The sequence below is a fragment of the Pristiophorus japonicus genome, chromosome 25 (assembly GCF_044704955.1).
Source record: "Pristiophorus japonicus isolate sPriJap1 chromosome 25, sPriJap1.hap1, whole genome shotgun sequence".
Lineage (NCBI taxonomy): Eukaryota > Metazoa > Chordata > Chondrichthyes > Pristiophoridae > Pristiophorus > Pristiophorus japonicus.
Window position 1 is genome coordinate 29,401,057 of NC_092001.1, and position 143,287 is coordinate 29,544,343.

Sequence of the window (143,287 nt, forward strand, 5' to 3'; positions counted from 1 at the left end):
TATCAAACGGTGCCTTGGCCTTTATCAACTGGTGCCTTGGCCTTTATCAATCGGTGCCTTGGCCTTTATCAACCGGTGCCTTGGCCTTTATGAACCGGTGCCTTGGCCTTTATCAATCGGTGCCTTGGCCTTTATCAATCGATGCCTTGGCCTTTATCAACCGGTGCCTTGGCCTTTATCAACCGGTGCCTTGCCTTTTATCAACCGGTGCCTTGGCCTTTATCAACCGGTGCCTTGGCTTTTATCAACTGGTGCCTTGGCATTTATAATCGGTGCCTTAGCCTTTATCGTTCGATGCCTTGGCCTTTATCAACCGGTCCCTTGGCATTTATCAATCGGTGCCTTGGCCTTTATCAACAGGTGCCTTGGTCTTTATCAACCAGTGCCTTGGCCTTTATCAATCGGTGCCTTAGCCTTTATCAATCGGTGCCTTGGCCTTTATCATCAAGTGCCTTGACCTTTGTCAACAGGTGCCTTGGCCTTTATCAACTGGTGCATTGGCCTTTATCAATCGGTGCCTTGGCCATTATCAACCAGTGCCTTGGCCTTTATCAACTGGTGCCTTGGCCTTTATAAACCGGTGCCTTGGACTTTATCAACCAGTGCCTTGGCCTTGATCAACTGGTGCCTTGGCCTTTATCAATCGGTGCCTTGGCGTTTATCATACAGTGCCTTGGCCTTTATCAACTGGTGGCTTGGCCTTTATCAACCGGTGCCTTGGCCTTTATCAACCAGTGCCTTGGCCTTTATCAACCGGTTCCTTGGCCTTTATCAACTGGTGCCTTGGCCTTTATCAATCGGTGCCTTAGCCTTTATCAATCGGTGCCTTGGCCTTTATCAACCAGTGCCTTGGCCTTTATCAACAGGTGCCTTGGCCTTTATCAACCGGTGCCTTGGCCTTTATCAACTGGTGCCTTGGCCTTTATCAACCAGTGCCTTGGCCTTTATCAACCGGTGCCTTGGCCTTTATCAATCGGTGCCTTGGCCTTTATAAACCGGTGTCTTGGCCTTTATCAACTGGTGCCTTGGCCTTTATCAACCGGTGCCTTGGCATTTAACAACCAGTGCCTTGGCCTTTATCAACCGATGCCTTGGCCTTTATCAATCGGTGCCTTGGCCTTTATCAACCGGTGCCTTGGCCTTTATCAACCGGTGCCTTGGCCTTTATCAACCAGTGCCTTGGCCTTGATCAACTGGTGCCTTGGCCTTTATCAATCGGTGCCTTGGCGTTTATCATACAGTGCCTTGGCCTTTATCAACTGGTGGCTTGGCCTTTATCAACCGGTGCCTTGGCCTTTATCAACCAGTGCCTTGGCCTTTATCAACCGGTTCCTTGGCCTTTATCAACTGGTGCCTTGGCCTTTATCAATCGGTGCCTTGGCCTTTATCAACCAGTGCCTTGGCCTTTATCAACCGGTGCCTTGGCCTTTATCAACTGGTGCCTTGGCCTTCATCAATCGGTGCCTTGGCCTTTATCAATCGGTGCCTTGGCCTTTATCAATCGGTGCCTTGGCCGTTAATAACTGGTGCCTTGGCCTTTATCAACCTGTCCCTTGGCCTTTATCAATCGGTGCCTTAGCCTTTATCAACTGGTGCCTTGGCATTTATCAACCAGTGCCTTGGCCTTTACCAATCGGTGCCTTAGCCTTTATCAATCGGTGCCTTGGCCTTTATCAACCAGTGCTTTGGCCTTTATCAACTGGTGCCTTGGCCTTTATCAACCAATGCTTTGGCCTTTATCAATCTGTGCCTTGGCCTTTATCAACCGGTGCCTTGGCCTTTATCAACTGGTGCCTTGGCCTTTATCATCCGGTGCCTTGGCATTTAACAACCAGTGTCTTGGCCTTTATCAACCGGTGCCTTGGCCTTTATCAATCGGTGCCTTGGCATTTATCAACCGGTGCCTTGGCCTTTATCAACCGGTGCCTTGGCCTTTATCACTCGGTGCCTTGGCCTTTATCAACCAGTGCCTTAGCCTTTATCAATCGGTGCCTTGGCCTTTATCAACGGGTCCCTTGGCCTTTATCAATCGGTGCCTTGGCCTTTATCAATCGGTGCCTTGGCCTTTATCAACTGGTGCCTTGGCCTTTATCAACCAGTCCCTTGGCCTTTATCAATCGGTGCCTTGGCCTTTATCAACTGGTGCCTTGGTCTTTATCAACCAGTGCCTTGGCCTTTATCAATCGGTGCCTTAGCCTTTATCAATCGGTGCTTTGGTCTTTATCAACCAGTGCCTTGGCCATTATCAATCGGTGCCTTGGCATTTATCAATCGGTGCCTTGGCCTTCATCAACTTGTGCCTTGGTCTTTATCAATCAGTGCCTTGGCCTTTATCAACCGGTGCCTTGGCCTTTATCAACCGGTGCCTTGGCCTTCATCAATCGGTGCCTTGGACTTTGTCAATCGGTGCCTTGGCCTTTATCAACCGGTGCCTTGGCCTTTATCAATCGGTGCCTTGGCCTTTATCAACCGGTGCCTTGGCCTTTATCAACTGGTGCCTTGGCCTTTATCAATCGGTGCCTTGGCCTTTATCAATCGGTGCCTTGGCCTTTAATAACTGGTGCCTTGGCCTTTATCAACCTGTCCCTTGGCCTTTATCAATCGGTGCCTTAGCTTTTATCAACTGGTGCCTTGGCATTTATCAACCAGTGCCTTGGCCTTTATCAATCGGTGCCTTAGCCTTTATCAATCGGTGCTTTGGCCTTTATCAACCAGTGCTTTGGCCTTTATCAACTGGTGCCTTGGCCTTTATCAACCAATGCTTTGGCCTTTATCAATCGGTGCCTTGGCCTTTATCAACTAGTGCATTTGCCTTTATCAACTGGTGGCTTGGCCTTTATCAACCAGTGCCTTGGCATTTATCAACTGGTGCCTTGGGCTTTATCAATCGGTGCATTGGCCTTAATAAACAAGCGACTTGGCCTTTATCAACTGCTGGCATGGCCTTTATCAACCGGTGCCTTGGCCTTTATCAACCAGTGCCTTGGCCTTTATCAACCGGTGCCTTGGCCTTTATCAACTTCTGCCTTGGCCTTTATCTATTGGTGCCTTAGCCTTTATCGATCGGTGCCTTGGCCTTTATCAACCAGTGCCTTGGCCTTTATCAACAGGTGCCTTGACCTTTATCAACTGGTGCCTTGGCCTTTATCAACTGGTGCATTGGCCTTTATCAATCGGTGCCTTGGCCATTATCAACCAGTGCCTTGGCCTTTATCAACTGGTGGCTTGGCCTTTATCAACCGGTGCCTTGGTCTTTATGAACCAGTGCCTTGGCCTTTATCAACTGGTGCCTTGGCCTTTATCAACCGGTGCCTTGGCCTTTATCAACCAGTGCCTTGGTCTTGATCAACTGGTGCCTTGGCCTTTATCAACCGATGCCTTGGCCTTTATCAACCGGTGCCTTGGCCTTTATCAATCGGTGCCTTGGCATTGATCAATCGGTGCCTTGCCCTATATCAACCAGTGCCTTGGCCTTTATCAACCGGTGCCTTGGCCTTTATCAACCGGTGCCTTGGCCTTTATCAATCGGTGCCTTGGCCTTTATCAACCGGTGCCTTGGCCTTTATCAACCAGTGCCTTGGCCTTTATCAACCAGTGCCTTGGCCTTTATCAACCGGTGCCTTGGCCTTTATCAATCGGTGCCTTGGCCTTTATCAACCGGTGCCTTGGCCTTTATCAACCGGTGCCTTGGCCTTTATCAACCGGTGCCTTGGCCTTTATCAACCGGTGCCTTGGCCTTTATCAATCGGTGCCTTGTCCTTTATCAACCGGTGCCTTGGCCTTTATCAATCGGTGCCTTGGCCGACATCAACCGGTGCCTTGGCATTTATCAATCGGAGCCTTGGCCTTTATCAACCTGTCCCTTGGCCTTTATCAACCGGTGCCTTGGCCTTTATCAACCGGTGCCTTGGCCTTTATCAATCGGTGCTTTGGCCGTTATCAATCGGTGCCTTGGCCTTTATCAACCAGTGCCTTGGCCTTGATCAACTGGTGCCTTGGCCTTTATCAATCGGTGCCTTGGCGTTTATCATCCAGTGCCTTGGCCTTTATCGACTGGTAGCTTGGCCTTTATCAACCGGTGCCTTGGCCTTTATCAACCAGTGCCTTGGCCTTTATCAACCGGTGCCTTGGCCTTTATCAACTGGTGCCTTGGCCTTTATCAATCGGTGCCTTAGCCTTTATCAATCGGTGCCTTGGCCTTTATCAACCAGTGCCTTGGCTTTTATCAACAGGTGCCTTGGCCTTTATCAACCGGTGCCTTGGCCTTTATCAACTGGTGCCATTGCCTTTATCAACCAGTGCCTTGGCCTTTATCAACCGGTGCCTTGGCCTTTATCAATCGGTGCCTTGGCCTTTATTAACCAGGGCCTTGGCCTTTATCAACTGGTGCCTTGGCCTTTATCAACCGGTGCCTTGGCATTTAACAACCAGGGCCTGGGCCTTTATCAACCGATGCCTTGGCCTTTATCAATCGGTGCCTTGGCCTTTATCAACCGGTGCCTTGGCCTTTATCAACCGGTGCCTTGGCCTTTATCAACCAGTGCCTTGGTCTTTATCAACCGGTGCCTTGGCCTTTATCAACTGGTGCCTAGGCCTTTATCAACCGGTGCCATGGCCTTTATCAACTGGTGCCTTGGCCTTTATCAACAGGTGCCTTGGTCTTTATCAACCAGTGCCTTGGCCTTTATCAATCGGTGCCTTAGCCTTTATCAATCGGTGCCTTGGCCTTTATCATCAAGTGCCTTGGCCTTTATCAACACGTGCCTTGGCCTTTATCAACTGGTGCATTGGCCTTTATCAATCGGTGCCTTGGCCATTATCAACCAGTGCCTTGGCCTTTATCAACTGGTGGCTTGGCCTTTATCAACGGGTGCCTTGGTCTTTATCAACCAGTGCCTTGGCCTTTATCAACTGGTGCCTTGGCCTTTATCAACCGGTGCCTTGGCCTTTATCAACCAGTGCCTTGGCCTTGATCAACTGGTGCCTTGGCCTTTATCAATCGGTGCCTTGGCGTTTATCATCCAGTGCCTTGGCCTTTATCAACTGGTGGCTTGGCCTTTATCAACCGGTGCCTTGGCCTTTATCAACCAGTGCCTTGGCCTTTATCAAACGGTGCCTTGGCCTTTATCAACTGGTGCCTTGGCCTTTATCAATCGGTGCCTTAGCCTTTAACAAACGGTGCCTTGGCCTTTATCAATCGGTGCCTTGGCCTTTATCAACCGGTGCCTTGGCCTTTATCAACCGGTGCCTTGGCCTTTATCAATCGGTGCCTTGGCCTTTATCAATCGATGGCTTGGCCTTTATCAACCGGTGCCTTGGCCTTTATCAACCGGTGCCTTGGCTTTTATCAACCGGTGCTTTGGCCTTTATCAACCGGTGCCTTGGCTTTTATCAACTGGTGCCTTGGCATTTATAATCGGTGCTTTAGCCTTTATCGTTCGATGCCTTGGCCTTTATCAACCGGTCCCTTGGCATTTATCAATCGGTGCCTTGGCCTTTATCAACAGGTGCCTTGGTCATTATCAACCAGTGCCTTGGCCTTTATCAATCGGTGCCTTAGCCTTTATCAATCGGTGCCTTGGCCTTTATCATCAAGTGCCTTGACCTTTGTCAACAGGTGCCTTGGCCTTTATCAACTGGTGCATTGGCCTTTATCAATCGGTGCCTTGGCCATTATCAACCAGTGCCTTGGCCTTTATCAACTGGTGCCTTGGCCTTTATAAACCGGTGCCTTGGACTTTATCAACCAGTGCCTTGGCCTTGATCAACTGGTGCCTTGGCCTTTATCAATCGGTGCCTTGGCGTTTATCATACAGTGCCTTGGCCTTTATCAACTGGTGGCTTGGCCTTTATCAACCGGTGCCTTGGCCTTTATCAACCAGTGCCTTGGCCTTTATCAACCGGTTCCTTGGCCTTTATCAACTGGTGCCTTGGCCTTTATCAATCGGTGCCTTAGCCTTTATCAATCGGTGCCTTGGCCTTTATCAACCAGTGCCTTGGCCTTTATCAACAGGTGCCTTGGCCTTTATCAACCGGTGCCTTGGCCTTTATCAACTGGTGCCTTGGCCTTTATCAAACAGTGCCTTGGCCTTTATCAACCGGTGCCTTGGCCTTTATCAATCGGTGCCTTGGCCTTTATTAACCGGTGCCTTGGCCTTTTGTCAACTGGTGCCTTGGCCTTTATCAACCGGTGCCTTGGCATTTAACAACCAGTGCCTTGGCCTTTATCAACCGATGCCTTGGCCTTTATCAATCGGTGCCTTGGCCTTTATCAACCGGTGCCTTGGCCTTCATCAACCGGTGCCTTGGCCTTTATCAACCAGTGCCTTGGCCTTTATCAACCGGTGCCTTGGCCTTCATCAATCGGTGCCTTGGCCTTTATCAACAGGTGCCTTGGCCATTATCAACCAGTCCCTTGGCCTTAATCAACCGGTGCCTTGGCCTTTATCAACAGGTGCCTTGGCCTTCATCAATCGGTGCCTTGGCCTTTATCAATCGGTGCCTTGGCCTTTATCAATCGGTGCCATGGCCGTTAATAACTGGTGCCTTGGCCTTTATCAACCTGTCCCTTGGCCTTTATCAATCGGTGCCTTAGCCTTTATCAACTGGTGCCTTGGCATTTATCAACCAGTGCCTTGGCCTTTACCAATCGGTGCCTTAGCCTTTATCAATCGGTGCCTTGGCCTTTATCAACCAGTGCTTTGGCCTTTATCAACTGGTGCCTTGGCCTTTATCAACCAATGCTTTGGCCTTTATCAATCTGTGCCTTGGCCTTTATCAACCGGTGCCTTGGACTTTATCAACTGGTGCCTTGGCCTTTATCATCCGGTGCCTTGGCCTTTATCAACCGGTGCCTTGGCCTTTATCAATCGGTGCCTTGGCCTTTATCAACCGGTGCCTTGGCCTTTATCAACCGGTGCCTTGGCCTTTATCAATCGGTGCCTTGGCCTTTATCAACCAGTGCCTTAGCCTTTATCAATCGGTGCCTTGGCCTTTATCAACGGGTCCCTTGGCCTTTATCAATCGGTGCCTTGGCCTTTATCAATCGGTGCCTTGGCCTTTATCAACTGGTGCCTTGGCCTTTATCAACCAGTCCCTTGGCCTTTATCAATCGGTGCCTTGGCCTTTATCAACTGGTGCCTTGGTCTTTATCAACCAGTGCCTTGGCCTTTATCAATCGGTGCCTTAGCCTTTATCAATCGGTGCCTTGGTCTTTATCAACCAGTGCCTTGGCCATTATCAATCGGTGCCTTGGCATTTATCAATCGGTGCCTTGGCCTTTATCAACTTGTGCCTCGGTCTTTATCAATCAGTGCCTTGGCCTTTATCAACCGGTGCCTTGGCCTTTATCAACCGGTGCCTTGGCCTTCATCAATCGGTGCCTTGGACTTTGTCAATCGGTGCCTTGGCCTTTATCAACCGGTGCCTTGGCCTTTATCAATCGGTGCCTTGGCCTTTATCAACCGGTGCCTTGGCCTTTATCAACTGGTGCCTTGGCCTTTATCAATCGGTGCCTTGGCCTTTATCAATCGGTGCCTTGGCCTTTAATAACTGGTGCCTTGGCCTTTATCAACCTGTCCCTTGGCCTTTATCAATCGGTGCCTTAGCTTTTATCAACTGGTGCCTTGGCATTTATCAACCAGTGCCTTGGCCTTTATCAATCGGTGCCTTAGCCTTTATCAATCGGTGCTTTGGCCTTTATCAACCAGTGCTTTGGCCTTTATCAACTGGTGCCTTGGCCTTTATCAACCAATGCTTTGGCCTTTATCGATCGGTGCCTTGGCCTTTATCAACCAGTTCCTTGGCCTTTATCAACAGGTGCCTTGACCTTTATCAACTGGTGCCTTGGCCTTTATCAACTGGTGCCTTGGCCTTTATCAACCAGTCCCTTGGCCTTTATCAACCAGTGCATTGGCCTTTATCAACCAGTGCCTTGGCCTTTATCAACCGGTGCGTTGGCCTTTATCCACCAGTGCCTTCGCCTTTATCAACCGTGCCTTGGCCTTTATCAATCGGTGCCTTGACCTTTATCAATCGGTGCCTTGGGCTTTATCAATCGGTGCCTTGGCCTTTATCGATCGGTGCCTTGGCGTTTATCAATCTGTGATTTGGGCTTTATCAACTGGTGCCTTGGCCTTTATCAACCAGTCCCTTGGCCTATATCAATCGGTGCCTTGGCCTTTATCAACCGGTGCATTGGCCTTTATCAACAGGTGCCTTGGCCTTCATCAATCGGTGCCTTGGCCTTTATCAATCGGTGCCTTGGCCTTTATCAATCGGTGCCTTGGCCTTTATCAACTGGTGCCTTGGCCTTTATCAATCGGTGCCTTAGGCTTTATCAATCGGTGCCTTGGCCTTTATCAACCAGTGCCTTCGCCTTTATCAACTGGGGCCTTGGACTTTATCAACTGGTGCCTTGCCTTTATCAATCGGTGCCTTGGCCTTTATCAACCAGTGCCTTTGCCTTTATCAACTGGTGGCTTGGCATTTATCAACCGGTGCCTTGGCCTTTTTCAACCAGTGCCTTGGCCTTTATCAACTGGTGGCTTGGCCTTTATCAACCAGTCCCTTGGCTTTTATCAACCAGTGCTTTGGCCTTTATCAACCAGTGCATTGGCCTTTATCAACTGGTGCCTTGGTCTTTATCAACCAGTGCCTTGGTCTTTTTCAACCAGTGCCTTGGCCTTTATCAACTGGTGGCTTGGCCTTTATCAACCGGTGCCTTGGCCATTATCAACCAGTGCCTTGGCCTTTATCAACCGGTGCCTTGGCCTTTATCAACTGGTGCCTTGGCCTTTATCAATCGGTGCCTTGGCCTTTATCAACCAGTGACTTAGCCTTTATCAACAGGCGCCTTGGCCTTTATCAACTGGTGCCTTGGCCTTTATCAACTGGTGCCTTGGCCTTTATCAACCAGTCCCTTGGCTTTTATCAACCAGTGCTTTGGCCTTTATCAACCAGTGCCTTGGACTTTATCAACCGGTGCCTTGGCCTTTATGCACCAGTGCCTTGGCCTTTATCAACAAGTGCCTTGGCATTTATCAACCGGTGCCTTGGCCTTTATCAACCGGTGCCTTGGCCTTTATCATCCAGTGCCTTGGCCTTTATCAACCGGAGCCTTGGCCTTTATCAATCGGTGCCTTGGCCTTTATCAACCGGTGCCTTGGCCTTTATCATCGGTGCGTTGTCCTTTATCAACCGGTGCCTTGGCGTTTATCAATCGGTGCCTTGGCCTTTATCAACCTGTCCCTTGGCCTTTATCAACCGGTGCCTTGGCCTTTATCAACCAGTGCCTTGGCCTTTATCAATCGGTGCTTTCGCCATTATCAATCGGTGCCTTGGCATTTATCAATCGGTGCCTTGGCATTTATCAAACGGTGCCTTAGCCTTTATCAATCGGTGCCTTGGCCTTTATCAATCGGTACCTTGGCCTTTATCAACCGGTGCTTTGGCCTTTATCAACCGGTGCCTTTCCCTTTATCAACCGGTTCTTGGCCTTTATCAAACGGTGCCCTGGCATTTATCAACCGGTGCCTTGGCCTTTATCAACCGGTGCCTTGGCCTTTATCAACCGGTGCCTTGGCCTTTATCAACCAGTGCCTTGGCCTTTATCATCCGGTGCCTTGGCCTTTATCAATCGGTGCCTTGGCCTTTATTAACCGGTGCCTTGGCCTTTATCAATCGGTCCCTTGGCCTTTATCAATCGGTACCTTGGCCTTTATCAACCGGTGCCTTGGCCTTTATCAACCGGGGCCTTTGCCTTTATCAACCGTTGCCTTGGCCTTTATCAATCGGTACCTTGGCCTTTATCAACCGGTGCCTTGGCCTTTATCAACCGGTGCCTTGGCCTTTATCAACCGGTGCCTTGGCCTTTATCAACTGGTGCCTTGGCCTTTATCAATCGGTGCCTTGGCCTTTATAAACCGGTGCCTTGGCCTTTATCAACTGGTGCCTTGGCCTTTATCATCCGGTGCCTTGGCATTTAACAACCAGTGCCTTGGCCTTTATCAACCGGTGCCTTGGCCTTTATCAATCGGTTCCTTGGCCTTTATCAACCGGTGCCTTGGCCTTTATCAACCGGTGCCTTGGCCTTTATCAATCGGTGCCTTGGCCTTTGTCAACGAGTCCCTTGGCCTTTATCAATCGGTGCCTTGGCATTTATCAACGGGTCCCTTGGCCTTTATCAATCGGTGCCTTGGCCTTTATCAACTTGTGCATTGGTCTTTATCAACCAGTGCCTTGGCCTTTATCAATCGGTGGCTTAGCCTTTATCAATCGGTGCCTTGGCCTTTATCAACCGGTGCCTTGGCCTTTATCAACTGGTGCCTTGGCCTTTATCATCCGGTGCCTTGGCATTTAACAACCAGTGCCTTGGCCTTTATCAACCGGTGCCTTGGCCTTTATCAATCGGTGCCTTGGCCTTTATCAACCAGTGCTTTGGCCTTTATCAACTGGTGCCTTGGCCTTTATCAACCAATGCTTTGGCCTTTATCAATCTGTGCCTTGGCCTTTATCAACCGGTGCCTTGGCCTTTATCAACCGGTGCCTTAGCCTTTATCAACCGGTGCCTTGGCCTTTATCAACTGGTGCCTTGGCCTTTATCATCCGGTGCCTTGGCATTTAACAACCAGTGCCTTGGCCTTTATCAACCGGTGCCTTGGCCTTTATCAATCGGTGCCTTGGCCTTTATCAACCGGTGCCTTGGCCTTTATCAACCGTTGCCTTGGCCGTTATCAATCGGTGCCTTGGCCTTTATCAACCAGTGCCTTAGCCTTTATCAATCGGTGCCTTGGCCTTTATCAACGGGTCCCATGGCCTTTATCAATCGGTGCCTTGGCCTTTATCAATCGGTGCCTTTGCCTTTATCAACCGGTGCCCTGGCATTTATCAACCGGTGCCTTGGCCTTTATCAACCGGTGCCTTGGCCTTTATCAACCGGTGCCTTGGCCTTTATCAACCAGTGCCTTGGCCTTTATCAACCGGTGCCTTGGCCTTTATCAATCGGTGCCTTGGCCTTTATTAACCGGTGCCTTGGCCTTTATCAATCGGTCCCTTGGCCTTTATCAACGGGTCCCTTGGCCTTTATCAATCGGTGCCTTGGCCTTTATCAATCGGTGCCTTGGCCTTTATCAACTGGTGCCTTGGACTTTATCAACCAGTCCCTTGGCCTTTATCAATCGGTGCCTTGGCCTTTATCAACTGGTGCCTTGGTCTTTATCAACCAATGCCTTGGCCTTTATCAATCGGTGCCTTAGCCTTTATCAATCGGTGCCTTGGCCTTTATCAACCAGTGCTTTGGCCTTTATCAACTGGTGCCTTGGCCTTTATCAACCAATGCTTTGGCCTTTATTAATCTGTGCCTTGGCCTTTATCAACCGGTGCCTTGGCCTTTATCAACCGGTGCCTTAGCCTTTATCAACCGGTGCCTTGGCCTTTATCGACTGGTGCCTTGGCCTTTATCATCCGGTGCCTTGGCATTTAACAACCAGTGCCTTGGCCTTTATCAACCGGTGCCTTGGCCTTTCTCAATCGGTGCCTTGGCCTTTATCAACCGGTGCCTTGGCCTTTATCAACCGGTGCCTTGGCCTTTATCAATCGGTGCCTTGGCCTTTATCAACCAGTGCCTTAGCCTTTATCAATCGGTGCCTTGGCCTTTATCAACGGGTCCCTTGGCCTTTATCAATCGGTGCCTTGGCCTTTATCAATCGGTGCCTTGGCCTTTATCAACTGGTGCATTGGCCTTTATCAACCAGTCCCTTGGCCTTTATCAATCGGTGCCTTGGCCTTTATCAACTGGTGCCTTGGTCTTTATCAACCAGTGCCTTGGCCTTTATCAATCGGTGCCTTAGCCTTTATCAATCGGTGCCTTGGTCTTTATCAACCAGTGCCTTGGCCATTATCAATCGGTGCCTTGGCATTTATCAATCGGTGCCTTGGCCTTTATCAACTTGTGCCTTGGACTTTATCAATCAGTGCCTTGGCCTTTATCAACCGGTGCCTTGGCCTTTATCAACCGGTGCCTTGGCCTTCATCAATCGGTGCCTTGGCCTTTGTCAATCGGTGCCTTGGCCTTTATCAACCGGTGCCCTGGCATTTATCAACCGGTGCCTTGGCCTTTATCAACCGGTGCCTTGGCCTTTATCAACCGGTGCCTTGGCCTTTATCAACCAGTGCCTTGGCCTTTATCAACCGGTGCCTTGGCCTTTATCAATCGGTGCCTTGGCCTTTATTAACCGGTGCCTTGGCCTTTATCAATCGGTGCCTTGGCCTTTATCAACTGGTGCCTTGGTCTTTATCAACCAGTGCCTTGGCCTTTATCAATCGGTGCCTTAGCCTTTATCAATCGGTGCCTTGTTCTTTATCAACCAGTGCCTTGGCCATTATCAATCGGTGCCTTGGCATTTATCAATCGGTGCCTTGGCTTTTATCAACTTGTGCCTTGTCCTTTATCAATCAGTGCCTTGGCCTTTATCAACCGGTGCCTTGGCCTTTATCAACCGGTGCCTTGGCCTTCATCAATCGGTGCTTTGGCCTTTGTCAACCGGTGCCTTGGCCTTTATCAACCGGTGCCTTGGCCTTTATCAATCGGTGCCTTGGCCTTTATCAACCGGTGCCTTGGCCTTTATCAACCGGTGCTTTGGCCTTTATCAACTGGTGCCTTGGCCTTCATCAATCGGTGCCTTGGCCTTTATCAATCGGTGCCTTGGCCTTTATCAACCAGTGCCTTTGCCTTTATCAACTGGTGGTTTGGTCTTTATCAACCGGTGCCTTGGCCATTATCAACCAGTGCCTTGGCCTTTATCAACCGGTGCCTTGGCCTTTATCAACTGGTGCCTTGGCCTTTATCAATCGTTGCCTTAGCCTTTATCGATCGGTGCCTTGGCGTTTATCAACCAGTGCTTTAGCCTTTATCAACAGGCGCCTTGGCCTTTATCAACTGGTGCCTAGGCCTTTATCAACTGGTGCCTCGGCCTTTATCAACCAGTCCCTTGGCTTTTATCAACCAGTGCTTTGGCCTTTATCAACAAGTGCCTTGGCCTTTATCAACCGGTGCCTTGGCCTTTATCAATCGGTGCGTTGTCCTTTATCAACCGGTGCCTTGGCGTTTATCAATCGGTGCCTTGGCCTTTATCAATCGGTGCCTAGGGCTTTATCAATCCGTGCATTGGCATTTATCAATCGGTGCCTTGGCCTTTATCAACCAGTGCCTTAGCCTTTATCAATCGGTGCCTTGGCCTTTATCAACGGGTCCCTTGGCCTTTATCAATCGGTGCCTTGGCCTTTATCAATCGGTGCCTTGGCCTTTATCAACTGGTGCATTGGCCTTTATCAACCAGTCCCTTGGCCTTTATCAATCGGTGCCTTGGCCTTTATCAACTGGTGCCTTGGTCTTTATCAACCAGTGCCTTGGCCTTTATCAATCGGTGCCTTAGCCTTTATCAATCGGTGCCTTGGTCTTTATCAACCAGTGCCTTGGCCATTATCAATCGGTGCCTTGGCATTTATCAATCGGTGCCTTGGCCTTTATCAACTTGTGCCTTGGACTTTATCAATCAGTGCCTTGGCCTTTATCAACCGGTGCCTTGGCCTTTATCAACCGGTGCCTTGGCCTTCATCAATCGGTGCCTTGGCCTTTGTCAATCGGTGCCTTGGCCTTTATCAACCGGTGCCTTGGCCTTTATCAATCGGTGCCTAGGGCTTTATCAATCCGTGCATTGGCATTTATCAATCGGTGCCTTGGCCTTTATCAACCAGTGCCTTAGCCTTTATCAATCGGTGCCTTGGCCTTTATCAACGGGTCCCTTGGCCTTTATCAATCGGTGCCTTGGCCTTTATCAATCGGTGCCTTGGCCTTTATCAACTGGTGCATTGGCCTTTATCAACCAGTCCCTTGGCCTTTATCAATCGGTGCCTTGGCCTTTATCAACTGGTGACTTGGTCTTTATCAACCAGTGCCTTGGCCTTTATCAATCGGTGCCTTAGCCTTTATCAATCGGTGCTTTGGTCTTTATCAACCAGTGCCTTGGCCATTATCAATCGGTGCCTTGGCATTTATCAATCGGTGCCTTGGCCTTTATCAACTTGTGCCTTGGACTTTATCAATCAGTGCCTTGGCCTTTATCAACCGGTGCCTTGGCCTTTATCAACCGGTGCCTTGGCCTTCATCAATCGGTGCCTTGGCCTTTATCAACCGGTGCCTTGGCCTTTATCAACCGGTGCCTTGGCCTTTATGCACCAGTGCCTTGGCCTTTATCAACCGTGCCTTGGCCTTTATCAATCGGTGCCTTGGCCTTTATCAACCGGTGCCTTGGCCTTTATCAACCGGTGCCTTGGCCTTTATCAACCAGTGCCTTGGCCTTTATCAACCGGTGCCTTGGCCTTTATCAATCGGTGCCTTGTCCTTTATCAACCGGTGCCTTGGCCTTTATCAATCGGTGCCTTGGCCTACATCAACCGGTGCCTTGGCATTTATCAATCGGTGCCTTGGCCTTTATCAACCTGTCCCTTGGCCTTTATCAACCGGTGCCTTGGCCTTTATCAACCGGTGCCTTGGCCTTTATCAATCGGTGCTTTGGCCGTTATCAATCGGTGCCTTGGCCTTTATCAACCAGTGCCTTGGCCTTGATCAACCGGTGCCTTGGCCTTTATCAATCGGTGCCTTGGCGTTTATCATCCAGTGCCTTGGCCTTTATCGACTGGTGGCTTGGCCTTTATCAACCGGTGCCTTGGCCTTTATCAACCAGTGCCTTGGCCTTTATCAACCGGTGCCTTGGCCTTTATCAACTGGTGCCTTGGCCTTTATCAATCGGTGCCTTAGCCTTTATCAATCGGTGCCTTGGCCTTTATCAACCAGTGCCTTGGCCTTTATCAACAGGTGCCTTGGCCTTTATCAACCGGTGCCTTGGCCTTTATCAACTGGTGCCATTGCCTTTATCAACCAGTGCCTTGGCCTTTATCAACCGGTGCCTTGGCCTTTATCAATCGGTGCCTTGGCCTTTATTAACCGGTGCCTTGGCCTTTATCAACTGGTGCCTTGGCCTTTATCAACCGGTGCCTTGGCATTTAACAACCAGGGCCTTGGCCTTTATCAACCGATGCCTTGGCCTTTATCAATCGGTGCCTTGGCCTTTATCAACCGGTGCCTTGGCCTTTATCAACCGGTGCCTTGGACTTTATCAACCAGTGCCTTGGTCTTTATCAACCGGTGCCTTGGGCTTCATCAATCGGTGCCTTGGCCTTTATCAACAGGTGCCTTGGCCATTATCAACAAGTCCCTTGGCCTTTATCAACCAGTGCCTTGGCGTTTATCAACCGGTGCCTTGGCCTTTATCAACTGGTGCCTTGGCCTTTATCAAACGGTGCCTTGGCCTTTATCAACCGGTGCCTTGGCCTTTATCAACTGGTGCCTAGGCCTTTATCAACCGGTGCCATGGCCTTTATCAACTGGTGCCTTGGCCTTTATCAACAGGTGCCTTGGTCTTTATCAACCAGTGCCTTGGCCTTTATCAATCGGTGCCTTAGCCTTTATCAATCGGTGCCTTGGCCTTTATCATCAAGTGCCTTGGCCTTTATCAACAGGTGCCTTGGCCTTTATCAACTGGTGCATTGGCCTTTATCAATCGGTGCCTTGGCCATTAACAACCAGTGGCTTGGCCTTTATCAACTGGTGGCTTGGCCTTTATCAACGGGTGCCTTGGTCTTTATCAACCAGTGCCTTGGCCTTTATCAACTGGTGCCTTGGCCTTTATCAACCGGTGCCTTGGCCTTTATCAACCAGTGCCTTGGCCTTGATCAACTGTTGCCTTGGCCTTTATCAATCGGTGCCTTGGCGCTTATCATCCAGTGCCTTGGCCTTTATCATCTGGTGGCTTGGCCTTTATCAACCGGTGCCTTGGCCTTTATCAACCAGTGCCTTGGCCTTTATCAAACGGTGCCTTGGCCTTTATCAACTGGTGCCTTGGCCTTTATCAATCGGTGCCTTAGCCTTTATCAATCGGTGCCTTGGCCTTTATCAACCTGTGCCATGGCCTTTATCAACAGGTGCCTTGGCCTTTATCAACCGGTGCGTTGGCCTTTATCAACTGGTGCCTTGGCCTTTATCAACCAGTGCCTTGGCCTTTATCAACCGGTGCCTTGGCCTTTATCAATCGGTGCCTTGGCCTTTATTAACCGGTGCCTTGGCCTTTATCAACTGGTGCCTTGGCCTTTATCAACCGGTGCCTTGGCCTTTATCAACCGGTGCCTTGGCCTTTATCAACCGGTGCGTTGGCCTTTATCAACCAGTGTCTTGGCCTTTATCAACCGGTGCCTTGGCCTTCATCAATCGGTGCCTTGGCCTTTATCAACAGGTGCCTTGGCCATTATCAACCAGTCCCTTGGCCTTTATCAACCAGTGCCTTGGCCTTTATCAAACGGTGCCTTGGCCTTTATCAACTGGTGCCTTGGCCTTTATCAAACGGTGCCTTGGCCTTTATCAACCGGTGCCTTGGCCTTTATCAACTGGTGCCTTGGCCTTTATCAACCGGTGCCATGGCCTTTATCAACTGGTGCTTTTGCCTTTTTGCCACCAGTGCCTTGGCCTTTATCAATCTGTGCCTTAGCCTTTATCAATCGGTGCCTTGGCCATTATCAACCAGTGCTTTGGCCTTTATCAACTGGTGCCTTGGCCTTTATCAACTGGTGCCTTGGCCTTTATCAATCTGTGCCTTGGTCTTTATCAACCAGTGCCTTTGCCTTTATCAACTGGTGGATTGGCCTTTATCAACCTTTGCATTGGCCTTTATCAACAAGTGCATTGGCCTTTATCAATCGGTGCCTTGGCCTTTATCAACCGGTGCCTTGGCCTTTATCAACCAGTGCATTGGCCTTTATCAACTGGTGGCTTGGCCTTTATCAACCGGTGCCTTGGCATTTATCAACCAGTGCCTTAGCCTTTATCAACCGGTGCCTTGGCCTTTATCAACTGGTGCCTTGGCCTTTAACAATCGGTGCCTTAGCCTTTATCAATCGGTGCCTTGGCCTTAATCAACCAGTGCCTTGGCCTTTATCAACAGGTGCCTTGGCCTTTATCAACTGGTGCCTTGGCCTTTATCAACTGGTGCCTTGGCCTTTATTAACCGGTGCTTTGGTCTTTATCAAACGGTGCCTTGGCCTTTATCAATCGGTGCCTTGGCCTTTATCAACCGGTGCCTTGGCCTTTATCAACCGGTGCCTTGGCTTTTATCAATCGGCGCCTTGGCCATTATCAAAGGTGCCTTGGCCTTTATCAATCGGTGCCTTGGCCTTTAGCAATCGATGCCTTGGCCTTTATCAACCGGTGCCTTGGCCTTTATCAACCGGTGCCTTGGCCTTTATCAACCGGTGCCTTGGCCTTTATCAACCGGTGCCTTGGCCTTTATCAACCGGTGCCTTGGCATTTAACAACCAGTGCCTTGGCCTTTATCAACCGGTGCCTTGGCATTTATCAATCGGTGCCTTGCCCTATATCAACCAGTGCCTTGGCCTTTATCAACCGGTGCCTTGGCCTTTATCAACCAGTGCCTTGGCCTTTATCAACCGGTGCCTTGGCCTTTATCAATCAGTGCCTTGGCCTTTATCAACCGGTGCCTTGGCCTTTATCAACCAGTGCCTTGGCCTTTATCAACCGGTGCCTTGGCCTTTATCAATCGGTGCCTTGGCCTTTATCAACCGGTGCCTTGGCCTTTATCAACCGGTGCCTTGGCCTTTATCAACCAGTGCCTTGGCCTTTATCAACCGGTGCCTTGGCCTTTATCAATCGGTGCCTTGTCCTTTATCAACCGGTGCCTTGGCCTTTATCAATCGGCGCCTTGGCCATTATCAAAGGTGCCTTGGCCTTTATCAATCGGTGCCTTGGCCTTTAGCAATCGATGCCTTGGCCTTTATCAACCGGTGCCTTGGCCTTTATCAACCGGTGCCTTGGCCTTTATCAACCGGTGCCTTGGCCTTTATCAACCGGTGCCTTGGCCTTTATCAACCGGTGCCTTGGCATTTAACAACCAGTGCCTTGGCCTTTATCAATCGGTGCCTTGGCATTTATCAATCGGTGCCTTGCCCTATATCAACCAGTGCCTTGGCCTTTATCAACCGGTGCCTTGGCCTTTATCAACCAGTGCCTTGGCCTTTATCAACCGGTGCCTTGGCCTTTATCAATCAGTGCCTTGGCCTTTATCAACCGGTGCCTTGGCCTTTATCAACCAGTGCCTTGGCCTTTATCAACCGGTGCCTTGGCCTTTATCAATCGGTGCCTTCGCCTTTATCAACCGGTGCCTTGGCCTTTATCAACCGGTGCCTTGGCCTTTATCAACCAGTGCCTTGGCCTTTATCAACCGGTGCCTTGGCCTTTATCAATCGGTGCCTTGTCCTTTATCAACCGGTGCCTTGGCCTTTATCAATCGGTGCCTTGGCCTACATAAACCGGTGCCTTGGCATTTATCAATCGGTGCCTTGGCCTTTATCAACCTGTCCCTTGGCCTTTATCAACCGGAGCCTTGGCGTTTATCACTCGGTGCCTTGGCCTTTATCAATCGGTGCATTGGCCGTTATCAATCGGTACCTTGGCATTTATCAACCGGTGCCTTGGCCTTTATCAACCAGTGCCTTGGCCTTTATCAACCAGTGCCTTGGCCTTTATCAACCGGTGCCTTGGCCTTTATCAATCGGTGCCTTGGCCTTTATCAACCGCTTCTTGGCCTTTATCAACATGTGCCCTGGCCTTTATCAACCGGTGCCTTGGCTTTTATCAACCGGTGCCTTGGCCTTTATCAACCAGTGCCTTGGCCTTTATCAACCAGTGCCTTGGCCTTTATCAACCGGTGCCTTGGCCTTTATCAATCGGTGCCTTGGCCTTTATCAACCGATGCCTTGGACTTTATCAATCGGTGCCTTGGCCTTTATCAATCGGTACCTTCGCCTTTATCAACCGGTGCCTTGGCATTTATCAACCGGTGCCTTGGTCTTTATCAACCGGTTCTTGGCCTTTATCAACCGGTGCCCTGGCCTGTATCAACCAGTGCCTTGGCCTTTATCAACCGGTTCTTGGCCTTTATCAATCGGTGCATTGGCCTTTATCAACCGGTGCCTTGGCCTTTATCAATCGGTGCCTTGGCCTTCATCAACCGGTGCCTTGGCATTTATCAATCGGTGCCTTGGCCGTTATCAACCTCTCCCTTGGCCTTTATCAACCGGTGCCTTGGCTTTTATCAACCGGTGCCTTGGCCTTTATCAATCGGTGCTTTGGCCGTTATCAATCGGTGCCTTGGCCTTTATCAATCGGTGCCTTGGCCTTTATCAACCGGTGCCTTGGCCTTTATCAATCGGTGCCTTGGCCTTTATCAATCGGTACCTTGGCCTTTATCAACCGGTGCCTTGGCCTTTATCAACCGGTGCCTTGGCCTTTATCAACCGGTTCTTGGCCTTTATCAACCGGTGCCCTGGCCTTTATCAACCGGTGCCTTGGCCTTTATCAACCGGTGCCTTGGCCTTTATCAACCAGTGCCTTGGCCATTATCAACCAGTGCCTTGGCCTTCATCAACCGGTGCCTTGGCCTTTATCAATCGGTGCCTTGGCCTTTAGAAACTGGTGCCTTGGCCTTTATCAATCGGTGCCTTGGCCTTTATCAACCAGCGCCTTGGCCTTTATCAACTGGTGGCTTGGCCTTTATCAACCGGTGCCTTGGCCTTTATCAACCAGTGCCTTGGCCTTTATCAACCGGTGATTGGCCTTTATCAACTGGTGCCTTGGCATTTATAAATCGGTGCCTTCGCCTTTATCGTTCGGTGCCTTGGCCTTTATCAACCAGTGCCTTGGCCTTTATCAACAGGTGCCTTGGCCTTTATCAACTGGTGCCTTGGCCTTTATCAACTGGTGCCTTGGCCTTTATCAATCGGTGCCTTGGCCTTTATCAACCAGTGCCTTTGCCTTTATCAACTGGTAGCTTGGCCTTTATGAACCGGTGCCTTGGCCTTTATCAACAAGTGCATTGGCCTTTATCAACTGGTGCCTTTGTCTTTATCAACCGGTGCCTTGGACTTTATCAACCAGTGCCTTGGCCTTTATCAACTGATGCCTTGGCCTTTATCAATCGGTGCCTTGGCATTTATCAACCAGCGCCTTGGCCTTTATCAACTGGTGGCTTGGCATTTATCAACCGGTGCCTTGGCCTTTATCAACCAGTGCCTTGGCCTTTATCGTTCGGTGCCTTGGCCTTTATCAACCAGTGCCTTGGCCTTTATCAACAGGTGCCTTGGCCTTTATCAACGAGTGCCTTGGCCTTTATCAACAGGTGCCTTGGCCTTTATCAACCAGTCCTTTGGCCTTTATCAACCAGTGCTTTGGCCTTTATCAACCAGTGCTTTGGCCTTTATCAACCGGTGCCTTGGCCTTTATCCACCTGCGCCTTGGCCTTTATCAGCCGGTGCCTTGGCCTTTATCAATCGGTATCCTTGACCTTTATCAATCGGTGCCTAGGGCTTTATCAATCGATGCCTTGGCCTTTATCAATCGGTGCCTTGGCCTTTATCAACCAGTCCCTTGGCCTTTATCAATCGGTGCCTTGGCCTTTATCAATCCGTGCCTTGGCCTTTATCAACTTGTGCCTTGGCCTTTATCAACCAGTCCCTTGGCATTTATCAATCGGTGCCTTGGCATTTATCAACAGGTGCCTTGGTCTTTATATACCAGTTCCTTGGCTTTTATCAATCGGTGCCTTATTCTTTATCAATTGGTGCCTTGGCCTTTTTCATCAAGTGCCTTGGTCTTTATCAACAGGTGCCTTGGCCTTTATCAACGAGTGCCTTGGCCTTTATCAACCAGTGCCTTGGCCTTTATCAACTGGTGGCTTGGCCTTTATCAACCGGTGCCTTGGTCTTTATCAACCAGTGCCTTGGCCTTTATCAACTGGTGCCTTGGCCTTTATCAACCGGTGCCTTGGCCTTTATCAACCAGTGCCTTGGCCTTGATCAACTGGTGCCTTGGCCTTTATCAATCGGTGCCTTGGCGTTTATCATCCAGTGCCTTGGCCTTTATCAACTGGTGGCTTGGCCTTTATCAACCGGTGCCTTGGCCTTTATCAACCAGTGCCTTGGCATTTATCAACTGGTGCCTTGGCCTTTATCAATCGGTGCCTTGGCATTTATCAACCGGTGCCTTGGTCTTTATCAACCAGTGCCTTGGCCTTTATCAACCGGTGCCTTGGCCTTTATCAACTGGTGCCTTGGCCTTTATCAATCGGTGCCTTAGCCTTTAACAATCGGTACCTTGGCCTTTATCAACCAGTGCCTTGGCCTTTATCAACTGGTGCCTTGGCCTTTATCAACTGGTGCCTTGGCCTTTATCAATCGGTGCCTTGGACTTTATCAACCAGTGCTTTGGCCTTTATCAACTGGTGCCTTGGCCTTTATCAACTGGTGCCTTGGCCTTTATCAATCGGTGCTTTGGCGTTTATCAACCAGTGCCTTTGCCTTTATCAACTGGTGGATTGGCTTTATCAACCGGTGCCTTGGCCTTTATCAACAAGTGCATTGGCCATTATCAATCGGTGCCTTGGCCTTGATCAACCGGTGCCTTGGCCTTTATCAACCAGTGCCTTGGCCTTTATCAACTGGTGGCTTGGCCTTTATCAACCGGTGCCTTGGCCTTTATCAACTGGTGCCTTGGCCTTCATCAATCGGTGCCTTAGCCTTTATCAATCGGTGCCTAGGCCTTTATCAATCAGTGCCTTGGCCTTTATCAACAGGTGCCTTGGCCTTTATCAACTGGTGCCTTGGCCTTTATCAACTGGTGCCTTGGCCTTTATCAACCGGTGCCTTGGCCTTTAACAAACGGTGCCTTGGCCTTTATCAATCGGTGCCTTGGCCTTTATCAACCGGTGCCTTGGCCTTTATCAACCGGTGCCTTTGCCTTTATCAATCGGTGCCTTGGCCATTATCAACCGGTGCCTTGGCCTTTATCAATCGGTGCCTTGTCTTTATCAATCGATGCCTTGGCCTTTATCAACCGGTGCCTTGGCCTTTATCAACCGGTGCCTTGGCTTTTATCAACCGGTGCCTTGGCCTTTATCAACCGGTGCCTTGGCTTTTATCAACTGGTGCCTTGGCATTTATAATCGGTGCCTTAGCCTTTATCGTTCGATGCCTTGGCCTTTATCAACCGGTCCCTTGGCATTTATCAATCGGTGCCTTGGCCTTTATCAACAGGTGCCTTGGTCTTTATCAACCAGTGCCTTGGCCTTTATCAATCGGTGCCTTAGCCTTTATCAATCGGTGCCTTGGCCTTTATCATCAAGTGCCTTGACCTTTGTCAACAGGTGCCTTGGCCTTTATCAACTGGTGCATTGGCCTTTATCAATCAGTGCCTTGGCCATTATCAACCAGTGCCTTGGCCTTTATCAACTGGTGCCTTGGCCTTTATAAACCGGTGCCTTGGACTTTATCAACCAGTGCCTTGGCCTTGAGCAACTGGTGCCTTGGCCTTTATCAATCGGTGCCTTGGCGTTTATCATACAGTGCCTTGGCCTTTATCAACTGGTGGCTTGGCCTTTATCAACCGGTGCCTTGGCCTTTATCAACCAGTGCCTTGGCCTTTATCAACCGGTTCCTTGGCCTTTATCAACTGGTGCCTTGGCCTTTATCAATCGGTGCATTAGCCTTTATCAATCGGTGCCTTGGCCTTTATCAACCAGTGCCTTGGCCTTTATCAACAGGTGCCTTGGCCTTTATCAACCGGTGCCTTGGCCTTTATCAACTGGTGCCTTGGCCTTTATCAACCAGTGCCTTGGCCTTTATCAACCGGTGCCTTGGCCTTTATCAATCGGTGCCTTGGCCTTTATAAACCGGTGCCTTGGCCTTTATCAACTGGTGCCTTGGCCTTTATCAACCGGTGCCTTGGCATTTAACAACCAGTGCCTTGGCCTTTATCAACCGATGCCTTGGCCTTTATCAATCGGTGCCTTGGCCTTTATCAACCGGTGCCTTGGCCTTTATCAACCGGTGCCTTGGCCTTTATCAACCAGTGCCTTGGCCTTTATCAACCGGTGCCTTGGCCTTCATCAATCGGTGCCTTGGCCTTTATCAACAGGTGCCTTGGCCATTATCAACCAGTCCCTTGGCCTTAATCAACCAGTGCCTTGGCCTTTATCAACCGGTGCCTTGGCCTTTATCAACTGGTGCCTTGGCCTTCATCAATCGGTGCCTTGGCCTTTATCAATCGGTGCCTTGGCCTTTATCAATCGGTGCCTTAGCCTTTATCAACTGGTGCCTTGCCATTTATCAACCAGTGCCTTGGCCTTTACCAATCGGTGCCTTAGCCTTTATCAATCGGTGCCTTGGCCTTTATCAACCAGTGCTTTGGCCTTTTATCAACTGGTGCCTTGGCCTTTATCAACCAATGCTTTGGCCTTTATCAATCTGTGCCTTGGCCTTTATCAACCGGTGCGTTGGCCTTTATCAACCGGTGCCTTAGCCTTTATCAACCGGTGCCTTGGCCTTTATCAACTGGTGCCTTGGCCTTTATCATCCGGTGCCTTGGCATTTAACAACCAGTGTCTTGGCCTTTATCAACCGGTGCCTTGGCCTTTATCAATCGGTGCCTTGGCCTTTATCAACCAGTGCCTTAGCCTTTATCAATCGGTGCCTTGGCCTTTATCAACGGGTCCCTTGGCCTTTATCAATCATTGCCTTGGCCTTTATCAACCGGTGCCTTGGCCTTTATCAACTGGTGCCTTGGCCTTTATCAACCAGTCCCTTGGCCTTTATCAATCGGTGCCTTGGCCTTTATCAACTGGTGCCTTGGTCTTTATCAACCAGTGCCTTGGTCTTTAACAATCGGTGCCTTAGCCTTTATCAATCGGTGCCTTGGTCTTTATCAACCAGTGCCTTGGCCATTATCAATCGGTGCCTTGGCATTTATCAATCGGTGCCTTGGCCTTTATCAACTTGTGCCTTGGTCTTTATCAATCAGTGCCTTGGCCTTTATCAACCGGTGCCTTGGCCTTTATCAACCGGTGCCTTGGCCTTCATCAATCGGTGCCTTGGACTTGTCAATCGGTGCCTTGGCCTTTATCAACCGGTGCCTTGGCCTTTATCAATCGGTGCCTTGGCCTTTATCAACCGGTGCCTTGGCCTTTATCAACTGGTGCCTTGGCCTTCATCAATCGGTGCCTTGGCCTTTATCAATCGGTGCCTTGGCCTTTATCAATCGGTGCCTTGGCCTTTAATAACTGGTGCCTTGGCCTTTATCAACCTGTCCCTTGGCCTTTATCAATCGGTGCCTTAGATTTTATCAACTGGTGCCTTGGCATTTATCAACCAGTGCCTTGGCCTTTATCAATCGGTGCCTTAGCCTTTATCAATCGGTGCTTTGGCCTTTATCAACCAGTGCTTTGGCCTTTATCAACTGGTGCCTTGGCCTTTATCAACCAATGCTTTGGCCTTTATCAATCGGTGCCTTGGCCTTTATCAACCAGTGCATTTGCCTTTATCAACTGGTGGCTTGGCCTTTATCAACCGGTGCCTTGGCCTTTATCTGCAAGTGCATTGGCATTTATCAACTGGTGCCTTGGTCTTTATCAACCGGTGCCTTGGCCTTTATCAACTGGTGCCTTGGGCTTTCTCAATCGGTGCATTGGCCTTTATCAACAAGCGCCTTGGCCTTTATCAACTGCTGGCATGGCCTTTATCAACCGGTGCCTTGGCCTTTATCAACCAGTGCCTTGGCCTTTATCAACCGGTGCCTTGGCCGTTATCAACTTCTGCCTTGGCCTTTATCTATTGGTGCCTTAGCCTTTATCGATCGGTGCCTTGGCCTTTATCAACCAGTGCCTTGGCCTTTATCAACAGGTGCCTTGACCTTTATCAACTGGTGCCTTGGCCTTTATCAACTGGTGCCTTGGCCTTTATCAACCAGTCCCTTGGCCTTTATCAACCAGTGCTTTGGCCTTTATCAACCAGTGCCTTGGCCTTTATCAACCGGTGCCTTGGCCTTTATCCACCAGTGCCTTCGCCTTTATCAACCGTGCCTTGGCATTTATCAATCGGTGCCTTGACCTTTATCAATCGGTGCCTAGGGCTTTATCAATCGGTGCCTTGGCCTTTATCAACCGGTGCCTTGGCCTTTATCAATCGGTGCCTTGGCCTTTATTAACTGGTTCCTTGGCCTTTATCAACCGGTGCCTTGGCATTTAGCAACCAGTTCCTTGGCCTTTATCAACCGGTGCCTTGGCCTTTATCAATCGGTGCCTTGGCCTTTATCAACCGGAGCCTTGGCCTTTATCAACCGGTGCCTTGGCCTTTATCAACCAGTGCCTTGGCCTTTATCAACCGGAGCCTTGGCCTTTATCAATCGGTGCCTTGGCCTTTATCAACCGGTGCCTTGGCCTTTATCAATCGGTGCTTTGGCCTTTATCAACCGGTGCCTTGGTCTTTATCAACCGGGGCCTTGGCATTTATCAATCGGTGCCTTGGCCTTTATCAACCAGTCCCTTGGCCTTTATCGATCGGTGCCTTGGCCTTTATCAATCTGTGATTTGGGCTTTATCAACTGGTGCCTTGGCCTTTATCATCCGGTGCCTTGGCATTTAACAACCAGTGTCTTGGCCTTTATCAACCGGTGCCTTGGCCTTTATCAATCGGTGCCTTGGCCTTTATCAACCAGTGCCTTAGCCTTTATCAATCGGTGCCTTGGCCTTTATCAACGGGTCCCTTGGCCTTTATCAATCGGTGCCTTGGCCTTTATCAACCGGTGCCTTGGCCTTTATCAACTGGTGCCTTGGCCTTTATCAACCAGTCCCTTGGCCTTTATCAATCGGTGCCTTGGCCTTTATCAACTGGTGCCTTGGTCTTTATCAACCAGTGCCTTGGTCTTTAACAATCGGTGCCTTAGCCTTTATCAATCGGTGCCTTGGTCTTTATCAACCAGTGCCTTGGCCATTATCAATCGGTGCCTTGGCATTTATCAATCGGTGCCTTGGCCTTTATCAACTTGTGCCTTGGTCTTTATCAATCAGTGCCTTGGCCTTTATCAACCGGTGCCTTGGCCTTTATCAACCGGTGCCTTGGCCTTCATCAATCGGTGCCTTGGACTTGTCAATCGGTGCCTTGGCCTTTATCAACCGGTGCCTTGGCCTTTATCAATCGGTGCCTTGGCCTTTATCAACCGGTGCCTTGGCCTTTATCAACTGGTGCCTTGGCCTTCATCAATCGGTGCCTTGGCCTTTATCAATCGGTGCCTTGGCCTTTATCAATCGGTGCCTTGGCCTTTACTAACTGGTGCCTTGGCCTTTATCAACCTGTCCCTTGGCCTTTATCAATCGGTGCCTTAGATTTTATCAACTGGTGCCTTGGCATTTATCAACCAGTGCCTTGGCCTTTATCAATCGGTGCCTTAGCCTTTATCAATCGGTGCTTTGGCCTTTATCAACCAGTGCTTTGGCCTTTATCAACTGGTGCCTTGGCCTTTATCAACCAATGCTTTGGCCTTTATCAATCGGTGCCTTGGCCTTTATCAACCAGTGCATTTGCCTTTATCAACTGGTGGCTTGGCCTTTATCAACCGGTGCCTTGGCCTTTATCTGCAAGTGCATTGGCATTTATCAACTGGTGCCTTGGTCTTTATCAACCGGTGCCTTGGGCTTTCTCAATCGGTGCATTGGCCTTTATCAACAAGCGCCTTGGCCTTTATCAACTGCTGGCATGGCCTTTATCAACCGGTGCCTTGGCCTTTATCAACCAGTGCCTTGGCCTTTATCAACCGGTGCCTTGGCCGTTATCAACTTCTGCCTTGGCCTTTATCTATTGGTGCCTTAGCCTTTATCGATCGGTGCCTTGGCCTTTATCAACCAGTGCCTTGGCCTTTATCAACAGGTGCCTTGACCTTTATCAACTGGTGCCTTGGCCTTTATCAACTGGTGCCTTGGCCTTTATCAACCAGTCCCTTGGCCTTTATCAACCAGTGCTTTGGCCTTTATCAACCAGTGCCTTGGCCTTTATCAACCGGTGCCTTGGCCTTTATCCACCAGTGCCTTCGCCTTTATCAACCGTGCCTTGGCATTTATCAATCGGTGCCTTGACCTTTATCAATCGGTGCCTAGGGCTTTATCAATCGGTGCCTTGGCCTTTATCAACCGGTGCCTTGGCCTTTATCAATCGGTGCCTTGGCCTTTATTAACTGGTTCCTTGGCCTTTATCAACCGGTGCCTTGGCATTTAGCAACCAGTTCCTTGGCCTTTATCAACCGGTGCCTTGGCCTTTATCAATCGGTGCCTTGGCCTTTATCAACCGGAGCCTTGGCCTTTATCAACCGGTGCCTTGGCCTTTATCAACCAGTGCCTTGGCCTTTATCAACCGGAGCCTTGGCCTTTATCAATCGGTGCCTTGGCCTTTATCAACCGGTGCCTTGGCCTTTATCAATCGGTGCTTTGGCCTTTATCAACCGGTGCCTTGGTCTTTATCAACCGGGGCCTTGGCATTTATCAATCGGTGCCTTGGCCTTTATCAACCAGTCCCTTGGCCTTTATCGATCGGTGCCTTGGCCTTTATCAATCTGTGATTTGGGCTTTATCAACTGGTGCGTTGGCCTTTATCAACCAGTCCCTTGGCCTATATCAATCGGTGCCTTGGCCTTTATCAACCGGTGCATTGGCCTTTATCAACAGGTGCCTTGGCCTTCATCAATCGGTGCCTTGGCCTTTATCAATCGGTGCCTTGGCCTTTATCAATCGGTGCCTTGGCCTTTATCAACTGGTGCCTTGGCCTTTATCAACCTGTCCCTTGGCCTTTATCAATCGGTCCCTTGGCCTTTATCAATCGGTGCCTTAGGCTTTATCAATCGGTGCCTTGGCCTTTATCAACCAGTGCCTTCGCCTTTATCAACTGGTGCCTTGGCCTTTATCAACTGGTGCCTTGCCTTTATCAATCGGTGCCCTGGCCTTTATCAACCAGTGCCTTTGCCTTTATCAACTGGTGGCTTGGCATTTATCAACCGGTGCCTTGGCCTTTTTCAACCAGTGCCTTGGCCTTTATCAACTGGTGGCTTGGCCTTTATCAACCAGTCCCTTGGCTTTTATCAACCAGTGCTTTGGCCTTTATCAACCAGTGCATTGGCCTTTATCAACTGGTGCCTTGGTCTTTATCAACCAGTGCCTTGGCCTTTTTCAACCAGTGCCTTGGCCTTTATCAACTGGTGGCTTGGCCTTTATCAACCGGTGCCTTGGCCATTATCAACCAGTGCCTTGGCCTTTATCAACCGGTGCCTTGGCCTTTATCAACTGGTGCCTTGGCCTTTATCATTCGGTGCCTTGGCCTTTATCAACCAGTGCCTTAGCCTTTATCAACAGGCGCCTTGGCCTTTATCAACTGGTGCCTTGGCCTTTATCAACTGGTGCCTTGGCCTTTATCAACCAGTCCCTTGGCTTTTATCAACCAGTGCTTTGGCCTTTATCAACCAGTGCCTTGGACTTTATCAACCGGTGCCTTGGCCTTTATGCACCAGTGCCTTGGCCTTTATCAACCGTGCCTTGGCCTTTATCAATCGGTGCCTTGACCTTTATCAATCGGTGCCTCGGGCTTTATCAATCGGTGCCTTGGCATTTATCAATCGGTGCCTTGGCCTTTATCAACCAGTCCTTTGGCCTTTATCAATCGGTGCCTTGGCCTTTATCAACCGGTGCCTTGGCCTTTATCAACCAGTGCCTTGGCCTTTATCAACCGGTGCCTTGGCCTTTATCATCCAGTGCCTTGGCCTTTATCAACCGGTGGCTTGGCCTTTATCATCCGGTACCTTGGCCTTTATCAACCAGTGCCTTGGTCTTTATCAACCAGTGCCTTGGCCTTTATCAACTGGTGCCTTGGCCTTTATCAACCAATGCTTTGGCCTTTATCAATCGGTGCCTTGGCCTTTATCAACCAGTGCATTTGCCTTTATCAACTGGTGGCTTGGCCTTTATCAACCGGTGCCTTGGCCTTTATCTGCAAGTGCATTGGCATTTATCAACTGGTGCCTTGGTCTTTATCAACCGGTGCCTTGGCATTTATCAACCAGTGCCTTGGCCGTTATCAACTGGTGCCTTGAGCTTTATCAATCGGTGCATTGGCCTTTATCAACAAGCGCCTTGGCCTTTATCAACTGCTGGAATGGCCTTTATCAACCGGTGCCTTGGCCTTTATCAACCAGTGCCTTGGCCTTTATCAACCGGTGCCTTGGCCTTTATCAACTTCTGCCTTGGCCTTTATCTATTGGTGCCTTGGCCTTTATCAACAGGTGCCTTGACCTTTATCAACTGGTGCCTTGGCCTTTATCAACCGGTGCCTTGGCCTTTATCCACCAGTGCCTTCGCCTTTATCAACCGTGCCTTGACATTTATCAATCGGTGCCTTGACCTTTATCAATCGGTGCCTAGGGCTTTATCAATCGGTGCCTTGGCCTTTATCAACCGGTGCCTTGGCCTTTATCAATCGGTGCCTTGGCCTTTATTAACTGGTTCCTTGGCCTTTATCAACCGGTGCCTTGGCATTTAGCAACCAGTTCCTTGGCCTTTATCAACCGGTGCCTTGGCCTTTATCAATCGGTGCCTTGGCCTTTATCAACCGGAGCCTTGGCCTTTATCAACCGGTGCCTTGGCCTTTATCAACCAGTGCCTTGGCCTTTATCAACCGGAGCCTTGGCCTTTATCAATCGGTGCCTTGGCCTTTATCAACCGGTGCCTTGGCCTTTATCAATCGGTGCTTTGGCCTTTATCAACCGGTGCCTTGGCCTTTATCAACCGGGGCCTTGGCATTTATCAATCGGTGCCTTGGCGTTTATCAACCAGTCCCTTGGCCTTTATCGATCGGTGCCTTTGCCTTTATCAATCTGTGATTTGGGCTTTATCAACTGGTGCCTTGGCCTTTATCAACCAGTTCCTTGGCCTATATCAATCGGTGCCTTGGCCTTTATCAACCGGTGCATTGGCCTTTATCAACAGGTGCCTTGGCCTTCATCAATCGGTGCCTTGGCCTTTATCAATCGGTGCCTTGGCCTTTATCAATCGGTGCCTTGGTCTTTATCAACTGGTGCCTTGGCCTTTATCAACCTGTCGCTTGGCCTTTATCAATCGGTGCCTTGGCCTTTATCAATCGGTGCCTTAGGCTTTATCAATCGGTGCCTTGGCCTTTATCAACCAGTGCCTTCGCCTTTATCAACTGGTGCCTTGGCCTTTATCAACTGGTGCCTTGCCTTTATCAATCGGTGCCCTGGCCTTTATCAACCAGTGCCTTTGCCTTTATCAACTGGTGGCTTGGCATTTATCAACCGGTGCCTTGGCCTTTTTCAACCAGTGCCTTGGCCTTTATCAACTGGTGGCTTGGCCTTTATCAACCAGTCCCTTGGCTTTTATCAACCAGTGCTTTGGCCTTTATCAACCAGTGCATTGGCCTTTATCAACTGGTGCCTTGGTCTTTATCAACCAGTGCCTTGGCCTTTTTCAACCAGTGCCTTGGCCTTTATCAACTGGTGGCTTGGCCTTTATCAACCGGTGCCTTGGCCATTATCAACCCGTGCCTTGGCCTTTATCAACCGGTGCCTTGGCCTTTATCAACTGGTGCCTTGGCCTTTATCAATCGGTGCCTTGGCCTTTATCAACCAGTGCCTTAGCCTTTATCAACAGGCGCCTTGGCCTTTATCAACTGGTGCCTTGGCCTTTATCAACTGGTGCCTTGTCCTTTATCAATCGCTGCCTAGGGCTTTATCAATCGGTGCCTTGGCATTTATCAATCGGTGCCTTGGCCTTTATCAACCAGTCCTTTGGCCTTTATCAATCGGTGCCTTGGCCTTTATCAACCGGTGCCTTGGCCTTTATCAACCGGTGCCTTGGCCTTTATCAACCAGTGCCTTGGCCTTTATCAACCGGTGCCTTGGCCTTTATCATCCAGTGCCTTGGCCTTTATCAACCGGTGGCTTGGCCTTTATCATCCGGTACCTTGGCCTTTATCAACCAGTGCCTTGGCCTTTATCAACCAGTGCCTTGGCCTTTATCAACAAGTGCCTTGGCATTTATCAACCGGTGCCTTGGCCTTTATCAACCGGTGCCTTGGCCTTTATCATCCAGTGCCTTGGCCTTTATCAACCGGAGCCTTGGCCTTTATCAATCGGTGCCTTGGCCTTTATCAACCGGTGCCTTGGCCTTTATCAAGCGGTGCGTTGTCCTTTATCAACCGGTGCCTTGGCGTTTATCAATCGGTGCCTTGGCCTTTATCAACCTGTCCCTTGGCCTTTATCAACCGGTGCCTTGGCTTTATCAACCGATGCCTTGGCCTTTATCAATCGGTGCTTTCGCCATTATCAATCGGTGCCTTGGCATTTATCAATCGGTGCCTTGGCATTTATCAAACGGTGCCTTAGCCTTTATCAATCGGTGCCCTGGCCTTTATCAATCGGTACCTTGGCCTTTATCAACCGGTGCTTTGGCCTTTATCAACCGGTGCCTTTCCCTTTATCAACCGGTTCTTGGCCTTTATCAACCGGTGCCCTGGCATTTATCAACCGGTGCCTTGGCCTTTATCAACCGGTGCCTTGGCCTTTATCAACCGGTGCCTTGGCCTTTATCAACCAGTGCCTTGGCCTTTATCAACCGGTGCCTTGGCCTTTATCAATCGGTGCCTTGGCCTTTATTAACCGGTGCCTTGGCCTTTATCAATCGATCCCTTGGCCTTTATCAATCGGTACCTTGGCCTTTATCAACCAGTGCCTTGGCCTTTATCAACCGGTGCCTTGGCCTTTATCAACCGGTGCCTTGGCCTTTATCAATCGGTACCTTGGCCTTTATCAACCGGTGCCTTGGCCTTTATCAACCGGTGCCTTGGCCTTTATCAACCGGTGCCTTGGCCTTTATCAACTGGTGCCTTGGCCTTTATCAATCGGTGCCTTGGCCTTTATAAACCGGTGCCTTGGCCTTTATCAACTGGTGCCTTGGCCTTTATCATCCTGTGCCTTGGCATTTAACAACCAGTGCATTGGCCTTTATCAACCGGTGCCTTGGCCTTTATCAATCGGTGCCTTGGACTTTATCAACCGGTGCCTTGGCCTTTATCAACCGGTGCCTTGGCCTTTATCAATCGGTGCCTTGGCCTTTATCAACGGGTCACTTGGCCTTTATCAATCGGTGCCTTGGCCTTTTATCAACGGGTCCCTTGGCCTTTATCAATCGGTGCCTTGGCCTTTATCAATCGGTGCCTTGGCCTTTATCAACTGGTGTCTTGGCCTTTATCAACCAGTCCCTTGGCCTTTATCAATCGGTGCCTTGGCCTTTATCAACTGGTGCCTTGGTCTTTATCAACCAGTGCCTTCGCCTTTATCAATCGGTGCCTTAGCCTTTATCAATCGGTGCCTTGGCCTTTATCAACCGGTGCCTTGGTCTTTATCAACTGGTGCCTTGGCCTTTATCAACCGGTGCCTTGGGCTTTATCAAGCGGTGCCTTGGCCTTCATCAATCGGTGCTTTGGCCTTTGTCAATCGGTGCCTTGGCCTTTATCAACCGGTGCCTTGGCCTTTATCAATCGGTGCCTTGGCCTTTATCAACCGATGCCTTGGCCTTTATCAAATGGTGCCTTGGCCTTCATCAATCGGTGCCTTGGCCTTTATCAATCGGTGCCTTGGCCTTTATCAACCGGTGCCTTGGCCTTCAATAACTGGTGCCTTGGCCTTTATCAACCTGTCCCTTGGCCTTTATCAATCGGTGCCTTAGCCTTTATCAACTGGTGCCTTGGCATTTATCAACCAGTGCCTTGGCCTTTACCAATCGGTGCGTTAGCCTTTATCAATCGGTGCCTTGGCCTTTATCAACCAGTGCTTTGGCCTTTATCAACTGGTGCCTTGGCCTTTATCAACCAATGCTTTGGCCTTTATCAATCTGTGCCTTGGCCTTTATCAACCGGTGCCTTGGCCTTTATCAACCGGTGCCTTAGCCTTTATCAACCGGTGCCTTGGCCTTTATCAACTGGTGCCTTGGCCTTTATCATCCGGTGCCTTGGCATTTAACAACCAGTGCCTTGGCCTTTATCAACCGGTGCCTTGTCCTTTATCAATCGGTGCCTTGGCCTTTATCAACCGGTGCTTTGGCCTTCATCAACCGATGCCTTGGCCTTTATCAATCGGTGCCTTGGCCTTTATCAACCAGTGCCTTAGCCTTTATCAATCGGTGCCTTGGCCTTTATCAACGGGTCCCTTGGCCTTTATCAATCGGTGCCTTGGCCTTTATCAATCGGTGCCTTGGCCTTTATCAACTGGTGCATTGGCCTTTATCAACCAGTCCCTTGGCCTTTATCAATCGGTGCCTTGGCCTTTATCAACTGGTGCCTTGGTCTTTACTAACCAGTGCCTTGGCCTTTATCAATCGGTGCCTTAGCCTTTATCAATCGGTGCCTTGGTCTTTATCAACCAGTGCCTTGGCCATTATCAATCGGTGCCTTGGCATTTATCAATCGGTGCCTTGGCCTTTATCAACTTGTGCCTTGGACTTTATCAATCAGTGCCTTGGCCTTTATCAACCGGTGCCTTGGCCTTTATCAATCAGTGCCTTGGCCTTTATCAACCGGTGCCTTGGCCTTCATCAATCGGTGCCTTGGCCTTTGTCAATCGGTGCCTTGGCCTTTATCAACCGGTGCCCTGGCATTTATCAACCGGTGCCTTGGCCTTTATCAACCGGTGCCTTGGCCTTTATCAACCGGTGCCTTGGCCTTTATCAACCAGTGCCTTGGCCTTTATCAACCGGTGCCTTGGCCTTTATCAATCGGTGCCTTGGCCTTTATTAACCGGTGCCTTGGCCTTTATCAATCGGTCCCTTGGCCTTTATCAACGGGTCCCTTGGCCTTTATCAATCGGTGCCTTGGCCTTTATCAATCGGTGCCTTGGCCTTTATCAACTGGTGCCTTGGCCTTTATCAACCAGTCCCTTGGCCTTTATCAATCGGTGCCTTGGCCTTTATCAACTGGTGCCTTGGTCTTTATCAACCAGTGCCTTGGCCTTGATCAATCGGTGCCTTAGCCTTTATCAATCGGTGCCTTGGCCTTTATCAACCAGTGCTTTGGCCTTTATCAACTGGTGCCTTGGCCTTTATCAACCAATGCTTTGGCCTTTATCAATCTGTGCCTTGGCCTTTATCAACCGGTGCCTTGGCCTTTATCAACCGGTGCCTTAGCCTTTATCAACCGGTGCCTTGGCCTTTATCAACTGGTGCCTTGGCCTTTATCATCCGGTGCCTTGGCATTTAACAACCAGTGCCTTGGCCTTTATCAACCGGTGCCTTGGCCTTTATCAATCGGTGCCTTGGCCTTTAACAACCGGTGCCTTGGCCTTTATCAACCGGTGCCTTGGCCTTTATCAATCGGTGCCTTGGCCTTTATCAACCAGTGCCTTAGCCTTTATCAATCGGTGCCTTGGCCTTTATCAACGGGTCCCTTGGCCTTTATCAATCGGTGCCTTGGTCTTTATCAATCGGTGCCTGGCCTTTATCAACTGGTGCCTTGGCCTTTATCAACCAGTCCCTTGGCCTTTATCAATCGGTGCCTTGGCCTTTATCAACTGGTGCCTTGGTCTTTATCAACCAGTGCCTTGGCCTTTATCAATCGGTGCCTTAGCCTTTATCAATCGGTGCCTTGGTCTTTATCAACCAGTGCCTTGGCCATTATCAATCGGTGCCTTGGCATTTATCAATCGGTGCCTTGGCCTTTATCAACTTGTGCCTTGGACTTTATCAATCAGTGCCTTGGCCTTTATCAACCGGTGCCTTGGCCTTTATCAACCGGTGCCTTGGCCTTCATCAATCGGTGCCTTGGCCTTTGTCAATCAGTGCCTTGGCCTTTATCAACCGGTGCCCTGGCATTTATCAACCGGTGAATTGGCCTTTATCAACCGGTGCCTTGGCCTTTATCAACCGGTGCCTTGGCCTTTATCAACCAGTGCCTTGGCCTTTATCAACCGGTGCCTTGGCCTTTATCAATCGGTGCCTTGGCCTTTATTAACCGGTGCCTTGGCCTTTATCAATCGGTCCCTTGGCCTTTATCAACGGGTCCCTTGGCCTTTATCAATCGGTGCCTTGGCCTTTATCAATCGGTGCCTTGGCCTTTATCAACTGGTGCCTTGGCCTTTATCAACCAGTCCCTTGGCCTTTATCAATCGGTGCCTTGGCCTTTATCAACTGGTGCCTTGGTCTTTATCAACCAGTGCCTTGGCCTTTATCAATCGGTGCCTTAGCCTTTATCAATCGGTGCCTTGTTCTTTATCAACCAGTGCCTTGGCCATTATCAATCGGTGCCTTGGCATTTATCAATCGGTGCCTTGGCTTTTATCAACTTGTGCCTTGTCCTTTATCAATCAGTGCCTTGGCCTTTATCAACCGGTGCCTTGGCCTTCATCAATCGGTGCTTTGGCCTTTGTCAACCGGTGCCTTGGCCTTTATCAACCGGTGCCTTGGCCTTTATCAATCGGTGCCTTGGCCTTTATCAACCGGTGCCTTGGCCTTTATCAACCGGTGCCTTGGCCTTTATCAACTGGTGCCTTGGCCTTCATCAATCGGTGCCTTGGCCTTTATCAATCGGTGCCTTGGCCTTTATCAACCAGTGCCTTTGCCTTTATCAACTGGTGGCTTGGCATTTATCAACCGGTGCCTTGGCCTTTATCAACAAGTGCATTGGCCTTTATCAACTGGTGCCTTGGTCTTTATCAACAAGTGCCTTGGCCTTTTTCAACCAGTGCCTTGGCCTTTATCAACCGATGCCTTGGCCATTATCAACCAGTGCCTTGGCCTTTATCAACCGGTGCCTTGGCCTTTATCAACTGGTGCCTTGGCCTTTATCAATCGTTGCCTTAGCCTTTATCGATCGGTGCCTTGGCGTTTATCAACCAGTGCTTTAGCCTTTATCAACAGGCGCCTTGGCCTTTATCAACTGGTGCCTTGGCCTTTATCAACCAGTCCCTTGGCTTTTATCAACCAGTGCTTTGGCCTTTATCAACAAGTGCCTTGGACTTTATCAACCGGTGCCTTGGCCTTTATGCACCAGTGCCTTGGCCTTTATCAACCGTGCCTTGGCCTTTATCAATCGGTGCCTTGACCTTTATCAATCGGTGCCTAGGGCTTTATCAATCGGTGCATTGGCATTTATCAATCGGTGCCTTGGCCTTTATCAACCAGTCCTTTGGCCTTTATCAATCGGTGCCTTGGCCTTTATCAACCGGTGCCTTGGCCTTTATCAACCAGTGTCTTGGCCTTTATCAACCGGTGCCTTGGCCTTTATCAACCAGTGCCTTGGCCTTTATCAACAGGTGCCTTGGCATTTATCAACAGGTGCCTTGGCATTTATCAACCGGTGCCTTGGCCTTTATCAACCGGTGCCTTGGCCTTTATCATCCAGTGCCTTGGACTTTATCAACCGGAGCCTTGGCCTTTATCAACCGGTGCCTTGGCCTTTATCAACCGGCGCCTTGGCCTTTATCAATCGGTGCCTTGGCCTTTATCAACCAGTGCCTTAGCCTTTATCAATCGGTGCCTTGGCCTTTATCAACGGGTCCCTTGGCCTTTATCAATCGGTGCCTTGGCCTTTATCAATCGGTGCCTTGGCCTTTATCAACTGGTGCATTGGCCTTTATCAACCAGTCCCTTGGCCTTTATCAATCGGTGCCTTGGCCTTTATCAACTGGTGCCTTGGTGTTTATCAACCAGTGCCTTGGCCTTTATCAATCGGTGCCTTAGCCTTTATCAATCGGTGCCTTGGTCTTTATCAACCAGTGCCTTGGCCATTATCAATCGGTGCCTTGGCATTTATCAATCGGTGCCTTGGCCTTTATCAACTTGTGCCTTGGACTTTATCAATCAGTGCCTTGGCCTTTATCAACCGGTGCCTTGGCCTTTATCAACCGGTGCCTTGGCCTTCATCTATCGGTGCCTTGGCCTTTGTCAATCGGTGCCTTGGCCTTTATCAACCGGTGCCCTGGCATTTATCAACCGGTGCCTTGGCCTTTATCAACCGGTGCCTTGGCCTTTATCAACCGGTGCCTTGGCCTTTATCAACCAGTGCCTTGGCCTTTATCAACCGGTGCCTTGGCCTTTATCAATCGGTGCCTTGGCCTTTATTAACCGGTGCCTTGGCCTTTATCAATCGGTCCCTTGGCCTTTATCAACGGGTCCCTTGGCCTTTATCAATCGGTGCCTTGGCCTTTATCAATCGGTGCCTTGGCCTTTATCAACTGGTGCCTTGGCCTTTATCAACCAGTCCCTTAGCCTTTATCAATCGGTGCCGTGGCCTTTCTCAACTGGTGCCTTGGTCTTTATCAACCAGTGCCTTGGCCTTTATCAATCGGTGCCTTAGCCTTTATCAATCGGTGCCTTGTTCTTTATCAACCAGTGCCTTGGCCATTATCAATCGGTGCCTTGGCATTTATCAATCGGTGCCTTGGCTTTTATCAACTTGTGCCTTGTCCTTTATCAATCAGTGCCTTGGCCTTTATCAACCGGTGCCTTGGCCTTTATCAACCGGTGCCTTGGCCTTCATCAATCGGTGCATTGGCCTTTGTCAATCGGTGCCTTGGCCTTTATCAACCGGTGCCTTGGCATTTATCAACCGGTGCCTTGGCCTTTATCAACCGGTGCCTTGGCCTTTATCATCCAGTGCCTTGGACTTTATCAACCGGAGCCTTGGCCTTTATCAACCGGTGCCTTGGCCTTTATCAACCGGCGCCTTGGCCTTTATCAATCGGTGCCTTGGCCTTTATCAACCAGTGCCTTAGCCTTTATCAATCGGTGCCTTGGCCTTTATCAACGGGTCCCTTGGCCTTTATCAATCGGTGCCTTGGCCTTTATCAATCGGTGCCTTGGCCTTTATCAACTGGTGCATTGGCCTTTATCAACCAGTCCCTTGGCCTTTATCAATCGGTGCCTTGGCCTTTATCAACTGGTGCCTTGGTGTTTATCAACCAGTGCCTTGGCCTTTATCAATCGGTGCCTTAGCCTTTATCAATCGGTGCCTTGGTCTTTATCAACCAGTGCCTTGGCCATTATCAATCGGTGCCTTGGCATTTATCAATCGGTGCCTTGGCCTTTATCAACTTGTGCCTTGGACTTTATCAATCAGTGCCTTGGCCTTTATCAACCGGTGCCTTGGCCTTTATCAACCGGTGCCTTGGCCTTCATCTATCGGTGCCTTGGCCTTTGTCAATCGGTGCCTTGGCCTTTATCAACCGGTGCCCTGGCATTTATCAACCGGTGCCTTGGCCTTTATCAACCGGTGCCTTGGCCTTTATCAACCGGTGCCTTGGCCTTTATCAACCAGTGCCTTGGCCTTTATCAACCGGTGCCTTGGCCTTTATCAATCGGTGCCTTGGCCTTTATTAACCGGTGCCTTGGCCTTTATCAATCGGTCCCTTGGCCTTTATCAACGGGTCCCTTGGCCTTTATCAATCGGTGCCTTGGCCTTTATCAATCGGTGCCTTGGCCTTTATCAACTGGTGCCTTGGCCTTTATCAACCAGTCCCTTAGCCTTTATCAATCGGTGCCGTGGCCTTTCTCAACTGGTGCCTTGGTCTTTATCAACCAGTGCCTTGGCCTTTATCAATCGGTGCCTTAGCCTTTATCAATCGGTGCCTTGTTCTTTATCAACCAGTGCCTTGGCCATTATCAATCGGTGCCTTGGCATTTATCAATCGGTGCCTTGGCTTTTATCAACTTGTGCCTTGTCCTTTATCAATCAGTGCCTTGGCCTTTATCAACCGGTGCCTTGGCCTTTATCAACCGGTGCCTTGGCCTTCATCAATCGGTGCATTGGCCTTTGTCAATCGGTGCCTTGGCCTTTATCAACCGGTGCCTTGGCCTTTATCAATCGGTGCCTTGGCCTTTATCAACCGGTGCCTTGGCCTTTATCAACCGGTGCCTTGGCCTTTATCAACTGGTGCCTTGGCCTTCATCAATCGGTGCCTTGGCCTTTATCAATCGGTGCCTTGGCCTTTATCAACCAGTGCCTTTGCCTTTATCAACTGGTGGCTTGGCATTTATCAACCGGTGCCTTGGCCTTTATCAACAAGTGCATTGGCCTTTATCAACCGGTGCCTTGGCCTTTATCAACCGGTGCCTTGGCCTTTATCAACTGGGGGCTTGGCCTTTATCAACCGGTGCCTTGGCCTTTATCAACCGGTGCCTTGGCCTTTATCAATTGGTGCCTTGGTCTTTATCAACCAGTGCCTTGGCCTTTATCAACCGGTGCCTTGGCCTTTATCAACTGATGGCTTGGCCTTTATCAACCGGTGCCTTGGCCATTATCAACCAGTGCCTTGGCCTTTATCAACCGGTGCCTTGGCCTTTATCAACTGGTGCCTTGGCCTTTATCAATCGGTGCCTTAGCCTTTATCGATCGGTGCCTTGGCCTTTATCAACCATTGCTTTAGCCTTTATCAACAGGCGCCTTGGCCTTTATCAACTGGTGTCTTGGCCTTTATCAACTGGTGCCTTGGCCTTTATCAACCAATCCCTTGGCTTTTATCAACCAGTGCTTTGGCCTTTATCAACAAGTGCCTTGGACTTTATCAACCGGTGCCTTGGCCTTTATGCACCAGTGCCTTGGCCTTTATCAACCGTGCCTTGGCCTTTATCAATCGGTGCCTTGACCTTTATCAATCGGTGCCTAGGGCTTTATCAATCGGTGCATTGGCATTTATCAATCGGTGCCTTGGCCTTTATCAACCAGTCCTTTGGCCTTTATCAATCGGTGCCTTGGCCTTTATCAACCGGTGCCTTGGCCTTTATCAACCAGTGCCTTGGCCTTTATCAACCGGTGCCTTGGCCTTTATCATCCAGTACCTTGGCCTTTATCAACCGGAGGCTTGGCCTTTATCAACCAGTGCCTTGGCCTTTATCAACCAGTGCCTTGGCCTTTATCAACCAGTGCCTTGGCCTTTATCAACAGGTGCCTTGGCATTTATCAACAGGTGCCTTGGCCTTTATCAACCGGTGCCTTGGCCTTTATCATCCAGTGCCTTGGCCTTTATCAACCGGAGCCTTGGCCTTTATCAATCGGTGCCTTGGCCTTTATCAACCGGTGCCTTGGCCTTTATCAATCGGTGCGTTGTCCTTTATCAACCGGTGCATTGGCGTTTATCAATCGGTGCCTTGGCCTTTATCAACCAGTGCCTTTGCCTTTATCAACTGGTGGCTTGGCATTTATCAACCGGTGCCTTGGCCTTTATCAACAAGTGCATTGGCCTTTATCAACCGGTGCCTTGGCCTTTATCAACCGGTGCCTTGGCCTTTATCAACTGGGGGCTTGGCCTTTATCAACCGGTGCCTTGGCCTTTATCAACCGGTGCCTTGGCCTTTATCAATTGGTGCCTTGGTCTTTATCAACCAGTGCCTTGGCCTTTATCAACCGGTGCCTTGGCCTTTATCAACTGATGGCTTGGCCTTTATCAACCGGTGCCTTGGCCATTATCAACCAGTGCCTTGGCCTTTATCAACCGGTGCCTTGGCCTTTATCAACTGGTGCCTTGGCCTTTATCAATCGGTGCCTTAGCCTTTATCGATCGGTGCCTTGGCCTTTATCAACCATTGCTTTAGCCTTTATCAACAGGCGCCTTGGCCTTTATCAACTGGTGCCTTGGCCTTTATCAACTGGTGCCTTGGCCTTTATCAACCAATCCCTTGGCTTTAATCAACCAGTGCTTTGGCCTTTATCAACAAGTGCCTTGGACTTTATCAACCGGTGCCTTGGCCTTTATGCACCAGTGCCTTGGCCTTTATCAACCGTGCCTTGGCCTTTATCAATCGGTGCCTTGACCTTTATCAATCGGTGCCTAGGGCTTTATCAATCGGTGCATTGGCATTTATCAATCGGTGCCTTGGCCTTTATCAACCAGTCCTTTGGCCTTTATCAATCGGTGCCTTGGCCTTTATCAACCGGTGCCTTGGCCTTTATCAACCAGTGCCTTGGCCTTTATCAACCGGTGCCTTGGCCTTTATCATCCAGTACCTTGGCCTTTATCAACCGGAGGCTTGGCCTTTATCAACCAGTGCCTTGGCCTTTATCAACCAGTGCCTTGGCCTTTATCAACCAGTGCCTTGGCCTTTATCAACAGGTGCCTTGGCATTTATCAACAGGTGCCTTGGCCTTTATCAACCGGTGCCTTGGCCTTTATCATCCAGTGCCTTGGCCTTTATCAACCGGAGCCTTGGCCTTTATCAATCGGTGCCTTGGCCTTTATCAACCGGTGCCTTGGCCTTTATCAATCGGTGCGTTGTCCTTTATCAACCGGTGCATTGGCGTTTATCAATCGGTGCCTTGGCCTTTATCAACCTGTCCCTTGGCCTTTATCAACCGGTGCCTTGGCCGTTATCAACCGGTGCCTTAGCTTTTATCAATCGGTGCTTTCGCCATTATCAATATTTATCAATCGGTGCCTTGGCATTTATCAAACGGTGCCTTAGCCTTTATCAATCGGTGCCTTGGCCTTTATCAATCGGTACCTTGGCCTTTATCAACCGGTGCTTTGGCCTTTATCAACCGGTGCCTTTGCCTTTATCAACCGGTTCTTGGCCTTTTATCAACCGGTGCCCTGGCATTTATCAACCGGTGCCTTGGCCTTTATCAACCGGTGCCTTGGCCTTTATCAATCGGTGCCTTGGCCTTTATTAACCGGTGCCTTGGCCTTTATCAATCGGTCCCTTGGCCTTTATCAATCGGTACCTTGACCTTTATCAACCGGTGCCTTGGCCTTTATCAACCGGTGCCTTGGCCTTTATCAACCGGTGCCTTGGCCTTTATCAATCGGTACCTTGGCCTTTATCAACCGGTGCCTTGGCCTTTATCAACCGGTGCCTTGGCCTTTATCAACCGGTGCCTTGGCCTTTATCAACTGGTGCCTTGGCCTTTATCATCCGGTGCCTTGGCATTTAACAACCAGTGCCTTGGCCTTTATCAACCGGTGCCTTGGCCTTTATCAATCGGTGCCTTGGCCTTTATCAACCGGTGCCTTGGCCTTTATCAACCGGTGCCTTGGCCTTTATCAATCGGTGCCTTGGCCTTTATCAACGGGTCCCTTGGCCTTTATCAATCGGTGCCTTGGCCTTTATCAATCGGTGCCTTGGCCTTTATCAACTGGTGTCTTGGCCTTTATCAACCAGTCCCTTGGCCTTTATCAATCGGTGCCTTGGCCTTTATCAACTGGTGCCTTGGTCTTTATCAACCAGTGCCTTGGCCTTTATCAATCGGTGCCTTAGCCTTTATCAATCGGTGCCTTGGTCTTTATCAACCAGTGCCTTGGCCATTATCAATCGGTGCCTTGGCTTTTATCAACTTGTGCCTTGTCCTTTATCAATCAGTGTTTTGGCCTTTATCAACCGGTGCCTTGGCCTTTCTCAACCCGTGCCTTGGCCTTCATCAATCGGTGCTTTGGCCTTTGTCAATCGGTGCCTTGGCCTTTATCAACCGGTGCCTTGGCCTTTATCAATCGGTGCCTTGGCCTTTATCAACCGATGCCTTGGCCTTTATCTACTGGTGCCTTGGCCTTCATCAATCGGTGCCTTGGCCTTTATCAATCGGTGCCTTGGCCTTTATCAATCGGTGCCTTGGCCTTTAATAACTGGTGCCTCGGCCTTTATCAACCTGTCCCTTGGCCTTTATCAATCGGTGCCTTAGCCTTTATCAACTGGTGCCTTGGCATTTATCAACCAGTGCCTTGGCCTTTACCAATCGGTGCCTTAGCCTTTATCAATCGGTGCCTTGGCCTTTATCAACCAGTGCTTTGGCCTTTATCAACTGGTGCCTTGGCCTTTATCAACCAATGCTTTGGCCTTTATCAATCTGTGCCTTGGCCTTTATCAACCGGTGCCTTGGCCTTTATCAACCGGTGCCTCAGCCTTTATCAACCAGTGCCTTGGCCTTTATGAACTGGTGCCTTGGCCTTTATCATCCGGTGCCTTGGCATTTAACAACCATTGCCTTGGCCTTTATCAACCGGTGCCTTGGCCTTTATCAATCGGTGCCTTGGCCTTTATCAACCGGTGCCTTGGCCTTTATCAACCGGTGCCTTGGCCTTTATCAATCGGTGCCTTGGCCTTTATCAACCAGTGCCTTAGCCTTTATCAATCGGTGCCTTGGCCTTTATCAACGGGTCCCTTGGCCTTTATCAATCGGTGCCTTGGCCTTTATCAATCGGTGCCTTGGCCTTTATCAACTGGTGCATTGGCCTTTATCAACCAGTCCCTTTGCCTTTATCAATCGGTGCCTTGGCCTTTATCATCTGGTGCCTTGGTCTTTATCAACCAGTGCCTTGGCCTTTATCAATCGGTGCCTTAGCCTTTATCAATCGGTGCCTTGGTCTTTATCAACCAGTGCCTTGGCCATTATCAATCGGTGCCTTGGCATTTATCAATCGGTGCCTTGGCCTTTATCAACTTGTGCCTTGGTCTTTATCAATCAGTGCCTTGGCCTTTATCAACCGGTGTCTTGGCCTTTATCAACCGGTGCCTTGGCCTTCATCAATCGGTGCCTTGGCCTTTGTCAATCGGTGCCTTGGCCTTTATCAACCGGTGCCTTGGCCTTTATCAACCGGTGCCTTGGCCTTTATCAATCGGTGCCTTGGCCTTTATCAACCGGTGCCTTGGCCTTTATCAACCGGTGCCTTGGCCTTTATCAACCGGTGCCCTGGCATTTATCAACCGGTGCCTTGGCCTTTATCAACCGGTGCCTTGGCCTTTATCAACCGGTGCCTTGGCCTTTATCAACCAGTGCCTTGGCCTTTATCAACCGGTGCCTTGGCCTTTATCAATCGGTGCCTTGGCCTTTATTAACCGGTGCCTTGGCCTTTATCAATCGGTCCCTTGGCCTTTATCAACGGATCCCTTGGCCTTTATCAATCGGTGCCTTGGCCTTTATCAATCGGTGCCTTGGCCTTTATCAACTGGTGCCTTGGTCTTTATCAACCAGTCCCTTGGCCTTTATCAATCGGTGCCTTGGCCTTTATCAACTGGTGCCTTGGTCTTTATCAACCAGTGCCTTGGCCTTTATCAATCGGTGCCTTAGCCTTTATCAATCGGTGACTTGGTCTTTATCAACCAGTGCCTTGGCCATTATCAATCGGTGCCTTGGCATTTATCAATCGGTGCCTTGGCTTTTATCAACTTGTGCCTTGTCCTTTATCAATCAGTGCCTTGGCCTTTATCAACCGGTGCCTTGGCCTTTATCAACCGGTGCCTTGGCCTTCATCAATCGGTGCTTTGGCCTTTGTCAATCGGTGCCTTGGCCTTTATCAACCGGTGCCTTGGCCTTTATCAATCGGTGCCTTGGCCTTTATCAACCGGTGCCTTGGCCTTTATCAACTGGTGCCTTGGCCTTCATCAATCGGTGCCTTGGCCTTTATCAACCGGTGCCTTTGCCTTTATCAACCGGTGCCCTGGCATTTATCAACCGGTGCCTTGGCCTTTATCAACCGGTGCCTTGGCATTTATCAACCGGTGCCTTGGCCTTTATCAACCAGTGCCTTGGCCTTTATCAACCGGTGCCTTGGCCTTTATCAATCGGTACCTTGGCCTTTATTAACCGGTGCCTTGGCCTTTATCAATCGGTCCCTTGGCCTTTATCAAAGGGTCCCTTGGCCTTTATCAATCGGTGCCTTGGCCTTTATCAATCGGTGCCTTGGCCTTTATCAACTGCTGCCTTGGTCTTTATCAACCAGTCCCTTGGCCTTTATCAATCGGTGCCTTGGCCTTTATCAACTGGTGCCTTGGTCTTTATCAACCAGTGCCTTGGCCTTTATCAATCGGTGCCTGAGCCTTTATCAATCGGTGCCTTGGTTTTTATCAACCAGTGCCTTGGCCATTATCAATCGGTGCCTTGGCATTTATCAATCGGTGCCTTGGCTTTTATCAACTTGTGCCTTGTCCTTTATCAATCAGTGCCTTGGCCTTTATCAACCGGTGCCTTGGCCTTTATCAACCGGTGCCTTGGCCTTCATCAATCGGTGCTTTGGCCTTTGTCAATCGGTGCCTTGGCCTTTATCAACCGGTGCCTTGGCCTTTATCAATCGGTGCCTTGGCCTTTATCAACCGGTGCCTTGGCCTTTATCAACTGGTGCCTTGGCCTTCATCAATCGGTGCCTTGGCCTTTATCAATCGGTGCCTTGGCCTTTATCAATCGGTGCCTTGGCCTTTAATAACTGGTGCCTTGGCCTTTATCAACCTGTCCCTTGGCCTTTATCAATCGGTGCCTTAGCCTTTATCAACTGGTGCCTTGGCATTTATCAACCAGTGCCTTGGCCTTTACCAATCGGTGCCTTAGCCTTTATCAATCGGTGCCTTGGCCTTTATCAACCAGTGCTTTGGCCTTTATCAACTGGTGCCGTGGCCTTTATCAACCAATGCTTTGGCCTTTATCAATCTGTGCCTTGGCCTTTATCAACCGGTGCCTTGGCCTTTATCAACCGGTGCCTCAGCCTTTATCAACCGGTGCCTTGGCCTTTATCAACTGGTGCCTTGGCCTTTATCATCCGGTGCCTTGGCATTTAACAACCAGTGCCTTGGCCTTTATCAACCGGTGCCTTGGCCTTTATCAATCGGTGCCTTGGCCTTTATCAACCGGTGTCTTGGCCTTTATCAACCGGTGCCTTGGCATTTATCAATCGGTGCCTTGGCTTTTATCAACTTGTGCCTTGTCCTTTATCAATCAGTGCCTTGGCCTTTATCAACCGGTGCCTTGGCCTTCATCAATCGGTGCTTTGGCCTTTGTCAATCGGTGCCTTGGCCTTTATCAACCGGTGCCTTGGCCTTTATCAACCGGTGCCTTGGCCTTTATCAATCGGTGCCTTGGCCTTTATCAACCGGTGCCTTGGCCTTTATCAATCGGTGCCTTGGCCTTTATCAATCGGTGCCTTGGCCTTTATCAACCGGTGCCTTGGCCTTTATCAACCGGTGCCTTGGCCTTCATCAATCGGTGCTTTGGCCTTTGTCAATCGGTGCCTTGCCTTTATCAACCGGTGCCTTGGCCTTTATCAATCGGTGCCTTGGCCTTTATCAACCGGTGCCTTGGCCTTTATCAACTGGTGCCTTGGCCTTCATCAATCGGTGCCTTGGCCTTTATCAATCGGTGCCTTGGCCTTTATCAATCGGTGCCTTGGCCTTTAATAACTGGTGCCTTGGCCTTTATCAACCGGTGCCTTAGCCTTTATCAACTGGTGCCTTGGCATTTATCAACCAGTGCCTTGGCCTTTACCAATCGGTGCCTTAGCCTTTATCAATCGGTGCCTTGGCCTTTATGAACCAGTGCTTTGGCCTTTATCAACTGGTGCCTTGGCCTTTATCAACCAATGCTTTGGCCTTTATCAATCTGTGCCTTGGCCTTTATCAACCGGTGCCTTGGCCTTTATCAACCGGTGCCTTAGCCTTTATCAACCGGTGCCTTGGCCTTTATCAACTGGTGCCTTGGCCTTTATCATCCGGTGCCTTGGCATTTAACAACCAGTGCCTTGGCCTTTATCAACCGGTGCCTTGGCTTTATCAATCGGTGCCTTGGCCTTTATCAACCGGTGTCTTGGCCTTTATCAACCGGTGCCTCGGCCTTTATTAATCGGTGCCTTGGCCTTTATCAACCAGTGCCTTAGCCTTTATCAATCGGTGCCTTGGCCTTTATCAACGGGTCCCTTTGCCTTTATCAATCGGTGCCTTGGCCTTTATCAATCGGTGCCTTGGCCTTTATCAACTGGTGCCTTGGCCTTTATCAACCAGTCCCTTGGCCTTTATCAATCGGTGCCTTGGCCTTTATCAACTGGTGCCTTGATCTTTATCAACCAGTGCCTTGGCCTTTATCAATCGGTGCCTTAGCCTTTATCAATCGGTGCCTTGGTCTTTATCAACCAGTTCCTTGGCCATTATCAATCGGTGCCTTGGCATTTATCAATCGGTGCCTTGGCCTTTATCAACTTGTGCATTGGACTTTATCAATCAGTGCCTTGGCCTTTATCAACCGGTGCCTTGGCCTTTATCAACCGGTGCCTTGGCCTTCATCAATCGGTGCCTTGGCCTTTGTCAATTGGTGCCTTGGCCATTATCAACCGGTGCCTTGGCCTTTATCAATCGGTGCCTTGGCCTTTATCAATCGGTGCCTTGGCCTTTATCAACCGGTGCCTTGGCCTTTATCAACCGGTGCCTTGGCCTTTATCAACCGGTGCCCTGGCATTTATCAACCGGTGCGTTGGCCTTTATCAACCGGTGCCTTGGCCTTTATCAACCGGTGCCTTGGCCTTTATCAACCAGTGCCTTGGCCTTTATCAACCAGAGCCTTGGCCTTTATCAACCGGTGCCTTGGCCTTTATCAATCGGTGCCTTGGCCTTTATTAACCGGTGCCTTGGCCTTTATCAGTCGGTCCCTTGGCCTTCATCAATCGGTACCTTGGCCTTTATCAACCGGTGCCTTGGCCTTTATCAACCGGTGCCTTGGCCTTTATCAACCGGTGCCTTGGCCTTTATCAATCGGTACCTTGGCCTTTATCAACCGGTGCCTTGGCCTTTATCAACTGGTGCCTTGGTCTTTATCAACCAGTGCCTTGGCCTTTATCAATCGGTGCCTTAGCCTTTATCAATCGGTGCCTTGGTCTTTATCAACCAGTGCCTTGGCCATTATCAATCGGTGCCTTGGCATTTATCAATCGGTGCCTTGGCCTTTATCAACTTGTGCCTTGGACTTTATCAATCAGTGCCTTGGCCTTTATCAACCGGTGCCTTGGCCTTTATCAACCGGTGCCTTGGCCTTCATCAATCGGTGCCTTGGCCTTTGTCAATCGGTGCCTTGGCCATTATCAACCGGTGCCTTGGCCTTTATCAATCGGTGCCTTGGCCTTTATCAATCGGTGCCTTGGCCTTTATCAACCGGTGCCTTGGCCTTTATCAACCGGTGCCTTGGCCTTTATCAACCAGTGCCCTGGCATTTATCAACCGGTGCCTTGGCCTTTATCAACCGGTGCCTTGGCCTTTATCAACCGGTGCCTTGGCCTTTATAAACCAGTGCCTTGGCCTTTATCAACCAGAGCCTTGGCCTTTATCAACCGGTGCCTTGGCCTTTATCAATCGGTGCCTTGGCCTTTATTAACCGGTGCCTTGGCCTTTATCAATCGGTCCCTTGGCCTTCATCAATCGGTACCTTGGCCTTTATCAACCGGTGCCTTGGCCTTTATCAACCGGTGCCTTGGCCTTTATCAACCGGTGCCTTGGCCTTTATCAATCGGTACCTTGGCCTTTATCAACCGGTGCCTTGGCCTTTATCAACCGGTGCCTTGGCCTTTATCAACCGGTGCCTTGGCCTTTATCAACTGGTGCCTTGGCATTTATCATCCGGTGCCTTGGCATTTAACAACCAGTGCCTTGGCCTTTATCAACCGGTGCCTTGGCCTTTATCAATCGGTGCTTTGGCCTTTATCAACCGGTGCCTTGGCCTTTATCAACCGGTGCCTTGGCCTTTATCAATCGGTGCCTTGGCCTTTATCAACGGGTCCCTTGGCCTTTATCAATCGGTGCCTTGGCCTTTATCAATCGGTGCCATGGCCTTTATCAACTGGTGCCTTGGCCTTTATCAACCAGTCCCTTGGCCTTTATCAATCGGTGCCTTGGCCTTTATCAACTGGTGCCTTGGTCTTTATCAACCAGTGCCTTGGCCTTTATCAATCGGTGCCTTAGCCTTTATCAATCGGTGCCTTGGCCTTTATCAACCAGTGCCTTAGCCTTTATCAATCGGTGCCTTGGTCTTTATCAACCAGTGCCTTGGCCTTTATCAATCGGTGCCTTGGCCTTTATCAACCGGTGCCTTGGCCTTTATCAATCGGTGCCTTGGCCTTTATCAACCGGTGCCTTGGCCTTTATCAATCGGTGCCTTGGCCTTTATCAATCGGTGCCTTGGCCTTTATCAACCGGTGCCTTGGCCTTTATCAACCGGTGCCTTGGCCTTCATCAATCGGTGCTTTGGCCTTTGTCAATCGGTGCCTTGGCCTTTATCAACCGGTGCCTTGGCCTTTATCAATCGGTGCCTTGGCCTTTATCAACCGGTGCCTTGGCCTTTATCAACTGGTGCCTTGGCCTTCATCAATCGGTGCCTTGGCCTTTATCAATCGGTGCCTTGGCCTTTATCAATCGGTGCCTTGGTCTTTATCAACCGGTGCCTTGGCCTTCATCAATCGGTGCTTTGGCCTTTGTCAATCGGTGCCTTGCCTTTATCAACCGGTGCCTTGGCCTTTATCAATCGGTGCCTTGGCCTTTATCAACCGGTGCCTTGGCCTTTATCAACTGGTGCCTTGGCCTTCATCAATCGGTGCCTTGGCCTTTATCAATCGGTGCCTTGGCCTTTATCAATCGGTGCCTTGGCCTTTAATAACTGGTGCCTTGGCCTTTATCAACCGGTGCCTTAGCCTTTATCAACTGGTGCCTTGGTCTTTATCAACCAGTCCCTTGGCCTTTATCAATCGGTGCCTTGGCCTTTATCAACTGGTGCCTTGGTCTTTATCAACCAGTGCCTTGGCCTTTATCAATCGGTGCCTGAGCCTTTATCAATCGGTGCCTTGGTTTTTATCAACCAGTGCCTTGGCCATTATCAATCGGTGCCTTGGCATTTATCAATCGGTGCCTTGGCTTTTATCAACTTGTGCCTTGTCCTTTATCAATCAGTGCCTTGGCCTTTATCAACCGGTGCCTTGGCCTTTATCAACCGGTACCTTGGCCTTCATCAATCGGTGCTTTGGCCTTTGTCAATCGGTGCCTTGGCCTTTATCAACCGGTGCCTTGGCCTTTATCAATCGGTGCCTTGGCCTTTATCAACCGGTGCCTTGGCCTTTATCAACTGGTGCCTTGGCCTTCATCAATCGGTGCCTTGGCCTTTATCAATCGGTGCCTTGGCCTTTATCAATCGGTGCCTTGGCCTTTAATAACTGGTGCCTTGGCCTTTATCAACCTGTCCCTTGGCCTTTATCAATCGGTGCCTTAGCCTTTATCAACTGGTGCCTTGGCATTTATCAACCAGTGCCTTGGCCTTTACCAATCGGTGCCTTAGCCTTTATCAATCGGTGCCTTGGCCTTTATCAACCAGTGCTTTGGCCTTTATCAACTGGTGCCGTGGCCTTTATCAACCAATGCTTTGGCCTTTATCAATCTGTGCCTTGGCCTTTATCAACCGGTGCCTTGGCCTTTATCAACCGGTGCCTCAGCCTTTATCAACCGGTGCCTTGGCCTTTATCAACTGGTGCCTTGGCCTTTATCATCCGGTGCCTTGGCATTTAACAACCAGTGCCTTGGCCTTTATCAACCGGTGCCTTGGCCTTTATCAATCGGTGCCTTGGCCTTTATCAACCGGTGTCTTGGCCTTTATCAACCGGTGCCTTGGCATTTATCAATCGGTGCCTTGGCTTTTATCAACTTGTGCCTTGTCCTTTATCAATCAGTGCCTTGGCCTTTATCAACCGGTGCCTTGGCCTTCATCAATCGGTGCTTTGGCCTTTGTCAATCGGTGCCTTGGCCTTTATCAACCGGTGCCTTGGCCTTTATCAACCGGTGCCTTGGCCTTTATCAATCGGTGCCTTGGCCTTTATCAACCGGTGCCTTGGCCTTTATCAATCGGTGCCTTGGCCTTTATCAATCGGTGCCTTGGCCTTTATCAACCGGTGCCTTGGCCTTTATCAACCGGTGCCTTGGCCTTCATCAATCGGTGCTTTGGCCTTTGTCAATCGGTGCCTTGCCTTTATCAACCGGTGCCTTGGCCTTTATCAATCGGTGCCTTGGCCTTTATCAACCGGTGCCTTGGCCTTTATCAACTGGTGCCTTGGCCTTCATCAATCGGTGCCTTGGCCTTTATCAATCGGTGCCTTGGCCTTTATCAATCGGTGCCTTGGCCTTTAATAACTGGTGCCTTGGCCTTTATCAACCGGTGCCTTAGCCTTTATCAACTGGTGCCTTGGCATTTATCAACCAGTGCCTTGGCCTTTACCAATCGGTGCCTTAGCCTTTATCAATCGGTGCCTTGGCCTTTATGAACCAGTGCTTTGGTCTTTATCAACTGGTGCCTTGGCCTTTATCAACCAATGCTTTGGCCTTTATCAATCTGTGCCTTGGCCTTTATCAACCGGTGCCTTGGCCTTTATCAACCGGTGCCTTAGCCTTTATCAACCGGTGCCTTGGCCTTTATCAACTGGTGCCTTGGCCTTTATCATCCGGTGCCTTGGCATTTACCAACCAGTGCCTTGGCCTTTATCAACCGGTGCCTTGGCTTTATCAATCGGTGCCTTGGCCTTTATCAACCGGTGTCTTGGCCTTTATCAACCGGTGCCTCGGCCTTTATTAATCGGTGCCTTGGCCTTTATCAACCAGTGCCTTAGCCTTTATCAATCGGTGCCTTGGCCTTTATCAACGGGTCCCTTTGCCTTTATCAATCGGTGCCTTGGCCTTTATCAATCGGTGCCTTGGCCTTTATCAACTGGTGCCTTGGCCTTTATCAACCAGTCCCTTGGCCTTTATCAATCGGTGCCTTGGCCTTTATCAACTGGTGCCTTGGTCTTTATCAACCAATGCCTTGGCCTTTATCAATCGGTGCCTTAGCCTTTATCAATCGGTGCCTTGGTCTTTATCAACCAGTGCCTTGGCCATTATCAATCGGTGCCTTGGCATTTATCAATCGGTGCCTTGGCCTTTATCAACTTGTGCATTGGACTTTATCAATCAGTGCCTTGGCCTTTATCAACTGGTGCCTTGGCCTTCATCAATCGGTGCCTTGGCCTTTATCAATCGGTGCCTTGGCCTTTATCAATCGGTGCCTTGGCCTTTAATAACTGGTGCCTTGGCCTTTATCAACCTGTCCCTTGGCCTTTATCAATCGGTGCCTTAGCCTTTATCAACTGGTGCCTTGGCATTTATCAACCAGTGCCTTGGCCTTTACCAATCGGTGCCTTAGCCTTTATCAATCGGTGCCTTGGCCTTTATCAACCAGTGCTTTGGCCTTTATCAACTGGTGCCGTGGCCTTTATCAACCAATGCTTTGGCCTTTATCAATCTGTGCCTTGGCCTTTATCAACCGGTGCCTTGGCCTTTATCAACCGGTGCCTCAGCCTTTATCAACCGGTGCCTTGGCCTTTATCAACTGGTGCCTTGGCCTTTATCATCCGGTGCCTTGGCATTTAACAACCAGTGCCTTGGCCTTTATCAACCGGTGCCTTGGCCTTTATCAATCGGTGCCTTGGCCTTTATCAACCGGTGTCTTGGCCTTTATCAACCGGTGCCTTGGCATTTATCAATCGGTGCCTTGGCTTTTATCAACTTGTGCCTTGTCCTTTATCAATCAGTGCCTTGGCCTTTATCAACCGGTGCCTTGGCCTTCATCAATCGGTGCTTTGGCCTTTGTCAATCGGTGCCTTGGCCTTTATCAACCGGTGCCTTGGCCTTTATCAACCGGTGCCTTGGCCTTTATCAATCGGTGCCTTGTCCTTTATCAACCGGTGCCTTGGCCTTTATCAATCGGTGCCTTGGCCTTTATCAATCGGTGCCTTGGCCTTTATCAACCGGTGCCTTGGCCTTTATCAACCGGTGCCTTGGCCTTCATCAATCGGTGCTTTGGCCTTTGTCAATCGGTGCCTTGTCTTTATCAACCGGTGCCTTGGCCTTTATCAATCGGTGCCTTGGCCTTTATCAACCGGTGCCTTGGCCTTTATCAACTGGTGCCTTGGCCTTCATCAATCGGTGCCTTGGCCTTTATCAATCGGTGCCTTGGCCTTTATCAATCGGTGCCTTGGCCTTTAATAACTGGTGCCTTGGCCTTTATCAACCGGTGCCTTAGCCTTTATCAACTGGTGCCTTGGCATTTATCAACCAGTGCCTTGGCCTTTACCAATCGGTGCCTTAGCCTTTATCAATCGGTGCCTTGGCCTTTATGAACCAGTGCTTTGGCCTTTATCAACTGGTGCCTTGGCCTTTATCAACCAATGCTTTGGCCTTTATCAATCTGTGCCTTGGCCTTTATCAACCGGTGCCTTGGCCTTTATCAACCGGTGCCTTAGCCTTTATCAACCGGTGCCTTGGCCTTTATCAACTGGTGCCTTGGCCTTTATCATCCGGTGCCTTGGCATTTAACAACCAGTGCCTTGGCCTTTATCAACCGGTGCCTTGGCTTTATCAATCGGTGCCTTGGCCTTTATCAACCGGTGTCTTGGCCTTTATCAACCGGTGCCTCGGCCTTTATTAATCGGTGCCTTGGCCTTTATCAACCAGTGCCTTAGCCTTTATCAATCGGTGCCTTGGCCTTTATCAACGGGTCCCTTTGCCTTTATCAATCGGTGCCTTGGCCTTTATCAATCGGTGCCTTGGCCTTTATCAACTGGTGCCTTGGCCTTTATCAACCAGTCCCTTGGCCTTTATCAATCGGTGCCTTGGCCTTTATCAACTGGTGCCTTGATCTTTATCAACCAGTGCCTTGGCCTTTATCAATCGGTGCCTTAGCCTTTATCAATCGGTGCCTTGGTCTTTATCAACCAGTGCTTTGGCCATTATCAATCGGTGCCTTGGCATTTATCAATCGGTGCCTTGGCCTTTATCAACTTGTGCATTGGACTTTATCAATCAGTGCCTTGGCCTTTATCAACCGGTGCCTTGGCCTTTATCAACCGGTGCCTTGGCCTTCATCAATCGGTGCCTTGGCCTTTGTCAATTGGTGCCTTGGCCATTATCAACCGGTGCCTTGGCCTTTATCAATCGGTGCCTTGGCCTTTATCAATCGGTGCCTTGGCCTTTATCAACCGGTGCCTTGGCCTTTATCAACCGGTGCCTTGGCCTTTATTAACCGGTGCCCTGGCATTTATCAACCGGTGCGTTGGCCTTTATCAACCGGTGCCTTGGCCTTTATCAACCGGTGCCTTGGCCTTTATCAACCAGTGCCTTGGCCTTTATCAACCAGAGCCTTGGCCTTTATCAACCGGTGCCTTGGCCTTTATCAATCGGTGCCTTGGCCTTTATTAACCGGTGCCTTGGCCTTTATCAGTCGGTCCCTTGGCCTTCATCAATCGGTACCTTGGCCTTTATCAACCGGTGCCTTGGCCTTTATCAACCGGTGCCTTGGCCTTTATCAACCGGTGCCTTGGCCTTTATCAATCGGTACCTTGGCCTTTATCAACCGGTGCCTTGGCCTTTATCAACTGGTGCCTTGGTCTTTATCAACCAGTGCCTTGGCCTTTATCAATCGGTGCCTTAGCCTTTATCAATCGGTGCCTTGGTCTTTATCAACCAGTGCCTTGGCCATTATCAATCGGTGCCTTGGCATTTATCAATCGGTGCCTTGGCCTTTATCAACTTGTGCCTTGGACTTTATCAATCAGTGCCTTGGCCTTTATCAACCGGTGCCTTGGCCTTTATCAACCGGTGCCTTGGCCTTCATCAATCGGTGCCTTGGCCTTTGTCAATCGGTGCCTTGGCCATTATCAACCGGTGCCTTGGCCTTTATCAATCGGTGCCTTGGCCTTTATCAATCGGTGCCTTGGCCTTTATCAACCGGTGCCTTGGCCTTTATCAACCGGTGCCTTGGCCTTTATCAACCGGTGCCCTGGCATTTATCAACCGGTGCCTTGGCCTTTATCAACCGGTGCCTTGGCCTTTATCAACCGGTGCCTTGGCCTTTATAAACCAGTGCCTTGGCCTTTATCAACCAGAGCCTTGGCCTTTATCAACCGGTGCCTTGGCCTTTATCAATCGGTGCCTTGGCCTTTATTAACCGGTGCCTTGGCCTTTATCAATCGGTCCCTTGGCCTTCATCAATCGGTACCTTGGCCTTTATCAACCGGTGCCTTGGCCTTTATCAACCGGTGCCTTGGCCTTTATCAACCGGTGCCTTGGCCTTTATCAATCGGTACCTTGGCCTTTATCAACCGGTGCCTTGGCCTTTATCAACCGGTGCCTTGGCCCTTATCAACCGGTGCCTTGGCCTTTATCAACTGGTGCCTTGGCATTTATCATCCGGTGCCTTGGCATTTAACAACCAGTGCCTTGGCCTTTATCAACCGGTGCCTTGGCCTTTATCAATCGGTGCTTTGGCCTTTATCAACCGGTGCCTTGGCCTTTATCAACCGGTGCCTTGGCCTTTATCAATCGGTGCCTTGGCCTTTATCAACGGGTCCCTTGGCCTTTATCAATCGGTGCCTTGGCCTTTATCAATCGGTGCCATGGCCTTTATCAACTGGTGCCTTGGCCTTTATCAACCAGTCCCTTGGCCTTTATCAATCGGTGCCTTGGCCTTTATCAACTGGTGCCTTGGTCTTTATCAACCAGTGCCTTGGCCTTTATCAATCGGTGCCTTAGCCTTTATCAATCGGTGCCTTGGCCTTTATCAACCAGTGCCTTAGCCTTTATCAATCGGTGCCTTGGTCTTTATCAACCAGTGCCTTGGCCTTTATCAATCGGTGCCTTGGCCTTTATCAACCGGTGCCTTGGCCTTTATCAATCGGTGCCTTGGCCTTTATCAACCGGTGCCTTGGCCTTTATCAATCGGTGCCTTGGCCTTTATCAATCGGTGCCTTGGCCTTTATCAACCGGTGCCTTGGCCTTTATCAACCGGTGCCTTGGCCTTCATCAATCGGTGCTTTGGCCTTTGTCAATCGGTGCCTTGGCCTTTATCAACCGGTGCCTTGGCCTTTATCAATCGGTGCCTTGGCCTTTATCAACCGGTGCCTTGGCCTTTATCAACTGGTGCCTTGGCCTTCATCAATCGGTGCCTTGGCCTTTATCAATCGGTGCCTTGGCCTTTATCAATCGGTGCCTTGGTCTTTATCAACCGGTGCCTTGGCCTTCATCAATCGGTGCTTTGGCCTTTGTCAATCGGTGCCTTGCCTTTATCAACCGGTGCCTTGGCCTTTATCAATCGGTGCCTTGGCCTTTATCAACCGGTGCCTTGGCCTTTATCAACTGGTGCCTTGGCCTTCATCAATCGGTGCCTTGGCCTTTATCAATCGGTGCCTTGGCCTTTATCAATCGGTGCCTTGGCCTTTAATAACTGGTGCCTTGGCCTTTATCAACCGGTGCCTTAGCCTTTATCAACTGGTGCCTTGGTCTTTATCAACCAGTCCCTTGGCCTTTATCAATCGGTGCCTTGGCCTTTATCAACTGGTGCCTTGGTCTTTATCAACCAGTGCCTTGGCCTTTATCAATCGGTGCCTGAGCCTTTATCAATCGGTGCCTTGGTTTTTATCAACCAGTGCCTTGGCCATTATCAATCGGTGCCTTGGCATTTATCAATCGGTGCCTTGGCTTTTATCAACTTGTGCCTTGTCCTTTATCAATCAGTGCCTTGGCCTTTATCAACCGGTGCCTTGGCCTTTATCAACCGGTACCTTGGCCTTCATCAATCGGTGCTTTGGCCTTTGTCAATCGGTGCCTTGGCCTTTATCAACCGGTGCCTTGGCCTTTATCAATCGGTGCCTTGGCCTTTATCAACCGGTGCCTTGGCCTTTATCAACTGGTGCCTTGGCCTTCATCAATCGGTGCCTTGGCCTTTATCAATCGGTGCCTTGGCCTTTATCAATCGGTGCCTTGGCCTTTAATAACTGGTGCCTTGGCCTTTATCAACCTGTCCCTTGGCCTTTATCAATCGGTGCCTTAGCCTTTATCAACTGGTGCCTTGGCATTTATCAACCAGTGCCTTGGCCTTTACCAATCGGTGCCTTAGCCTTTATCAATCGGTGCCTTGGCCTTTATCAACCAGTGCTTTGGCCTTTATCAACTGGTGCCGTGGCCTTTATCAACCAATGCTTTGGCCTTTATCAATCTGTGCCTTGGCCTTTATCAACCGGTGCCTTGGCCTTTATCAACCGGTGCCTCAGCCTTTATCAACCGGTGCCTTGGCCTTTATCAACTGGTGCCTTGGCCTTTATCATCCGGTGCCTTGGCATTTAACAACCAGTGCCTTGGCCTTTATCAACCGGTGCCTTGGCCTTTATCAATCGGTGCCTTGGCCTTTATCAACCGGTGTCTTGGCCTTTATCAACCGGTGCCTTGGCATTTATCAATCGGTGCCTTGGCTTTTATCAACTTGTGCCTTGTCCTTTATCAATCAGTGCCTTGGCCTTTATCAACCGGTGCCTTGGCCTTCATCAATCGGTGCTTTGGCCTTTGTCAATCGGTGCCTTGGCCTTTATCAACCGGTGCCTTGGCCTTTATCAACCGGTGCCTTGGCCTTTATCAATCGGTGCCTTGGCCTTTATCAACCGGTGCCTTGGCCTTTATCAATCGGTGCCTTGGCCTTTATCAATCGGTGCCTTGGCCTTTATCAACCGGTGCCTTGGCCTTTATCAACCGGTGCCTTGGCCTTCATCAATCGGTGCTTTGGCCTTTGTCAATCGGTGCCTTGCCTTTATCAACCGGTGCCTTGGCCTTTATCAATCGGTGCCTTGGCCTTTATCAACCGGTGCCTTGGCCTTTATCAACTGGTGCCTTGGCCTTCATCAATCGGTGCCTTGGCCTTTATCAATCGGTGCCTTGGCCTTTATCAATCGGTGCCTTGGCCTTTAATAACTGGTGCCTTGGCCTTTATCAACCGGTGCCTTAGCCTTTATCAACTGGTGCCTTGGCATTTATTAACCAGTGCCTTGGCCTTTACCAATCGGTGCCTTAGCCTTTATCAATCGGTGCCTTGGCCTTTATGAACCAGTGCTTTGGCCTTTATCAACTGGTGCCTTGGCCTTTATCAACCAATGCTTTGGCCTTTATCAATCTGTGCCTTGGCCTTTATCAACCGGTGCCTTGGCCTTTATCAACCGGTGCCTTAGCCTTTATCAACCGGTGCCTTGGCCTTTATCAACTGGTGCCTTGGCCTTTATCATCCGGTGCCTTGGCATTTAACAACCAGTGCCTTGGCCTTTATCAACCGGTGCCTTGGCTTTATCAATCGGTGCCTTGGCCTTTATCAACCGGTGTCTTGGCCTTTATCAACCGGTGCCTCGGCCTTTATTAATCGGTGCCTTGGCCTTTATCAACCAGTGCCTTAGCCTTTATCAATCGGTGCCTTGGCCTTTATCAACGGGTCCCTTTGCCTTTATCAATCGGTGCCTTGGCCTTTATCAATCGGTGCCTTGGCCTTTATCAACTGGTGCCTTGGCCTTTATCAACCAGTCCCTTGGCCTTTATCAATCGGTGCCTTGGCCTTTATCAACTGGTGCCTTGGTCTTTATCAACCAATGCCTTGGCCTTTATCAATCGGTGCCTTAGCCTTTATCAATCGGTGCCTTGGTCTTTATCAACCAGTGCCTTGGCCATTATCAATCGGTGCCTTGGCATTTATCAATCGGTGCCTTGGCCTTTATCAACTTGTGCATTGGACTTTATCAATCAGTGCCTTGGCCTTTATCAACCGGTGCCTTGGCCTTTATCAACCGGTGCCTTGGCCTTCATCAATCGGTGCCTTGGCCTTTGTCAATCGGTGCCTTGGCCATTATCAACCGGTGCCTTGGCCTTTATCAATCGGTGCCTTGGCCTTTAATAATCGGTGCCTTGGCCTTTATCAACCGGTGCCTTGGCCTTTATCAACCGATGCCTTGGCCTTTATCAACCGGTGCCCTGGCATTTATCAACCGGTGCCTTGGCCTTTATCAACCGGTGCCTTGGCCTTTATCAACCGGTGCCTTGGCCTTTATCAACCAGTGCCTTGGCCTTTATCAACCAGAGCCTTGGCCTTTATCAACCGGTGCCTTGGCCTTTATCAATCGGTGCCTTGGCCTTTATTAACCGGTGCCTTGGCCTTTATCAATCGGTCCCTTGGCCTTCATCAATCGGTACCTTGGCCTTTATCAACCGGTGCCTTGACCTTTATCAACCGGTGCCTTGGCCTTTATCAACCGGTGCCTTGGCCTTTATCAATCGGTACCTTGGCCTTTATCAACCGGTGCCTTGGCCTTTATCAACTGCTGCCTTGGTCTTTATCAACCAGTGCCTTGGCCTTTATCAATCGGTGCCTTAGCCTTTATCAATCGGTGCCTTGGTCTTTATCAACCAGTGCCTTGGCCATTATCAATCGGTGCCTTGGCATTTATCAATCGGTGCCTTGGCCTTTATCAACTTGTGCCTTGGACTTTATCAATCAGTGCCTTGGCCTTTATCAACCGGTGCCTTGGCCTTTATCAACCGGTGCCTTGGCCTTCATCAATCGGTGCCTTGGCCTTTGTCAATCGGTGCCTTGGTCATTATCAACCGGTGCCTTGGCCTTTATCAATCGGTGCCTTGGCCTTTATCAATCGGTGCCTTGGCCTTTATCAACCGGTGCCCTGGCATTTATCAACCGGTGCCTTGGCCTTTATCAACCGGTGCCTTGGCCTTTATCAACCGGTGCCTTGGCCTTTATCAACCAGTGCCTTGGCCTTTATCAACCAGAGCCTTGGCCTTTATCAACCGGTGCCTTGGCCTTTATCAATCGGTACCTTGGCCTTTATCAACCGGTGCCTTGGCCTTTATCAACTGCTGCCTTGGTCTTTATCAACCAGTGCCTTGGCCTTTATCAATCGGTGCCTTAGCCTTTATCAATCGGTGCCTTGGTTTTTATCAACCAGTGCCTTGGCCATTATCATTCGGTGCCTTGGCATTTATCAATCGGTGCCTTGGCTTTTATCAACTTGTGCCTTGTCCTTTATCAATCAGTGCCTTGGCCTTTATCAACCGGTGCCTTGGCCTTTATCAACCGGTGCCTTGGCCTTCATCAATCGGTGCTTTGGCCTTTGTCAATCGGTGCCTTGGCCTTTATCAACCGGTGCCTTGGCCTTTATCAATCGGTGCCTTGGCCTTTATCAACCGGTGCCTTGGCCTTTATCAACTGGTGCCTTGGCCTTAATCAATCGGTGCCTTGGCCTTTATCAATCGGTGCCTTGGCCTTTATCAATCGGTGCCTTGGCCTTTAATAACTGGTGCCTTGGCCTTTATCAACCTGTCCCTTGGCCTTTATCAATCGGTGCCTTAGCCTTTATCAACTGGTGCCTTGGCATTTATCAACCAGTGCCTTGGCCTTTACCAATCGGTGCCTTAGCCTTTATCAATCGGTGCCTTGGCCTTTATCAACCAGTGCTTTGGCCTTTATCAACTGGTGCCGTGGCCTTTATCAACCGGTGCCTTGGCATTTATCAATCGGTGCCTTGGCTTTTATCAACTTGTGCCTTGTCCTTTATCAATCAGTGCCTTGGCCTTTATCAACCGGTGCCTTGGCCTTCATCAATCGGTGCTTTGGCCTTTGTCAATCGGTGCCTTGGCCTTTATCAACCGGTGCCTTGGCCTTTATCAACCGGTGCCTTGGCCTTTATCAATCGGTGCCTTGGCCTTTATCAACCGGTGCCTTGGCCTTTATCAATCGGTGCCTTGGCCTTTATCAATCGGTGCCTTGGCCTTTATCAACCGGTGCCTTGGCCTTTATCAACCGGTGCCTTGGCCTTCATCAATCGGTGCTTTGGCCTTTGTCAATCGGTGCCTTGCCTTTATCAACCGGTGCCTTGGCCTTTATCAATCGGTGCCTTGGCCTTTATCAACCGGTGCCTTGGCCTTTATCAACTGGTGCCTTGGCCTTCATCAATCGGTGCCTTGGCCTTTATCAATCGGTGCCTTGGCCTTTATCAATCGGTGCCTTGGCCTTTAATAACTGGTGCCTTGGCCTTTATCAACTGGTGCCTTAGCCTTTATCAACTGGTGCCTTGGCATTTATCAACCAGTGCCTTGGCCTTTACCAATCGGTGCCTTAGCCTTTATCAATCGGTGCCTTGGCCTTTATGAACCAGTGCTTTGGCCTTTATCAACTGGTGCCTTGGCCTTTATCAACCAATGCTTTGGCCTTTATCAACCGGTGCCTTGGCTTTATCAATCGGTGCCTTGGCCTTTATCAACCGGTGTCTTGGCCTTTATCAACCGGTGCCTCGGCCTTTATTAATCGGTGCCTTGGCCTTTATCAACCAGTGCCTTAGCCTTTATCAATCGGTGCCTTGGCCTTTATCAACGGGTCCCTTTGCCTTTATCAATCGGTGCCTTGGCCTTTATCAATCGGTGCCTTGGCCTTTATCAACTGGTGCCTTGGCCTTTATCAACCAGTCCCTTGGCCTTTATCAATCGGTGCCTTGGCCTTTATCAACTGGTGCCTTGGTCTTTATCAACCAGTGCCTTGGCCTTTATCGATCGGTGCCTTAGCCTTTATCAATCGGTGCCTTGGTCTTTATCAACCAGTGCCTTGGCCATTATCAATCGGTGCCTTGGCATTTATCAATCGGTGCCTTGGCCTTTATCAACTTGTGCATTGGACTTTATCAATCAGTGCCTTGGCCTTTATCAACCGGTGCCTTGGCCTTTATCAACCGGTGCCTTGGCCTTCATCAATCGGTGCCTTGGCCTTTGTCAATCGGTGCCTTGGCCATTATCAACCGGTGCCTTGGCCTTTATCAATCGGTGCCTTGGCCTTTATCAATCGGTGCCTTGGCCTTTATCAACCGGTGCCTTGGCCTTTATCAACCGGTGCCTTGGCCTTTATCAACCGGTGCCCTGGCATTTATCAACCGGTGCCTTGGCCTTTATCAACCGGTGCCTTGGCCTTTATCAACCGGTGCCTTGGCCTTTATCAACCAGTGCCTTGGCCTTTATCAACCAGAGCCTTGGCCTTTATCAACCGGTGCCTTGGCCTTTATCAATCGGTGCCTTGGCCTTTATTAACCGGTGCCTTGGCCTTTATCAATCGGTCCCTTGGCCTTCATCAATCGGTACCTTGGCCTTTATCAACCGGTGCCTTGGCCTTTATCAACCGGTGCCTTGGCCTTTATCAACCGGTGCCTTGGCCTTTATCAATCGGTACCTTGGCCTTTATCAACCGGTGCCTTGGCCTTTATCAACTGCTGCCTTGGTCTTTATCAACCAGTGCCTTGGCCTTTATCAATCGGTGCCTTAGCCTTTATCAATCGGTGCCTTGGTCTTTATCAACCAGTGCCTTGGCCATTATCAATCGGTGCCTTGGCATTTATCAATCGGTGCCTTGGCCTTTATCAACTTGTGCCTTGGACTTTATCAATCAGTGCCTTGGCCTTTATCAACCGGTGCCTTGGCCTTTATCAACCGGTGCCTTGGCCTTCATCAATCGGTGCCTTGGCCTTTGTCAATCGGTGCCTTGGCCATTATCAACCGGTGCCTTGGCCTTTATCAATCGGTGCCTTGGCCTTTATCAATCGGTGCCTTGGCCTTTATCAACCGGTGCCTTGGCCTTTATCAACCGGTGCCTTGGCCTTTATCAACCGGTGCCCTGGCATTTATCAACCGGTGCCTTGGCCTTTATCAACCGGTGCCTTGGCCTTTATCAACCGGTGCCTTGGCCTTTATCAACCAGTGCCTTGGCCTTTATCAACCAGAGCCTTGGCCTTTATCAACCGGTGCCTTGGCCTTTATCAATCGGTGCCTTGGCCTTTATTAACCGGTGCCTTGGCCTTTATCAATCGGTCCCTTGGCCTTCATCAATCGGTACCTTGGCCTTTATCAACCGGTGCCTTGGCCTTTATCAACCGGTGCCTTGGCCTTTATCAACCGGTGCCTTGGCCTTTATCAATCGGTACCTTGGCCTTTATCAACCGGTGCCTTGGCCTTTATCAACCGGTGCCTTGGCCTTTATCAACCGGTGCCTTGGCCTTTATCAACTGGTGCCTTGGCCTTTATCAACCGGTGCCTTGGCCTTTATCAATCGGTGCTTTGGCCTTTATCAACCGGTGCCTTGGCCTTTATCAACCGGTGCCTTGGCCTTTATCAATCGGTGCCTTGGCCTTTATCAACGGGTCCCTTGGCCTTTATCAATCGGTGCCTTGGCCTTTATCAATCGGTGCCATGGCCTTTATCAACTGGTGCCTTGGCCTTTATCAACCAGTCCCTTGGCCTTTATCAATCGGTGCCTTTGCCTTTATCAACTGGTGCCTTGGTCTTTATCAACCAGTGCCTTGGCCTTTATCAATCGGTGCCTTAGCCTTTATCAATCGGTGCCTTGGTCTTTATCAACCAGTGCCTTGGCCATTATCAATCGGTGCCTTGGCATTTATCAATCGGTGCCTTGGCTTTTATCAACTTGTGCCTTGTCCTTTATCAATCAGTGCCTTGGCCTTTATCAACCGGTGCCTTGGCCTTTGTCAACCGGTGCCTTGGCCTTCATCAATCAGTGCTTTGGCCTTTGTCAATCGGTGCCTTGGCCTTTATCAACCGGTGCCTTGGCCTTTATCAATCGGTGCCTTGGCATTTATCAACCAGTGCCTTGGCCTTTATCAACTGGTGCCTTGGCCTTTATCAATCGGTGCCTTGGCCTTTATCAATCGGTGCCTTGGCCTTTAATAACTGATGCCTTGGCCTTTATCAACCTATCCCTTGGCCTTTATCAATCGGTGCCTTAGCCTTTATCAACTGGTGCCTTGGCATATATCAACCAGTTCCTTGGCCTTTACCAATCGATGCCTTAGCCTTTATCAATCGGTGCCTTGGCCTTTATCAACCAGTGCTTTGGCCTTTATCAACTGGTGCCTTGGCCTTTATCAACCAATGCTTTGGCCTTTATCAATCTGTGCCTTGGCCTTTATCAACCGGTGCCTTAGCCTTTATCAACCGGTGCCTTGGCCTTTATCAACTGGTGCCTTGGCCTTTATCATCCGGTGCCTTGGCATTTAACAACCAGTGCCTTGGCCTTTATCAACCGGTGCCTTGGCCTTTATCAATCGGTGCCTTGGCCTTTATCAACCGGTGCCTTGGCCTTTATCAACCGGTGCCTTGGCCTTTATCAATCGGTGCCTTGGCCTTTATCAACCAGTGCCTTAGCCTTTATCAATCGGTGCCTTGGTCTTTATCAACCAGTGCCTTGGCCTTTATCAATCGGTGCCTTGGCCTTTATCAACCGGTGCCTTGGCCTTTATCAATCGGTGCCTTGGCCTTTATCAACCGGTGCCTTGGCCTTTATCAATCGGTGCCTTGGCCTTTATCAATCGGTGCCTTGGCCTTTATCAACCGGTGCCTTGGCCTTTATCAACCCGTGCCTTGGCCTTCATCAATCGGTGCTTTGGCCTTTGTCAATCGGTGCCTTGGCCTTTATCAACCGGTGCCTTGGCCTTTATCAATCGGTGCCTTGGCCTTTATCAACCGGTGCCTTGGCCTTCATCAACTGGTGCCTTGGCCTTCATCAATCGGTGCCTTGGCCTTTATCAATCGGTGCCTTGGCCTTTATCAATCGGTGCCTTGGCCTTTATCAACCGGTGCCTTGGCCTTCATCAATCGGTGCTTTGGCCTTTATCAATCGGTGCCTTGCCTTTATCAACCGGTGCCTTGGCCTTTATCAATCGGTGCCTTGGCCTTTATCAACCGGTGCCTTGGCCTTTATCAACTGGTGCCTTGGCCTTCATCAATCGGTGCCTTGGCCTTTATCAATTGGTGCCTTGGCCTTTATCAATCGGTGCCTTGGCCTTTAATAACTGGTGCCTTGGCCTTTATCAACCGGTGCCTTAGCCTTTATCAACTGGTGCCTTGGCATTTATCAACCAGTGCCTTGGCCTTTACCAATCGGTGCCTTAGCCTTTATCAATCGGTGCCTTGGCCTTTATGAACCAGTGCTTTGGCCTTTATCAACTGGTGCCTTGGCCTTTATCAACCAATGCTTTGGCCTTTATCAATCTGTGCCTTGGCCTTTATCAACCGGTGCCTTGGCCTTTATCAACCGGTGCCTTAGCCTTTATCAACCGGTGCCTTGGCCTTTATCAACTGGTGCCTTGGCCTTTATCATCCGGTGCCTTGGCATTTAACAACCAGTGCCTTGGCCTTTATCAACCGGTGCCTTGGCTTTATCAATCGGTGCCTTGGCCTTTATCAACCGGTGTCTTGGCCTTTATCAACCGGTGCCTCGGCCTTTATTAATCGGTGCCTTGGCCTTTATCAACCAGTGCCTTAGCCTTTATCAATCGGTGCCTTGGCCTTTATCAACGGGTCCCTTTGCCTTTATCAATCGGTGCCTTGGACTTTATCAATCGGTGCCTTGGCGTTTATCAACTGGTGCCTTGGTCTTTATCAACCAGTGCCTTGGCCTTTATCAATCGGTGCCTTAGCCTTTATCAATCGGTGCCTTGGTCTTTATCAACCAGTGCCTTGGCCATTATCAATCGGTGCCTTGGCATTTATCAATCGGTGCCTTGGCCTTTATCAACTTGTGCATTGGACTTTATCAATCAGAGCCTTGGCCTTTATCAACCGGTGCCTTGGCCTTTATCAACCGGTGCCTTGGCCTTCATCAATCGGTGCCTTGGCCTTTGTCAATCGGTGCCTTGGCCATTATCAACCGGTGCCTTGGCCTTTATCAATCGGTGCCTTGGCCTTTATCAATCGGTGCCTTGGCCTTTATCAACCGGTGCCTTGGCCTTTATCAACCGGTGCCTTGGCCTTTATCAACCGGTGCCCTGGCATTTATCAACCGGTGCCTTGGCCTTTATCAACCGGTGCCTTGGCCTTTATCAACCGGTGCCTTGGCCTTTATCAACCAGTGCCTTGGCCTTTATCAACCAGAGCCTTGGCCTTTATCAACCGGTGCCTTGGCCTTTATCAATCGGTGCCTTGGCCTTTATTAACCGGTGCCTTGGCCTTTATCAATCGGTCCCTTGGCCTTCATCAATCGGTACCTTGGCCTTTATCAACCGGTGCCTTGGCCTTTATCAACCGGTGCCTTGGCCTTTATCAACCGGTGCCTTGGCCTTTATCAATCGGTACCTTGGCCTTTATCAACCGGTGCCTTGGCCTTTATCAACTGGTGCCTTGGTCTTTATCAACCAGTGCCTTGGCCTTTATCAATCGGTGCCTTAGCCTTTATCAATCGGTGCCTTGGTCTTTATCAACCAGTGCCTTGGCCATTATCAATCGGTGCCTTGGCATTTATCAATCGGTGCCTTGGCCTTTATCAACTTGTGCCTTTGACTTTATCAATCAGTGCCTTGGCCTTTATCAACCGGTGCCTTGGCCTTTATCAACCGGTGCCTTGGCCTTCATCAATCGGTGCCTTGGCCTTTGTCAATCGGTGCCTTGGCCATTATCAACCGGTGCCTTGGCCTTTATCAATCGGTGCCTTGGCCTTTATCAATCGGTGCCATGGCCTTTATCAACCAGAGCCTTGGCCTTTATCAACCGGTGCCTTGGCCTTTATCAATCGGTGCCTTGGCCTTTATTAACCGGTGCCTTGGCCTTTATCAATCGGTCCCTTGGCCTTCATCAATCGGTACCTTGGCCTTTATCAACCGGTGCCTTGGCCTTTATCAACCGGTGCCTTGGCCTTTATCAACCGGTGCCTTGGCCTTTATCAATCGGTACCTTGGCCTTTATCAACCGGTGCCTTGGCCTTTATCAACCGGTGCCTTGGCCTTTATCAACCGGTGCCTTGGCCTTTATCAACTGGTGCCTTGGCCTTTATCATCCGGTGCCTTGGCATTTAACAACCAGTGCCTTGGCCTTTATCAACCGGTGCCTTGGCCTTTATCAATCGGTGCTTTGGCCTTTATCAACCGGTGCCTTGGCCTTTATCAACCGGTGCCTTGGCCTTTATCAATCGGTGCCTTGGCCTTTATCAACGGGTCCCTTGGCCTTTATCAATCGGTGCCTTGGCCTTTATCAATCGGTCCCTTGGCCTTTATCAACTGGTGCCTTGGCCTTTATCAACCAGTCCCTTGGCCTTTATCAATCGGTGCCTTGGCCTTTATCAACTGGTGCCTTGGTCTTTATCAACCAGTGCCTTGGCCTTTATCAATCGGTGCCTTAGCCTTTATCAATCGGTGCCTTGGTCTTTATCAACCAGTGCCTTGGCCATTATCAATCGGTGCCTTGGCATTTATCAATCGGTGCCTTGGCTTTTATCAACTTGTGCCTTGTCCTTTATCAATCAGTGCCTTGGCCTTTATCAACCGGTGCCTTGGCCTTTATCAACCGGTGCCTTGGCCTTCATCAATCGGTGCTTTGGCCTTTGTCAATCGGTTCCTTGGCCTTTATCAACCGGTGCCTTGGCCTTTATCAATCGGTGCCTTGGCATTTATCAACCGGTGCCTTGGCCTTTATCAACTGGTGCCTTGGCCTTTATCAATCGTGCCTTGGCCTTTATCAATCGGTGCCTTGGCCTTTAATAACTGATGCCTTGGCCTTTATCAACCTATCCCTTGGACTTTATCAATCGGTGCCTTAGCCTTTATCAACTGGTGCCTTGGCATATATCAACCAGTGCCTTGGCCTTTACCAATCGATGCCTTAGCCTTTATCAATCGGTGCCTTGGCCTTTATCAATCAGTGCTTTGGCCTTTATCAACTGGTGCCTTGGCCTTTATCAACCAATGCTTTGGCCTTTATCAATCTGTGCCTTGGCCTTTATCAACCGGTGCCTTAGCCTTTATCAACCGGTGCCTTGGCCTTTATCAACTGGTGCCTTGGCCTTTATCATCCGGTGCCTTGGCATTTAACAACCAGTGCCTTGGCCTTTATCAACCGGTGCCTTGGCCTTTATCAATCGGTGCCTTGGCCTTTATCAACCGGTGCCTTGGCCTTTATCAACCGGTGCCTTGGCCTTTATCAATCGGTGCCTTGGCCTTTATCAACCAGTGCCTTAGCCTTTATCAATCGGTGCCTTGGTCTTTATCAACCAGTGCCTTGGCCTTTATCAATCGGTGCCTTGGCCTTTATCAACCGGTGCCTTGGCCTTTATCAATCGGTGCCTTGGCCTTTATCAACCGGTGCCTTGGCCTTTATCAATCGGTGCCTTGGCCTTTATCAATCGGTGCCTTGGCCTTTATCAACCGGTGCCTTGGCCTTTATCAACCGATGCCTTGGCCTTCATCAATCGGTGCTTTGGCCTTTGTCAATCGGTGCCTTGGCCTTTATCAACCGGTGCCTTGGCCTTTATCAATCGGTGCCTTGGCCTTTATCAACCGGTGCCTTGGCCTTTATCAACTGGTGCCTTGGCCTTCATCAATCGGTGCCTTGGCCTTTATCAATCGGTGCCTTGGCCTTTATCAATCGGTGCCTTGGCCTTTTATAACTGGTGCCTTGGCCTTTATCAACCTGTCCCTTGGCCTTTATCAATCGGTGCCTTAGCCTTTATCAATCGGTGCCTTGGTCTTTATCAACCAGTGCCTTGGCCATTATCAATCGGTGCCTTGGCATTTATCAATCGGTGCCTTGGCCTTTATCAACTTGTGCCTTGGTCTTTATCAATCAGTGCCTTGGCATTTAACAACCAGTGCCTTGGCCTTTATCAACCGGTGCCTTGGCCTTTATCAATCGGTGCCTTGGCCTTTATCAACCGGTGTCTTGGCCTTTATCAACCGGTGCCTTGGCCTTTATCAATCGGTGCCTTGGCCTTTATCAACCAGAGCCTTAGCCTTTATCAATCGGTGCCTTGGCCTTTATCAACGGGTCCCTTTGCCTTTATCAATCGGTGCCTTGGCCTTTATCAATCGGTGCCTTGGCCTTTATCAACTGGTGCCTTGGCATTTATCAACCAGTGCCTTGGCCATTATCAATCGGTGCCTTGGCATTTATCAATCGGTGCCTTGGCCTTTATCAACTTGTGCCTTGGTCTTTATCAATCAGTGCCTTGGCATTTATCAACCAGTGCCTTGGCCTTTATCAACCGGTGCCTGAACCTTTATCAACTGGTGCCATGGCCTTTATCAACCTGTGCCTTGGCCTTTATCAACCAGTGCCTTGGCCTTTATCAACCGGTGCCTTGGCCTTTATCAACCAGTGACTTGGCCTTTATCAACTGTTGCCTTGGCCTTTATCCACCGGTGCCTTGGCCTTTATCAACCGGTGCCTGAACCTTTATCAACTGGTTCCTTGGCCTTTATCAACCTGTGCCTTGGCCTTTATCAATCGGTCCCTTGGCCTTTATCAATCGATGCCATGCCCTTTATCAATCAGTGCCTTGGCCATTATCAACCAGTGCCTTTGCCTTTATCAACCGGTGCCTTGGCCTTTATCAACCGGTGCCTTGGCCTTAACAACCGGTGCCTTGGCCTTTATCAACCAGTGCCTTGGCCTTTATCAATCGATGCTTTGGCCTTTATCAACCGGTGCCTTGGCCTTTATCAATCGGTGCCTTGGCCTTTATCAACCGGTGCCTTGGCCTTTATCAATCGGTGCCTTGGCCTTTATCAATCGGTGCCTTGGCTTTTATCAACTGGTGCCTTGGCCTTTATCAACCGGTGCCTTGGCCTTTCTCAACCAGTGACTTGGCCTTTATCAACTGGTGCCTTGGCCTTTATCCACCGGTGCCTTGGCTTTTTTATCAACCGGTGCCTGAACCTTTATCAACTGGTGCCTTGGCCTTTATCAACCTGTGCCTTGGCCTTTATCAATCGGTGCCTTGGCCTTTATCAACTGGTGCCTTGGCCTTTATCAACCTGTGCCTTGGCCTTTATCAATCGGTGCCTTGGCCTTTATCAACCGGTGCCTTGGCCTTTATCAACCGGTGCCTTGGCCTTTATCAACCGGTGCCTTGGCCTTTATCAACCAGTGACTTGGCCTTTATCAACTGGTGCCTTGGCCTTTATCCACCGGTTCCTTGGCTTTATCATCCGGTGCCTGAACCTTTATCAACTGGTGCCTTGGCCTTTATCAACCTGTGCCTTGGCCTTTATCAATCGGTGCCTTGGCCTTTATCAATTGGTGCCTTGGCCTTTATCAATCGGTGCCTTGGCCTTTATCAACCAGTGCCTTGGCCTTTATCAACCGGTGCTTTGGCTTTTATCAATCGGTCCCTTGGCCTTTATCAACCGGTGCCTTGGCCTTTATCAATCGGTGCCTTGGCCTTTATCAACCAGTGCCTTGGCCTTTATCAATCGGTGCCTTGGCCTTTATCAATCGGTGCCTTGGCCTTTATCAATCGGTGCCTTGGCCATTATCGATCGGTGCCTTGGCCTTTATCAATCGGTGCCTTGGCCTTTATCAATCGGTGCCTTGGCCTTTATCAACCAGTGCCTTGGCCTTTATCAATCGGTGCCTTGGCCTTTATCAACTGGTGCCTTGGCCTTTATCAACCAGTGCCTTGGCCTTGATCAACCGGTGCCTTGGCCTTTATCAATCGGTGCCTTGGTCTTTATCAACAGGTGCCTTGGCCTTTATCAACCAGTCCCTTGGCCTTTATCAACCAGTGCCTTTGCCTTTATCAACCGGTGCCTTGGCCTTTATCAACTGGTGCCTTGGCCTTTATCAACCGGTCCCTTGGCGTTTATCAACCAGTGCCTTGGCCCTTATCAACCAGTGCCTTGGCCTTTATCAACCAGTGCCTTGGCCTTTATCAATCGGTGCCTTGGCCTTTATCAACCTGTGCCTTGGCCTTTATCAATCGATGCCTTTGCCTTTATCAACCGGTGCCTCGGCCTTTATCAACCGGTGCCTTGGCATTTAACAACCAGTGCCTTGGCCTTTATCAACCGGTGCCTTGGCCTTTATCAATCGGTGCCTTGGCCTTTATCAACTGGTGCCTTGGCCTTTATCAACCGGTGCATTGGCCTTTATCAACCAGTGCCTTGGCATTTATCAACCGGTGCCATGGCCTTTATCAATCGGTGCATTGGCATTTCTCAATCGGTGCCTTGGCCTTTAACCACCGGTGCCTTAGCCTTTATCAACCAGTGCCTTGGCCTTTATCAACCGGTGCCTTGGCATTTATCAACTGCTGCCTTGACCTTTATCAACCGGTGCCTTGGCCTTTATCAACTGGTGCCTTGGCCTTTATCAATCGGTGCCTTGGCCTTTATCAATCGGTGCCTTGGCCTTTATAAACCGGTGCCTTGGCAATTATCAATCATTGACTTGGCCTTTAACAACCGGTGCCTTGGCCTTTATCAACCAGTGCCTTGGCCTTCATCAATCGGTGCCTTGGCCTTTATCAATCGGTTCCTTGGCCTTTATCAATCGGTGCCTTGGCCTTTATCAACCGGAGCCTTGGTCTTTATCAACCGGTGCCTTGGCCTTTATCAACCAGTCGCTTGGCCTTTATCAACCGGTGGCTTGGCCTTTATCAATCGGTGCCTTGGCCTTTATTAACCGGTGCCTGAACCTTTATCAACTGTTGCCATGGCCTTTATCAACCTGTGCCTTGGCCTTTATCAACCAGTGCCGTGGCCTTTATCAACCGGTGCCTTGGCCTTTATCAACCAGTGACTTGGCCTTTATCAACTGTTGCCTTGGCCTTTATCCACCGGTGCCTTGGCCTTTATCAACCGGTGCCTGAACCTTTATCAACTGGTGCCTTGGCCTTTATCAACCTGTGCCTTGGCCTTTATCAATCGGTGCCTTGGCCTTTATCAATCGGTGCCATGCCCTTTATCAATCGGTGCCTTGGCCTTTATCAACCAGTGCCTTTGCCTTTATCAACCGGTGCCTTGGCCTTTATCAACCGGTGCCTTGGCCTTTATCAACCGGTGCCTTGGCCTTTATCAACCACTGCCTTGGCCTTTATCAATCGGTGCTTTGGCCTTTATCAACCGGTGCCTTGGCCTTTATCAATCGGTGCCTTGGCCTTTATCAACCGGTGCCTTGGCCTTTATCAATCGGTGCCTTGGCCTTTATAAATCGGTGCCTTGGCCTTTATCAACTGGTGCCTTGGTCTTTATCAACCGGTGCCTTGGCCTTTCTCAACCAGTGACTTGGCCTTTATCAACTGGTGCCTTGGCCTTTATCCACCGGTGCCTTGGCTTTTTTATCAACCGGTGCCTGAACCTTTATCAACTGGTGCCTTGGCCTTTATCAACCTGTGCCTTGGCCTTTATCAATCGGTGCCTTGGCCTTTATCAATCGTTGCCTTGGCCTTTATCAACCGGTGCCTTGGCCTTTATCAACCAGTGACTTGGCCTTTATCAACTGGTGCCTTGGCCTTTATCCACCGGTTCCTTGGCTTTATCATCCGGTGCCTGAACCTTTATCAACTGGTGCCTTGGCCTTTATCAACCTGTGCCTTGGCCTTTATCAATCGGTGCCTTGGCCTTTATCAATCGGTGCCTTGGCCTTTATCAATCGGTGCCTTGGCCTTTATCAACCAGTGTCTTGGCCTTTATCAACCGGTGCTTTGGCTTTTATCAATCGGTCCCTTGGCCTTTATCAACCGGTGCCTTGGCCTTTATCAATCGGTGCCTTGGCCTTTATCAACCAGTGCCTTGGCCTTTATCAATCGGTGCCTTGGCCTTTATCAATCGGTGCCTTGGCCTTTATCAATCGGTGCCTTGGCCATTATCGGTGCCTTGGCATTTATCAATCGGTGCCTTGGCCTTTATCAATCGGTGCCTTGGCCTTTATCAACCAGTGCCTTGGCCTTTATCAATCGGTGCCTTAGCCTTTATCAACCAGTGCCTTGGCCTTTATCAACCTATGCCTTGGCCTTTATCAATCGTTGCCTTGGCCTTCATCAACCAGTGCCTTGGTCTTTATCAGTCGGTGCCTTGGCCTTTATCAACCGCTGCCTTGGCCTTTATCAATCGGTGCCTTGGCCTTTATCAATCGTTGCCTTGGCCTTTATCAATCGGTGCCTTGGCCTTTATCCATCGGTGCCTTGGCCTTTTTCAATCGGTGCCTTGGCCTTTATCCATCGGTGCCTTGGCCTTTATGAACCAGTGCCTTGGCCTATATCAATCGGTGCCTTGGCCTTTATCCATCGGTGCCTTGGCCTTTATGAACCAGTGCCTTGGCCTTTATCAATTGGTGCCTTGGCCTTCATCACCCGGTGCATTGGACTTTATCAATCGGTGCCTTCGCCTTTATCAACCAGTGCCTTGGCCTTTATCAACCGGTGCCTTGGCCTTTATCAACCGGTGCCTTGGCCTTTATCAACCAGTGCCTTGGCCTTTATCAACCGGTGCCTTGGCCTTTATCAATCGGTGCCTTGGCCTTTATCAACCGGTGCCTTGGCCTTTATCAATCGGTGCCTTGGCCTTTATCAATCGGTGCCTTGGCCTTTATCAACCGGTGCCTTGGCCTTTATCAACCGGTGCCTTGGCCTTTATCAACCGGTGCCTTGGCCTTTATCAACCGGTGCCTTGGCCTTTATCAACCAGTGACTTGGCCTTTATCAACTGGTGCCTTGGCCTTTATCCACCGGTTCCTTGGCTTTATCATCCGGTGCCTGAACCTTTATCAACTGGTGCCTTGGCCTTTATCAACCTGTGCCTTGGCCTTTATCAATCGGTGCCTTGGCCTTTATCAATTGGTGCCTTGGCCTTTATCAATCGGTGCCTTGGCCTTTATCAACCAGTGCCTTGGCCTTTATCAACCGGTGCTTTGGCTTTTATCAATCGGTCCCTTGGCCTTTATCAACCGGTGCCTTGGCCTTTATCAATCGGTGCCTTGGCCTTTATCAACCAGTGCCTTGGCCTTTATCAATCGGTGCCTTGGCCTTTATCAATCGGTGCCTTGGCCTTTATCAATCGGTGCCTTGGCCATTATCGATCGGTGCCTTGGCCTTTATCAATCGGTGCCTTGGCCTTTATCAATCGGTGCCTTGGCCTTTATCAACCAGTGCCTTGGCCTTTATCAATCGGTGCCTTGGCCTTTATCAACTGGTGCCTTGGCCTTTATCAACCAGTGCCTTGGCCTTGATCAACCGGTGCCTTGGCCTTTATCAATCGGTGCCTTGGTCTTTATCAACAGGTGCCTTGGCCTTTATCAACCAGTCCCTTGGCCTTTATCAACCAGTGCCTTTGCCTTTATCAACCGGTGCCTTGGCCTTTATCAACTGGTGCCTTGGCCTTTATCAACCGGTCCCTTGGCGTTTATCAACCAGTGCCTTGGCCCTTATCAACCAGTGCCTTGGCCTTTATCAACCAGTGCCTTGGCCTTTATCAATCGGTGCCTTGGCCTTTATCAACCTGTGCCTTGGCCTTTATCAATCGATGCCTTTGCCTTTATCAACCGGTGCCTCGGCCTTTATCAACCGGTGCCTTGGCATTTAACAACCAGTGCCTTGGCCTTTATCAACCGGTGCCTTGGCCTTTATCAATCGGTGCCTTGGCCTTTATCAACTGGTGCCTTGGCCTTTATCAACCGGTGCATTGGCCTTTATCAACCAGTGCCTTGGCATTTATCAACCGGTGCCATGGCCTTTATCAATCGGTGCATTGGCATTTCTCAATCGGTGCCTTGGCCTTTAACCACCGGTGCCTTAGCCTTTATCAACCAGTGCCTTGGCCTTTATCAACCGGTGCCTTGGCATTTATCAACTGCTGCCTTGACCTTTATCAACCGGTGCCTTGGCCTTTATCAACTGGTGCCTTGGCCTTTATCAATCGGTGCCTTGGCCTTTATCAATCGGTGCCTTGGCCTTTATAAACCGGTGCCTTGGCAATTATCAATCATTGACTTGGCCTTTAACAACCGGTGCCTTGGCCTTTATCAACCAGTGCCTTGGCCTTCATCAATCGGTGCCTTGGCCTTTATCAATCGGTTCCTTGGCCTTTATCAATCGGTGCCTTGGCCTTTATCAACCGGAGCCTTGGTCTTTATCAACCGGTGCCTTGGCCTTTATCAACCAGTCGCTTGGCCTTTATCAACCGGTGGCTTGGCCTTTATCAATCGGTGCCTTGGCCTTTATTAACCGGTGCCTGAACCTTTATCAACTGTTGCCATGGCCTTTATCAACCTGTGCCTTGGCCTTTATCAACCAGTGCCGTGGCCTTTATCAACCGGTGCCTTGGCCTTTATCAACCAGTGACTTGGCCTTTATCAACTGTTGCCTTGGCCTTTATCCACCGGTGCCTTGGCCTTTATCAACCGGTGCCTGAACCTTTATCAACTGGTGCCTTGGCCTTTATCAACCTGTGCCTTGGCCTTTATCAATCGGTGCCTTGGCCTTTATCAATCGGTGCCATGCCCTTTATCAATCGGTGCCTTGGCCTTTATCAACCAGTGCCTTTGCCTTTATCAACCGGTGCCTTGGCCTTTATCAACCGGTGCCTTGGCCTTTATCAACCGGTGCCTTGGCCTTTATCAACCACTGCCTTGGCCTTTATCAATCGGTGCTTTGGCCTTTATCAACCGGTGCCTTGGCCTTTATCAATCGGTGCCTTGGCCTTTATCAACCGGTGCCTTGGCCTTTATCAATCGGTGCCTTGGCCTTTATAAATCGGTGCCTTGGCCTTTATCAACTGGTGCCTTGGTCTTTATCAACCGGTGCCTTGGCCTTTCTCAACCAGTGACTTGGCCTTTATCAACTGGTGCCTTGGCCTTTATCCACCGGTGCCTTGGCTTTTTTATCAACCGGTGCCTGAACCTTTATCAACTGGTGCCTTGGCCTTTATCAACCTGTGCCTTGGCCTTTATCAATCGGTGCCTTGGCCTTTATCAATCGTTGCCTTGGCCTTTATCAACCGGTGCCTTGGCCTTTATCAACCAGTGACTTGGCCTTTATCAACTGGTGCCTTGGCCTTTATCCACCGGTTCCTTGGCTTTATCATCCGGTGCCTGAACCTTTATCAACTGGTGCCTTGGCCTTTATCAACCTGTGCCTTGGCCTTTATCAATCGGTGCCTTGGCCTTTATCAATCGGTGCCTTGGCCTTTATCAATCGGTGCCTTGGCCTTTATCAACCAGTGTCTTGGCCTTTATCAACCGGTGCTTTGGCTTTTATCAATCGGTCCCTTGGCCTTTATCAACCGGTGCCTTGGCCTTTATCAATCGGTGCCTTGGCCTTTATCAACCAGTGCCTTGGCCTTTATCAATCGGTGCCTTGGCCTTTATCAATCGGTGCCTTGGCCTTTATCAATCGGTGCCTTGGCCATTATCGGTGCCTTGGCATTTATCAATCGGTGCCTTGGCCTTTATCAATCGGTGCCTTGGCCTTTATCAACCAGTGCCTTGGCCTTTATCAATCGGTGCCTTAGCCTTTATCAACCAGTGCCTTGGCCTTTATCAACCTATGCCTTGGCCTTTATCAATCGTTGCCTTGGCCTTCATCAACCAGTGCCTTGGTCTTTATCAGTCGGTGCCTTGGCCTTTATCAACCGCTGCCTTGGCCTTTATCAATCGGTGCCTTGGCCTTTATCAATCGTTGCCTTGGCCTTTATCAATCGGTGCCTTGGCCTTTATCCATCGGTGCCTTGGCCTTTTTCAATCGGTGCCTTGGCCTTTATCCATCGGTGCCTTGGCCTTTATGAACCAGTGCCTTGGCCTATATCAATCGGTGCCTTGGCCTTTATCCATCGGTGCCTTGGCCTTTATGAACCAGTGCCTTGGCCTTTATCAATTGGTGCCTTGGCCTTCATCACCCGGTGCATTGGACTTTATCAATCGGTGCCTTCGCCTTTATCAACCAGTGCCTTGGCCTTTATCAACCGGTGCCTTGGCCTTTATCAACCGGTGCCTTGGCCTTTATCAACCAGTGCCTTGGCCTTTATCAACCGGTGCCTTGGCCTTTATCAATCGGTGCCTTGGCCTTTATCAACCGGTGCCTTGGCCTTTATCAATCGGTGCCTTGGCCTTTATCAATCGGTGCCTTGGCCTTTATCAACCGGTGCCTTGGCCTTTATCAACCGGTGCCTTGGCCTTCATCAATCGGTGCTTTGGCCTTTGTCAATCGGTGCCTTGGCCTTTATCAACCGGTGCCTTGGCCTTTATCAATCGGTGCCTTGGCCTTTATCAACCGGTGCCTTTGCCTTCATCAACTGGTGCCTTGGCCTTCATCAATCGGTGCCTTGGCCTTTATCAATCGGTGCCTTGGCCTTTATCAATCGGTGCCTTGGCCTTTATCAACCGGTGCCTTGGCCTTCATCAATCGGTGCTTTGGCCTTTGTCAATCGGTGCCTTGCCTTTATCAACCGGTGCCTTGGCCTTTATCAATCGGTGCCTTGGCCTTTATCAACCGGTGCCTTGGCCTTTATCAACTGGTGCCTTGGCCTTCATCAATCGGTGCCTTGGCCTTTATCAATCGGTGCCTTGGCCTTTATCAATCGGTGCCTTGGCCTTTAATAACTGGTGCCTTGGCCTTTATCAACCGGTGCCTTAGCCTTTATCAACTGGTGCCTTGGCATTTATCAACCAGTGCCTTGGCCTTTACCAATCGGTGCCTTAGCCTTTATCAATCGGTGCCTTGGCCTTTATGAACCAGTGCTTTGGCCTTTATCAACTGGTGCCTTGGCCTTTATCAACCAATGCTTTGGCCTTTATCAATCTGTGCCTTGGCATTTATCAACCGGTGCCTTGGCCTTTATCAACCGGTGCCTTAGCCTTTATCAACCGGTGCCTTGGCCTTTATCAACTGGTGCCTTGGCCTTTATCATCCGGTGCCTTGGCATTTAACAACCAGTGCCTTGGCCTTTATCAACCGGTGCCTTGGCTTTATCAATCGGTGCCTTGGCCTTTATCAACCGGTGTCTTGGCCTTTATCAACCGGTGCCTCGGCCTTTATTAATCGGTGCCTTGGCCTTTATCAACCAGTGCCTTAGCCTTTATCAATCGGTGCCTTGGCCTTTATCAACGGGTCCCTTTGCCTTTATCAATCGGTGCCTTGGACTTTATCAATCGGTGCCTTGGCGTTTATCAACTGGTGCCTTGGTCTTTATCAACCAGTGCCTTGGCCTTTATCAATCGGTGCCTTAGCCTTTATCAATCGGTGCCTTGGTCTTTATCAACCAGTGCCTTGGCCATTATCAATCGGTGCCTTGGCATTTATCAATCGGTGCCTTGGCCTTTATCAACTTGTGCATTGGACTTTATCAATCAGTGCCTTGGCCTTTATCAACCGGTGCCTTGGCCTTTATCAACCGGTGCCTTGGCCTTCATCAATCGGTGCCTTGGCCTTTTTCAATCGGTGCCTTGGCCATTATCAACCGGTGCCTTGGCCTTTATCAATCGGTGCCTTGGCCTTTATCAATCGGTGCCTTGGCCTTTATCAACCGGTGCCTTGGCCTTTATCAACCGGTGCCTTGGCCTTTATCAACCGGTGCCCTGGCATTTATCAACCGGTGCCTTGGCCTTTATCAACCGGTGCCTTGGCCTTTATCAACCGGTGCCTTGGCCTTTATCAACCAGTGCCTTGGCCTTTATCAACCAGAGCCTTGGCCTTTATCAACCGGTGCCTTGGCCTTTATCAATCGGTGCCTTGGCCTTTATTAACCGGTGCCTTGGCCTTTATCAATCGGTCCCTTGGCCTTCATCAATCGGTACCTTGGCCTTTATCAACCGGTGCCTTGGCCTTTATCAACCGGTGCCTTGGCATTTATCAACCGGTGCCTTGGCCTTTATCAATCGGTACCTTGGCCTTTATCAACCGGTGCCTTGGCCTTTATCAACTGGTGCCTTGGTCTTTATCAACCAGTGCCTTGGCCTTTATCAATCGGTGCCTTAGCCTTTATCAATCGGTGCCTTGGTCTTTATCAACCAGTGCCTTGGCCATTATCAATCGGTGCCTTGGCATTTATCAATCGGTGCCTTGGCCTTTATCAACTTGTGCCTTGGACTTTATCAATCAGTGCCTTGGCCTTTATCAACCGGTGCCTTGGCCTTTATCAACCGGTGCCTTGGCCTTCATCAATCGGTGCCTTGGCCTTTGTCAATCGGTGCCTTGGCCATTATCAACCGGTGCCTTGGCCTTTATCAATCGGTGCCTTGGCCTTTATCAATCGGTGCCATGGCCTTTATCAACCGGTGCCTTGGCCTTTATCAACCGGTGCCTTGGCCTTTATCAACCGGTGCCCTGGCATTTATCAACCGGTGCCTTGGCCTTTATCAACCGGTGCCTTGGCCTTTATCAATCGGTGCCTTGGCCTTTATTAACCGGTGCCTTGGCCTTTATCAATCGGTCCCTTGGCCTTCATCAATCGGTACCTTGGCCTTTATCAACCGGTGCCTTGGCCTTTATCAACCGGTGCCTTGGCCTTTATCAACCGGTGCCTTGGCCTTTATCAATCGGTACCTTGGCCTTTATCAACCGGTGCCTTGGCCTTTATCAACCGGTGCCTTGGCCTTTATCAACCGGTGCCTTGGCCTTTATCAACTAGTGCCTTGGCCTTTATCATCCGGTGCCTTGGCATTTAACAACCAGTGCCTTGGCCTTTATCAACCGGTGCCTTGGCCTTTATCAATCGGTGCTTTGGCCTTTATCAACCGGTGCCTTGGCCTTTATCAACCGGTGCCTTGGCCTTTATCAATCGGTGCCTTGGCCTTTATCAACGGGTCCCTTGGCCTTTATCAATCGGTGCCTTGGCCTTTATCAATCGGTGCCTTGGCCTTTATCAACTGGTGCCTTGGCCTTTATCAACCAGTCCCTTGGCCTTTATCAATCGGTGCCTTGGCCTTTATCAACTGGTGCCTTGGTCTTTATCAACCAGTGCCTTGGCCTTTATCAATCGGTGCCTTAGCCTTTATCAATCGGTGCCTTGGTCTTTATCAACCAGTGCCTTGGCCATTATCAATCGGTGCCTTGGCATTTATCAAACGGTGCCTTGGCTTTTATCAACTTGTGCCTTGTCCTTTATCAATCAGTGCCTTGGCCTTTATCAACCGGTGCCTTGGCCTTTATCAACCGGTGCCTTGGCCTTCATCAATCGGTGCTTTGGCCTTTGTCAATCGGTTCCTTGGCCTTTATCAACCGGTGCCTTGGCCTTTATCAATCGGTGCCTTGGCATTTATCAACCGGTGCCTTGGCCTTTATCAACTGGTGCCTTGGCCTTTATCAATCGTGCCTTGGCCTTTATCAATCGGTGCCTTGGCCTTTAATAACTGATGCCTTGGCCTTTATCAACCTATCCCTTGGCCTTTATCAATCGGTGCCTTAGCCTTTATCAACTGGTGCCTTGGCATATATCAACCAGTGCCTTGGCCTTTACCAATCGATGCCTTAGCCTTTATCAATCGGTGCCTTGGCCTTTATCAACCAGTGCTTTGGCCTTTATCAACTGGTGCCTTGGCCTTTATCAACCAATGCTTTGGCCTTTATCAATCTGTGCCTTGGCCTTTATCAACCGGTGCCTTAGCCTTTATCAACCGGTGCCTTGGCCTTTATCAACTGGTGCCTTGGCCTTTATCATCCGGTGCCTTGGCATTTAACAACCAGTGCCTTGGCCTTTATCAACCGGTGCCTTGGCCTTTATCAATCGGTGCCTTGGCCTTTATCAACCGGTGCCTTGGCCTTTATCAACCGGTGCCTTGGCCTTTATCAATCGGTGCCTTGGCCTTTATCAACCAGTGCCTTAGCCTTTATCAATCGGTGCCTTGGTCTTTATCAACCAGTGCCTTGGCCTTTATCAATCGGTGCCTTGGCCTTTATCAACCGGTGCCTTGGCCTTTATCAATCGGTGCCTTGGCCTTTATCAACCGGTGCCTTGGCCTTTATCAATCGGTGCCTTGGCCTTTATCAATCGGTGCCTTGGCCTTTATCAACCGGTGCCTTGGCCTTTATCAACCGATGCCTTGGCCTTCATCAATCGGTGCTTTGGCCTTTGTCAATCGGTGCCTTGGCCTTTATCAACCGGTGCCTTGGCCTTTATCAATCGGTGCCTTGGCCTTTATCAACCGGTGCCTTGGCCTTTATCAACTGGTGCCTTGGCCTTCATCAATCGGTGCCTTGGCCTTTATCAATCGGTGCCTTGGCCTTTACCAATCGGTGCCTTGGCCTTTAATAACTGGTGCCTTGGCCTTTATCAACCTGTCCCTTGGCCTTTATCAATCGGTGCCTTAGCCTTTATCAATCGTTGCCTTGGTCTTTATCAACCAGTGCCTTGGCCATTATCAATCGGTGCCTTGGCATTTATCAATCGGTGCCTTGGCCTTTATCAACTTGTGCCTTGGTCTTTATCAATCAGTGCCTTGGCATTTAACAACCAGTGCCTTGGCCTTTATCAACCGGTGCCTTGGCCTTTATCAATCGGTGCCTTGGCCTTTATCAACCGGTGTCTTGGCCTTTATCAACCGGTGCCTTGGCCTTTATCAATCGGTGCCTTGGCCTTTATCAACCAGAGCCTTAGCCTTTATCAATCGGTGCCTTGGCCTTTATCAACGGGTCCCTTTGCCTTTATCAATCGGTGCCTTGGCCTTTATCAATCGGTGCCTTGGCCTTTATCAACTGGTGCCTTGGCATTTATCAACCAGTGCCTTGGCCATTATCAATCGGTGCCTTGGCATTTATCAATCGGTGCCTTGGCCTTTATCAACTTGTGCCTTGGTCTTTATCAATCAGTGCCTTGGCATTTATCAACCAGTGCCTTGCCCTTTATCAACCGGTGCCTGAACCTTTATCAACTGGTGCCATGGCCTTTATCAACCTGTGCCTTGGCCTTTATCAACCAGTGCCTTGGCCTTTATCAACCGGTGCCTTGGCCTTTATCAACCAGTGACTTGGCCTTTATCAACTGTTGCCTTGGCCTTTATCCACCGGTGCCTTGGCCTTTATCAACCGGTGCCTGAACCTTTATCAACTGGTTCCTTGGCCTTTATCAACCTGTGCCTTGGCCTTTATCAATCGGTCCCTTGGCCTTTATCAATCGATGCCATGCCCTTTATCAATCAGTGCCTTGGCCATTATCAACCAGTGCCTTTGCCTTTATCAACCGGTGCCTTGGCCTTTATCAACCGGTGCCTTGGCCTTAACAACCGGTGCCTTGGCCTTTATCAACCAGTGCCTTGGCCTTTATCAATCGATGCTTTGGCCTTTATCAACCGGTGCCTTGGCCTTTATCAATCGGTGCCTTGGCCTTTATCAACCGGTGCCTTGGCCTTTATCAATCGGTGCCTTGGCCTTTATCAATCGGTGCCTTGGCTTTTATCAACTGGTGCCTTGGCCTTTATCAACCGGTGCCTTGGCCTTTCTCAACCAGTGACTTGGCCTTTATCAACTGGTGCCTTGGCCTTTATCCACCGGTGCCTTGGCTTTTTTATCAACCGGTGCCTGAACCTTTATCAACCGGTGCCTTGGCCTTTATCAACCGGTGCCTTGGCCTTTATCAACCGGTGCCTTGGCCTTTATCAACCAGTGACTTGGCCTTTATCAACTGGTGCCTTGGCCTTTATCCACCGGTTCCTTGGCTTTATCATCCAGTGCCTGAACCTTTATCAACTGGTGCCTTGGCCTTTATCAACCTGTGCCTTGGCCTTTATCAATCGGTGCCTTGGCCTTTATCAATTGGTGCCTTGGCCTTTATCAATCGGTGCCTTGGCCTTTATCAACCAGTGCCTTGGCCTTTATCAACCGGTGCTTTGGCTTTTATCAATCGGTCCCTTGGCCTTTATCAACCGGTGCCTTGGCCTTTATCAATCGGTGCCTTGGCCTTTATCAACCAGTGCCTTGGCCTTTATCAATCGGTGCCTTGGCCTTTATCAATCGGTGCCTTGGCCTTTATCAATCGGTGCCTTGGCCATTATCCATCGGTGCCTTGGCCTTTATCAATCGGTGCCTTGGCCTTTATCAATCGGTGCCTTGGCCTTTATCAACCAGTGCCTTGGCCTTTATCAATCGGTGCCTTGGCCTTTATCAACTGGTGCCTTGGGCTTTATCAACCAGTGCCTTGGCCTTGATCAACCGGTGCCTTGGCCTTTATCAATCGGTGCCTTGGTCTTTATCAACAGGTGCCTTGGCCTTTATCAACCAGTCCCTTGGCCTTTATCAACCAGTGCCTTTGCATTTATCAACCGGTGCCTAGGCCTTTATCAACTGGTGCCTTGGCCTTTATCAACCGGTCCCTTGGCGTTTATCAACCAGTGCCTTGGCCCTTATCAACCAGTGCCTTGGCCTTTATCAACCGGTGCCTTGGCCTTTATCAATCGGTGCCTTGGCCTTTATCAACCTGTGCCTTGGCCTTTATCAATCGATGCCTTTGCCTTTATCAACCGGTGCCTCGGCCTTTATCAACCGGTGCCTTGGCATTTAACAACCAGTGCCTTGGCCTTTATCAACCGGTGCCTTGGCCTTTATCAATCGGTGCCTTGGCCTTTATCAACTGGTGCCTTGGCCTTTATCAACCGGTGCATTGGCCTTTATCAACCAGTGCCTTGGCATTTATCAACCGGTGCCATGGCCTTTATCAATCGGTGCATTGGCATTTATCAATCGGTGCCTTGGCCTTTAACCACCGGTGCCTTAGCCTTTATCAACCAGTGCCATGGCCTTTATCAACCGGTGCCTTGGCATTTATCAACTGCTGCCTTGACGTTTATCAACCGGTGCCTTGGCCTTTATCAACTGGTGCCTTGGCCTTTATCAATCGGTGCCTTGGCCTTTATCAATCGGTGCCTTGGCCTTTATAAACCGGTGCCTTGGCAATTATCAATCATTGACTTGGCCTTTAACAACCGGTGCCTTGGCCTTTATCAACCAGTGCCTTGGCCTTCATCAATCGGTGCCTTGGCCTTTATCAATCGGTTCCTTGGCCTTTATCAATCGGTGCCTTGGCCTTTATCAACCGGAGCCTTGGTCTTTATCAACCGGTGCCTTGGCCTTTATCAACCAGTCGCTTGGCCTTTATCAACCGGTGGCTTGGCCTTTATCAATCGGTGCCTTGGCCTTTATTAACCGGTGCCTGAACCTTTATCAACTGTTGCCATGGCCTTTATCAACCTGTGCCTTGGCCTTTATCAACCAGTGCCGTGGCCTTTATCAACCGGTGCCTTGGCCTTTATCAACCAGTGACTTGGCCTTTATCAACTGTTGCCTTGGCCTTTATCCACCGGTGCCTTGGCCTTTATCAACCGGTGCCTGAACCTTTATCAACTGGTGCCTTGGCCTTTATCAACCTGTGCCTTGGCCTTTATCAATCGGTGCCTTGGCCTTTATCAATCGGTGCCATGCCCTTTATCAATCGGTGCCTTGGCCTTTATCAACCAGTGCCTTTGCCTTTATCAACCGGTGCCTTGGCCTTTATCAACCGGTGCCTTGGCCTTTATCAACCGGTGCCTTGGCCTTTATCAACCACTGCCTTGGCCTTTATCAATCGGTGCCTTGGCCTTTATCAACCGGTGCCTTGGCCTTTATCAATCGGTGCCTTGGCCTTTATCAATCGGTGCCTTGGCCTTTATCAACTGGTGCCTTGGCCTTTATCAACCGGTGCCTTGGCCTTTCTCAACCAGTGACTTGGCCTTTATCAACTGGTGCCTTGGCCTTTATCCACCGGTGCCTTGGCTTTTTTATCAACCGGTGCCTGAACCTTTATCAACTGGTGCCTTGGCCTTTATCAACCTGTGCCTTGGCCTTTATCAATCGGTGCCTTGGCCTTTATCAATCGTTGCCTTGGCCTTTATCAACCGGTGCCTTGGCCTTTATCAACCAGTGACTTGGCCTTTATCAACTGGTGCCTTGGCCTTTATCCACCGGTTCCTTGGCTTTATCATCCGGTGCCTGAACCTTTATCAACTGGTGCCTTGGCCTTTATCAACCTGTGCCTTGGCCTTTATCAATCGGTGCCTTGGCCTTTATGAATCGGTGCTTTGGCCTTTATCAATCGGTGCCTTGGCCTTTATCAACCAGTGTCTTGGCCTTTATCAACCGGTGCTTTGGCTTTTATCAATCGGTCCCTTGGCCTTTATCAACCGGTGCCTTGGCCTTTATCAATCGGTGCCTTGGCCTTTATCAACCAGTGCCTTGGCCTTTATCAATCGGTGCCTTGGCCTTTATCAATCGGTGCCTTGGCCTTTATCAACCAGTGCCTTGGCCTTTATCAACAGGTGCCTTGGCCTTTATCAACGAGTGCCTTGGCATTTATCAACTGGTGCCTTGGCCTTTATCAACCAGTCCCTTGGCCTTTATCAACCAGTGCTTTGGCCTTTATCAACCAGTGCTTTGGCCTTTATCAACCGGTGCCTTTGCCTTTATCCACCAGTGCCTTGGCCTTTATCAACCGGTGCCTTGGCCTTTATCAATCGGTGCCTTGACCTTTATCAATCGGTGCCTAGGGCTTTATCAATCGGTGCCTTGGCCTTTATCAATCGGTGCCTTGGCCTTTATCAACCAGTCCCTTGGCCTTTATCAATCGGTGCCTTGGCCTTTATCAATCGGTGCCTTGGCCTTTATCAACTTGTGCCATGGCCTTTATCAACCAGTCCCTTGGCATTTATCAATCGGTGCCTTGGCCTTTATCAACAGGTGCCTTGGTCTTTATATACCAGTTCCTTGGCTTTTATCAATCGGTGCCTTAGCTTTTATCAATCGGTGCCTCAGCCTTTATCATCAAGTGCCTTGGCCTTTATCAACAGGTGCCTTGGCCTTTATCAACTGGTGCATTGGCCTTTATCTATCGGTGCCTTGGCCATTATCAACCAGTGCCTTGGCCTTTATCAACCGGTGCCTTGGTCTTTATCAACCAGTGCCTTGGCATTTATCAACAGGTGCCTTGGCCTTTATCAACCGGTGCCTTGGCCTTTATCAACCAGTGCCTTGGCATTGATCAACTGGTGCCTTGGCATTTATCAATCGGTGCCTTGGCGTTTATCATCCAGTGGCTTGGCCTTTATCAACTGGTGGCTTGGCCTTTATCAACCGGTGCCTTGGCCTTTATCAACCAGTGCCTTGGCCTTTATCAACCGGTGCCTTGGCCTTTATCAACTGGTGCCTTGGCCTTTATCAATCGGTGCCATGGACTTTATCAATCGGTGCCTTGGCCTTTATCAACCTGTGCCTTGGCCTTTATCAACAGGTGCCTTGGCCTTTATCAACCGGTGCCTTGGCCTTTATCAACTGGTGCCTTGGCCTTTATCAACCAGTGCCTTGGCCTTTATCAACCGGTGCCTTGGCCTTTATCAATCGGTGCCTTGGCCTTTATTATCCAGTGCCTTGGCCTTTATCAACTGGTGCCTTGGCCTTTATCAACCGGTGCCTTGGCATTTAACAACCAGTGCCTTGGCCTTTATCAACCGATGCCTTGGCCTTTATCAATCGGTGCCTTAGCCTTTATCAACCGGTGCCTTGGCCTTTATCAACCGGTGCCTTGGCCTTTATCAACAAGTGCCTTGGCCTTTATCAACCGGTGCCTTGGCCTGCATCAATCGGTGCCTTTGCCTTTATCAACAGGTGCCTTGGCCATTATCAACCAATCCCTTGGCCTATATCAACCAGTGCCTTGGCCTTTATCAACCGGTGCCTTGGCCTTTATCAACCGGTGCCTTGGCCTTTATCAAACGGTGCCTTGGCCTTTATCAACCGGTGCCTTGGCTTTTATCAACTGGTGCCTTGGCCTTTATCAACCGGTGCCATGGCCTTTATCAACTGGTGCCCTGGCCTTTTTGCCACCAGTGCCTTGGCCTTTATCAATCGGTGCCTTGGCCTTTATCAATCAGTGCCTTTGCCTTTATCAACTGGTGGATTGGCTTTTATCAACTGGTGCCTTGGCATTTATAAATCGGTGCCTTAGCCTTTATCGTTCGGTGCCTTGGCCTTTATCAACCAGTGCCTTGGCCTTTATCAACAGGTGCCTTGGCCTTTATCAACGAGTGCCTTGGCCTTTATCAACTGGTGCCTTGGCCTTTATCAACTGGTGCCTTGGCCTTTATCAATCGGTGCCTTGGCCTTTATCAATCAGTGCCTTTGCCTTTATCATCTGGTGGCTTGGCCTTTATGAACTGGTGCCTTGGCCTTTATCAACAAGTGCATTGGCCTTTATCAACTGGTGCCTTTGTCTTTATCAACCGGTGCCTTGGACTTTATCAACCAGTGCCTTGGCCTTTATCAACTGGTGCCTTGGCCTTTATCAATCGGTGTCTTGGCATTTATCAACCAGCGCCTTGGCCTTTATCAACTGGTGGCTTGGCCTTTAGCAATCGGTGCCTTAGCCTTTATTATCCAGTGCCTTGGCCTTTATCAACTGGTGCCTTTGTCTTTATCAACCGGTGCCTTGGACTTTATCAACCAGTGCCTTGGCCTTTATCAACTGGTGCCTTGGCCTTTATCAATCGGTGCCTTGGCATTTATCAACCAGCGCCTTGGCCTTTATCAACTGGTGGCTTGGCCTTTATCAACCGGTGCCTTGGCCTTTATCAACCAGTGCCTTGGCCTTTATCAACCGGTGCCTTGGCCTTTATCAACTGGTGCCTTGACATTTATCAACTGGTGCCTTGGCCTTTATCAAACGGTGCCTTGGCCTTTATCAACTGGTGCCTTGCCCTTTATCAACTGGTGCCTTGGCCTTTATCAATCGGTGCCTTAGCCTTTATCAATCGGTGCCTTGGCCTTTATCAACCAGTGCCTTGGCCTTTATCAACAGGTGCCTTGGCCTTTATCAACCAGTGCCTTGGACTTTATCAACAGGTGCCTTGGCCTTTATCAACCTGTGCCTTGGCCTTTATCAAACGGTGCCTTGGCCTTTATCAATCGGTGCCTAGGCCTTTATCAACCGGTGCCTTGGCATTTATCAACTGGTGCCTTGGCCTTTATCAACCTGTGCCTTGGCCTTTATCAAACGGTGCATTGGCCTTTATCAATCGGTGCCTAGGCCTTTATCAACCGGTGCCTTGGCATTTATCAACCGGTGCCTTGGCCTTTATCAATCGGTGCCTTGGCTATTATCAACCGGTGCCTTGGCCTTTATCAATCGGTGCCTTGGGCTTTATCAATCGATGCCTTGGCCTTTATCAACCGGTGCCTTGGCCTTTATCAACCGGTGCCTTGGCCTTTATCAACCGGTGCCTTGGCCTTTATCAACCGGTGCCTTGGACTTTATCAACCGGTGCCTTAGCCTTTATCAACTGGTGCCTTGGCCTTTATCAACCGGTGCCTTGGCATTTAACAACCAGTGCCTTGGCCTTTATCAACCGGTGCCTTGGCCTTTATCAATCGGTGCCTTGGCCTTTATCAATCGGTGCCTTGGTCTTCATCAACCAGTGCCTTGGCCATTATCAATCGGTGCCTTGGCATTTATCAATCGGTGCCTTGGCCTTTATCAACTTGTGCCTTGGTCTTTATCAATCAGTGCCTTGGCCTTTATCAACCGGTGCCTTGGCCTTTATGAATCGGTGCCTTGGCCTTTATGAACCAGTGCCTTGGCCTTTATCAACCGGTGCCTTGGCCTTTATCAACCAGTGCCTTGGCCTTTATCAACCGGTGCCTTGGCCTTTATCAATCGGTGCCTTGGCCTTTATCAACCGGTGCCTTGGCCTTTATCAACCAGTGCCTTGGCCTTTATCAACCGGTGCCTTGGCCTTTATCAATCGGTGCCTTGGCCTTTATCAACCGGTACCTTGGCCTTTATCAACCGGTGCCTTGGCCTTTATCAACCAGTGCCTTGGCCTTTATCAACCGGTGCCTTGGCCTTTATCAATCGGTGCCTTGGCCTTTATCAACCGGTGCCTTGGCCTTTATCAATCGGTGCCTTGACCTTCATCAACCGGTGCCTTGGCATTTATCAATCGGTGCCTTGGCCTTTATCCACCTGTCCCTTGGCCTTTATCAACCGGTGCCTTGGCCTTTATCAACCGGTGCCTTGGCCTTTATCAATCGGTGCTTTGGCCGTTATCAATCGGTGCCTTGGCCTTTATCAATCGGTGCCTTGGCCTTTATCAACCGGTGCCTTGGCCTTTATCAATCGGTGCCTTGGCCTTTATCAATCGGTAACTTGGCCTTTATCAACCGGTCCCTTGGCCTTTATCAACCGGTGCCTTGGCCTTTATCAACCGGTTCTTGTCCTTTATCAACCGGTGCCCTGGCCTTTATCAACCGGTGCCTTGGCCTTTATCAACCGGTGCCTTGGCCTTTATCAACCGGTGCCTTGGCCTTTATCAACCAGTGCCTTGGCCTTTATCAACCGGTGCCTTGGCCTTTATCAACTGGTGCCTTACATTTATAAATCGGTGCCTTAGCAGTTATCGTTCGGTGCCTTGGCCTTTATCAACCAGTGCCTTGGCCTTTATCAACAGGTGCCTTGGCCTTTATCAACTGGTGCCTTACATTTATAAATCGGTGCCTTAGCCTTTATCGTTCGGTGCCTTGGCCTTTATCAACGAGTGCCTTGGCCTTTATCAACTGGTGCCTTGGCCTTTATCAATCGGTGCCTTGGCCTTTATCAATCAGTGCCTTTGCCTTTATCATCTGGTGGCTTGGCCTTTATGAACCGGTGCCTTGGCCTTTATCAACAAGTGCATTGGCCTTTATCAACTGGTGCCTTTGTCTTTATCAACCGGTGCCTTGGACTTTATCAACCAGTGCCTTGGCCTTTATCAACTGGTGCCTTGGCCTTTATCAATCGGTGCCTTGGCATTTATCAACCAGCGCCTTGGCCTTTATCAACTGGTGGCTTGGCCTTTATCAACCGGTGCCTTGGCCTTTATCAACCAGTGCCTTGGCCTTTATCAACCGGTGCCTTGGCCTTTATCAACTGGTGCCTTTGCATTTATAAATCGGTGCCTTAGCCTTTGTCGTTCGGTGCCTTGGCCTTTATCAACCAGTGCCTTGGCCTTTATCAACAGGTGCCTTGGCCTTTATCAACGAGTGCCTTAGCATTTATCAACTGGTGCCTTGGCCTTTATCAACCAGTCCCTTGGCCTTTATCAACCAGTGCTTTGGCCTTTATCAACCAGTGCTTTGGCCTTTATCAACCGGTGCCTTTGCCTTTATCCACCAGTGCCTTGGCCTTTATCAACCGGTGCCTTGGCCTTTATCAATCGGTGCCTTGACCTTTATCAATCGGTGCCTAGGGCTTTATCAATCGGTGCCTTGGCCTTTATCAATCGGTGCCTTGGCCTTTATCAACCAGTCCCTTGGCCTTTATCAATCGGTGCCTTGGCCTTTATCAATCGGTGCCTTGGCCTTTATCAACTTGTGCCATGGCCTTTATCAACCAGTCCCTTGGCATTTATCAATCGGTGCCTTGGCCTTTATCAACAGGTGCCTTGGTCTTTATATACCAGTTCCTTGGCTTTTATCAATCGGTGCCTTAGCTTTTATCAATCGGTGCCTCAGCCTTTATCATCAAGTGCCTTGGCCTTTATCAACAGGTGCCTTGGCCTTTATCAACTGGTGCATTGGCATTTATCTATCGGTGCCTTGGCCATTATCAACCAGTGCCTTGGCCTTTATCAACCGGTGCCTTGGTCTTTATCAACCAGTGCCTTGGCATTTATCAACCGGTGCCTTGGCCTTTATCAACCAGTGCCTTGGCATTGATCAACTGGTGCCTTGGCATTTATCAATCGGTGCCTTGGCGTTTATCATCCAGTGGCTTGGCCTTTATCAACTGGTGGCTTGGCCTTTATCAACCGGTGCCTTGGCCTTTATCAACCAGTGCCTTGGCCTTTATCAACCGGTGCCTTGGCCTTTATCAACTGGTGCCTTGGCCTATATCAATCGGTGCCATGGACTTTATCAATCGGTGCCTTGGCCTTTATCAACCTGTGCCTTGGCCTTTATCAACAGGTGCCTTGGCCTTTATCAACCGGTGCCTTGGCCTTTATCAACTGGTGCCTTGGCCGTTATCAACCAGTGCCTTGGCCTTTATCAACCGGTGCCTTGGCCTTTATCAATCGGTGCCTTGGCCTTTATTATCCAGTGCCTTGGCCTTTATCAACTGGTGCCTTGGCCTTTATCAACCGGTGCCTTGGCATTTAACAACCAGTGCCTTGGCCTTTATCAACCGATGCCTTGGCCTTTATCAATCGGTGCCTTAGCCTTTATCAACCGGTGCCTTGGCCTCTATCAACCGGTGCCTTGGCCTTTATCAACAAGTGCCTTGGCCTTTATCAACCGGTGCCTTGGCCTGCATCAATCGGTGCCTTTGCCTTTATCAACTGGTGGCTTGGCCTTTATCAACCGGTGCCTTGGCCTTTATCAACCAGTGCCTTGGCCTTTATCAACCGGTGCCTTGGCCTTTATCAATCGGTGCCTTGGCCTTTATTATCCAGTGCCTTGGCCTTTATCAACTGGTGCCTTGGCCTTTATCAACCGGTGCCTTGGCATTTAACAACCAGTGCCTTGGCCTTTATCAACCGATGCCTTGGCCTTTATCAATCGGTGCCTTAGCCTTTATCAACCGGTGCCTTGGCCTTTATCAACCGGTGCCTTGGCCTTTATCAACAAGTGCCTTGGCCTTTATCAACCGGTGCCTTGGCCTGCATCAATCGGTGCCTTTGCCTTTATCAACTGGTGGCTTGGCCTTTATCAACCGGTGCCTTGGCCTTTATCAACCAGTGCCTTGGCCTTTATCAACCGGTGCCTTGGCCTTTATCAACCAGTGCCTTGACATTTATCAACTGGTGCCTTGGCCTTTATCAAACGGTGCCTTGGCCTTTATCAACTGGTGCCTTGCCCTTTATCAACTGGTGCCTTGGCCTTTATCAATCGGTGCCTTAGCCTTTATCAATCGGTGCCTTGGCCTTTATCAACCAGTGCCTTGGCCTTTATCAACAGGTGCCTTGGCCTTTATCAACCAGTGCCTTGGACTTTATCAACAGGTGCCTTGGCCTTTATCAACTGGTGCCTTGGAATTTATCAACTGGTGCCTTGGCCTTTATCAACCTGTGCCTTGGCCTTTATCAAACGGTGCCTTGGCCTTTATCAATCGGTGCCTAGGCCTTTATCAACCGGTGCCTTGGCATTTATCAACTGGTGCCTTGGCCTTTATCAACCTGTGCCTTGGCCTTTATCAAACGGTGCCTTGGCCTTTATCAATCGGTGCCTAGGCCTTTATCAACCGGTGCCTTGGCATTTATCAACCGGTGCCTTGGCCTTTATCAATCGGTGCCTTGGCTATTATCAACCGGTGCCTTGGCCTTTATCAATCGGTGCCTTGGGCTTTATCAATCGATGCCTTGGCCTTTATCAACCGGTGCCTTGGCCTTTTTCAACCGGTGCCTTGGCATTTATCAACTGGTGCCTTGGCCTTTATCAACCTGTGCCTTGGCCTTTATCAAACGGTGCCTTGGCCTTTATCAATCGGTGCCTAGGCCTTTATCAAGCGGTGCCTTGGCATTTATCAACCGGTGCCTTGGCCTTTATCAATCGGTGCCTTGGCTATTATCAACCGGTGCCTTGGCCTTTATCAATCGGTGCCTTGGGCTTTATCAATCGATGCCTTGGCCTTTATCAACCGGTGCCTGGGCCTTTATCAACCGGTGCCTTGGCCTTTATCAACCGATGCCTTGGCCTTTATCAACCGGTGCCTTGGACTTTATCAACCGGTGCCTTGGCCTTTATCAACTGGTGCCTTGGCCTTTATCAACCGGTGCCTTGGCATTTGACAACCAGTGCCTTGGCCTTTATCAACCGGTGCCTTGGCCTTTATCAATCGGTGCCTTGGCCTTTATCAATCGGTGCCTTGGTCTTCATCAACCAGTGCCTTGGCCATTATCAATCGGTGCCTTGGCATTTATCAATCGGTGCCTTGGCCTTTATCAACTTGTGCCTTGGTCTTTATCAATCAGTGCCTTGGCCTTTATCAACCGGTGCCTTGGCCTTTATGAATCGGTGCCTTGGCCTTTATGAACCAGTGCCTTGGCCTTTATCAACCGGTGCCTTGGCCTTTATCAACCAGTGCCTTGGCCTTTATCAACCGGTGCCTTGGCCTTTATCAATCGGTGCCTTGGCCTTTATCAACCGGTGCCTTGGCCTTTATCAACCAGTGCCTTGGCCTTTATCAACCGGTGCCTTGGCATTTATCAATCGGTGCCTTGGCCTTTATCAACCGGTGCCTTGGCCTTTATCAACCGGTGCCTTGGCCTTTATCAACCAGTGCCTTGGCCTTTATCAACCGGTGCCTTGGCCTTTATCAATCGGTGCCTTGGCCTTTATCAACCGGTGCCTTGGCTTTATCAATCGGTGCCTTGACCTTCATCAACCGGTGCCTTGGCATTTATCAATCGGTGCCTTGGCCTTTATCCACCTGTCCCTTGGCCTTTATCAACCGGTGCCTTGGCCTTTATCAACCGGTGCCTTGGCCTTTATCAATCGGTGCTTTGGCCGTTATCAATCGGTGCCTTGGCCTTTATCAATCGGTGCCTTGGCCTTTATCAACCGGTGCCTTGGCCTTTATCAATCGGTGCCTTGGCCTTTATCAATCGGTAACTTGGCCTTTATCAACCGGTCCCTTGGCCTTTATCAACCGGTGCCTTGGCCTTTATCAACCGGTTCTTGTCCTTTATCAACCGGTGCCCTGGCCTTTATCAACCGGTGCCTTGGCCTTTATCAACCGGTGCCTTGGCCTTTATCAACCGGTGCCTTGGCCTTTATCAACCAGTGCCTTGGCCTTTATCAACCGGTGCCTTGGCCTTTATCAACTGGTGCCTTACATTTATAAATCGGTGCCTTAGCCTTTATCGTTCGGTGCCTTGGCCTTTTGTCAACCAGTGCCTTGGCCTTTATCAACAGGTGCCTTGGCCTTTATCAACGAGTGCCTTGGCCTTTATCAACTGGTGCCTTGGCCTTTATCAATCGGTGCCTTGGCCTTTATCAATCAGTGCCTTTGCCTTTATCATCTGGTGGCTTGGCCTTTATGAACCGGTGCCTTGGCCTTTATCAACAAGTGCATTGGCCTTTATCAACTGGTGCCTTTGTCTTTATCAACCGGTGCCTTGGACTTTATCAACCAGTGCCTTGGCCTTTATCAACTGGTGCCTTGGCCTTTATCAATCGGTGCCTTGGCATTTATCAACCAGCGCCTTGGCCTTTATCAACTGGTGGCTTGGCCTTTATCAACCGGTGCCTTGGCCTTTATCAACCAGTGCCTTGGCCTTTATCAACCGGTGCCTTGGCCTTTATCAACTGGTGCCTTTGCATTTATAAATCGGTGCCTTAGCCTTTGTCGTTCGGTGCCTTGGCCTTTATCAACCAGTGCCTTGGCCTTTATCAACAGGTGCCTTGGCCTTTATCAACGAGTGCCTTGGCATTTATCAACTGGTGCCTTGGCCTTTATCAACCAGTCCCTTGGCCTTTATCAACCAGTGCTTTGGCCTTTATCAACCAGTGCTTTGGCCTTTATCAACCGGTGCCTTTGCCTTTATCCACCAGTGCCTTGGCCTTTATCAACCGGTGCCTTGGCCTTTATCAATCGGTGCCTTGACCTTTATCAATCGGTGCCTAGGGCTTTATCAATCGGTGCCTTGGCCTTTATCAATCGGTGCCTTGGCCTTTATCAACCAGTCCCTTGGCCTTTATCAATCGGTGCCTTGGCCTTTATCAATCGGTGCCTTGGCCTTTATCAACTTGTGCCATGGCCTTTATCAACCAGTTCCTTGGCTTTTATCAATCGGTGCCTTAGCTTTTATCAATCGGTGCCTCAGCCTTTATCATCAAGTGCCTTGGCCTTTATCAACAGGTGCCTTGGCCTTTATCAACTGGTGCATTGGCATTTATCTATCGGTGCCTTGGCCATTATCAACCAGTGCCTTGGCCTTTATCAACCGGTGCCTTGGTCTCTATCAACCAGTGCCTTGGCATTTATCAACTGGTGCCTTGGCCTTTATCAACCGGTGCCTTGGCCTTTATCAACCAGTGCCTTGGCATTGATCAACTGGTGCCTTGGCATTTATCAATCGGTGCCTTGGCGTTTATCATCCAGTGGCTTGGCCTTTATCAACTGGTGGCTTGGCCTTTATCAACCGGTGCCTTGGCCTTTATCAACCAGTGCCTTGGCCTTTATCAACCGGTGCCTTGGCCTTTATCAACTGGTGCCTTGGCCTTTATCAATCGGTGCCATGGACTTTATCAATCGGTGCCTTGGCCTTTATCAACCTGTGCCTTGGCCTTTATCAACAGGTGCCTTGGCCTTTATCAACCGGTGCCTTGGCCTTTATCAACTGGTGCCTTGGCCTTTATCAACCAGTGCCTTGGCCTTTATCAACCGGTGCCTTGGCCTTTATCAATCGGTGCCTTGGCCTTTATTATCCAGTGCCTTGGCCTTTATCAACTGGTTCCTTGGCCTTTATCAACCGGTGCCTTGGCATTTAACAACCAGTGCCTTGGCCTTTATCAACCGATGCCTTGGCCTTTATCAATCGGTGCCTTAGCCTTTATCAACCGGTGCCTTGGCCTTTATCAACCGGTGCCTTGGCCTTTATCAACAAGTGCCTTGGCCTTTATCAACCGGTGCCTTGGCCTGCATCAATCGGTGCCTTTGCCTTTATCAACAGGTGCCTTGGCCATTATCAACCAATCCCTTGGCCTATATCAACCAGTGCCTTGGCCTTTATCAACCGGTGCCTTGGCCTTTATCAACCGGTGCCTTGGCCTTTATCAAACGGTGCCTTGGCCTTTATCAACCGGTGCCTTGGCTTTTATCAACTGGTGCCTTGGCCTTTATCAACCGGTGCCATGGCCTTTATCAACTGGTGCCTTGGCCTTTTTGCAACCAGTGCCTTGGCCTTTATCAATCGGTGCCTTGGCCTTTATCAATCAGTGCCTTTGCCTTTATCAACTGGTGGATTGGCTTTTATCAACTGGTGCCTTGGCATTTATAAATCGGTGCCTTAGCCTTTATTGTTCGGTGCCTTGGACTTTATCAACCAGTGCCTTGGCCTTTATCAACAGGTGCCTTGGCCTTTATCAACGAGTGCCTTGGCCTTTATCAACTTGTGCCTTGGCCTTTATCAACTGGTGCCTTGGCCTTTATCAATCGGTGCCTTGGCCTTTATCAATCAGTGCCTTTGCCTTTATCATCTGGTGGCTTGGCCTTTATGAACTGGTGCCTTGGCCTTTATCAACAAGTGCATTGGCCTTTATCAACTGGTGCCTTTGTCTTTATCAACCGGTGCCTTGGACTTTATCAACCAGTGCCTTGGCCTTTATCAACTGGTGCCTTGGCCTTTATCAATCGGTGTCTTGGCATTTATCAACCAGCGCCTTGGCCTTTATCAACTGGTGGCTTGGCCTTTAGCAATCGGTGCCTTAGCCTTTATTATCCAGTGCCTTGGCCTTTATCAACTGGTGCCTTTGTCTTTATCAACCGGTGCCTTGGACTTTATCAACCAGTGCCTTGGCCTTTATCAACTGGTGCCTTGGCCTTTATCAATCGGTGCCTTGGCATTTATCAACCAGCGCCTTGGCCTTTATCAACTGGTGGCTTGGCCTTTATCAACCGGTGCCTTGGCCTTTATCAACCAGTGCCTTGGCCTTTATCAACCGGTGCCTTGGCCTTTATCAACTGGTGCCTTGACATTTATAAATCGGTGCCTTCGCCTTTATCGTTCGGTTCCTTGGCCTTTATCAACCAGTGCCTTGGCCTTTATCAACAGGTGCCATGGCCTTTATCAACGAGTGCCTTGGCCTTTATCAACTGGTGCCTTGGCCTTTTTCAACTGGTCACTTGGCATTTATAAATCGGTGCCTTAGCCTTTATCGTTCGGTGCCTTGGCCTTTATCAACCAGTGCCTTGGCCTTTATCAACAGGTGCCTTGGCCTTTATCAACGAGTGTCTTGGCCTTTATCAACTGGTGCCTTGGCAATTATCAACTGGTGCCTTGGCCTTTATCAATCGGTGCCTTGGCCTTTATCAATCAGTGCCTTTGCCTTTATCATCTGGTGGCTTGGCCTTTATGAACCGGTGCCTTGGCCTTTATCAACAAGTGCATTGGCCTTTATCAACTGGTGCCTTTGTCTTTATCAACCGGTGCCTTGGACTTTATGAACCAGTTCCTTGGCCTTTATCAACTGGTGCCTTGGCCTTTATCAATCGATGCCTTGGCATTTATCAACCAGCGCCTTGGCCTTTATCAACTGGTGGCTTGGCCTTTATCAATCGGTGCCTTGGCCTTTATCATCCAGTGCCTTGGCCTTTATCAACTGGTGCCTTTGTCTTTATCAATCTGTGCCTTGGACTTTATCAACCAGTGCGTTGGCCTTTATCAACTGGTGCCTTGGCCTTTATCAATCGGTGCCTTGGCATTTATCAATCAGCGCCTTGGCCTTTATCAACTGGTGGCTTGGCCTTTATCAACCGATGCCTTGGCCTTTATCAACCAGTGCCTTGGCCTTTATCAACCGGTGCCTTGGCCTTTATCAACTGGTGCCTTGGCATTTATAAATCGGTGCCTTCGCCTTTATCGTTCGGTGCCTTGGCCTTTATCAACCAGTGCCTTGGCCTTTATCAACGAGTGCCTTGGCCTTTATCAACTGGTGCCTTGGCCTTTATCAACCAGTCCCTTGGCCTTTATCAACCAGTGCTTTGGCCTTTATCAACCAGTGCTTTGGCCTTTATCAACTGGTGCCTTGGCCTTTATCAACCGGTGCCTTGGCCTTTATCACCCAGTGCCTTGGCATTGATCAACTGGTGCCTTGGCATTTATCAATCGGTGCCTTGGCGTTTATCATCCAGTGGCTTGGCCTTTATCAACTGGTGGCTTGGCCTTTATCAACCGGTGCCTTGGCCTTTATCAACCAGTGCCTTGGCCTTTATCAACCGGTGCCTTGGCCTTTATCAACTGGTGCCTTGGCCTTTATCAATCGGTGCCATGGACTTTATCAATCGGTGCCTTGGCCTTTATCAACCTGTGCCTTGGCCTTTATCAACAGGTGCCTTGGCCTTTATCAACCGGTGCCTTGGCCTTTATCAACTGGTGCCTTGGCCTTTATCAACCAGTGCCTTGGCCTTTATCAACCGGTGCCTTGGCCTTTATCAATCGGTGCCTTGGCCTTTATTATCCAGTGCCTTGGCCTTTATCAACTGGTGCCTTGGCCTTTATCAACCGGTGCCTTGGCATTTAACAACCAGTGCCTTGGCCTTTATCAACCGATGCCTTGGCCTTTATCAATCGGTGCCTTAGCCTTTATCAACCGGTGCCTTGGCCTTTATCAACCGGTGCCTTGGCCTTTATCAACAAGTGCCTTGGCCTTTATCAACCGGTGCCTTGGCCTGCATCAATCGGTGCCTTTGCCTTTATCAACAGGTGCCTTGGCCATTATCAACTAATCCCTTGGCCTATATCAACCAGTGCCTTGGCCTTTATCAACCGGTGCCTTGGCCTTTATCAACCGGTGCCTTGGCCTTTATCAAACGGTGCCTTGGCCTTTATCAACCGGTGCCTTGGCTTTTATCAACTGGTGCCTTGGCCTTTATCAACCGGTGCCATGGCCTTTATCAACTGGTGCCTTGGCCTTTTTGCAACCAGTGCCTTGGCCTTTTTCAATCGGTGCCTTGGCCTTTATCAATCAGTGCCTTTGCCTTTATCAACTGGTGGATTGGCTTTTATCAACTGGTGCCTTGGCATTTATAAATCGTTGCCTTAGCCTTTATCGTTCGGTGCCTTGGCCTTTATCAACCAGTGCCTTGGCCTTTATCAACAGGTGCCTTGGCCTTTATCAACGAGTGCCTTGGCCTTTATCAACTGGTGCCTTGGCCTTTATCAACTGGTGCCTTGGCCTTTATCAATCGGTGCCTTGGCCTTTATCAATCAGTGCCTTTGCCTTTATCATCTGGTGGCTTGGCCTTTATGAACTGGTGCCTTGGCCTTTATCAACAAGTGCATTGGCCTTTATCAACTGGTGCCTTTGTCTTTATCAACCGGTGCCTTGGACTTTATCAACCAGTGCCTTGGCCTTTATCAACTGGTGCCTTGGCCTTTATCAATCGGTGTCTTGGCATTTATCAACCAGCGCCTTGGCCTTTATCAACTGGTGGCTTGGCCTTTAGCAATCGGTGCCATAGCCTTTATTATCCAGTGCCTTGGCCTTTATCAACTGGTGCCTTTGTCTTTATCAACCGGTGCCTTGGACTTTATCAACCAGTGCCTTGGCCTTTATCAACTGGTGCCTTGGCCTTTATCAATCGGTGCCTTGGCATTTATCAACCAGCGCCTTGGCCTTTATCAACTGGTGGCTTGGCCTTTATCAACCGGTGCCTTGGCCTTTATCAACCAGTGCCTTGGCCTTTATCAACCGGTGCCTTGGCCTTTATCAACTGGTGCCTTGACATTTATAAATCGGTGCCTTCGCCTTTATCGTTCGGTTCCTTGGCCTTTATCAACCAGTGCCTTGGCCTTTATCAACAGGTGCCATGGCCTTTATCAACGAGTGCCTTGGCCTTTATCAACTGGTGCCTTGGCCTTTATCAACTGGTCCCTTGGCATTTATAAATCGGTGCCTTAGCCTTTATCGTTCGGTGCCTTGGCCTTTATCAACCAGTGCCTTGGCCTTTATCAACAGGTGCCTTGGCCTTTATCAACGAGTGTCTTGGCCTTTATCAACTGGTGCCTTGGCAATTATCAACTGGTGCCTTGGCCTTTATCAATCGGTGCCTTGGCCTTTATCAATCAGTGCCTTTGCCTTTATCATCTGGTGGCTTGGCCTTTATGAACCGGTGCCTTGGCCTTTATCAACAAGTGCATTGGCCTTTATCAACTGGTGCCTTTGTCTTTATCAACCGGTGCCTTGGACTTTATGAACCAGTTCCTTGGCCTTTATCAACTGGTGCCTTGGCCTTTATCAATCGATGCCTTGGCATTTATCAACCAGCGCCTTGGCCTTTATCAACTGGTGGCTTGGCCTTTATCAATCGGTGCCTTGGCCTTTATCATCCAGTGCCTTGGCCTTTATCAACTGGTGCCTTTGTCTTTATCAATCTGTGCCTTGGACTTTATCAACCAGTGCGTTGGCCTTTATCAACTGGTGCCTTGGCCTTTATCAATCGGTGCCTTGGCATTTATCAACCAGCGCCTTGGCCTTTATCAACTGGTGGCTTGGCCTTTATCAACCGGTGCCTTGGCCTTTATCAACCAGTGCCTTGGCCTTTATCAACCGGTGCCTTGGCCTTTATCAACTGGTGCCTTGGCATTTATAAATCGGTGCCTTCGCCTTTATCGTTCGGTGCCTTGGCCTTTATCAACCAGTGCCTTGGCCTTTATCAACGAGTGCCTTGGCCTTTATCAACTGGTGCCTTGGCCTTTATCAACCAGTCCCTTGGCCTTTATCAACGAGTGCCTTGGCCTTTATCAACTGGTGCCTTGGCCTTTATCAACCAGTGCCTTGGCCTTTATCAACGAGTGCCTTGGCCTTTATCAACTGGTGCCTTGGCCTTTATCAACCAGTCCCTTGGCCTTTATCAACCAGTGCTTTGGCCTTTATCAACCAGTGCTTTGGCCTTTATCAACCGGTGCCTTGGCCTTTATCCACCAGTGCCTTGGCCTTTATCAACCGGTGCCTTGGCCTTTATCAATCGGTGCCTTGACCTTTATCAATCGGTGCCTAGGGCTTTATCAATCGGTGCCTAGGGCTTTATCAATCGGTGCCTTGGCCTTCATCAATCGGTGCCTTGGCCTTTATCAACCAGTCCCTTGGCCTTTATCAATCGGTGCCTTGGCGTTTATAAATCGGTGCCTTGGCCTTTATCAACTTGTGCCCTGGCCTTTATCAACCAGTCCCTTGGCATTTATCAATCGGTGCCTTGGCCTTTATCAACAGGTGCCTTGGTCTTTATATACCAGTTCCTTGGCTTTTATCAATCGGTGCCTTAGCCTTTATCAATCGGTGCCTTGGCCTTTATCATCAAGTGCCTTGGCCTTTATCAACAGGTGCCTTGGCCTTCATCAACTGGTGCATTGGCCTTTATAAATCGATGCCTTGGCCATTATCAACCAGTGCCTTGGCCTTTATCAACCGGTGCCTTGGTCTTTATCAACCAGTGCCTTGGCATTTATCAACTGGTGCCTTGGTCTTTATCAACCGGTGCCTTGGCCTTTATCAACCAGTGCCTTGGCCTTGATCAACTGGTGCCTTGACCTTTATCAATCGGTGCCTTGGCGTTTATCATCCAGTGCCTTGGGATTTATAAACTGGTGGCTTGGCCTTTATCAACCGGTGCCTTGGCCTTTATCAACCAGTGCCTTGGCCTTTATCAACCGGTGCCTTGGCCTTTATCAACTGGTGCCTTGGTCTTTATCAATCGGTGCCTTGGCCTTTATCAACCAGTGCCTTGGCCTTTATCAACAGGTGCCTTGGCCTTTATCAACCGGTGCCTTGGCCTTTATCAACTGGTGCCTTGGCCTTTATCAACCAGTGCCTTGGCCTTTATCAACCGGTGCCTTGGCCTTTATCAATCGGTGCCTTGGCCTTTATTAACCGGTGCCTTGGCCTTTATCAACTGGTGCCTTGGCCTTTATCAACCGGTGCCTTGGCATTTAACAACCAGTGCCTTGGCCTTTATCAACCGATGCCTTGGCCTTTATCAATCGGTGCCTTGGCCTTTATCAACCGGTGCCTTGGCCTTTATCAACCGGTGCCTTGGCCTTTATCAACCAGTGGCTTGGCCTTTATCAACCAGTGCCTTGGCCTTCATCAATCGGTGCCTTGGCCTTTATCAACAGGTGCCTTGGCCATTATCAACCAGTCCCTTGGCCTTTATCAACCAGTGCCTTGGCCTTTATCAACCGGTGCCTTGGCCTTTATCAACTGGTGCCTTGGCCTTTATCAAACGGTGCCTTGGCCTTTATCAACTGGTGCCTTGCCCTTTATCAACTGGTGCCTTGGCCTTTATCAATCAGTGCCCTGGCCTTTATCAACCGGTGCCTTGGCATTTATCAACTGGTGCCTTGGCCTTTATCAAACGGTGCCTTGGCCTTTATCAACTGGTGCCTTGCCCTTTATCAACTGGTGCCTTGGCCTTTATCAATCGGTGCCTTAGCCTTTATCAATCGGTGCCTTGGCCTTTATCAACCAGTGCCTTGGCCTTTATCAACAGGTGCCTTGGCCTTTATCAACTGGTGCCTTGCAATTTATCAACTGGTGCCTTGGCCTTTATCAACCTGTGCCTTGGCCTTTATCAAACGGTGCCTTGGCCTTTATCAATCGGTGCCTAGGCCTTTATCAACCGGTGCCTTGGCATTTATCAACCGGTTCCTTGGCCTTTATCAATCGGTGCCTTGGCTATTATCAACCGGTGCCTTGGCCTTTATCAATCGGTGCCTTGGGCTTTATCAATCGATGCCTTGGCCTTTATCAACCGGTGCCTTGGCCTTTATCAACCGGTGCCTTGGCCTTTATCAACCGGTGCCTTGGCCTTTATCAACCGGTGCCTTGGACTTTATCAACCGGTGCCTTGGCCTTTATCAACTGGTGCCTTGGCCTTTATCAACCGGTGCCTTGGCATTTAACAACCAGTGCCTTGGCCTTTATCAACCGGTGCCTTGGCCTTTATCAATCGGTGCCTCGGCCTTTATCCATCGGTGCCTTGGTCTTCATCAACCAGTGCCTTGGCCATTATCAATCGGTGCCTTGGCATTTATCAATCGGTGCCTTGGCCTTTATCAACTTGTGCCTTGGTCTTTATCAATCAGTGCCTTGGCCTTTATCAACCGGTGCCTTGGCCTTTATGAATCGGTGCCTTGGCCTTTATGAACCAGTGCCTTGGCCTTTATCAACCGGTGCCTTGGCCTTTATCAACCAGTGCCTTGGCCTTTATCAACCGGTGCCTTGGCCTTTATCAATCGGTGCCTTCGCCTTTATCAACTGGTGCCTTGGCCTTTATCAACCAGTGCCTTGGCCTTTATCAACCGGTGCTTTGGCCTTTATCAACCGGTGCCTTGGCCTTTATCAACCGGTGCCTTGGCCTTTATCAACCAGTGCCTTGGCCTTTAGCAACCGGTGCCTTGGCCTTTATCAATCGGTGCCTTGGCCTTTATCAACCGGTGCCTTGGCCTTTATCAATCGGTGCCTTGGCCTTCATCAACCGGTGCCTTGGCATTTATCAATCGGTGCCTTGGCCTTTATCCACCTGTCCCTTGGCCTTTATCAACCGGTGCCTTGGCCTTTATCAACCGGTGCCTTGGCCTTTATCAATCGGTGCTTTGGCCGTTATCATTCGGTGCCTTGGCCTTTATCAATCGGTGCCTTGGCCTTTATCAACCGGTGCCTTGGCCTTTATCAATCGGTGCCTTGGCCTTTATCAATCGGTAACTTAGCCTTTATCAACCGGTGCCTTGGCCTTTATCAACCGGTGCCTTGGCCTTTATCAACCGGTTCTTGTCCTTTATCAACCGGTGCCCTGGCCTTTATCAACCGGTGCCTTGGCCTTTATCAACCGGTGCCTTGGCCTTTATCAACCAGTGCCTTGGCCTTTATCAACCAGTGCCTTGGCCTTTATCAACCGGTGCCTTGGCCTTTATCAATCGGTGCCTTGGCCTTTATAAACTGGTGCCTTGGCCTTTATCAATCGGTCCCTTGGTCTTTATCAACCAGCGCCTTGGCCTTTATCAACCAGTGCCTTGGCCTTTATCAACCGGTGCCTTGGCCTTTATCAACTGGTGCCTTGGCATTTATAAATCGCTGCCTTAGCCTTTATCATTCGGTGCCTTGGCCTTTATCAACCAGTGCCTTGGCCTTTATCAACAGGTGCCTTGGCCTTTATCAACGAGTGCCTTGGCCTTTATCAACTGGTGCCTTGGCCTTTATCAATCGGTGCCTTGGCCTTTATCAATCATTGCCTTTGCCTTTATCATCTGGTGGCTTGGCCTTTATGAACCCGTGCCTTGGCCTTTATCAACAAGTGCATTGGCCTTTATCAACTGGTGCCTTTGTCTTTATCAACCGGTGCCTTTGACTTTATCAACCAGTGCCTTGGCCTTTATCAACTGGTGCCTTGGGCTTTATCAATCGATGCCTTGGCCTTTATCAACCGGTGCCTTGGACTTTGTCAACCGGTGCCTTGGCCTTTATCTACCAGTGCCTTGGCCTTTATAAACCTGTGCCTTGGCCTTTATCAACCGGTGCCTTGGACTTTATCAACCAGTGCCTTGGTCTTTTTCAACTGGTGCCTTGGCTTTTATCAATCGGTGCCTTGGCATTTATCAACCAGCGCCTTGGCCTTTATCAACTGGTGGCTTGGCCTTTATCAACCGGTGCCTTGGCCTTTATCAACCAGTGCCTTGGCCTTTATCAACCGGTGCCTTTGCATTTAACAACCAGTGCCTTGGCCTTTATCAACCGGTGCCTTGGCCTTTATCAACCGGTGCCTTGGCCTTTATCCATCGGTGCCTTGGTCTTCATCAACCAGTGCCTTGGCCATTATCAACCAGTGCCTTGGCCTTTATCAACCGGTGCCTTGGTCTTTATCAACCAGTGCCTTGGCATTTATCAACTGGTGCCTTGGTCTTTATCAACCGGTGCCTTGGCCTTTATCAACCAGTGCCTTGGCCTTGATCAACTGGTGCCTTGACCTTTATCAATCGGTGCCTTGGCGTTTATCATCCAGTGCCTTGGGATTTATAAACTGGTGGCTTGGCCTTTATCAACCGGTGCCTTGGCCTTTATCAACCAGTGCCTTGGCCTTTATCAACCGGTGCCTTGGCCTTTATCAACTGGTGCCTTGGTCTTTATCAATCGGTGCCTTGGCCTTTATCAACCAGTGCCTTGGCCTTTATCAACAGGTGCCTTGGCCTTTATCAACCGGTGCCTTGGCCTTTATCAACTGGTGCCTTGGCCTTTATCAACCAGTGCCTTGGCCTTTATCAACCGGTGCCTTGGCCTTTATCAATCGGTGCCTTGGCCTTTATTAACCGGTGCCTTGGCCTTTATCAACTGGTGCCTTGGCCTTTATCAACCGGTGCCTTGGCATTTAACAACCAGTGCCTTGGCCTTTATCAACCGATGCCTTGGCCTTTATCAATCGGTGCCTTGGCCTTTATCAACCGGTGCCTTGGCCTTTATCAACCGGTGCCTTGGCCTTTATCAACCAGTGGCTTGGCCTTTATCAACCAGTGCCTTGGCCTTCATCAATCGGTGCCTTGGCCTTTATCAACAGGTGCCTTGGCCATTATCAACCAGTCCCTTGGCCTTTATCAACCAGTGCCTTGGCCTTTATCAACCGGTGCCTTGGCCTTTATCAACTGGTGCCTTGGCCTTTATCAAACGGTGCCTTGGCCTTTATCAACTGGTGCCTTGCCCTTTATCAACTGGTGCCTTGGCCTTTATCAATCAGTGCCCTGGCCTTTATCAACCGGTGCCTTGGCATTTATCAACTGGTGCCTTGGCCTTTATCAAACGGTGCCTTGGCCTTTATCAACTGGTGCCTTGCCCTTTATCAACTGGTGCCTTGGCCTTTATCAATCGGTGCCTTAGCCTTTATCAATCGGTGCCTTGGCCTTTATCAACCAGTGCCTTGGCCTTTATCAACAGGTGCCTTGGCCTTTATCAACTGGTGCCTTGCAATTTATCAACTGGTGCCTTGGCCTTTATCAACCTGTGCCTTGGCCTTTATCAAACGGTGCCTTGGCCTTTATCAATCGGTGCCTAGGCCTTTATCAACCGGTGCCTTGGCATTTATCAACCGGTTCCTTGGCCTTTATCAATCGGTGCCTTGGCTATTATCAACCGGTGCCTTGGCCTTTATCAATCGGTGCCTTGGGCTTTATCAATCGATGCCTTGGCCTTTATCAACCGGTGCCTTGGCCTTTATCAACCGGTGCCTTGGCCTTTATCAACCGGTGCCTTGGCCTTTATCAACCGGTGCCTTGGACTTTATCAACCGGTGCCTTGGCCTTTATCAACTGGTGCCTTGGCCTTTATCAACCGGTGCCTTGGCATTTAACAACCAGTGCCTTGGCCTTTATCAACCGGTGCCTTGGCCTTTATCAATCGGTGCCTCGGCCTTTATCCATCGGTGCCTTGGTCTTCATCAACCAGTGCCTTGGCCATTATCAATCGGTGCCTTGGCATTTATCAATCGGTGCCTTGGCCTTTATCAACTTGTGCCTTGGTCTTTATCAATCAGTGCCTTGGCCTTTATCAACCGGTGCCTTGGCCTTTATGAATCGGTGCCTTGGCCTTTATGAACCAGTGCCTTGGCCTTTATCAACCGGTGCCTTGGCCTTTATCAACCAGTGCCTTGGCCTTTATCAACCGGTGCCTTGGCCTTTATCAATCGGTGCCTTCGCCTTTATCAACTGGTGCCTTGGCCTTTATCAACCAGTGCCTTGGCCTTTATCAACCGGTGCTTTGGCCTTTATCAACCGGTGCCTTGGCCTTTATCAACCGGTGCCTTGGCCTTTATCAACCAGTGCCTTGGCCTTTAGCAACCGGTGCCTTGGCCTTTATCAATCGGTGCCTTGGCCTTTATCAACCGGTGCCTTGGCCTTTATCAATCGGTGCCTTGGCCTTCATCAACCGGTGCCTTGGCATTTATCAATCGGTGCCTTGGCCTTTATCCACCTGTCCCTTGGCCTTTATCAACCGGTGCCTTGGCCTTTATCAACCGGTGCCTTGGCCTTTATCAATCGGTGCTTTGGCCGTTATCATTCGGTGCCTTGGCCTTTATCAATCGGTGCCTTGGCCTTTATCAACCGGTGCCTTGGCCTTTATCAATCGGTGCCTTGGCCTTTATCAATCGGTAACTTAGCCTTTATCAACCGGTGCCTTGGCCTTTATCAACCGGTGCCTTGGCCTTTATCAACCGGTTCTTGTCCTTTATCAACCGGTGCCCTGGCCTTTATCAACCGGTGCCTTGGCCTTTATCAACCGGTGCCTTGGCCTTTATCAACCAGTGCCTTGGCCTTTATCAACCAGTGCCTTGGCCTTTATCAACCGGTGCCTTGGCCTTTATCAATCGGTGCCTTGGCCTTTATAAACTGGTGCCTTGGCCTTTATCAATCGGTCCCTTGGTCTTTATCAACCAGCGCCTTGGCCTTTATCAACCAGTGCCTTGGCCTTTATCAACCGGTGCCTTGGCCTTTATCAACTGGTGCCTTGGCATTTATAAATCGCTGCCTTAGCCTTTATCATTCGGTGTCTTGGCCTTTATCAACCAGTGCCTTGGCCTTTATCAACAGGTGCCTTGGCCTTTATCAACGAGTGCCTTGGCCTTTATCAACTGGTGCCTTGGCCTTTATCAATCGGTGCCTTGGCCTTTATCAATCATTGCCTTTGCCTTTATCATCTGGTGGCTTGGCCTTTATGAACCCGTGCCTTGGCCTTTATCAACAAGTGCATTGGCCTTTATCAACTGGTGCCTTTGTCTTTATCAACCGGTGCCTTTGACTTTATCAACCAGTGCCTTGGCCTTTATCAACTGGTGCCTTGGGCTTTATCAATCGATGCCTTGGCCTTTATCAACCGGTGCCTTGGACTTTGTCAACCGGTGCCTTGGCCTTTATCTACCAGTGCCTTGGCCTTTATAAACCTGTGCCTTGGCCTTTATCAACCGGTGCCTTGGACTTTATCAACCAGTGCCTTGGTCTTTTTCAACTGGTGCCTTGGCTTTTATCAATCGGTGCCTTGGCATTTATCAACCAGCGCCTTGGCCTTTATCAACTGGTGGCTTGGCCTTTATCAACCGGTGCCTTGGCCTTTATCAACCAGTGCCTTGGCCTTTATCAACCGGTGCCTTTGCATTTAACAACCAGTGCCTTGGCCTTTATCAACCGGTGCCTTGGCCTTTATCAACCGGTGCCTTGGCCTTTATCCATCGGTGCCTTGGTCTTCATCAACCAGTGCCTTGGCCATTATCAATCGGTGCCTTGGCATTTATCAATCGGTGCCTTGGCCTTTATCAACTTGTGCCTTGGTCTTTATCAATCAGTGCCTTGGCCTTTAGCAACCGGTGCCTTGGCCTTTATGAATCGGTGCCTTGGCCTTTATGAACCAGTGCCTTGGCCTTTATCAACCGGTGCCTTGGCCTTTATCAACCAGTGCCTTGGCCTTTATCAACCGGTGCCTTGGCCTTTATCAATCGGTGCCTTGGCCTTTATCAACCGGTGCCTTGGCCTTTATCAACCAGTGCCTTGGCCTTTATCAACCGGTGCCTTGGCCTTTATCAACCGGTGCCTTGGCCTTTATCAACCGGTGCCTTGGCCTTTATCAACCAGTGCCTTGGCCTTTAGCAACCGGTGCCTTGGCCATTATCAATCGGTGCCTTGGCCTTTATCAACCGGTGCCTTGGCCTTCATCAACCGGTGCCTTGGCATTTATCAATCGGTGCCTTGGCCTTTATCCACCTGTCCCTTGGCCTTTATCAACCGGTGCCTTGGCCTTTATCAACCGGTGCCTTGGCCTTTATCAATCGGTGCTTTGGCCGTTATCATTCGGTGCCTTGGCCTTTATCAATCGGTGCCTTGGCCTTTATCAACCGGTGCCTTGGCCTTTATCAATCGGTGCCTTGGCCTTTATCAATCGGTAACTTGGCCTTTATCAACCGGTGCCTTGGCCTTTATCAACCGGTGCCTTGGCCTTTATCAACCGGTTCTTGTCCTTTATCAACCGGTGCCCTGGCCTTTATCAACCGGTGCCTTGGCCTTTATCAACCGGTGCCTTGGCCTTTATCAACCAGTGCCTTGGCCTTTATCAACCAGTGCCTTGGCCTTTATCAACCGGTGCCTTGGCCTTTATCAATCGGTGCCTTGGCCTTTATAAACTGGTGCCTTGGCCTTTATCAATCGGTCCCTTGGTCTTTATCAACCAGCGCCTTGGCCTTTATCAACCAGTGCCTTGGCCTTTATCAACCGGTGCCTTGGCCTTTATCAACGAGTGCCTTGGCCTTTATCAACTGGTGCCTTGGCCTTTATCAATCGGTGCCTTGGCCGTTATCAATCATTGCCTTTGCCTTTATCATCTGGTGGCTTGGCCTTTATGAACCGGTGCCTTGGCCTTTATCAACAAGTGCATTGGCCTTTATCAACTGGTGCCTTTGTATTTATCAACCGGTGCCTTTGACTTGATCAACCAGTGCCTTGGCCTTTATCAACTGGTGCCTTGGGCTTTATCAATCGATGCCTTGGCCTTTATCAACCGGTGCCTTGGACTTTGTCAACCGGTGCCTTGGCCTTTATCTACCAGTGCCTTGGCCTTTATAAACCTGTGCCTTGGCCTTTATCAACCGGTGCCTTGGACTTTATCAACCAGTGCCTTGGCCTTTATCAACTGGTGCCTTGGCCTTTATCAATCGGTGCCTTGGCATTTATCAACCAGCGCCTTGGCCTTTATCAACTGGTGGCTTGGCCTTTATCAACCGGTGCCTTGGCCTTTATCAACCAGTGCCTTGGCCTTTATCAACCGGTGCCTTGGCCTTTATCAACTGGTGCCTTTGCATTTATAAATCGGTGCCTTAGCCTTTGTCGTTCGGTGCCTTGGCCTTTATCAACGAGTGCCTTGGCATTTATCAACTGGTGCCTTGGCCTTTATCAACCAGTCCCTTGGCCTTTATCAACCAGTGCTTTGGCCTTTATCAACCAGTGCTTTGGCCTTTATCAACCGGTGCCTTTGCCTTTATCCACCAGTGCCTTGGCCTTTATCAACCGGTGCCTTGGCCTTTATCAATCGGTGCCTTGACCTTTATCAATCGGTGCCTAGGGCTTTATCAATCGGTGCCTTGGCCTTTATCAATCGGTGCCTTGGCCTTTATCAACCAGTCCCTTGGCCTTTATCAATCGGTGCCTTGGCCTTTATCAATCGGTGCCTTGGCCTTTATCAACTTGTGCCATGGCCTTTATCAACCAGTCCCTTGGTATTTATCAATCGGTGCCTTGGCCTTTATCAACAGGTGCCTTGGTCTTTATATACCAGTTCCTTGGCTTTTATCAATCGGTGCCTTAGCCTTTATCATCAAGTGCCTTGGCCTTTATCAACAGGTGCCTTGGCCTTGATCAACTGGTGCCTTGGCATTTATCAATCGGTGCCTTGGCCTTTATCAACGAGTGCCTTGGCATTTATCAACTGGTGCCTTGGCCTTTATCAACCAGTCCCTTGGCCTTTATCAACCAGTGCTTTGGCCTTTATCAACCAGTGCTTTGGCCTTTATCAACCGGTGCCTTTGCCTTTATCCACCAGTGCCTTGGCCTTTATCAATCGGTGCCTTGGCCTTTATCAACCAGTCCCTTGGCCTTTATCAATCGGTGCCTTGGCCTTTATCAATCGGTGCCTTGGCCTTTATCAACTTGTGCCATGGCCTTTATCAACCAGTCCCTTGGTATTTATCAATCGGTGCCTTGGCCTTTATCAACAGGTGCCTTGGTCTTTATATACCAGTTCCTTGGCTTTTATCAATCGGTGCCTTAGCCTTTATCATCAAGTGCCTTGGCCTTTATCAACAGGTGCCTTGGCCTTGATCAACTGGTGCCTTGGCATTTATCAATCGGTGCCTTGGCCTTTATCAACGAGTGCCTTGGCATTTATCCACTGGTGCCTTGGCCTTTATCAACCAGTCCCTTGGCCTTTATCAACCAGTGCTTTGGCCTTTATCAACCAGTGCTTTGGCCTTTATCAACCGGTGCCTTTGCCTTTATCCACCAGTGCCTTGGCCTTTATCAACCGGTGCCTTGGCCTTTATCAATCGGTGCCTTGACCTTTATCAATCGGTGCCTAGGGCTTTATCAATCGGTGCCTTGGCCTTTATCAATCGGTGCCTTGGCCTTTATCAACCAGTCCCTTGGCCTTTATCAATCGGTGCCTTGGCCTTTATCAATCGGTGCCTTGGCCTTTATCAACTTGTGCCATGGCCTTTATCAACCAGTCCCTTGGTATTTATCAATCGGTGCCTTGGCCTTTATCAACAGGTGCCTTGGTCTTTATATACCAGTTCCTTGGCTTTTATCAATCGGTGCCTTAGCCTTTATCATCAAGTGCCTTGGCCTTTATCAACAGGTGCCTTGGCCTTTATCAACTGGTGCATTGGCCTTTATCAATCGGTGCCTTGGCCATTATCAACCAGTGCCTTGGCCTTTATCAACCGGTGCCTTGGTCTTTATCAACCAGTGCCTTGGCATTTATCAACTGGTGCCTTGGCCTTTATCAACCGGTGCCTTGGCCTTTATCAACCAGTGCCTTGGCCTTGATCAACTGGTGCCTTGGCATTTATCAATCGGTGCCTTGGCGTTTATCATCCAGTGGCTTGGCCTTTATCAACTGGTGGCTTGGCCTTTATCAACCGGTGCCTTGGCCTTTATCAACCAGTGCCTTGGCCTTTATCAACCGGTGCCTTGGCCTTTATCAACAGGTGCCTTGGCCTTTATCAATCGGTGCCATGGACTTTATCAATCGGTGCCTTGGCCTTTATCAACCTGTGCCTTGGCCTTTATCAACAGGTGCCTTGGCATTTAACAACCAGTGCCTTGGCCTTTATCAACCAATGCCTTGGCCTTTATCAATCGGTGCCTTGGCCTTTATCAACCGGTGCCTTGGCCATTATCAACCGGTGCCTTGGCCTTTATCAACAAGTGCCTTGGCCTTTATCAACCGGTGCCTTGGCCTTCATCAATCGGTGCCTTTGCCTTTATCAACAGGTGCCTTGGCCATTATCAACCAGTCCCTTGGCCTATATCAACCAGTGCCTTGGCCTTTATCAACCGGTGCCTTGGCCTTTATCAACTGGTGCCTTGGCCTTTATCAAACGGTGCCTTGGCCTTTATCAACCGGTGCCTTGGCTTTTATCAACTGGTGCCTTGGCCTTTATCAACCGGTGCCATGGCCTTTATCAACTGGTGCCTTGGCCTTTTTGAAACCAGTGCCTTGGCCTTTATCAACTGGTGCCTCGGCCTTTATCAACTGGTTCCTTGGCCTTTATCAATCGGTGCCTTGGCCTTTATCAATCAGTGCCTTTGCCTTTATCAACTGGTGGATTGGCTTTTATCAACTGGTGCCTTGGCATTTATAAATCGGTGCCTTAGCCTTTATCGTTCGGAGCCTTGGCCTTTATCAACCAGTGCCTTGGCCTTTATCAACAGGTGCCTTGGCCTTTATGAACGAGTGCCTTGGCCTTTATCAACTGGTGCCTTGGCCTTTATCAACTGGTGCCTTGGCCTTTATCAATCGGTGCCTTGGCCTTTATCAATCAGTGCCTTTGCCTTTATCATCTGGTGGCTTGGCCTTTATGAACTGGTGCCTTGGCCTTTATCAACAAGTGCATTGGCCTTTATCAACTGGTGCCTTTGTCTTTATCAACCGGTGCCTTGGACTTTATCAACCAGTGCCTTGGCCTTTATCAACTGGTGCCTTGGCCTTTATCAATCGGTGTCTTGGCATTTATCAACCAGCGCCTTGGCCTTTATCAACTGGTGGCTTGGCCTTTATCAATCGGTGCCTTAGCCTTTATTATCCAGTGCCTTGGCCTTTATCAACTGGTGCCTTTGTCTTTATCAACCGGTGCCTTGGACTTTATCAACCAGTGCCTTGGCCTTTATCAACTGGTGCCTTGGCCTTTATCAATCGGTGTCTTGGAATTTATCAACCACCGCCTTGGCCTTTATCAACTGGTGGCTTGGCCTTTATCAACCGGTGCCTTGGCCTTTATCAACCAGTGCCTTGGCCTTTATCAACCGGTGCCTTGGCCTTTATCAACTGGTGCCTTGGCATTTATAAATCGGTGCCTTCGCCTTTATCGTTCGGTTCCTTGGCCTTTATCAACCAGTGCCTTGGCCTTTATCAACAGGTGCCTTGGCCTTTATCAACGAGTGCCTTGGCCTTTATCAACTGGTGCCTTGGCCTTTATCAACCAGTCCCTTGGCCTTTATCAACCAGTGCTTTGGCCATTAGCAACCAGTGCTTTGGCCTTTATCAACCGGTGCCTTGGCCTTTATCCACCAGTGCCTTGGCCTTTATCAACTGGTGCCTTGGCCTTTATCAATCGGTGCCTTGACCTTTATCAATCGGTGCCTAGGGCTTTATCAATCGGTGCCTTGGCCTTTATCAATCGGTGCCTTGGCCTTTATCAACCAGTCCCTTGGCCTTTATCAATCGGTGCCTTGGCCTTTGTCAATCGGTGCCTTGGCCTTTATCAACTTGTGCCTTGGTCTTTATCAACCAGTCCCTTGGCATTTATCAATCGGTGCCTTGGCCTTTATCAACAGGTGCCTTGGTCTTTATATACCAGTTCCTTGGCTTTTATCAATCGGTGCCTTAGCCTTTATCAATCGGTGCCTTGGCCTTTATCATCAAGTGCCTTGGCCTTTATCAACAGGTGCCTTGGCCTTTATCAACTGGTGCATTGGCCTTTATCAATCGGTGCCTTGGCCATTATCAACCAGTGCCTTGGCCTTTATCAACCGGTGCCTTGGTCTTTATCAACCAGTGCCTTGGCATTTATCAACTGGTGCCTTGGCCTTTATCAACCGGTGCCTCGGCCTTTATCAACCAGTGCCTTGGCCTTGATCAACTGGTGCCTTGACCTTTATCCATCGGTGCCTTGGCCATTATCAACCACTGCCTTGGCCTTTATCAACCGGTGCAATGGTCTTTATCAACCAGTGCTTTGGCCTTTATCAACCAGTGCTTTGGCTTTTATCAATCGGTGCCTTGGCCTTTATCAATCGGTGCCATGACCTTTATCGATCGGTGCCTAGGGCTTTATCAATCGGTGCCTTGGCCTTTATCAATCGGTGCCATGGCCTTTATCAACCAGTCCCTTGGCCTTTATCAACCGGTGCCTTGGCCTTTATCAACCAGTGCCTTGGCCTTTATCAACCGGTGCCTTGGCCTTTATCAACTGGTGCCTTGGCCTTTATCAATCGGTGCCTTATCCTTTATCAATCGGTGCCTTGGCCTTTATCAACCAGTGCATTGGCCTTTATCAACAGGTGCCTTGGCCTTTATCAACTGGTGCCTTGGAATTTATCAACTGGTGCCTTGGCCTTTATCAACCTGTGCCTTGGCCTTTATCAAACGGTGCCTTGGCCTTTATCAATCGGTGCCTAGGCCTTTATCAACCGGTGCCTTGGCATTTATCAACCGGTGCCTTGGCCTTTATCAATCGGTGCCTTGGCTATTATCAACCGGTGCCTTGGCCTTTATCAATCGGTGCCTTGGGCTTTATCAATCGATGCATTGGCCTTTATCAACCGGTGCCTTGGCCTTTATCAACCGGTGCCTTGGCCTTTATCAACCGGTGCCTTGGCCTTTATCAACCGGTGCCTTGGACTTTATCAACCGGTGCCTTGGCCTTTATCAACTGGTGCCTTGGCCTTTATAAACCGGTGCCTTGGCATTTAACAACCAGTGCCTTGGCCTTTATCAACCGGTGCCTTGGCCTTTATCAATCGGTGCCTTGGCCTTTATCCATCGGTGCTTTGGTCTTCATCAACCAGTGCCTTGGCCATTATCAATCGGTGCCTTGGCATTTATCAATCGGTGCCTTGGCCTTTATCAACTTGTGCCTTGGTCTTTATCAATCAGTGCCTTGGCCTTTATCAACCGGTGCCTTGGCCTTTATGAATCGGTGCCTTGGCCTTTATGAACCAGTGCCTTGGCCTTTATCAACCGGTGCCTTGGCCTTTATCAACCAGTGCCTTGGCCTTTATCAACCGGTGCCTTGGCCTTTATCAATCGGTGCCTTGGCCTTTATCAACCGGTGCCTTGGCCTTTATCAACCGGTGCCTTGGCCTTTATCAACCAGTGCCTTGGCCTTTATCAACCGGTGCCTTGGCCTTCATCAATCGGTGCCTTGGCCTTTATCAACAGGTGCCTTGGCCATTATCAACCAGTCCCTTGGCCTTTATCAACCAGTGCCTTGGCCTTTATCAACCGGTGCCTTGGCCTTTATCAACTGGTGCCTTGGCCTTTATCAAACGGTGCCTTGGCCTTTATCAACCGGTGCCTTGGCCTTTATCAACTGGTGCCTTGGCATTTATCAACCGGTGCCATGGCCTTTATCAAGTGGTGCCTTGGCCTTTTTGCAACCAGTGCCTTGGCCTTTATCAATCTGTGCCTTAGCCTTTATCAATCGGTGGCTTGGCCTTTATCAACCAGTGCTTTGGCCTTTATCAACTGGTGCCTTGGCCTTTTTGCAACCAGTGCCTTGGCTTTTATCAGTCTGTGCCTTAGCCTTTATCAATCGGTGGCTTGGCCTTTATCAACCAGTGCTTTGGCCTTTATCAACTGGTGCCTTGGCATTCATCAATCGGTGCCTTGGCCTTTATCAACAGGAGCCTTGGCCATTATCAACCAGTCCCTTGGCCTTTATCTACCAGTGCTTTGGCCTTTATCAACCGGTGCCTTGGCCTTTATCAACTGGTGCCTTGGCCTTTATCAAACGGTGCCTTGGCCTTTATCAACCGGTGCCTTGGCCTTTATCAACTGGTGCCTTGGCCTTTATTAACCAGTGCCTTGGCCTTTATCAACCGGTGCCTTGGCCTTCATCAATCGGTGCCTTGGCCTTTATCAACAGGTGCCTTGGCCATTATCAACCAGTCCCTTGGCCTTTATCAACCGGTGCCTCGGCCTTGATCAACTGGTGCCTTGGCCTTTACAAATCGGTGCCTTGGCGTTTATCATACAGTGCCTTGGCCTTTATCAACTGGTGGCTTGGCCTTTATCAACCGGTGCCTTGGCATTTATCAACCAGTGCCTTGGCCTTTATCAACCGGTGCCTTGGCCTTTATCAACTGGTGCCTTGGCCTTTATCAATCGGTGCCTTAGCCTTTATCAATCGGTGCCTTGGCCTTTATCAACCAGTGCCTTGGCCTTTATCAACAGGTGCCTTGGCCTTTATCAACCGGTGCCTTGGCCTTTATCAAGTGGTGCCTTGGCCTTTATCAACCAGTGCCTTGGCCTTTATCAACCGGTGCCTTGGCCTTTATCAATCGGTGCCTTGGCCTTTATTAACCGGTGCCTTGGCCTTTATCAACTGGTGCCTTGGCCTTTATGAACCGGTGCCTTGGCATTTAACAAGCAGTGCCTTGGCCTTTATCAACCGATGCCTTGGCTTTATCAATCGGTGCCTTGGCCTTTATCAACCGGTGCCTTGGCCTTTATCAACCAGTGCCTTGGCCTTTATCAACCAGTGCCTTGACCTTTATCAACCGGTGCCTTGGCCTTTATCAACTGGTGCCTTGGCCTTTTTGCAACCAGTGCCTTGGCCTTTATCAATCTGTGCCTTAGCCTTTATCAATCGGTGGCTTGGCTTTTATCAACTGGTGCCTTGGCCTTTATCAACCGGTGCCATGGCCTTTATCAACTGGTGCCTTGGCCTTTTTGCAACCAGTGCCTTGGCCTTTATCAATCTGTGCCTTAGCCTTTATCAATCGGTGGCTTGGCCTTTATCAACCAGTGCTTTGGCCTTTTTCAATCGGTGCCTTGGCCTTTATCAATCAGTGCCTTTGCCTTTATCAACTGGTGGATTGGCCTTTATCAACCAGTGCCTTGGCCTTTATCAACAAGTGCATTTGCCTTTATCAATCGGTGCCTTGGCCTTTATCAACAGGTGCCTTGGCCTTCATCAACCAGTGCCTTGGCCTTTATCAACTGGTGGCTTGGCCTTTATCAACCGGTGCCTTGGCCTTTATCAACCAGTGCCTTAGCCTTTATCAACCGGTGCCTTGGCCTTTATCAACTGGTGCCTTGGCCTTTATCAATCGGTGCCTTAGCCTTTATCAATCGGTGCCTTGGCCTTTATCAACCAGTGCCTTGGCCTTTATAAACAGGTGCCTTGGCCTTTATCAACTGGTGCCTTGGCCTTTATCAACTGGTGCCTTGGCCTTTATCAACCGGTGCCTTGGCCTTTATCAAACGGTGCCTTGGCCTTTATCAATCGGTGCCTTGGCCTTTATCAACCGGTGCCTTGGCCTTTATCAACCGGTGCCTTGGCCTTCATCAATCGGTGCCTTGGCCATTATCAACCGGTGCCTTGGCCTTTATCAATCGGTGCCTTGGACTTTATCAATCGATGCCTTGGCATTTATCAACCGGTGCTTTGGCCTTTATCAACCGGTGCCTTGGCCTTTATCAACCGGTGCCTTGGCCTTTATCAACCGGTGCCTTGGCCTTTATCAACCGGTGCCTTGGCCTTGATCAACTGGTGCCTTGGCCTTTATCAACCGGTGCCTTGGCATTTAACAACCAGTGCCTTGGCCTTCATCAACCGGTGCCTTGGCCTTGATCAACTGGTGCCTTGGCCTTTATCAATCGGTGCCTTGGCGTTTATCATCCAGTGCCTTGGCCTTTATCAACTGGTGGCTTGGCCTTTATCAACCGGTGCCTTGGCCTTTATCAATCGGTGCCTTGGCCTTTATCAACCTGTGCCTTGGCCTTTATCAACCGGTGCCTTGGCCTTTATCAACCAGTGCCTTGGCCTTTATCAACAGGTGCCTTGGCCTTTATCAATCGGTGCCTTGGCCTTTATCAACCGGTGCCTTGGCCTTTATCAACCGGTGCCTTGGCCTTTATCAACCGGTGCCTTGGCCTTTATCAACCGGTGCCTTGGCCTTTATCAACCTTTGCCTTGGCCTTTATCAATCGGTGCCTTGGCCTTTTTCAATCGGTGCCTTGGCCTTTATCAACCGGTGCCTTGGCCTTTATCAACCGGTGTCTTGGCCTTTATCAACCAGTGCCTTGGCCTTTATCAACCGGTGCCTTGGCCTTTATCAATCGGTGCCTTGGCCTTTATCAACCGGTGCCTTGGCCTTTATCAATCGGTGCTTTGGCCTTCATCAACCGGTGCCTTGGCATTTATCAATCGGTGCCTTGGCCTTTATCAACCTGTCCCTGGGCATTTATCAGCCGGTGCCTTGGCCTTTATCAACCGGTGCCTTGGCCTTTATCAATCGGTGCTTTGGCCGTTATCAATCGGTGCCTTGGCCTTTATCAACCGGTGCCTTGGCCTTTATCAGTCGGTGCCTTGGCCTTTATCAACCGGTGCCTTGGCCTTTATCAACCAGTGCCTTGGCCTTTATCAGCCGGTGCCTTGGCCTTTATCAACCAGTGCTTTGGCCTTTATCAACCAGTGCCTTGGCCTTTATCAACCGGTGCCTTGGCCTTTATCAATCGGTGCCTTCGCCTTTATCAACCGGTGCCTTGGCCTTTATCAACCAGTGCCTTGGCCTGTATCAACCGGTGCCTTGGCCTTTATCAACCGGTGCCTTGGCCTTTATCAACCGGTGCCTTGGCCTTTATCAACCAGTGCCTTGGCCTTTAGCAACCGGTGCCTTGGCCTTTATCAATCGGTGCCTTGGCCTTTATCAACCGGTGCCTTGGCCTTTATCAATCGGTGCCTTGGCCTTCATCAACCGGTGCCTTGGCATTTATCAATCGGTGCCTTGGCCTTTATCCACCTGTCCCTTGGCCTTTATCAACCAGTGCCTTGGCCTTTATCAACCGGTGCCTTGGCCTTTATCAATCGGTGCTTTGGCCGTTATCATTCGGTGCCTTGGCCTTTATCAATCGGTGCCTTGGCCTTTATCAACCGGTGCCTTGGCCTTTATCAATCGGTGCCTTGGCCTTTATCAATCGGTAACTTGGCCTTTATCAACCGGTGCCTTGGCCTTTATCAACCGGTGCCTTGGCCTTTATCAACCGGTTCTTGTCCTTTATCAACCGGTGCCCTGGCCTTTATCAACCGGTGCCTTGGCCTTTATCAACCGGTGCCTTGGCCTTTATCAACCAGTGCCTTGGCCTTTATCAACCAGTGCCTTGGCCTTTATCAACCGGTGCCTTGGCCTTTATCAATCGGTGCCTTGGCCTTTATAAACTGGTGCCTTGGCCTTTATCAATCGGTCCCTTGGTCTTTATCAACCAGCGCCTTGGCCTTTATCAACCAGTGCCTTGGCCTTTATCAACCGGTGCCTTGGCCTTTATCAACTGGTGCCTTGGCATTTATAAATCGCTGCCTTAGCCTTTATCGTTCGGTGCCTTGGCCTTTATCAACCAGTGCCTTGGCCTTTATCAACAGGTGCCTTGGCCTTTATCAACGAGTGCCTTGGCCTTTATCAACTGGTGCCTTGGCCTTTATCAATCGGTGCCTTGGCCTTTATCAATCATTGCCTTTGCCTTTATCATCTGGTGGCTTGGCCTTTATGAACCGGTGCCTTGGCCTTTATCAACAAGTGCATTGGCCTTTATCAACTGGTGCCTTTGTCTTTATCAACCGGTGCCTTTGACTTTATCAACCAGTGCCTTGGCCTTTATCAACTGGTGCCTTGGGCTTTATCAATCGATGCCTTGGCCTTTATCAACCGGTGCCTTGGACTTTGTCAACCGGTGCCTTGGCCTTTATCTACCAGTGCCTTGGCCTTTATAAACCTGTGCCTTGGCCTTTATCAACCGGTGCCTTGGACTTTATCAACCAGTGCCTTAGTCTTTTTCAACTGGTGCCTTGGCTTTTATCAATCGGTGCCTTGGCATTTATCAACCAGCGCCTTGGCCTTTATCAACTGGTGGCTTGGCCTTTATCAACCGGTGCCTTGGCATTTATCAACCAGTGCCTTGGCCTTTATCAACCGGTGCCTTGGCATTTAACAACCAGTGCCTTGGCCTTTATCAACCGGTGCCTTGGCCTTTATCAATCGGTGCCTTGGCCTTTATCCATCGGTGCCTTGGTCTTCATCAACCAGTGCCTTGGCCATTATCAATCGGTGCCTTGGCATTTATCAATCGGTGCCTTGGCCTTTATCAACTTGTGCCTTGGTCTTTATCAATCAGTGCCTTGGCCTTTAGCAACCGGTGCCTTGGCCTTTATGAATCGGTGCCTTGGCCTTTATGAACCAGTGCCTTGGCCTTTATCAACCGGTGCCTTGGCCTTTATCAACCAGTGCCTTGGCCTTTATCAACCGGTGCCTTGGCCTTTATCAATCGGTGCCTTGGCCTTTATCAACCGGTGCCTTGGCCTTTATCAACCAGTGCCTTGGCCTTTATCAACCGGTGCCTTGGCCTTTATCAACCGGTGCCTTGGCCTTTATCAACCGGTGCCTTGGCCTTTATCAACCAGTGCCTTGGCCTTTAGCAACCGGTGCCTTGGCCATTATCAATCGGTGCCTTGGCCTTTATCAACCGGTGCCTTGGCCTTTATCAATCGGTGCCTTGGCCTTCATCAACCGGTGCCTTGGCATTTATCAATCGGTGCCTTGGCCTTTATCCACCTGTCCCTTGGCCTTTATCAACCGGTGCCTTGGCCTTTATCAACCGGTGCCTTGGCCTTTATCAATCGGTGCTTTGGCCGTTATCATTCGGTGCCTTGGCCTTTATCAATCGGTGCCTTGGCCTTTATCAACCGGTGCCTTGGCCTTTATCAATCGGTGCCTTGGCCTTTATCAATCGGTAACTTGGCCTTTATCAACCGGTGCCTTGGCCTTTATCAACCGGTGCCTTGGCCTTTATCAACCGGTTCTTGTCCTTTATCAACCGGTGCCCTGGCCTTTATCAACCGGTGCCTTGGCCTTTATCAACCGGTGCCTTGGCCTTTATCAACCAGTGCCTTGGCCTTTATCAACCAGTGCCTTGGCCTTTATCAACCAGTGCCTTGGCCTTTATCAATCGGTGCTTTGGCCTTTTTAAACTGGTGCCTTGGCCTTTATCAATCGGTCCCTTGGTCTTTATCAACCAGCGCCTTGGCCTTTATCAACCAGTGCCTTGGCCTTTATCAACCGGTGCCTTGGCCTTTATCAACTGGTGCGTTGGCATTTATAAATCGCTGCCTTCGCCTTTATCGTTCGGTGCCTTGGCCTCTATCAACCAGTGCCTTGGCCTTTATCAACAGGTGCCTTGGCCTTTATCAACGAGTGCCTTGGCCTTTATCAACTGGTGCCTTGGCCTTTATCAATCGGTGCCTTGGCCGTTATCAATCATTGCCTTTGCCTTTATCATCTGGTGGCTTGGCCTTTATGAACCGGTGCCTTGGCCTTTATCAACAAGTGCATTGGCCTTTATCAACTGGTGCCTTTGTATTTATCAACCGGTGCCTTTGACTTGATCAACCAGTGCCTTGGCCTTTATCAACTGGTGCCTTGGGCTTTATCAATCGATGCCTTGGCCTTTATCAACCGGTGCCTTGGACTTTGTCAACCGGTGCCTTGGCCTTTATCTACCAGTGCCTTGGCCTTTATAAACCTGTGCCTTGGCCTTTATCAACCGGTGCCTTGGACTTTATCAACCAGTGCCTTGGCCTTTATCAACTGGTGCCTTGGCCTTTATCAATCGGTGCCTTGGCATTTATCAACCAGCGCCTTGGCCTTTATCAACTGGTGGCTTGGCCTTTATCAACCGATGCCTTGGCCTTTATCAACCAGTGCATTGGCCTTTATCAACCGGTGCCTTGGCCTTTATCAACTGGTGCCTTTGCATTTATAAATCGGTGCCTTAGCCTTTGTCGTTCGGTGCCTTGGCCTTTATCAACGAGTGCCTTGGCATTTATCAACTGGTGCCTTGGCCTTTATCAACCAGTCCCTTGTCCTTTATCAACCAGTGCTTTGGCCTTTATCAACCAGTGCTTTGGCCTTTATCAACCGGTGCCTTTGCCTTTATCCACCAGTGCCTTGGCCTTTATCAACCGGTGCCTTGGCCTTTATCAATCGGTGCCTTGACCTTTATCAATCGGTGCCTAGGGCTTTATCAATCGGTGCCTTGGCCTTTATCAATCGGTGCCTTGGCCTTTATCAACCAGTCCCTTGGCCTTTATCAATCGGTGCCTTGGCATTTATCAATCGGTGCCTTGGCCTTTATCAACTTGTGCCATGGCCTTTATCAACCAGTCCCTTGGTATTTATCAATCGGTGCCTTGGCCTTTATCAACAGGTGCCTTGGTCTTTATATACCAGTTCCTTGGCTTTTATCAATCGGTGCCTTAGCCTTTATCATCAAGTGCCTTGGCCTTTATCAACAGGTGCCTTGGCCTTGATCAACTGGTGCCTTGGCATTTATCAATCGGTGCCTTGGCCTTTATCAACGAGTGCCTTGGCATTTATCAACTGGTGCCTTGGCCTTTATCAACCAGTCCCTTGGCCTTTATCAACCAGTGCTTTGGCCTTTATCAACCAGTGCTTTGGCCTTTATCAACCGGTGCCTTTGCCTTTATCCACCAGTGCCTTGGCCTTTATCAATCGGTGCCTTGGCCTTTATCAACCAGTCCCTTGGCCTTTATCAATCGGTGCCTTGGCCTTTATCAATCGGTGCCTTGGCCTTTATCAACTTGTGCCATGGCCTTTATCAACCAGTCCCTTGGTATTTATCAATCGGCGCCTTGGCCTTTATCAACAGGTGCCTTGGTCTTTATATACCAGTTCCTTGGCTTTTATCAATCGGTGCCTTAGCCTTTATCATCAAGTGCCTTGGCCTTTATCAACAGGTGCCTTGGCCTTGATCAACTGGTGCCTTGGCATTTATCAATCGGTGCCTTGGCCTTTATCAACGAGTGCCTTGGCATTTATCAACTGGTGCCTTGGCCTTTATCAACCAGTCCCTTGGCCTTTATCAACCAGTGCTTTGGCCTTTATCAACCAGTGCTTTGGCCTTTATCAACCGGTGCCTTTGCCTTTATCCACCAGTGCCTTGGCCTTTATCAACCGGTGCCTTGGCCTTTATCAATCGGTGCCTTGACCTTTATCAATCGGTGCCTAGGGCTTTATCAATCGGTGCCTTGGCCTTTATCAATCGGTGCCTTGGCCTTTATCAACCAGTCCCTTGGCCTTTATCAATCGGTGCCTTGGCCTTTATCAATCGGTGCCTTGGCCTTTATCAACTTGTGCCATGGCCTTTATCAACCAGTCCCTTGGTATTTATCAATCGGTGCCTTGGCCTTTATCAACAGGTGCCTTGGTCTTTATATACCAGTTCCTTGGCTTTTATCAATCGGTGCCTTAGCCTTTATCATCAAGTGCCTTGGCCTTTATCAACAGGTGCCTTGGCCTTTATCAACTGGTGCATTGGCCTTTATCAATCGGTGCCTTGGCCATTATCAACCAGTGCCTTGGCCTTTATCAACCGGTGCCTTGGTCTTTATCAACCAGTGCCTTGGCATTTATCAACTGGTGCCTTGGCCTTTATCAACCGGTGCCTTGGCCTTTATCAACCAGTGCCTTGGCCTTGATCAACTGGTGCCTTGGCATTTATCAATCGGTGCCTTGGCGTTTATCATCCAGTGGCTTGGCCTTTATCAACTGGTGGCTTGGCCTTTATCAACCGGTGCCTTGGCCTTTATCAACCAGTGCCTTGGCCTTTATCAACCGGTGCCTTGGCCTTTATCAACTGGTGCCTTGGCCTTTATCAATCGGTGCCATGGACTTTATCAATCGGTGCCTTGGCCTTTATCAACCTGTGCCTTGGCCTTTATCAACAGGTGCCTTGGCATTTAACAACCAGTGCCTTGGCCTTTATCAACCAATGCCTTGGCCTTTATCAATCGGTGCCTTGGCCTTTATCAACCGGTGCCTTGGCCATTATCAACCGGTGCCTTGGCCTTTATCAACAAGTGCCTTGGCCTTTATCAACCGGTGCCTTGGCCTTCATCAATCGGTGCCTTTGCCTTTATCAACAGGTGCCTTGGCCATTATCAACCAGTCCCTTGGCCTATATCAACCAGTGCCTTGGCCTTTATCAACCGGTGCCTTGGCCTTTATCAACTGGTGCCTTGGCCTTTATCAAACGGTGCCTTGGCCTTTATCAACCGGTGCCTTGGCTTTTATCAACTGGTGCCTTGGCCTTTATCAACCGGTGCCATGGCCTTTATCAACTGGTGCCTTGGCCTTTTTGCAACCAGTGCCTTGGCCTTTATCAACTGGTGCCTCGGCCTTTATCAACTGGTTCCTTGGCCTTTATCAATCGGTGCCTTGGCCTTTATCAATCAGTGCCTTTGCCTTTATCAACTGGTGGATTGGCTTTTATCAACTGGTGCCTTGGCATTTATAAATCGGTGCCTTAGCCTTTATCGTTCGGAGCCTTGGCCTTTATCAACCAGTGCCTTGGCCTTTATCAACAGGTGCCTTGGCCTTTATGAACGAGTGCCTTGGCCTTTATCAACTGGTGCCTTGGCCTTTATCAACTGGTGCCTTGGCCTTTATCAATCGGTGCCTTGGCCTTTATCAATCAGTGCCTTTGCCTTTATCATCTGGTGGCTTGGCCTTTATGAACTGGTGCCTTGGCCTTTATCAACAAGTGCATTGGCCTTTATCAACTGGTGCCTTTGTCTTTATCAACCGGTGCCTTGGACTTTATCAACCAGTGCCTTGGCCTTTATCAACTGGTGCCTTGGCCTTTATCAATCGGTGTCTTGGCATTTATCAACCAGCGCCTTGGCCTTTATCAACTGGTGGCTTGGCCTTTATCAATCGGTGCCTTAGCCTTTATTATCCAGTGCCTTGGCCTTTGTCAATCGGTGCCTTGCCTTTATCAACCGGTGCCTTGGCCTTTATCAATCGGTGCCTTGGCCTTTATAAACCTGTGCCTTGGCCTTTATCAACCGGTGCCTTGGACTTTATCAACCAGTGCCTTGGCCTTTATCAACTGGTGCCTTGGCCTTTATCAATCGGTGCCTTGGCATTTATCAACCAGCGCCTTGGCCTTTATCAACTGGTGGCTTGGCCTTTATCAACCGATGCCTTGGCCTTTATCAACCAGTGCATTGGCCTTTATCAACCGGTGCCTTGGCCTTTATCAACTGGTGCCTTTGCATTTATAAATCGGTGCCTTAGCCTTTGTCGTTCGGTGCCTTGGCCTTTATCAACGAGTGCCTTGGCATTTATCAACTGGTGCCTTGGCCTTTATCAACCAGTCCCTTGGCCTTTATCAACCAGTGCTTTGGCCTTTATCAACCAGTGCTTTGGCCTTTATCAACCGGTGCCTTTGCCTTCATCCACCAGTGCCTTGGCCTTTATCAACCGGTGCCTTGGCCTTTATCAATCGGTGCCTTGACCTTTATCAATCGGTGCCTAGGGCTTTATCAATCGGTGCCTTGGCCTTTATCAATCGGTGCCTTGGCCTTTATCAACCAGTCCCTTGGCCTTTATCAATCGGTGCCTTGGCCTTTATCAATCGGTGCCTTGGCCTTTATCAACTTGTGCCATGGCCTTTATCAACCAGTCCCTTGGTATTTATCAATCGGTGCCTTGGCCTTTATCAACAGGTGCCTTGGTCTTTATATACCAGTTCCTTGGCTTTTATCAATCGGTGCCTTAGCCTTTATCATCAAGTGCCTTGGCCTTTATCAACAGGTGCCTTGGCCTTGATCAACTGGTGCCTTGGCATTTATCAATCGGTGCCTTGGCCTTTATCAACGAGTGCCTTGGCATTTATCAACTGGTGCCTTGGCCTTTATCAACCAGTCCCTTGGCCTTTATCAACCAGTGCTTTGGCCTTTATCAACCAGTGCTTTGGCCTTTATCAACCGGTGCCTTTGCCTTTATCCACCAGTGCCTTGGCCTTTATCAACCGGTGCCTTGGCCTTTATCAATCGGTGCCTTGACCTTTATCAATCGGTGCCTAGGGCTTTATCAATCGGTGCCTTGGCCTTTATCAATCGGTGCCTTGGCCTTTATCAACCAGTCCCTTGGCCTTTATCAATCGGTGCCTTGGCCTTTATCAATCGGTGCCTTGGCCTTTATCAACTGGTGCCTTGGCCTTTATCAATCGGTGTCTTGGCATTTATCAACCAGCGCCTTGGCCTTTATCAACTGGTGGCTTGGCCTTTATCAATCGGTGCCTTAGCCTTTATTATCCAGTGCCTTGGCCTTTATCAACTGGTGCCTTTGTCTTTATCAACCGGTGCCTTGGACTTTATCAACCAGTGCCTTGGCCTTTATCAACTGGTGCCTTGGCCTTTATCAATCGGTGTCTTGGAATTTATCAACCACCGCCTTGGCCTTTATCAACTGGTGGCTTGGCCTTTATCAACCGGTGCCTTGGCCTTTATCAACCAGTGCCTTGGCCTTTATCAACCGGTGCCTTGGCCTTTATCAACTGGTGCCTTGGCATTTATAAATCGGTGCCTTCGCCTTTATCGTTCGGTTCCTTGGCCTTTATCAACCAGTGCCTTGGCCTTTATCAACAGGTGCCTTGGCCTTTATCAACGAGTGCCTTGGCCTTTATCAACTGGTGCCTTGGCCTTTATCAACCAGTCCCTTGGCCTTTATCAACCAGTGCTTTGGCCATTATCAACCAGTGCTTTGGCCTTTATCAACCGGTGCCTTGGCCTTTATCCACCAGTGCCTTGGCCTTTATCAACTGGTGCCTTGGCCTTTATCAATCGGTGCCTTGACCTTTATCAATCGGTGCCCAGGGCTTTATCAATCGGTGCCTTGGCCTTTATCAATCGGTGCCTTGGCCTTTATCAACCAGTCCCTTGGCCTTTATCAATCGGTGCCTTGGCCTTTGTCAATCGGTGCCTTGGCCTTTATCAACTTGTGCCTTGGTCTTTATCAACCAGTCCCTTGGCATTTATCAATCGGTGCCTTGGCCTTTATCAACAGGTGCCTTGGTCTTTATATACCAGTTCCTTGGCTTTTATCAATCGGTGCCTTAGCCTTTATCAATCGGTGCCTTGGCCTTTATCATCAAGTGCCTTGGCCTTTATCAACAGGTGCCTTGGCCTTTATCAACTGGTGCATTGGCCTTTATCAATCGGTGCCTTGGCCATTATCAACCAGTGCCTTGGCCTTTATCAACCGGTGCCTTGGTCTTTATCAACCAGTGCCTTGGCATTTATCAACTGGTGCCTTGGCCTTTATCAACCGGTGCCTCGGCCTTTATCAACCAGTGCCTTGGCCTTGATCAACTGGTGCCTTGACCTTTATCCATCGGTGCCTTGGCCATTATCAACCAGTGCCTTGGCCTTTATCAACCGGTGCAATGGTCTTTATCAACCAGTGCTTTGGCCTTTATCAACCAGTGCTTTGGCTTTTATCAATCGGTGCCTTGGCCTTTATCAATCGGTGCCATGACATTTATCGATCGGTGCCTAGGGCTTTATCAATCGGTGCCTTGGCCTTTATCAATCGGTGCCATGGCCTTTATCAACCAGTCCCTTGGCCTTTATCAACCGGTGCCTTGGCCTTTATCAACCAGTGCCTTGGCCTTTATCAACCGGTGCCTTGGCCTTTATCAACTGGTGCCTTGGCCTTTATCAATCGGTGCCTTAGCCTTTATCAATCGGTGCCTTGGCCTTTATCAACCAGTGCATTGGCCTTTATCAACAGGTGCCTTGGCCTTTATCAACTGGTGCCTTGGAATTTATCAACTGGTGCCTTGGCCTTTATCAACCTGTGCCTTGGCCTTTATCAAACGGTGCCTTGGCCTTTATCAATCGGTGCCTAGGCCTTTATCAACCGGTGCCTTGGCATTTATCAACCGGTGCCTTGGCCTTTATCAATCGGTGCCTTGGCTATTATCAACCGGTGCCTTGGCCTTTATCAATCGGTGCCTTGGGCTTTATCAATCGATGCCTTGGCCTTTATCAACCGGTGCCTTGGCCTTTATCAACCGGTGCCTTGGCCTTTATCAACCGGTGCCTTGGCCTTTATCAACCGGTGCCTTGGACTTTATCAACCGGTGCCTTGGCCTTTATCAACTGGTGCCTTGGCCTTTATAAACCGGTGCCTTGGCATTTAACAACCAGTGCCTTGGCCTTTATCAACCGGTGCCTTGGCCTTTATCAATCGGTGCCTTGGCCTTTATCCATCGGTGCTTTGGTCTTCATCAACCAGTGCCTTGGCCATTATCAATCGGTGCCTTGGCATTTATCAATCGGTGCCTTGGCCTTTATCAACTTGTGCCTTGGTCTTTATCAATCAGTGCCTTGGCCTTTATCAACCGGTGCCTTGGCCTTTATGAATCGGTGCCTTGGCCTGTATGAACCAGTGCCTTGGCCTTTATCAACCGGTGCCTTGGCCTTTATCAACCAGTGCCTTGGCCTTTATCAACCGGTGCCTTGGCCTTTATCAATCGGTGCCTTGGCCTTTATCAACCGGTGCCTTGGCCTTTATCAACCGGTGCCTTGGCCTTTATCAACCAGTGCCTTGGCCTTTATCAACCGGTGCCTTGGCCTTCATCAATCGGTGCCTTGGCCTTTATCAACAGGTGCCTTGGCCATTATCAACCAGTCCCTTGGCCTTTATCGACCAGTGCCTTGGCCTTTATCAACCGGTGCCTTGGCCTTTATCAACTGGTGCCTTGGCCTTTATCAAACGGTGCCTTGGCCTTTAACAACCGGTGCCTTGGCCTTTATCAACTGGTGCCTTGGCATTTATCAACCGGTGCCATGGCCTTTATCAAGTGGTGCCTTGGCCTTTTTGCAACCAGTGCCTTGGCCTTTATCAATCTGTGCCTTAGCCTTTATCAATCGGTGGCTTGGCCTTTATCAACCAGTGCTTTGGCCTTTATCAACTGGTGCCTTGGCCTTTATCAACCGGTGCCATGGCCTTTATCAACTGGTGCCTTGGCCTTTTTGCAACCAGTGCCTTGGCTTTTATCAGTCTGTGCCTTAGCCTTTATCAATCGGTGGCTTGGCCTTTATCAACCAGTGCTTTGGCCTTTATCAACTGGTGCCTTGGCATTCATCAATCGGTGCCTTGGCCTTTATCAACAGGAGCCTTGGCCATTATCAACCAGTCCCTTGGCCTTTATCTACCAGTGCTTTGGCCTTTATCAACCGGTGCCTTGGCCTTTATCAACTGGTGCCTTGGCCTTTATCAAACGGTGCCTTGGCCTTTATCAACCGGTGCCTTGGCCTTTATCAACTGGTGCCTTGGCCTTTATTAACCAGTGCCTTGGCCTTTATCAACCGGTGCCTTGGCCTTCATCAATCGGTGCCTTGGCCTTTATCAACAGGTGCCTTGGCCATTATCAACCAGTCCCTTGGCCTTTATCAACCTGTGCCTTGGCCTTTATCAACCGGTGCCTCGGCCTTGATCAACTGGTGCCTTGGCCTTTACAAATCGGTGCCTTGGCGTTTATCATACAGTGCCTTGGCCTTTATCAACTGGTGGCTTGGCCTTTATCAACCGGTGCCTTGGCATTTATCAACCAGTGCCTTGGCCTTTATCAACCGGTGCCTTGGCCTTTATCAACTGGTGCCTTGGCCTTTATCAATCGGTGCCTTAGCCTTTATCAATCGGTGCCTTGGCCTTTATCAACCAGTGCCTTGGCCTTTATCAACAGGTGCCTTGGCCTTTATCAACCGGTGCCTTGGCCTTTATCAAGTGGTGCCTTGGCCTTTATCAACCAGTGCCTTGGCCTTTATCAACCGGTGCCTTGGCCTTTATCAATCGGTGCCTTGGCCTTTATTAACCGGTGCCTTGGCCTTTATCAACTGGTGCCTTGGCCTTTATGAACCGGTGCCTTGGCATTTAACAACCAGTGCCTTGGCCTTTATCAACCGATGCCTTGGCTTTATCAATCGGTGCCTTGGCCTTTATCAACCGGTGCCTTGGCCTTTATCAACCAGTGCCTTGGCCTTTATCAACCAGTGCCTTGACCTTTATCAACCGGTGCCTTGGCCTTTATCAACTGGTGCCTTGGCCTTTTTGCAACCAGTGCCTTGGCCTTTATCAATCTGTGCCTTAGCCTTTATCAATCGGTGGCTTGGCTTTTATCAACTGGTGCCTTGGCCTTTATCAACCGGTGCCATGGCCTTTATCAACTGGTGCCTTGGCCTTTTTGCAACCAGTGCCTTGGCCTTTATCAATCTGTGCCTTAGCCTTTATCAATCGGTGGCTTGGCCTTTATCAACCAGTGCTTTGGCCTTTTTCAATCGGTGCCTTGGCCTTTATCAATCAGTGCCTTTGCCTTTATCAACTGCTGGATTGGCCTTTATCAACCGGTGCCTTGGCCTTTATCAACAAGTGCATTTGCCTTTATCAATCGGTGCCTTGGCCTTTATCAACAGGTGCCTTGGCCTTCATCAACCAGTGCCTTGGCCTTTATCAACTGGTGGCTTGGCCTTTATCAACCGGTGCCTTGGCCTTTATCAACCAGTGCCTTAGCCTTTATCAACCGGTGCCTTGGCCTTTATCAACTGGTGCCTTGGCCTTTATCAATCGGTGCCTTAGCCTTTATCAATCGGTGCCTTGGCCTTTATCAACCAGTGCCTTGGCCTTTATAAACAGGTGCCTTGGCCTTTATCAACTGGTGCCTTGGCCTTTTTGCAACCAGTGCCTTGGCCTTTATCAATCTGTGCCTTAGCCTTTATCAATCGGTGGCTTGGCCTTTATCAACCAGTGCTTTGGCCTTTATCAACTGGTGCCTTGGCCTTTATCAACCGGTGCCATGGCCTTTATCAACTGGTGCCTTGGCCTTTTTGCAACCAGTGCCTTGGCTTTTATCAGTCTGTGCCTTAGCCTTTATCAATCGGTGGCTTGGCCTTTATCAACCAGTGCTTTGGCCTTTATCAACTGGTGCCTTGGCATTCATCAATCGGTGCCTTGGCCTTTATCAACAGGAGCCTTGGCCATTATCAACCAGTCCCTTGGCCTTTATCTACCAGTGCTTTGGCCTTTATCAACCGGTGCCTTGGCCTTTATCAACTGGTGCCTTGGCCTTTATCAAACGGTGCCTTGGCCTTTATCAACCGGTGCCTTGGCCTTTATCAACTGGTGCCTTGGCCTTTATTAACCAGTGCCTTGGCCTTTATCAACCGGTGCCTTGGCCTTCATCAATCGGTGCCTTGGCCTTTATCAACAGGTGCCTTGGCCATTATCAACCAGTCCCTTGGCCTTTATCAACCTGTGCCTTGGCCTTTATCAACCGGTGCCTCGGCCTTGATCAACTGGTGCCTTGGCCTTTACAAATCGGTGCCTTGGCGTTTATCATACAGTGCCTTGGCCTTTATCAACTGGTGGCTTGGCCTTTATCAACCGGTGCCTTGGCATTTATCAACCAGTGCCTTGGCCTTTATCAACCGGTGCCTTGGCCTTTATCAACTGGTGCCTTGGCCTTTATCAATCGGTGCCTTAGCCTTTATCAATCGGTGCCTTGGCCTTTATCAACCAGTGCCTTGGCCTTTATCAACAGGTGCCTTGGCCTTTATCAACCGGTGCCTTGGCCTTTATCAAGTGGTGCCTTGGCCTTTATCAACCAGTGCCTTGGCCTTTATCAACCGGTGCCTTGGCCTTTATCAATCGGTGCCTTGGCCTTTATTAACCGGTGCCTTGGCCTTTATCAACTGGTGCCTTGGCCTTTATGAACCGGTGCCTTGGCATTTAACAACCAGTGCCTTGGCCTTTATCAACCGATGCCTTGGCTTTATCAATCGGTGCCTTGGCCTTTATCAACCGGTGCCTTGGCCTTTATCAACCAGTGCCTTGGCCTTTATCAACCAGTGCCTTGACCTTTATCAACCGGTGCCTTGGCCTTTATCAACTGGTGCCTTGGCCTTTTTGCAACCAGTGCCTTGGCCTTTATCAATCTGTGCCTTAGCCTTTATCAATCGGTGGCTTGGCTTTTATCAACTGGTGCCTTGGCCTTTATCAACCGGTGCCATGGCCTTTATCAACTGGTGCCTTGGCCTTTTTGCAACCAGTGCCTTGGCCTTTATCAATCTGTGCCTTAGCCTTTATCAATCGGTGGCTTGGCCTTTATCAACCAGTGCTTTGGCCTTTTTCAATCGGTGCCTTGGCCTTTATCAATCAGTGCCTTTGCCTTTATCAACTGCTGGATTGGCCTTTATCAACCGGTGCCTTGGCCTTTATCAACAAGTGCATTTGCCTTTATCAATCGGTGCCTTGGCCTTTATCAACAGGTGCCTTGGCCTTCATCAACCAGTGCCTTGGCCTTTATCAACTGGTGGCTTGGCCTTTATCAACCGGTGCCTTGGCCTTTATCAACCAGTGCCTTAGCCTTTATCAACCGGTGCCTTGGCCTTTATCAACTGGTGCCTTGGCCTTTATCAATCGGTGCCTTAGCCTTTATCAATCGGTGCCTTGGCCTTTATCAACCAGTGCCTTGGCCTTTATAAACAGGTGCCTTGGCCTTTATCAAGTGGTGCCTTGGCCTTTATCAACTGGTGCCTTGGCCTTTATCAACCGGTGCCTTGGCCTTTATCAAACGGTGCCTTGGCCTTTATCAATCGGTGCCTTGGCCTTTATCAACCGGTGCCTTGGCCTTTATCAACCGGTGCCTTGGCCTTCATCAATCGGTGCCTTGGCCATTATCAACCGGTGCCTTGGCCTTTATCAATCGGTGCCTTGGACTTTATCAATCGATGCCTTGGCATTTATCAACCGGTGCTTTGGCCTTTATCAACCGGTGCCTTGGCCTTTATCAACCGGTGCCTTGGCCTTTATCAACCGGTGCCTTGGCCTTTATCAACCGGTGCCTTGGCCTTGATCAACTGGTGCCTTGGCCTTCATCAACCGGTGCCTTGGCCTTGATCAACTGGTGCCTTGGCCTTTATCAATCGGTGCCTTGGCGTTTATCATCCAGTGCCTTGGCCTTTATCAACTGGTGGCTTGGCCTTTATCAACCGGTGCCTTGGCCTTTATCAATCGGTGCCTTGGCCTTTATCAACCTGTGCCTTGGCCTTTATCAACCGGTGCCTTGGCCTTTATCAACCAGTGCCTTGGCCTTTATCAACAGGTGCCTTGGCCTTTATCAATCGGTGCCTTGGCCTTTATCAACCGGTGCCTTGGCCTTTATCAACCGGTGCCTTGGCCTTTATCAACCGGTGCCTTGGCCTTTATCAACCGGTGCCTTGGCCTTTATCAACCTTTGCCTTGGCCTTTATCAATCGGTGCCTTGGCCTTTTTCAATCGGTGCCTTGGCCTTTATCAACCGGTGCCTTGGCCTTTATCAACCGGTGTCTTGGCCTTTATCAACCAGTGCCTTGGCCTTTATCAACCGGTACCTTGGCCTTTATCAATCGGTGCCTTGGCCTTTATCAACCGGTGCCTTGGCCTTTATCAATCGGTGCTTTGGCCTTCATCAACCGGTGCCTTGGCATTTATCAATCGGTGCCTTGGCCTTTATCAACCTGTCGCTGGGCATTTATCAGCCGGTGCCTTGGCCTTTATCAACCGGTGCCTTGGCCTTTATCAATCGGTGCTTTGGCCGTTATCAATCGGTGCCTTGGCCTTTATCAACCGGTGCCTTGGCCTTTATCAGTCGGTGCCTTGGCCTTTATCAACCGGTGCCTTGGCCTTTATCAACCAGTGCCTTGGCCTTTATCAGCCGGTGCCTTGGCCTTTATCAACCAGTGCCTTGGCCTTTATCAATCGGTGCCTTGGCCTTTATCAACCGGTGCATTGGCCTTTATCAATCGGTGCCTTGGCCTTTATCAACCGGTGCATTGGCCTTTATCAATCGGTGCCTTGGCCTTCATCAACCGGTGCCTTGGCCTTTATCAATCGGTGCCTTGGCCTTTATCAACCGGTGCATTGGCCTTTATCAATCGGTGCCTTGGCCTTCATCAACCATTGCCTTGGCATTTATCAATCGGTGCCCTGGCCTTTATCAACCTGTTCCTTGGCATTTATCATCCGGTGCCTTGGCCTTTATCAACCGGTGCCTTGGCCTTTATCAATCGGTGCCTTGGCCTTCATCAACCGGTGCCTTGGCATTTATCAATCGGTGCCTTGGCCTTTATCAACCTGTCCCTTGGCATTTATCATCCGGTGCCTTGGCCTTTATCAACCGGTGCCTTGGCCTTTATCAATCGGTGCTTTGGCCGTTATCAATCGGTGCCTTGGCCTTTATCAATCGGTGCCTTGGCCTTTATCAACCAGTGCCTTGGCCTTTATCAATCGGTGCCTTGGCCTTTATCAATCGGTACCTTGGCCTTTATCAACTGGTGCATTGGCCTTTATCAACCGGTGCCTTGGCCTTTATCAACCGGTGTCTTGGCCTTTATCAATCGGTGCCTTGGCCTTTATCAACTGTTGCCTTGGCCTTTATCAATCGGTGCCTTGGCCTTTATCAACCAGCGCCTTGGCCTTTATCAACTGGTGGCTTGGCCTTTATCAACCGGTGCCTTGGCCTTTATCAACCAGTGCCTTGGCCTTTATCAACCGGTGCCTTGGCATTTATCAACTGGTGCCTTGGCATTTATAAATCGGTGCCTTAGCCTTTATCGTTCGGTGCCTTGGCCTTTATCAACCAGTGCCTTGGCCTTTATCAACAGGTGCCTTGGCCTTTATCAACGAGTGCCTTGGCCTTTATCAACTGGTGCCTTGGCCTTTATCAACCAGTCCCTTGGCCGTTATCCACCAGTGCCTTGGCCTTTATCAACCGGTGCCTTGGCCTTTATCAATCGGTGCCTTGACCTTTATCAATCGGTGCCTAGGGCTTTATCAATTGGTGCCTTGGCCTTTATCAATCGGTGCCTTGGCCTTTATCAACCAGTCCCTTGGCATTTATCAATCGGTGCCTTGGCCTTTATCAACAGGTGCCTTGGTCTTTATCAACCGGCGCCTTGGCCTTTATCAATCGTTGCCTTAGCCTTTATCAATCGGTGCCGTGGCCTTTATCATCAAGTGCCTTGGCTTTTATCAACAGGTGCCTTGGCCTTTATCAACTGGTGCATTGGCCTTTATCAATCGGTGCCTTGGCCATTATCAACCAGTGCCTTGGCCTTTATCAACTGGTGGCTTGGCCTTTATCAACCGGTGCCTTGGTCTTTATCAACCAGTGCCTTGGCCTTTATCAACTTGTGCCTTGGCCTTTATCAACCGGTGCCTTGGCCTTTATCAACCAGTGCCTTGGCCTTGATCAACTGGTGCCTTGGCCTTTATCAATCGGTGCCTTAGCGTTTATCATCCAGTGCCTTGGCCTTTATCAACTGGTGGCTTGGCCTATATCAACCGGTGCCTTGGCCTTTATCAACCAGTGCCTTGGCCTTTATCAACCGGTGCCTTGGCCTTTATCAACCGATGCCTTGTCCTTTATCAACAGGTGCCTTGGCCTTTATCAACCGGTGCCTTGGCCTTTATCAACTGGTGCCTTGGCCTTTATCAACCAGTGCCTTGGCATTTATCAACCGGTGCCTTGGCCTTTATCAATCGGTGCCTTGGCCTTTATTAACCGGTGCCTTGGCCTTTATCAACTGGTGCCTTGGCCTTTATCAACCGGTGCCTTGGCATTTAACAATCAGTGCCTTGGCCTTTATCAACCGATGCCTTGGCCTTTATCAATCGGTGCCTTGGCCTTTATCAACCGGTGCCTTGGCCTTTATGAACCGGTGCCTTGGCCTTTATCAACCAGTGCCTTGGCCTTTATCAACCGGTGCCTTGGCCTTCATCAATCGGTGCCTTGGCCTTTATCAACAGGTGCCTTGGCCATTATCAACCAGTCCCTTGGCCTTTATCAACCAGTGCCTTGGACTTTATCAACCGGTGCCTTGGCCTTGATCAACTGGTGCCTTGGCCTTTATCAATCGGTGCCTTGGCGTTTATCATCCAGTCCCTTGGCCTTTATCAACTGGTGGCTTGGCCTTTATCAACCGGTGCCTTGGCCTTTATCAACCAGTGCCTTGGCCTTTATCAACCGGTGCCTTGGCCTTTATCAACTGGTGCCTTGGCATTTATCAATCGGTGCCTTAGCATTTATCAATCGGTGCCTTTGCCTTTATCAACCAGTGCCTTGGCCTTTATCAACAGGTGCCTTGGCCTTTATCAACCGGTGCCTTGGCCTTTATCAACTGGTGCCTTGGCCTTTATCAACCTGTGCCTTGGCCTTTATCAACCGGTGCCTTCGCCTTTATCCACCAGTGCCTTGGCCTTTATCAACCGGTGACTTGGCCTTTATCAAGCGGTGCCTTGACCTTTATCAATCGGTGCCTAAGGCTTTATCAATCGGTGCCTTGGCCTTTATCAATCGGTGCCTTGGCCTTTATCAACCAGTCCCTTGGCATTTATAAATCGGTGCCTTGGCCTTTATCAACAGGTGCCTTGGTCTTTATCAACCAGTGCCTTGGCCTTTCTCAATCGGTGCCTTAGCCTTTATCAATCGGTGCCTTGGCCTTTATCATCAAGTGCCTTGGCCTTTATCAACAGGTGCCTTGGCCTTTATCAATCGGTGCCTTGGCCATTATCAACCAGTGCCTTGGCCTTTACCAACTGTTGGCTTGGCCTTTATCAACCGGTGCCTTGGTCTTTATCAACCAGTGCCTTGGCCTTTATCAACTTGTGCCTTGGCATTTAACAACCAGTGCCTTGGCCTGTATCAACCGATGCCTTGGCCTTTATCAATCGGTGCCTTGGCCTTTATCAACCGGTGCCTTGGCCTTTATCAACCGGTGCCTTGGCCTTTATCAACCAGTGCCTTGGCCTTTATCAACCGGTGCCTTGGGCTTCATCAATCGGTGCCTTGGCCTTTATCAACAGGTGCCTTGGCCATTATCAACAAGTCCCTTGGCCTTTATCAACCAGTGCCTTGGCCTTTATCAACCGGTGCCTTGGCCTTTATCAACTGGTGCCTTGGCCTTTATCAAACGGTGCCTTGGACTTTATCAACCGGTGCCTTGGCCTTTTTCAACTGGTGCCGTGGCCTTTATCAACCGGTGCCATGGCCTTTATCAACTGGTGCCTTGGCCTTTTTCAACTGGTGCCTTGGCCTTTATCAACCGGTGCCTTGGCCTTTTTCAACTGGTGCCTTGGCCTTTATCAACCGGTGCCTTGGCCTTTATCAACAGGTGCCTTGGTCTTTATCAACCAGTGCCTTGGCCTTTATCAATCGGTGCCTTAGCCTTTATCAATCGGTGCCTTGGCCTTTATCATCAAGTGCCTTGGCCTTTATCAACAGGTGCCTTGGCCTTTATCAACTGGTGCATTGGCCTTTATCAATCGGTGCCTTGGCTATTATCAACCAGTGCCTTGGCCTTTATCAACTGGTGGCTTGGCCTTTATCAACCGGTGCCTTGGTCTTTATCAACCAGTGCCTTGGCCTTTATCAACTTGTGCCTTGGCCTTTATCAACCGGTGCCTTGGCCTTTATCAACCAGTGCATTGGCCTTGATCAACTGGTGCCTTGGCCTTTATCAATCGGTGCCTTAGCGTTTATCATCCAGTGCCTTGGCCTTTATCAACTGGTGGCTTGGCCTATATCAACCGGTGCCTTGGCCTTTATCAACCAGTGCCTTGGCCTTTATCAACCGGTGCCTTGGCCTTTATCATCAAGTGCCTTGGCCTTTATAAACAGGTGCCTTGGCCTTTATCAACTGGTGCATTGGCCTTCATCAATCGGTGCCTTGGCCATTATCAACCAGTGCCTTGGCCTTTATCAATCGGTGCCTTGGCCTTTATAAACCGGTGCCTTGGCCTTTATCAACTGGTGCCTTGGCCTTTATCAACCGGTGCCTTGGCATTTAACAACCAGTGCCTTGGCCTTTATCAACAGATGACTTGGCCTTTATCACTCGGTGCCTTGGCCTTTATCAACTGGTGCCTTGACCTTTATCAACCGGTGCCTTGGCCTTTATCAACCAGTGCCTTGGCCTTTATCAACCGGTGCCTTGGCCTTCATCAATCGGTGCCTTGGCCTTTATCAACAGGTGCCTTGGCCATTATCAACCAGTCCCTTGGCCTTTATCAACCAGTGCGTTGGCCTTTATCAACCGGTGCCTTGGCCTTGATCAACTGGTGCCTTGGCCTTTATCAATCGGTGCCTTGGCGTTTATCATCCAGTGCCTTGGCCTTTATCAACTGGTGGCTTGGCCTTTATCAACCGGTGCCTTGGCCTTTATCAACCAGTGCCTTGGCCTTTATCAAACGGTGCCTTGGCCTTTATCAACTGGTGCCTTGGCCTTTATCAATCGGTGCCTTAGCCTTTATCAATCGGTGCCTTGGCTTTATCAACCAGTGCCTTGGCCTTTATCAACAGGTGCCTTGGCCTTTATCAACCGGTGCCTTGGCCTTTATCAACTGGTGCCTTGGCCTTTATCAACCAGTGCCTTGGCCTTTATCAACCGGTGCCTTGGCCTTTATCAATCGGTGGCTTGGCCTTTATCAACCGGTGCCTTGGCCTTTATCAACCAGTACCTTAGCCTTTATCAACTTGTGCCTTGGCCTTTATCAACTGCTGCCTTGGCCTTTATCAACTGGTGCCTTGGCCTTTATCAACCGGAGCCATGGCCTTTATCAACAGGTGCCTTGGCCTTTTTGCAACCAGTGCCTTGGCCTTTATCAATCTGTGCCTTAGCCTTTATCAATCGGTGCTTGGTCTTTATCAACCAGTGCTTTGGCCTTTATCAACAGGTGCCTTGGCCTTTATCAACTGGTGCCTTGGCCTTTATCAACCGGTGCCTTGGCCTTTATCAAACGGTGCCTTGGCCTTTATCAATCGGTGCCTTGGCCTTTATCAACCGGTGCCTTGGCCTTTATCAACCGGTGCCTTGGCATTTATCAATCGGTGCCTTGGCCATTATCAACCGGTGCCTTGGCCTTTATCAATCGGTTCCTTGGCATTTATCCATCGATGCCTTGGCCTTTATCAACCGGTGCCTTGGCCTTTATCAACCGGTGCCTTGGCCTTTATCAACCGGTGCCTTGGCCTTTATCAACTGGTGCCTTGGCCTATATCAACCGGTGCCTTGGCCTTTATCAACTGGTGCCTTGGCCTATATCAACCGGTGCCTTGGCATTTAACAACCAGTGCCTTGGCCTTTATCAACCAGTGCCTTGGCCTTTATCAACCGATGCCTTGGCCTTTATCAACCAGTGCCTTGGCCTTTATCAACCGGTGCCTTGGCCTTTATCAATCGGTGCCTTGGCCTTTATCAACCAGTGCCTTGGCCTTTATCAACCGGTGCCTTGGCCTTTATCAATCGGTGCCTTGGCCTTTATCAACTTGTGCCTTGGCCTTTATCAACCGGTGCCTTGGCCTTTATCAACCAGTGCCTTGGCCTTTATCAACCGGTGCCTTGGCCTTTATAAATCGGTGCCTTGGCCTTTATCAACCGGTGCCTTGGCATTTATCAATCGGTGTTTGGCCTTCATCAACCGGTGCCTTGGCATTTATCAATCGGTGCCTTGGCCTTTATCAACCTGTCCCTTGGCATTTATCAATCGGTGCCTTAGCCTTTATCAACCTGTCCCTTGGCATTTATCATCCGGTGCCTTGACCTTTATCAACCGGAGCCTTGGCCTTTAACAATCGGTGCTTTGGCCGTTATCAATTGGTGCATTGGCCTTTATAAATCGGTGCCTTGGCCTTTATCAACCAGTGCCTTGGCCTTTATCAATCGGTGCCTTGGCCTTTATCAATTGGTACCTTGGCCTTTATCAACCGGTGCCTTGGCGTTTATCAACCGGTGCCTTGGCCTTTATCAACCAGTGCCTTGGCCTTTATCAACCGGTGCCTCGGCCTTTATCAACCGGTGCCTTGGCCTTTATCAATCGGTGCCTTGGCCTTTATCAACCAGCGCCTTGGCCTTTATCAACTGGTGGCTTGGCCTTTATCAACCGGTGCCTTGGCATTTATCAACCAGCGCCTTGGCCTTTATAAACTGGTGCCTTGGCCTTTATCAATCGGTGCCTTGGCCTTTATCAACCAGCGCCTTGGCCTTTATAAACTGGTGCCTTGGCCTTTATCAATCGGTGCCTTGGCCTTTATCAACCAGCGCCTTGGCCTTTATCAACTGGTGGCTTGGCCTTTATCAACCGTTGCCTTGGCCTTTATCAACCAGTGCATTGGCCTTTATCAACCGGTGCCTTGGCCTTAATCAACCAGTGCCTTGGCCTTTATCAATCGGTGCCTTGGCCTTTATCAATCGGTACCTTGGCCTTTATCAACCGGTGCCTTGGCCTTTATCAACCGGTGCCTTGGCCTTTATCAACCGGTTCTTGGCCTTTATCAACCGGTGCCCTGGCCTTTATCAACCGGTGCCTTGGCCTTTATCAACCGGTGCCTTGGCCTTTATCAACCAGTGCCTTGGCCTTTATCAACCAGTGCCTCGGCCTTTATCAACCGGTGCCTTGGCCTTTATCAATCGGTGCCTTGGCCTTTATCAACTGGTGCCTTGGCCTTTATCAATCGGTGCCTTGGCCTTTATCAACCAGCGCCTTGGCCTTTATCAACTGGTGGCTTGGCATTTATCAACCGGTGCCTTGGCCTTTATCAACCAGTGCCTTGGCCTTTATCAACCGGTGCCTTGGCCTTAATCAACTGGTGCCTTGGCATTTATAAATCGGTGCCTTAGCCTTTATCGTTCGGTGCCTTGGCCTTTATCAACGAGTGCCTTGGCCTTTATCAACTGGTGCCTTGGCCTTTATCAACCAGTCCCTTGGCCTTTATCAACCAGTGCTTTGGCCTTTATCAACCGGTGCCTTGGCCTTTATCCACCAGTGCCTTGGCCTTTATCAACCGGTGCCTTGGCCTTTATCAATCGGTGCCTTGACTTTTATCAATCGGTGCCGAGGGCTTAATCAATCGGTGCCTTGGCCTTTATCAATCGGTGCCTTGGCCTTTATCAACCAGTCCCTTGGCATTTATCAATCGGTGCCTTGGCCTTTATCAACAGGTGCCTTGGTCTTTATCAACCAGTGCCTTGGCCTTTATCAATCGGTGCCTTAACCTTTATCAATCGGTGCCTTGGCCTTTATCATCAAGTGCCTTGGCCTTTATCAACAGGTGCCTTGGCCTTTATCAACTGGTGCATTGGCCTTTATCAATCGGTGCCTTGGCCATTATCAACCAGTGCCTTGGCCTTTATCAACTGGTGGCTTGGCCTTTATCAACCGGTGCCTTGGTCTTTATGAACCAGTGCCTTGGCCTTTATCAACTGGTGCCTTGGCCTTTATCAACCGGTGCCTTGGCCTTTATCAACCAGTGCCTTGGCCTTGATCAACTGGTGCCTTGGCCTTTATCAACCGATGCCTTGGCCTTTATCAACCGGTGCCTTGGCCTTTATCAACCGGTGCCTTGGCATTTAACAACCAGTGCCTTGGCCTTTATCAACCGGTGCCTTGGCCTTTATCAATCGGTGCCTTGGCATTTATCAATCGGTGCCTTGCCCTATATCAACCAGTGCCTTGGCCTTTATCAACCGGTGCCTTGGCCTTTATCAACCAGTGCCTTGGCCTTTATCAACCAGTGCCTTGGCCTTTATCAATCGGTGCCTTGGCCTTTATCAACCGGTGCCTTGGCCTTTATCAACCAGTGCCTTGGCCTTTATCAATCGGTGCCTTGGCCTTTATAAACCGGTGCCTTGGCCTTTATCAACCAGTGCCTTGGCCTTTATCAACCGATGCCTTGGCCTTTATCAATCGGTGCCTTGGCCTTTATCAACCGGTGCCTTGGCCTTTATCAACCGGTGCCTTGGCCTTTATCAACCAGTGCCTTGGCCTTTATCAACCGGTGCCTTGGCCTTTATCAATCGGTGCCTTGTCCTTTTTCAACCAGTGCCTTGGCCTTTATCAATCGGTGCCTTGGCCTACATCAACCGGTGCCTTGGCATTTATCAATCGGTGCCTTGGCCTTTATCAACCTGTCCCTTGGCCTTTATCAACCGGTGCCTTGGCCTTTATCAACCGGTGCCTTGGCCTTTATCAATCGGTGCTTTGGCCGTTATCAATCGGTGCCTTGGCCTTTATCAACCAGTGCCTTGGCCTTTATCAACCGGTGCCTTGGCCTTTATCAACTGGTGCCTTGGCCTTTATCAATCGGTGCCTTGGCGTTTATCATCCAGTGCCTTGGCCTTTATCAACTGGTGGCTTGGCCTTTATCAACCGGTGCCTTGGCCTTTATCAACCGGTGCCTTGGCCTTTATCAACTGGTGCCTTGGCCTTTATCAATCGGTGCCTTAGCCTTTATCAATCGGTGCCTTGGCCTTTATCAACCAGTGCCTTGGCCTTTATCAACAGGTGCCTTGGCCTTTATCAACCGGTGCCTTGGCCTTTATCAACCAGCGCCTTGGCCTTTTCAACTGGTGCCTTGGCCTTTATCAACCGGTGCCTTGGCATTTAACAACCAGGGCCTTGGCCTTTATCAACCGATGCCTTGACCTTTATCAACTGGTGGCTTGGCCTTTATCAACCGGTGCCTTGGCCTTTATCAATCAGTGCCTTGGCCTTTATCAACCGGTGCCTTGGCCTTTATCAACTGGTGCCTTGGCCTTTATCAATCGGTGCCTTAGCCTTTATCAATCGGTGCCTTGGCCTTTATCAACCAGTGCCTTGGCCTTTATCAACAGGTGCCTTGGCCTTTATCAACCGGTGCCTTGGCCTTTATCAACTGGTGCCTTGGCCTTTATCAACCAGTGCCTTCGCCTTTATCAACCGGTGCCTTGGCCTTTATCAACTGGTGCCTTGGCCTTTATCAACCGGTGCCTTGGCATTTAACAACCAGGGCCTTGGCCTTTATCAACCGATGCCTTGGCCTTTATCAATCGGTGCCTTGGCCTTTATCAACCGGTGCCTTGGTCTTTATCAACCGGTGCCTTGGCCTTTATCAACCGGTGCCTTGGCCTTTATCAATCGGTGCCTTGGCCTTTATTAACCGGTGCCTTGGCCTTTATCAACTGGTGCCTTGGCCTTTATCAACCGGTGCCTTGGCATTTAACAACCAATGCCTTGGCCTTCATCAACCGATGCCTTGGCCTTTATCAATCGGTGCCTTGGCCTTTATCAACCGGTGCCTTGGCCTTTATCAACCGGTGCCTTGGCCTTTATCAACCAGTGCCTTGGCCTTTATCAACCGGTGCCTTGGCCTTCAGCAATCGGTGCCTTGGCCTTTATCAACAGGTGCCTTGGCCATTATCAACCAGTCCCTTGGCCTTTATCAACCAGTGCCTTGGCATTTATCAACCGGTGCCTTGGCCTTTATCAACTGGTGCCTTGGCCTTTATCAAACGGTGCCTTGGCCTTTATCAATCGGTGCCTTGGCCTTTATCAACTGGTGCCTTGGCCTTTATCAACTGGTGCCTTGGCCTTTTTGCAACCAGTGCCTTGGCCTTTATCAATCTGTGCCTTAGCCTTTATCAATCGGTGGCTTGGCCTTTATCAACCAGTGCATTGGCCTTTATCAACTGGTGCCTTGGCCTTTATCAACTGGTGCCTTGGCCTTTATCAATCGGTGCCTTGGCCTTTATCAATCAGTGCCTTTGCCTTTATCAACTGGTGGATTGGCATTTATCAACCGGTGCCTTGGCCTTTATCAACAAGTGCATTGGCCTTTATCAATCGGTGCCTTGGCCTTTATCAACCGGTGCCTTGGCCTTTATCAACCAGTGCCTTGGCCTTTATCAACTGGTGGCTTGGCCTTTATCAACCGGTGCCTTGGCCTTTACCAACCAGTACCTTAGCCTTTATCAACTTGTGCCTTGGCCTTTATCAAGTGCTGCCTTGGCCTTTATCAATCGGTGCCTTAGCCTTTATCAATCGGTGCCTTGGCCTTTATCAACCAGTGCTTTGGCCTTTATCAACAGGTGCCTTGGCCTTTATCAACTGGTGCCTTGGCCTTTATCAACCGGTGCCTTGGCCTTTATCAAACGGTGCCTTGGCCTTTATCAATCGGTGCCTTGGCCTTTATCAACCGGTGCCTTGGCCTTTATCAACCGGTGCCTTGGCATTTATCAATCGGTGTCTTTGCCATTATCAACCGGTGCCTTGGCCTTTATCAATCGGTTCCTTGGCCTTTATCAATCGATGCCTTGGCCTTTATCAACCGGTGCCTTGGCCTTTATCAACCGGTGCCTTGGCCTTTATCAACCGGTGCCTTGGCCTTTATTAACCGGTGCCTTGGCCTATATCAACCGGTGCCTTGGCCTTTATCAACTGGTGCCTTGGCCTATATCAACCGGTGCCTTGGCATTTAACAACCAGTGCCTTGGCCTTTATCAACCAGTGCCTTGGCCTTTATCAACCGGTGCCTTGGC